At 39.2% G+C, this 107457-nt stretch overlaps 21 protein-coding genes across 31 annotated transcripts; 11 read left to right on the top strand and 10 right to left on the bottom strand.

The window, feature by feature from the left end:
- Nucleotides 1-2786: 2786 nt before the first annotated feature.
- Nucleotides 2787-36463, bottom strand: LOC108605133 (neuroglian). 4 transcript variants are annotated; one of them, XM_017994700.2, is made up of 8 exons: nt 36382-36463; nt 23692-24038; nt 22429-22558; nt 7594-10401; nt 7255-7419; nt 6812-7189; nt 6648-6751; nt 2788-3187 (listed from the first exon to the last, which is right to left on the bottom strand). In XM_017994700.2, the coding sequence occupies exons 2-8, from the start codon at nt 23762-23764 to the stop codon at nt 3000-3002; spliced, it is 3846 nt and encodes a 1281-aa protein (XP_017850189.1). In that variant the 5' UTR covers nt 23765-24038; nt 36382-36463; the 3' UTR covers nt 2788-2999. The 4 variants fall into 4 exon arrangements, 3 of the variants coding, with proteins under 3 accessions (XP_017850188.1, XP_017850189.1, XP_017850190.1); XR_001915370.2 differs by lacking the exons at nt 2788-3187; nt 36382-36463 and adding exons at nt 4747-4995; nt 6138-6451 and having other exon boundaries at nt 23692-23764; XM_017994699.2 differs by lacking the exon at nt 36382-36463 and having other exon boundaries at nt 2787-3187; nt 23692-23764.
- LOC108605139 (flocculation protein FLO11) lies at nt 24903-28800 on the top strand. Its single transcript, XM_033294351.1, has 4 exons — nt 24903-25575; nt 25919-27942; nt 27973-28561; nt 28627-28800. The coding sequence occupies exons 1-4, from the start codon at nt 25425-25427 to the stop codon at nt 28683-28685; spliced, it is 2823 nt and encodes a 940-aa protein (XP_033150242.1). The 5' UTR covers nt 24903-25424; the 3' UTR covers nt 28686-28800.
- A 269-nt stretch (nt 36464-36732) lies between the features above and the next one.
- LOC108605155 (dolichyl-diphosphooligosaccharide--protein glycosyltransferase 48 kDa subunit) lies at nt 36733-38271 on the top strand. The gene is made up of 2 exons (XM_017994733.1): nt 36733-36925; nt 36988-38271. The coding sequence occupies exons 1-2, from the start codon at nt 36787-36789 to the stop codon at nt 38193-38195; spliced, it is 1347 nt and encodes a 448-aa protein (XP_017850222.1). The 5' UTR covers nt 36733-36786; the 3' UTR covers nt 38196-38271.
- Nucleotides 38272-38533: 262 nt separating this feature from the next.
- Nucleotides 38534-41318, top strand: LOC108605142 (run domain Beclin-1-interacting and cysteine-rich domain-containing protein). Of its 2 annotated transcripts, none has more exons than XM_017994716.1 (4): nt 38534-38853; nt 38963-40695; nt 40760-40913; nt 40985-41318. In XM_017994716.1, the coding sequence occupies exons 1-4, from the start codon at nt 38587-38589 to the stop codon at nt 41165-41167; spliced, it is 2337 nt and encodes a 778-aa protein (XP_017850205.1). In that variant the 5' UTR covers nt 38534-38586; the 3' UTR covers nt 41168-41318. The 2 variants fall into 2 exon arrangements, with proteins under 2 accessions (XP_017850205.1, XP_017850206.1); XM_017994717.1 differs by having other exon boundaries at nt 38809-38853; nt 38953-40695.
- Nucleotides 41319-41618: 300 nt separating this feature from the next.
- On the top strand, nt 41619-44811 carry LOC108605163 (fatty acid hydroxylase domain-containing protein 2). Of its 3 annotated transcripts, XM_017994746.1 has the most exons (6): nt 41619-42201; nt 42636-42709; nt 43503-43678; nt 43813-44267; nt 44331-44477; nt 44614-44811. In XM_017994746.1, exons 1-6 carry the CDS (start codon nt 41912-41914, stop codon nt 44663-44665), a joined length of 1194 nt encoding a protein of 397 aa, XP_017850235.1. In that variant the 5' UTR covers nt 41619-41911; the 3' UTR covers nt 44666-44811. The 3 variants fall into 3 exon arrangements, with proteins under 3 accessions (XP_017850235.1, XP_017850236.1, XP_017850237.1); XM_017994747.2 differs by lacking the exon at nt 44614-44811 and having other exon boundaries at nt 41620-42201; nt 44331-44601; XM_017994748.1 differs by lacking the exon at nt 41619-42201 and having other exon boundaries at nt 42566-42709.
- A 76-nt stretch (nt 44812-44887) lies between these two features.
- On the top strand, nt 44888-46342 carry LOC108605173 (fatty acid hydroxylase domain-containing protein 2). The gene is made up of 2 exons (XM_017994759.2): nt 44888-46149; nt 46209-46342. The coding sequence occupies exons 1-2, from the start codon at nt 45416-45418 to the stop codon at nt 46336-46338; spliced, it is 864 nt and encodes a 287-aa protein (XP_017850248.1). The 5' UTR covers nt 44888-45415; the 3' UTR covers nt 46339-46342.
- Nucleotides 46343-46790: 448 nt separating this feature from the next.
- LOC108605180 (39S ribosomal protein L22, mitochondrial) lies at nt 46791-47710 on the top strand. The gene is made up of 3 exons (XM_017994769.1): nt 46791-47118; nt 47176-47389; nt 47449-47710. Exons 1-3 carry the CDS (start codon nt 46867-46869, stop codon nt 47667-47669), a joined length of 687 nt encoding a protein of 228 aa, XP_017850258.1. The 5' UTR covers nt 46791-46866; the 3' UTR covers nt 47670-47710.
- On the bottom strand, nt 47696-49075 carry LOC108605162 (zinc finger protein 85). 2 transcript variants are annotated; one of them, XM_017994745.1, is made up of 3 exons: nt 48841-49075; nt 48278-48785; nt 48042-48222 (listed from the first exon to the last, which is right to left on the bottom strand). In XM_017994745.1, exons 1-3 carry the CDS (start codon nt 49021-49023, stop codon nt 48125-48127), a joined length of 789 nt encoding a protein of 262 aa, XP_017850234.1. In that variant the 5' UTR covers nt 49024-49075; the 3' UTR covers nt 48042-48124. The 2 variants fall into 2 exon arrangements, with proteins under 2 accessions (XP_017850233.1, XP_017850234.1); XM_017994744.1 differs by having other exon boundaries at nt 47696-48785.
- Nucleotides 49076-49287: 212 nt separating this feature from the next.
- LOC108605174 (nucleoside diphosphate-linked moiety X motif 8) lies at nt 49288-50319 on the top strand. Its single transcript, XM_017994760.1, has 2 exons — nt 49288-49629; nt 49692-50319. The coding sequence occupies exons 1-2, from the start codon at nt 49352-49354 to the stop codon at nt 50245-50247; spliced, it is 834 nt and encodes a 277-aa protein (XP_017850249.1). The 5' UTR covers nt 49288-49351; the 3' UTR covers nt 50248-50319.
- Nucleotides 50320-50448: 129 nt separating this feature from the next.
- On the bottom strand, nt 50449-56699 carry LOC108605134 (myotubularin-related protein 4). Of its 3 annotated transcripts, none has more exons than XM_017994702.2 (14): nt 56513-56697; nt 55754-55877; nt 54756-55663; nt 54219-54409; nt 53776-54157; nt 53542-53706; nt 53348-53477; nt 53136-53241; nt 52717-53060; nt 52137-52653; nt 51931-52066; nt 51591-51695; nt 51206-51408; nt 50449-50879 (listed from the first exon to the last, which is right to left on the bottom strand). In XM_017994702.2, the coding sequence occupies exons 1-14, from the start codon at nt 56558-56560 to the stop codon at nt 50681-50683; spliced, it is 3558 nt and encodes a 1185-aa protein (XP_017850191.1). In that variant the 5' UTR covers nt 56561-56697; the 3' UTR covers nt 50449-50680. The 3 variants fall into 3 exon arrangements, with proteins under 3 accessions (XP_017850191.1, XP_017850192.1, XP_017850193.1); XM_017994703.2 differs by having other exon boundaries at nt 56551-56697; XM_017994704.1 differs by lacking the exon at nt 51206-51408 and having other exon boundaries at nt 50753-50879; nt 56513-56699.
- A 403-nt stretch (nt 56700-57102) lies between these two features.
- Nucleotides 57103-60030, top strand: LOC108605160 (endoplasmic reticulum resident protein 44). Its single transcript, XM_017994742.1, has 7 exons — nt 57103-57256; nt 57450-57531; nt 58379-58470; nt 58777-59170; nt 59235-59501; nt 59573-59771; nt 59844-60030. Exons 1-7 carry the CDS (start codon nt 57206-57208, stop codon nt 59983-59985), a joined length of 1227 nt encoding a protein of 408 aa, XP_017850231.1. The 5' UTR covers nt 57103-57205; the 3' UTR covers nt 59986-60030.
- Nucleotides 60031-60717: 687 nt separating this feature from the next.
- On the bottom strand, nt 60718-65522 carry LOC108605161 (RNA-binding protein cabeza). The gene is made up of 7 exons (XM_017994743.2): nt 65411-65522; nt 65189-65338; nt 65031-65109; nt 62910-62944; nt 61979-62142; nt 61412-61911; nt 60718-61351 (listed from the first exon to the last, which is right to left on the bottom strand). Exons 1-7 carry the CDS (start codon nt 65415-65417, stop codon nt 61066-61068), a joined length of 1221 nt encoding a protein of 406 aa, XP_017850232.1. The 5' UTR covers nt 65418-65522; the 3' UTR covers nt 60718-61065.
- Nucleotides 65523-65662: 140 nt separating this feature from the next.
- Nucleotides 65663-67721, top strand: LOC108605190 (vesicle transport protein GOT1B). The gene is made up of 5 exons (XM_017994781.2): nt 65663-65794; nt 65867-65958; nt 66025-66203; nt 66555-66636; nt 67612-67721. Exons 1-5 carry the CDS (start codon nt 65770-65772, stop codon nt 67654-67656), a joined length of 423 nt encoding a protein of 140 aa, XP_017850270.1. The 5' UTR covers nt 65663-65769; the 3' UTR covers nt 67657-67721.
- On the bottom strand, nt 66799-67455 carry LOC108605191 (cytochrome b-c1 complex subunit 7). Its single transcript, XM_017994783.1, has 3 exons — nt 67345-67455; nt 67165-67212; nt 66799-67107 (listed from the first exon to the last, which is right to left on the bottom strand). The coding sequence occupies exons 1-3, from the start codon at nt 67382-67384 to the stop codon at nt 66860-66862; spliced, it is 336 nt and encodes a 111-aa protein (XP_017850272.1). The 5' UTR covers nt 67385-67455; the 3' UTR covers nt 66799-66859.
- Nucleotides 67722-68225: 504 nt separating the features above from the next.
- LOC108605151 (ethanolamine kinase) lies at nt 68226-73292 on the bottom strand. The gene is made up of 5 exons (XM_017994725.1): nt 73025-73292; nt 71655-72036; nt 69391-69956; nt 68872-69321; nt 68226-68633 (listed from the first exon to the last, which is right to left on the bottom strand). Exons 2-5 carry the CDS (start codon nt 72033-72035, stop codon nt 68552-68554), a joined length of 1479 nt encoding a protein of 492 aa, XP_017850214.1. The 5' UTR covers nt 72036; nt 73025-73292; the 3' UTR covers nt 68226-68551.
- A 437-nt stretch (nt 73293-73729) lies between these two features.
- On the top strand, nt 73730-75987 carry LOC108605147 (transcription factor grauzone). The gene is made up of 5 exons (XM_017994721.1): nt 73730-73906; nt 73963-74410; nt 74464-74896; nt 74958-75170; nt 75291-75987. The coding sequence occupies exons 1-5, from the start codon at nt 73784-73786 to the stop codon at nt 75829-75831; spliced, it is 1758 nt and encodes a 585-aa protein (XP_017850210.1). The 5' UTR covers nt 73730-73783; the 3' UTR covers nt 75832-75987.
- Nucleotides 75988-76292: 305 nt separating this feature from the next.
- LOC108605168 (dnaJ protein homolog 1) lies at nt 76293-77483 on the bottom strand. Its single transcript, XM_017994754.2, has one exon. It carries the CDS (start codon nt 77356-77358, stop codon nt 76384-76386), a length of 975 nt encoding a protein of 324 aa, XP_017850243.1. The 5' UTR covers nt 77359-77483; the 3' UTR covers nt 76293-76383.
- A 101-nt stretch (nt 77484-77584) lies between these two features.
- On the top strand, nt 77585-88306 carry LOC108605042 (homeotic protein female sterile). The gene is given in 9 exon segments (XM_033294350.1): nt 77585-78129; nt 79435-79843; nt 79937-80134; nt 80261-80273; nt 80369-84957; nt 85063-85818; nt 85821-86594; nt 86820-86924; nt 86997-88306. Coding segments are annotated over 8 exon segments (7044 nt in total). The 5' UTR covers nt 77585-78129; nt 79435-79753; the 3' UTR covers nt 87516-88306.
- Nucleotides 88307-91780: 3474 nt separating this feature from the next.
- Nucleotides 91781-92317, bottom strand: LOC108606059. The gene is made up of 3 exons (XM_017995906.2): nt 92215-92317; nt 92073-92149; nt 91781-92018 (listed from the first exon to the last, which is right to left on the bottom strand). Exons 2-3 carry the CDS (start codon nt 92145-92147, stop codon nt 91947-91949), a joined length of 147 nt encoding a protein of 48 aa, XP_017851395.1. The 5' UTR covers nt 92148-92149; nt 92215-92317; the 3' UTR covers nt 91781-91946.
- Nucleotides 92318-92816: 499 nt separating this feature from the next.
- On the bottom strand, nt 92817-97622 carry LOC108607175 (actin-related protein 2). 2 transcript variants are annotated; one of them, XM_017997829.1, is made up of 8 exons: nt 97117-97622; nt 96401-96511; nt 95299-95313; nt 94251-94466; nt 93984-94193; nt 93777-93926; nt 93440-93718; nt 92817-93376 (listed from the first exon to the last, which is right to left on the bottom strand). In XM_017997829.1, the coding sequence occupies exons 1-8, from the start codon at nt 97162-97164 to the stop codon at nt 93206-93208; spliced, it is 1200 nt and encodes a 399-aa protein (XP_017853318.1). In that variant the 5' UTR covers nt 97165-97622; the 3' UTR covers nt 92817-93205. The 2 variants fall into 2 exon arrangements, with proteins under 2 accessions (XP_017853318.1, XP_017853319.1); XM_017997830.2 differs by lacking the exon at nt 95299-95313 and having other exon boundaries at nt 97117-97621.
- Nucleotides 97623-100528: 2906 nt separating this feature from the next.
- LOC108607069 (serine/threonine-protein phosphatase 2B catalytic subunit 2) lies at nt 100529-103166 on the bottom strand. The gene is given in 2 exon segments (XM_017997686.2): nt 100529-101240; nt 101242-103166. Coding segments are annotated over 2 exon segments (1725 nt in total). The 5' UTR covers nt 102721-103166; the 3' UTR covers nt 100529-100994.
- Between the last annotated feature and the right edge of the window lie 4291 nt (nt 103167-107457).

Here is a 107457-nt window from a genome sequence, read left to right as displayed (position 1 = left end):
TCAAGTAAATGAATCTCGGATTTGGATATTGGGCATATACATACATACTAATATATTTAGCATAAGAGTAGTTAATATGTAATTACAAAATGTAGAGAAAAATTATTTGAGAATAACACACATCAATTGCCCAGACATGCAAATATGCTTATTGAATTACAATTATTGATAAAATGCTTTGTCTGCACCTATTATTTGTTATACACTTTTAGGAATCACAGTATTGTGCAAATAAATTGTTTCAACTTTCCAGTTGATTTCCAAGCTTTTTGCTTTAATTGCAGTTTTATAAAAATTGTTTTCGAAATATTTTGCAATTACCGAAGCAGATTGGAAAATAAACCGTTAGGCAGTGCATTTTTAGTTTAGCTTGTTGTTCTCAATTTAGCTGAGCAGAGACTATATGTATGTATATTTTCGAATAATAATATTGACTATTTGCTATTTTTGACATCACAAAATCTATGCAAAATCTTCGTATATATATGTTGTGTGTATATATATTATTATCATTATCATTTTGTTCTTTAATATGCTTGAATGTATATAAATCGCTTTCAATATGCACTTTCTATCGTTGTACGCAATACATGTAAATATATAATGTATGTATATGTTCTCTTGTTATGTATGTATATGGTATATAAGTATGTATGTATGTATGCTTGTGGTATGTATGTATTGTTTTGTGTTTTCTAGTCCCCTAGCTAACTTAATAAGCCTGCAAATGTGATCTGCTCTCCTTTCTTCTCTCCACACAATTTTCAATCGTTGGGATATGCGTTGTATGCAGGTGTTTGTAAATTGATTTAGTGGGCTTGGTTCTAAGTTTGTTTTGGTCTCGCTTTAATGTTACTATGTAGTATGTATATGTATGGTATGCATGTTTGTAGTACGAAGGCTAATAGCATCAACTAAATGTGCAGCTATTCATACGAAAATCGAACTCAAGTTACTAATTGTTTTAAATCTAATGCATAAATTTGACTAAGCAACCCTGTATGTTTATAAGTTTTAAATAATTATAAGCTTTGAGCCACATAATTTACATATGCATGTACCATAGTGTTGGTAAACAGACAAAGCTACCAATACTAATAGACAAAACTACAAGCATAGACAGTAGACGCTCGCTAATGCTAACAAAGCTTTTTTTGGGCAGCTTTAGGTTTTAATTGTCAATTTAATGTAATTTTTTATTTTACGTTTTTTAAAAGTCATTATATTTTTTCATTCCACTTTTGAGCGTCCGCTATAGTGTATTAAGCTGTGTGTAGAGCTGCTTTTCTCATTTCTGTCTATAAAATGTTAAATGCTTATTTTGTAGTATTATAGAAGCAGCTTCCGTGTGAAATATGTTTAAGTGTTTTGTTTTTGTTTCTTTTATTTTTATTTGAAATATGTATACAAACGCATGTTTATTTATATATTTTAAAAATTTGTTATGTGTTTATTAATTATTTAATTGCTAGTTAGTTAGAAAAATTTGGGTTTGAATAAAATAAATATGTGTTAAGTATAAATATTGATCAATTTATAGACATTGAATTACTGTTTAGTTCGTTACGGGATTAACAAATTTGTATTGCGAGTTAGGAGATTGCAAGAAGATCCCAGCATACTTATGGGTCTCACTTTACTATATCATTTGTTGGTAATTGAAATTAACTAATTGCTTTACTTAAATAATTAATGGACAAATTATGTGTGTGAGAAATGATTAGCGTAAGTATAATCGTTACATAGGGTATAAGTATTACACAATTTAATTATGCTATGGACGTTCGACAAAAATGAATAACTTAATAAATAAATACATATACATACATATATAATTATAAGGTTATAAACAGACCTGCGTTAAGCACACAAGTCTCTTGAAGAATCAATTGCAAAATGCCATTTATTATATTTAATTTGTTGTATTGTTTATGGTATTGTTTGTCTGTTGCAAGCACAAAAGTCTATAAGTTTTTACCTTTTAATATCTTTCGAATATTTGCGCTTTAGCTAATGTTTACAACTTGGAATGAACAAAGTATTTCAATAATACATATGCTGACTATATAAATTGAGTTTTCTTTTTGTTTTATAGCGCTTGCATAATTATGAACACATCATCTGTTATTGATTGTAAATGTACAAAAAGGTTGCATAAGTAGTTTAGTTCGACTGGTTAACCTAGTATGCTTATAGTATATATATGTCGCTTGTAGAAATCAGTTGCAACAACAAATTTCGATTGTTTAGTATGTATATTTGGTTTTTGAGCGCTAATTTTCTTGCTTGGAAATTTCTTTTCTTATTCTCAGTTACGCTGCTTTTACTGTAAGTTGTATATACTAGAGTTCTATTGGCTGGCGCTCATACAATATCGCCTTAAATAAAAATTATACAAAAATTCTTCGAGTTGCGTTTGCACTTTCATGCAGTTTGTCATAAACAAAAGTTTAAATAATCCTGCGCATTTTCAACTAACATCTGGCATACATACATATACATAAATGCATATTTAATGCATAAAAGCCGCTCTAGTACAATAATACATACACATATATCATTTAGAATCATAATCATTGTTCCAAAGTACATTAACAACTAAAACAAAACACAAATTTTTCTTTCAACTTTGCAACGATGCCATTACAAATGTTTCTTTCTTTTTTTTACATCGAAAAAGGCTGCGTGTTTTTTTTTTATAGCTTATTAAATTCTATACATTTAAGCAAAAGAAGCAAAAACGAAATGCTTTAAATTCAGACGAGCTTACATAATTTACTTTATATAAAATGTGTGTGTTTAATTATTTAATTTTTTTGTAATTTTGTTGCAGACACTTAAAGCAGTTTTTCACACTCATACACACACACACACGCACGCACACTCATACAGACATACAGTTAATAAAGTTGGGGGGGCATAGCTTTGATTGCGTGAATTAAAAGCAGTTATGTTTTTTAAGAGGATTGCGGGGTAGCCGACGACGACGACGAGGCCTCTTAGACGTAGGTGGCCACAGCGGCAGTGCTGGCGGCTCCAGTGGGGGCAGCTGGTGGTGCGGAGGCAGGCTGCGACGCTGGCGGCTGATGCGACGAGGCGGTGTTGTTTAGCGGCTGTGGACTAACCGGTGGCTGCAGCTTGCCGGGCACATATTGTCCTATGAACGAGCCATCCTCCGTGAATTGACCTGTGGGGCAAGCAGAACAAATGAGTTAATTAACAAGCAAATACAGTATATATTTTTTATAGCTTTGTTATACACATATGTGGTGCTGAATAATGAATGAGCCACAACCAATTGTCTTTAGATGGAGTTTGCAGTAAGCATTTTGTTTAGTTTGGGTCTTGGGTAATTAAGAGTTAGCGCAGCCCGTTAAATTTAAGGTCAGGTTTAGGGGTTCTACTAGTCTACAGTAAAGCAACAAACTTAAATTTCATGCGGCAGTTAAACATTACCTTCAATTTTAATTACATACAAAGTATGTAGCGTATGAATCGCTTTGCTAAAATAAAAGCAAACTTTTCTACAGATATGCGTAATGAAATCAAAATTAAGTTCATATTAGCGCTGAATATAAGAAAATAATAATTTTATGATCCAAAAAATAAATACATTTTGCTATAATTTACAAATTACATTTTATTGTTCATTTGTTTCATTAATTTACTTTATTTTGTTTCTTTCTAACATACGTATTGTTCCTTTTTTTATTATTATTTATCTATATAAAAAAATTCACATCTTGTATATAGTTTGTTTTTATTATTATTATTATTTGCTCAGTTTATTTAATAGGCGCTACTACACACAAGTAGAAAAAATACATAATCAATACACTTCATTGCATTTTTATCTATAGATTTCTTCTTTATAAACAAACTTTACAACGTTTCTCGCATTTGTTTACAAAAAAAGTAATAAAAAATTGCCAAATTCAATTTGATATACAAAAGATAATAATAATAAAACCATAATTTATAAAAATACATAGAGTTACACGAAATTAAAAATGTGAAACAAAACTCATTAGCAATAAAAAAAATTACACACGTATGCAAAATTTTCATTTCATTTCAAGGAGGGATCTACGCAAGAGGAGAATTTACATTACTTATTACTGCTATCTTGTTTTTTTTATTTTGTTTCTTGTTTTTAAAAAAATATTATTAAATTAAGACTTAAACAATATATGTATAATGCATTACATAGTAAGGGGTATTGAAAGGGAAACAATAATGTAGTTGTATAGAGCGGGAGGTTAGAAACGCACAGGTGAGATAGCAAGCGTCTGAGACAGAGCCAGAGAGAGTGGGATATGTGTGCGTGCATTATTGTGTGCAAGAGAGATAGCTAGAGAGTGTGCGCGCGCGCGCGAGAGAGAGTAAGAGAGAGAGAGAGCTAACAGTACACGGGCAGCTGCTTAGATTCATGAGTAGGAGATTTCATGTTGCATTTATTATTATCAATATTATTATCAAACTATTGCTGAAGTTATTGCGTCTTCTTCTTCTGATTAAAAAACATAGCCTTCTTCTTGCTGCGTCGTTGTAAATTTGTTCTTCTTCTTCTTCATTATCTTCTTCCTCTGCTTTTTCTTTTTATCTTTTTATCTGCTGCTGCGTCTTGCATGTGTCATGGTAATAATTTTAGCTTGGCAGTATTTTGAATTATTTGTTTGTTTGGTTTTTAAAAACTACGTTTAGCATTACTTTTTAAAATTAATAAAAAATATATCATTAAATATATTGATGCGGCTTAAAGAAAAATAAACTTTGATTTAACAAATTTGTTGGTGATGTTGTTGCTCTTGTTGTTCTTGTAGTTGCTGTAGTTGTGGATGGGCTCGGTTCGGTTATTCGTTTTCGTTAAACATTTCTTGTTGTTGTTGTTTCTGTTTCTGTTTCTGTTGCTGTTGCTGCTGGTAGTGCTTACAATATTAAATCAAAGTCCTTTGCGTCCATATTGGCCAATAAAGGAACCATCTTCGTTCATGCCTGCATTCGTTTGCAGTTGATGTTATTTATTTATTTTTATAGATTTTGTTTGTGATTTGTGGTTCGATGCGTTGATATCAATAAAAATATACATTTAAACATAATTAAAGAAAAGAAAAAATAATTCAAATTGATAAGTAAATTAAATAATGGTGCATTGGAAAGAATAAATTATAAACAAATAACACAAAACATAAAGTACAGTTAATAGAACGCAAAAACAATGAACAAAAACGGAAAAAAGTTAACTCAACACATGTTTGCTGAAACTGAACTACGACTATAACGATCAGATACAAATAACATATAGCACTTTATATAAGGCACATTCAATTGGATCGCTTACTAAGGCTACAAATTTTATGTGTTGGCATCTAGTAAAGATCCAATCAGTGCATGGATATATATATGAAGAGCTTTGGGAACTGAGGGGCGTTGGTTGAGGGGTGGGCGCAGCAGCAGCAGCAGCAGTTGCAGCTCCAGCTTGCCAGCAGTTAGTTGTCAAACATAATGAGTGAAAGGACGTGCACAAAAATGTAAGCGAAGCGCAGTAGTAAAGCCAGCAAAACAAAAAACATAAAAAAACAAAACCAAACATCATTTGCCAGAGCTTAAAAAAAAACTAACGCTAATTTAATTTTACCAGAGATGCCACAGAAATCTCTAGCGAAATATAATTCCGCGTTGTCACAGTACGCCGAGAGATTTTATGCATGGCCAGCGGATTGGGCGCTGTTTCATTCCGCGCATAATTCTTCTAAGAATTGGACTGTGGCACAGCGGAATGATATGGAAATGAAATTCAAGCAAGAACTGTATAACAGTTTGGGATGCTGCAGAATTCAATCAAATCAATTTCAAGCCATAACCAAAATTATCTACGAGCTGTTTTCAGGCGAAACATATTTAGTCTAAATTCTCTACAGATTGCTGTGGTAGCCCTGGATAATTTTGTTTTATATTACTTTTAGAACTTAACGTTAGTTTCTCTACAGCTCTTTAGCTGGCCAATTGTAAGCTGCATATATCTGTATTATACTATATATAGAGCATAAATTTGCAGCCAATTAACGTAACGTAACGTAACGTAATGCATAAAACGTAAAGTGCCTAAGCAAAGAGGCAAATGGAGAGAGCTCTACCTGAACGAAATTATGTATACGATAAATAGAAGAAGTTGTGGCTGAAAGTCGAGACCTCCGCTCGGCAATTGTTGCTGTCGTATATGTATGAGTGTGTGTGTGGTGTGTGTGTGTGTGTAAAGCAAAAACAAAACAAAACAAAATTGTAGGCTGTGTGCAACAAAATTATTATTGGCGCTTCATGGCATCATCGTAGGGCGGCGGCGGCGGCAACTGTGATTGTGGCTGTGACTGGCTAAGTGGGCTGGCTGGCGGCTGCTTGACGCCCACCTTGCGTGCCGCGGTGGCGGCATGACCAGCGGCTGTGGCCACAGCTATAACATCAACATCAAAACAAAAAAGGTTTTCGACAAAACAAAAAGGAAATCAAATGAAAGTAGTGTGTGTTTGTTTGTTTCTATGTGTTTGTGTGTGTGTTTGTGTGTGGGCAACATAGATCGACAAGAGGACACAACACACACAGCGTATCCTAAAAGGCAAGTTGCTTGAGTTTCGAGACTTGAAGCTTACCTGTATCGCCATCGCCGTATTCGGCCATCGAGTCAGTATCGCTCTCTACGCCGGGCTTATTCGCTGAACTAACGGATTGGCGACCAGCGCTCTTGTTGTCCAAGCTAAGATTACAAACTCATTAAAGTAACAATTGAGAATAGACTGTGGTTTACTATGCTTACGGTTGCGAGTACTCATGGAAGCCGCCCTCATCGGGATAATCGCGTCTGCCGTTGGCCAGCTCGCGATCATGCACATCGTATTTGCCGCCACGATTGCGCCGTATTATGCAGACGATAATGAACAGTATGATAATGATCGCAAGCGCCAGCATCATGCCAATGAACCAGCCGGCATTCGCCATGCTCTCGTTGGGCACCATGATGGGTCCCTCCAGGCTATTCGTATCGATCTCTGTCGTGGCGCTCTCCGTGAAGTAGTGTCCGTCCACTGAGACGACGCGGAACTCATAGACCGTATCCGGCTGCAGGCTCTCCACCGTCTGATGATCGCTATTTGTCTCCGCCTGCATATTCTTCCATTCGGTTTCACCCTTAACTCTGCAAAGAGCCAAACGCATTGAATATTTATATTTGATTTAGAATTTATGTGCTTAGGCTCTCACCTGTACTTGGTGAAGAAATGTGAGCCAGAACGTCCGTCGATGCTGGGCACCCAGTTGATGCGATAGGCGGGCATGCCGTTGGCTGAAGTCTTTGGCTCCCAGTTCAGAGTGGGCGTCGATGGTGGCATGGGACTCTCACTCAGCGTGCTCTTCTCAACGTAGTGTCTACAATAGAGATTTCGTCAAAATTAATAAGAATTCTAAATATACATTCAATATCTTTGGGTTATTGCCATACAACTCTTGGTTAATCTCCATAAATAAAATTCAGACAAAAATCTCTTGAGATTTCTATGGCACCTTCGATTATTATAAATATCTGATTTGTTTATTGCTTACTCAGTGCCCTCGCCCATTTTGGTGGTGGCGGTAATGGAGATGCGATATTTAGTGTCGGGCTTCAGTCCGGCCATCTTCATGCGAGTGGTGCGGGGATCGGTGATGTGGGGATTGTATTCACGTCGCTCGCCCACATAGCTGCCGACGACCTCCTCGTAGTAGAGCTTGTAGCCAGTGAGTTTGCCATTGGGGTTCAAAGGTTTCTTCCAGGTCAGCCAGAAGGCGGAGGAGCCCAAGGGATAGACCTCCAGCGTTTGGACAGCCGAGGGCACACCCTCGGGCGTATCGAAGTCGATGACGGCGCTGGGTGGACCGTTGAAGCGGCCATTGTAGGCAAGGACGCGGGCATAGTTCTTGGAGTCGGGCTTGAATTGTGTGACGAGAGCGGTATTGTGGATGGTGTGAACTTCGCGCAGACCCTCCTCGCCCTCGCTGTCGGTCCAGGTTTGGATCTTGTAGCCCTTGAAGTGACCACGCACCGACTCCTCGCTGACTGGATTCCAGGCGACGTAGGCGTGAGTGGAAGAGGTGAGCGTTTGCATGGTGAAATTGGTGGGTGCCTCCAAGGGGCGATCCTCGCCAGAGTAGCCGATAAGCTCCTCTGGATCAATGTTAGAGACGCCGCGCTCGTTGATTGCCACCACCTTGACAAGATATTTGACGAACGTCGGCTGATCGGCTATGACAATATTATCCTGACGCCAGTCATAGATCTCCTTGTTCTCCCAGGCAGCAGCGGGTATGTCACGCTTCCAGCTGACACGGTATTGGAACTTGGGCGCATTGTGCTCGATCTCTGGCATGGGTGTCCAGCTGATCACGAGGTTGGTGGGCTCCGTACCCTGGCCGACAACATTCTTGGGATTCTTGTAGGGCACATCCGGTTGGGTGGTGCAGGGTTCGCTGTGCTCCGACGGCGGTGAGGGACCGATCTTGTTGAAGGCGATGACACGGAACGTGTAGTTGGCCCAGGGCGACATGTCGACCACAAAGGAGAAGTCCGTGCTGGGCACCTTCTCGTAGGCGGTATCCCAGGAGGCGGGCGTGAACGAGGTGTTGAACTGTATGGTGTAGTGGAGAATGGGTGAGCGATTGTCGCCCTGTGGCTCCCAGTTGATCTCCGCCTTGTCCGCCAAACAGGAAATGCCGCGCAGCTTGGGCGCATTGGGCACATCCTGCACGATGAGATTCGCCTTGGCCGTCGCCTCATCCAGCTGCGTCTTGGCCACACATGTATATTCACCCGAATCCAGCTCCATTGTCTTGGCAATGGTCAGCGAGTTGTCATTGGTCTTCACGAAACGCGCCTCGGCCTCAAAGTCTATGGCCTGGCCGTCCTTATGCCATTCGATCACCAAGTCGAGCGTATCGTCGTGCGCCTCATTGCAACGGAATGTGGCAGATTGGCCGGCAGCCACCTCGTAGTTCTGAGGCTCCTGCGTGATGCGTGTGCGCTCCTTCACCACCAGCGTACCCTGGGCCGTGGCATTGCCGAACTTATTCACAGCATAGCAAGTGTAGTTGCCATTGTCCGCAAAGGTGACCTCCTGAATCTGCAGGTTACCCGAGGGCAGGACGTTGTAGCGACCGCCGGTCAGCCAGTTGCTGTTGTGGCGCCACTTGACTTGGGGCTTGGGTGCACCGAAGACCACACAGCGCATGGTTATGTTCTTGCCATTGACGGTGGCCTCGGCGCGTGGCGGCTCCTTGATCTGGGGCGCCACAGCCTGCACATTCAGGACGACATCCTTGTAGACATAGCCCAGCGAGTTGGTGGCGTTGCAGCCATAGTTGCCCGTATCCTTCTTGATCAGATTCACAATCTTAATATAATTGTTGGTCACAGTGCGTCTTGGGTTGGGTTCGCTCTGAGCGATGGGCTTGCCATTGTGTATCCACTGGATGGTCGGCTCCGGATGTCCCGCCGCCTTGCAGTTGAATATGACCTCCTCATCCTCGGAGGCGCTCTGATCCTCGGGCTCCACCGTAAAGTAGGGTATGGCATGTATTTTCAGATTGATCGAATAGGATTGCGCCTGGCCCACACCGTTGGACACATCGCAGCTGTAGGTGCCCTCGTCATCGAACTTTGCATGCCTTATGATCAGCGACTTGCCATAGTTGCCCTGCGTTATTCGATCGTTCCACTGCACCCGCTGCCCGTCCTTGCTCCACACCGTCTGCGGCAGCGGCGTTCCGCCATAGATGCAATAGAGTTCCACGCGTTTGCCTCGCAGCGCCACCTCGTTCTTCCTGGTCACATACTGGCGCTTGGGTGCGTATCGGTTCTGGCTGGCACTCACGCCCATCTGCTTAACATCGAGCAGGATCTTGTTGCCAATCTTGTACTCATTGCGGAACACCGAGGTCGCAGAGCACGCGTACCAGAAGTCGCCGCTGGCATCCTCGCGCGTCACATTCGAGAACCAGAGTGTACCCTCGGGATCCAAAGTCATGCGTGAATTGTTTATGGACTTGATGCCCACATTGCTCGACTCCTGTATCAACCAGTTGACCGTGGGCTTGGGCCAGCCATCGGGCGCCTCGCACTGCAGCGAGTAGGGCTCACCCTCGTTCGCCTGCACGCTGCGCGCCGCCTCGTCCTTGAATGCATTCAGCTCGGCCTTGCGCACGAACACGGAGTTGGAAGTGGCCACGCCGAACTCATTGGAGGCAAAGCACTGGTACTGGCCCAAATCCTCATCCTTTGGCGATGTTATCACCAGCGTACCGCGTCCAGGCTGACGCAGCATGCGATTATCATATGCCTGCCAGTCGAACTTCTTGCCGTTCTTAATCCAACGATATCTGCAAAATAATAAAGAATTGAGAGTATTAATAACTGGGATTAATGGCTTGATTGAGTTTCAATCTACAATGTATAACAACCCAAAAACATCTATTCAAATTTATATATTGGATTAATAGTGTAAGCTATGCTTTAATTATTTGTATATTTCATATTTTTACTTTAATTTTCATTCTCTCACTGATTAATTTATTAATGTGTTTCTATCTTGGAAAGCTCAATGACAAAGCTTTTGACTAATATTTAATTCAACTGCTTATAAATTTTAAGGAAATTGTTTTTGTACGCAGTCATTTGGAATTAAAAGGAGCTATTTATTTGATATATAAAAATATTTAATATTACAATTCCACATTATTGTATTTCTTTTACTGTTTCCAAAACGTTTGCCTAAAGATTGCAAAAGCAAAGATTTGTCAGCATACTTATGACCGTTAGTCTGTGTTATTTTATTAAGAGTAGTTTGCTCTCAAAATAGTTAAATTTGAAGCTTTCGCGGCTGGCAATTGCAAAATGTTTGCGAATTAACTCATTCACTTAACTCAATTGATTGAAGCTTTGAATCATTTAATAACAACAACAAAATGTTCAATTAAATGCTTTGCATGAAATCGCGCTTACATAAAGCAAGCCGCCGCATATATTTCATTTCACTTCATTTCATTTAATTTGATAGATTAAAGACATTAGTCATTTATACTAGATATGCTTGCCGGCTTTACTTTTAAAAATTTATTTCCTCATATGTTGCGCTCATTAATTGTCGAGCCGGCGCTTCAACAAGTTGATTTCCACATTTAATTTGAGTTAATCAACTCAACTACATGTGTCTATATAAGTATATTCATGCATATATTATAATTATGAATTGCGAAACTGTGTTTCAAGTCTCTGCTGCTCTTTCTCTTTCTCTTAAGCTGGCATAATTGCAATTAAGTGCTAAAGGAAGCAAGGCAAGCGACTTGGCTTATGCCACACACACACACACACACACACACAAACACACACACACAGAACTTAACTCAGTTGAGCTTTTTGTCAATTTGGTTCGTTGTTCTTTTCAATTTTAAGCAAGTCTGGCGCTCGATCTAGTTTATATATAGTACTATATATAGATAACACTCAAAAGTTCAAGTCAATTATGTGAACTGTATGGGCTGCTTTAGCTTGTTAAGCGAGCATTTCTTGCTTTTTTCGTTCCCAGTTTAATTTTATTCTTTTTTTTTCGAGACATTGCCAGGCTAGGCGGCAACTGCCTCCCAACTCCCATCGTCGCCCACCAACAGCCCGTCATAGGTCAGGGAATAGGTCAATCATTTGAATTGTTTTTAAGTGTTGTAAGTTGAGGGCAGCGCCACGGCCGTCAGTTTGTTGAACTTGTAAGTGGCCCTGGGCCTGGGCCAACTGACTTCCTCCATAGGTTCAGTTCACCTTCAATAAGGATTTGCCCTGGCCTTTAATTAGAACTACAAACTTATTGTAGTGCGCATGTTCGAATTTGAATTCTGTGCTTTGCTATAATTTAGCAATTCCAATTATGCAGATAATGTAAATTTGAAGCTTAGTGGAAAAACAATAGCAAGATCGAAACAAAAAGCCTGGATAAATATATAGCAAAGTATTCGATTCGATTAGATTCGATGAGTGAAAATAATAAAGAAAAACCTAATGGAAAACTTTGAATTTACTTAAATGCTTTAGCACAATTTGATTTGTTTTTTAGCAAACTCACTCTAATTATATTTATGAGAGTGAGTGCTCATTACTGAAATTATTGTTTGCTAACCTTGACTTAACCTTTATGATTTTATTATTTTATCATTATTTTGCATAAAATTGTATTTTATAAAATTAAAAGCTTATGGACGCTAAAAATAGATCTTGCTCATGTTTGTTTGAAGATTAAAATAAAAAGCGACTTTAGCTTTTAGTAATTTATGCGTCCGTGTGATTTTTCAGTGAATTTATGCGCTCGCGTAATTTGCGCTAATCTAAAGCAGCCGTGGAGCTCTCTATAAATCCCATTTGCATGCCCAAAGCTCTGAGCTGAGACCGGAGCTGAGGCTTATCGCTGGCGTTGGCATTGTGCCAATGACACATTGAGTTGCTGCCAAGCACCCCTAGATGCAATGTTAACCCTTGGGCTAACCTTCAGTTAACCCCAGCGTTTGGTGTTTAGGCGCACAGTTAATAAATTTTCCAGTGCTGACTCACGCGAGCGCATGAACTGGGCTCAGTGCACTGAAGCAAATCGGCGACACCACCAGCCAGAGAGACATAGAGAGAGAGAGGCGGGGAGGGAGTCAGTGAAGCGATCAGGTGGTGGCCAAAACTAAAAAAGGCAGCTAAGAGACACTGGAGAGACAACAGCTGCTACTTTTAGTTTTGGCCCAGGTCCTTAGCCTTTTGCTTTGCTGTCTGTCTGCCACTTGGCCACACCGCCTCTCTCTAATAGTTGCCTCTTCATGCTTGGCTCTTGTAAATGCGATTATAATCTGTATAGAAAATTCACACACACACACACACACATACATAGAAACACGACTGCGGTCTAGGCTATGAGTCATGCAGTTGCGGCAGGAAGCGCCCGTTGCGAGGGTTGCAAAAAAATACGAAACACGTAAAAGAAGAGAAGCAAAAAAAAAAAGAAAAAACAAAATAAATACAATATAAAAGTTCTGAGGAAAATGAGTAAACAAGCAGCGCTAAAATGCCGTAGCATACTTTTAAGCGCATTGCAATGCGCTCACATGAAGAAAAAATTAAATAAAAGGCTGCGGCAGCAGCAGCTCTCGGTCCCAAGTCCTGCCCCCTTTAGCTTGCGGCTGCTCTTTCATCTGCCCCACACCCCCATTTGCGTTTAGAATTTGCGCCCTAACCCAGTTTATACGCCAGTCTAAGCCAAGCTGAGCTACCTAGCCAGCTTTGAAGTAAAGCAGCCAAAGCAGCAGAACTAGAGAGCGCAGACCGCAGTGAAGAAACCGCCGACGAAGTAAGTAAAGCAAATGGCAGCTTTTTAGCCTAAAGTGCAGTGCAATGTGCTCTAAGTATGATGAGCCATATTTAAAGCAATTAGCCCTTTGCTGTTTTATTCTTGCTTCAATTTAAACCAATGAAGCTTTCGCTACTTTAAATGTGTAGCAAAAATATTCATATAAACAATCAGACAATCAAAAGCTGCACGAGCTTAATAATGTTATTCTTTATAAATTATATATATATTATAATATTTTACCAGATGACGACTGACTGACTTTATTTAACAAACATGACATTCGATACTTTTTGCGAAAAGGTTTCTAAATAAAAGGAATTTTGTTATCTTCAAACTCAAGACGAAGAAAGACAATAATGGGTTCGAAGAAAAGGCGAAAATATTCTAAGGCATGAGGCAATTTGCCTGCCTATTCAGCCAAGTGGCATTTTCTTTGCTCGGTTGGAAACTTCTAGCTATGCCGCTTTATTTATTACACCTGTCGCCTTCAGATTATTCACTCTTCCCAACAATCCAGCAACCTTCTTCTGACTTTCGGGGCCAGCGCCTAGTCACTTCACTAGTTGCCGGTCAGCAGCTTCCGTCTGCATTTCCAATCACTGGCAACCTGCTTTGTTTCTTATTCTAATACAATAACCCGAGACCCTGGAATCGAATCGAATACTTATGAAAATGGAAATGACGTTTGCTCAAGCTATAATCCGTTGCCTTAGTGACATCCACAATTGGCACTGAGCGAGGGAGTGTGGCTTTTAATCTTTTGGCATATTTAGTCTGGCCGTGCGTGGCTGTGATTGTGGAAATGTAATCGAGTTAGTGACTCATGTGACATTGTCGAGAGGAAATGCCAAACTTTAAATGCTCTGCTAAAGGACACGGCAGCAAGCAAGAGAGACAAGAGGTAAGAGCAAATTGCTGGCGCCAGCAGACGTCACTGGAGTTTCGGTCTCAGCTCGAGGGTTGAGCCAAAGCCTCGCATTGTACAGCGAAAAGCTTTTATGACAATTGTGTTTGTGTGTGTGTGTGTGTGTTAGGCTTAGAACTGGAGCACAATAGAATTGTCAAAAAGCAGAAAAACTGTAGTAGGGAGTGGTGGGTGGGGAGTCGTGGATTAAACGAGAAGCAAAACTGGGCGTGTCCCGGGGTCGTGCGCCCGTTGACATTTTACTCTGCATGTCAAACGTGCAATGACACCGCCGTATTTTAGCCAAGAACTTTAGACTACATCGTCTCCAAGGTAAACACACTCCAAGCTTCAACAAAAGCGCTGCGCACATAAAAATGGGCCAACGGTTTCAGTTGACACCGCTCACCACACACAATCGCTCATTTTAGCCTGTGGACTCTTATTAATGTTTGCCTAACATGCAAGCAATCCAATACTGAACGCACCCACAAAACCCCAAGCGACACAGCCGAGACCCTAGAGACTCCCTCAGTGTGTGTGTGTGTGGAAGTAGTAGTAGTATTAGTTGCGTATGTGTGGCAATTAGTTGCGCTCTTGGCAACAAGCAAACAAAAGCAACAGTCCTTAGGACCAGAGCAAACAAAGCCGTACGTACATATATAGATTGCCATATCGGAAGCGTCAGGGCATGTGTATAATGGCATATCCATTTCATATAATACTTGTGAGTCTAAAAATCGATACGTCTTTGGACTTCGCCTCAAATCTTAAGCGATTGCAATAAAAGACTTTCTTCTCTTTCTCTTCCAATCAAGTCTCATGGCCATTGCCATTTCCTTGTTCATATGGATTGAACACCTTTCTAAAACCCATTCACATATTCAATGGGTGCGTTTCACACAATAGCCGAAGTCATCAAATCGATAAGCCTTAGACCCGAAAATCTCAAACGCTTTGTATTAAAAGTCTTTCAACTTTTTTCTTCCAATACATCAAGAGGTGCTCAATTCCATATTCATATCGATTGGGACATATCTGAGACATTTTTAATAAGTGCACTTTGAAAATCGATAAGTCTTTCGACTTCTTCTCCTTCTCTTCCAATACCTGTTCTCAAATCTTAAGCAAAACGTCTGTCTTGTTGCCAGCTCTGCACATTCATAGTTGATTAGACCTCGCTTAGACCTTTCAATGGGTGCATAGTTCATAAATTTCTTTTCTGGGCGGAACGACAAAATTGCCAAACCAAATAGAGTACTAATTGACCCCGGACACGGACAAAGAATCGAAGCAAAAGAGCAGTGACAAAATCACACAAATTGCTCGACAAGTGCTGGTAATTATGACATGACTCACACACACACACACACACACATGCATAGTAGTGTTAAGTGTCAGTTGACTACTTAAATATGATTTGAATTGTTAATTAAAATTACAACAGCTTTTAATAGCAGTTGAGTGTGTGGTAACTTTTATTCAATCAGTACGCCCGCACATCAGAGAGTGCAAAGTGGAATTGCCCAATGCCCATTAGTTTAGAGTCTGCTGCATTATTTCGATGTGATGATATAGATTGGATATGCAGGCAGCGTCTAGCGTCAAGTCTAGGCCTAATGAGTGTCTCAATCCAAGGCGCAAACTCAATTAAATACCGAGAAACTTTCTATGTACAGCTATGTTGTTTTTATCGATTTACAAAGCAACAACAACAACAGCAACTCGACGAACTGAAGCATATACAACTCTTTTCAAGCGACGGATCAAGCGCTATCAACAAACGCTTTTAAGCAAAAACAAACATTATACAAAAGCTAAGGCAGCAGCCGCCACGTGGCTTAGGGTGGTTGCCACATATTCATGCCACCATGCCACGATGACTCATCAAGGCATAACTCTACTCACTGACTGACTTGACTGTATGTATGTGTGTGTGCACTTAACATCTGACATAAAAGCCACGACTGCAGCTGGAATTGGGAGTTTGTTGGAGTTGCTGGTAGCAATCTCTGTGCACCTCACCCAGGGGGGTTGGCATTCCTCTACAGGCAGTCAGCACCACTTGACGCTGTATGTGACGATGAATGAATCAAGTGTCCGCCCTCCCTCCCAGCCAGACTGCAACTGAGGTTTGTTTTCTTCCTGCCAGCACGAAACGCTAGACAACTCCCAGGCTGCGCTTGGTTTTAGATTTGGGTTTGGGTAACGACATGCAAATATTGTCTGTACTTTTGTGTACACACATTTAAAAAGCCGTTTCGGTTGCATTTATTCTGTTTTATATGCTGCTACTGTGGCAACAACAGTTGCCAGCAGTTTGGACAATTAATTGCAATTGCAGTTGAGAACTGCTCTTGTTTAAGTAGTAAATTAGTACCCGTTAAGCTATCGATGTAGCATTGATGTTGCAAATACAAAGCATACATGCTATCGATAATTATCGAGTGTTATCGCATAACATACACATAACTGACGTATTAATTCACTTATCAAAAAGTGCTCAATAAATATTTTGTTACTTCGACAGACTTTCATAAAGACTTTAAAACTCAGCGATAAGTGCTATCTAATCAGATAATCCCTTTGTGTACACTTATTAATTATCAATAATTATCAATTGTAATATAGCGAACTTTGCATATTAATTCAATTATAAAATCCTCTATGCAGACTTCATGCAAATTAATTTAATTAAAAAATGGTCGATAATTATGTATTGTAACATATCGATAGTCATCTTTTATATAAATATTTTGTTAAGCAATTGCAGCAATTTCAATTACTTGGAGTGACTTTAATATAGACTTTAACACTTATCGATAAGTGTTATCGTAACCAGTTAATTATTGATTGAATTGACTGCCGCTCATTACAATAGACTCGCACACATCGATAACAGCTCATATGTGTATATTGATTATGTCACTTGGCGTTGTAAAAATAGACAAAAGCGACAAATTTACGTTGCCACCTGCACCGGAAACAATTTTTGGTTATGAGTGCGTCAGAAACGTTTTGAGGCGTTCTTTGCTTTGCTTTTCTTTTCTATTATTTTTTTATTGAAGTTAGCAGCGTCATTTGAATGCTTACGGTGCACGGCGGCAATCATTAAAACACAACAAAAAAGAAATGCCGAAAAAAACAGAACGACAATGTTGCTGTTGCTGTTGCTGCTGTTGTTGGCCTTAAGCAACAGCAACATGTAAGCTGAGGTCAGAACATGTACATAATTGTAATGAGTTGAAATGGAGAACAGAGAAGAGCGAGAGAGCTCGAGGTTAACCGTTAGAAAGGCAGCGAAAAGCAAAAAGGGATAAACATAACGTGGGAAAGACAACAAACAAAACAGGGTTCAAAACAGAAACTAAAACTCATCAGCAATTGCAGTTGCAACTTGGGACGAGTCTTGGTGCACGATTTTTTAATAGACCTCAGAGCGCTACTTATCAGTTGAGTGTGTGTGCTCAATCTAGAGTTGAAAGTTGTAAAAGACCAGGCAATGTATACACAAGTTTAGTTTAAGTTTGCCATAAGTTTCATATTTATAATTCTTGTTTGCTTTAAAAGCAAAAGTCTGCGTCGCAGTTCATTGATTTTCTTCAATATCGCAGTACAAATATCGAAAAGTATTATTATATATATATATATATTATATATATTATATATAATATATATATATATATATATATAATATGGTAGCTTAACCGCCCCAATTACCAAAGCCAAAGCCAAACAACAACAAAACTGACAGACAAATGACAAATGTTCGCATCGCTTGCGCCAAAAGTTTGATTGATACGCATGAATCATGTCCATGCCCATTTGGGTACGGAAGTACCCCCAAGTGCATGAGTGACTGACTGACTGAGACATGAGGGTGGCTTCTGACCCATAAGCCAGAGCCAGACGTCGGCCGTCGTTCCAGACGTCTGCCCAACTGCTTGTTGTTAATACAGCATAAAAATAAATAGTTTATGCAATTTAAAATGCCGCTCGCTCTTGCTCTGTTGCTCCAACTATCAAAAGTGTATTTGCCAGTCGTGCATGGCCCAACTGCCTGCGGCAAAATGTGCTGATGAAGTTGATTTTAATCACACGATGACGACGACGACAACACACAAAGTGGGTGGGGAGACTCCATTGTGGGGCTGAGGGTTGTTGCTGCCATTTAAAGCTCAACGCACAACTTTTAGTGTGTGGAAATTATTTTCGTAATTTTTTTTGGCGCCAGTTTGACGCGACCCGGCACATTAATATACATGAAGTAGCTATAAAAACAAACAAACAACAAACTCTCAGGACACAATGCTGTAACAGCCGGCGCCAAAGGAGCAAAAATAACAACCAAGGACATTTACATCCGCTAGAGTGAGCGCCTTGCAAATGCGCGCTCTGGCGTGAAAAATCAATGAAGCTACATGGCTCCAGCTCCTACAGGCAGCCAGCAGCAGCAGCAGAAGCAGCTGAAGCAACAACCAACAAGAATATACTCAACATATGTAATAAGCAAAGGATTCGCTTTAAGAGCAACATATAGATACCCTAGAGAAACTTGAGAGCAGCTAAAATATTGGAGCAACTCATTAGATCTCATTAGCTGCTGCATTCAATAATAATAATAATAATAAGAGATATATAGTAGTATTTTATATGAGCAATACATATTTTTAAATTATTTATTATTTTTTGCTTCTATTTTATTTTATTTTATATACGCTGTTTATCATATTTTGATATAGTTTTTTTTTTAAATTTATTTTATTTAATTTTTTTTTTTAATTACCAAAGCGCATCTTGTAACCCTATCAACGTTTTTTGCTTGCTCAAATTTTATCAGCCATGGCGTATGCGTAATTTATGCCATAGAGCACTCGCTTGGCTGGAGAAAAAAATCAGCAGCAGCAGCTCACAGAGGTCGTGCCAACATATGTTTAAACTTTAAACAATAGTCTCGTTGCTTTATTCGCAGCGCCCACACACTCAACAAAATCCAAACTTGAAACTAGTTTTCGTTTGCTGTAAAGTTCAAGAAGCAAACAACTTTGGCAGAACGTTTTTTTCACAGCTGCAGATACATTCGTATATATGTATATATAGCTACATTATGAGAGGCTAGACGAGGCGACTCTTCATGTTGCCAAGCGGCAAAGCGTTTAGCTTAGCTTTTGCTTTATTTATTGTATATTGTGGCGAAGCTGAATTGCTAAACTTGACTCTGAAATAAAAATGTGCGCGAAGCGATTTAAGTTTATTTGCAACAAAGAAAAAAAGACGCACACGCCATGAAGTGTGTTAAATGAATGTTTAAAGAATTTATAAATAAACTACTATTTAACATATACATATGTATGACTATTATTAAGAAAACTTTGACTTATCAAATTCAGACTTGCAAAAGGAATTCACTGAAATTGCAACTGAAGCACTTCATGGCTATAGCCACTTAACGCTAACTTTAATCTATGTGGAGCATATCGCATTCATAACAATGAGCACACATTTATTTATTACTCATATGCATATCGAACGCTGCGCGTGACTTTCGATTAACACACTGAGTGAGTGAGTGAGTGAATGAATCAGCCTGCAACGCTGCCACCTGTTGTTGCCACAAACTAGGGCGCAACCAATTTAGAAGCATACAATTTAACTATATTTAAATCAACCTTATAATTAACATAAAAGTGCTAAAAAAGCAGAAGCTGTTGTGCTTGGGCGTTCTATAAATAAGCTGCAACAATTTGTGTCTGTGTTGCACATTAGCTGACAACAACAACAGCAGCAGCAGCAGCAGCAGCAGCAGTGAGAACAGCAGCAGCCAATGACAACAATAAAAGTATGTCACGCTGAATCACAGAGGCGTACAGATAGATAGACAGCTATACTATAGATAGTTGGAAATAAAAAAAGAGAATGAGGCGCAACTTGTGTAAGGCAAACGCCCCAAGCTTTGGTTTACACTTTGCTACGATGAATGAATTAATTTATTTCAAGTACAGATTTTTAGTTTAGCACTTAGGTGACTGCTGCCAAATTGTCAACAAATTGCGCTTTGCTTTTCCTAGTTGCACATTTGATAATTTGCCAACAATTAAATCATTGGCCAACAAATTAATTGTTAATTGTTAGCTCAACTTTTACTTTTCATTACGCTAATAATTTGTATTATGCATGAAAAACGCTAAATTAATCATTTGACAACAGATGGCGCTGCAATTGACGCTAGTTAGGCAACATAACAAGAGCAATTTCTATAGAAATGCCCGCTGGGCATTACGTAATATCTTTTTGGCGCTGTCCATTGGTTTACTTTATATATATAATGTTTATATATATCAAAGCATATTCTAAGCGTGCCCGAACTACGTCCAGTCAAACTGGTTAGAGCTTTGCTACCTGTCTGTCCACTTGCCAACATCATTATCAGCTACAACATCATCAACGCAGAGACAACGTCATCGTCATGGCCTAACACACACACACACACACACACACACATACACATGCATTTCCCACTATTAACCCATTTGATGAGCTGTGTAAAAATAAATAAATATGCGTTTTATAGGATATATTCCACTTGCTAGCTACACATCTGCTACACTATGTTGAAACTATTTTCGAACAGCTTGGCTATTTTTCATATTTTCCGTTCCGTTTTTTCATTTTGGAATTTTGTTTTCGGCGCGTCACGCAGTTTTTCCGCTTCAAACAACGTGTTTTATTATAGTTTCGTTTGTTTTTTTTTTTTTTTGTTGTTTTTTTCTTTTTTATTATCGTACAAGCTCGTCTATAAAAAAAAAAAAAGCGGCAAGAACTAAATTCCGCATGTCGTAATGACTTTGCATGCAAGTACAACAAGCAATCAGTTTTTTATAGAGAAAAACGAAATGAAACGTGTTTCCAACAGGTTCTAAGCCAACTTAGTTTCTTTCTTTCTTTCTTTTCAACAATTGTGAGTCATTTGTAATTCAAATGATGTCTCATCATTCATCAAACAAAAATACTTTGACCATTGGCCTCATGACACACACCAAAGGGGTGGGGTGGGGGGGCGTGGCGTCAGAGAAAGCAGCATACATACAAAAATAAAATGCAATTTATTTGACGAGTATTTGTATTTTATGAGACGATCCTCAACTCAACTCGCTGCTGAAAATTCTACGCAAGCAATTAAAATAAACTAGGCATAGCCACACACATTCTATAAAAGCTCTCGCCCAAAAATAAAAGTCATAATAATAAAGACATTTCATTCTTTCACTTCGTATGGCGCACACTAATTCTCAATGGAATTTTTACTGCAAAAATTTTATAATTAACCAGCAGCCTTACAATCACTATTCGATATTTTCAATGAATCAATGAATCTGCAGAATAAATTTTACTAAATATATTGCATATATTTTTGGTATTTTATTGCTAGTTTTTAATTATTATTATTTTTACTTAAAATTTTTTGCTCTTAATTTGAAAGTAGTTTCAATTTGTAAAATGCTTTTGGTCTTTTTGAAAATAGACAGCAAAAAACAAGAACAAATTAAAGTTGTACGCACTCGACGTGTTGATACACTTTGGGCATGATTGAGCTTTTTTTAATTTGGTGTCTTTAGCGCTTATAGACTTCGAGTTCATGTAGCTCATACAGGCAGACGAACGATTCGACTGCTGATCAAGCAGATATATCCCTTGCACAACAACATAATACCCTTATTTATAAAAAATAGCATAGTGTATAACTAAACTAAAAAACAAACTTGCTGCTGTATAAAATTTCTCGTTCGTTCGTTTTTTTTTTTTTTTGTATTATTGTAAAATTAAAAATATTTGTGACGTGTTCTATATGAGACAATGCCTATGCTTTTATATACAATAAAAAAAACAAGCATATATTGAAGAAACGAAACGAAACAAAAAAGTTTTGAACTGTCTGCTTTTTTTTATGTTGTGTGCGTGCTTTAGGCATCTGCTTGAAATTGATTTATGTAAATTGCGTCTAAGCATGCTTAGCTGTATATAAACTAGCACATGTCGCTTCGCTCTCCTATATATTTATATATAACGTGTAGTATATAGCCCAAAATGCAGTGGCAGTGGCACCCACAAAATTTCGTGTGTACTTACTCTGGTTCCGGGTGTCCATTGGCCTCGCACTCAATAATGAATGGCTTGTCGCTCTCTTTGTTCGCTTGCGCCACCTTGAACAGCAGCTCATCGGTGGGCGGCTGCTTGGTGATTTTTGGCGGTGAGTTGTCTACGAGAGAAGGCGAGAGAAAAGGGAGCAATAAGCATGGGCATGGGCAAGGGGGTTTACTAATTGGACACATAAATTAGATCCTAAATCTTTGCACACGCTTTCCCAATACTTGTCGCTTCTATAACATTTATATTTAATTTATTGTTGCTCACTATTTCTGGCAATCTTTGGGGATTTGACTTGCTCTTTTAATATTTAATTAAATGCAGTGTTAATTTGTAGCTCCTTGCTTGCTCCCAATATATTTAATGAATTTATAGTGAGACATAATGAACTTTTAAATCTGCCATATACAAACTATAGCTTAAGTCAGCTAACAACAGCGATTGGCCTAAATAACTTAGTATTTGACATAATTTATGGCTCAATTGAAATAAATTTAAATTAGATTCCAGCACCAGGGATTACCCATGTTGTGTGCATTGGCTGCAATTTTTAATTGATGCTAAATTTACGAAATCAACTAAATTTATGGTAATTAATAACCGTTAATTTTGCTTTCCTTTGCACTTAAAGAAAAATATTTTTTTTTTAACTATTTGCCAAATATAGAAAACAACTATGAAATTAAATACAAAATACATTATATGAATAATATAGATTTGTTTAACACTCGCAATATAAAAATATAATTGTTTTTTTTTTTCTAATTATTTTTCAAAGAACATTTACTTTTAATTGCTTTTTGTAATAATAATTTTCATTTACAGTTCATAAATTCTTGAATAACACTCACAATATAAAAATATAATAGACATTAAATAAAGAATGAAATAAATGACGTATAAGACAACAAAAAAACAATTGTGTTCTATTTTGTTTAGGGGTTTTAGTTTTGAATATTACTTATTATTGTTAATATTTGTAAACTGTGTGTAAAATTTAAATGTAAACTGAAGCTTCTTAATATTTGAGCATTAAACTATTTGCTACATTTTTGGATACCTAATTAATCCAATGGGAACCATTAATTATTTAGCAATTTATTTGTTTGCTGATAAGTAAATATAATATTTCATATGTGCATATTTTTTGTTATTAATTCCCCAATCGACTTGTGTGCGAAACCTAATTACAATTAAAATGTTGTTCGTTTTGTTTTTTATTTTTTATTCATGAATGAAACTTACCCTCGACCGCAATGGTGCTGCCCAGCAGGGCGGCCATCAATATCGCGGCTAGCATCGTGGACTGCCGCCGCATTTTAGTTGTTGGTAGTCAAACAGTTCTCAATTGTTGTTAATGCCCCGGCGATATGTATGGGGTGGCGGTGGTGGTAGTGGGGGGAAAAATCTACAAAAACTAGCGGCGCAGTTGTATTGTCAGAGAGTTTGGAATGTTTTTTTTTTTTTTTATTATATTGTATTGTTTGTTGCTGCTTCTTCTGCTTCGTGTGCTTCTTGCTTAAGTTCTCACAATTTTCTTACTAATGAAAATTGCATTCAAGCGAGCGCTTTTCCTTTTTTCCATGCATGCACTACAATTGATGGGAACAAAGGGGGTCAAAGGGGGGGCATTGAGCTACTTTTTACACATAAATGCTAACGATGCACAAAAGTTTGAAACCCGTTTTAGTTTTAGTTCACTGTTCACTTTTCTTTCAGCTTCAGTTTGTGTGTCTGCAAAGAGAAGAAAAAAATGCAATTATTAATACATATTTGTTGAAGTTTATTTTAAGCTAACAATTTAGGCATTTAATATTATAAATATGCTTTGCTTGTATTTGTTTATGCAGTAAAGAAGTGAATATGCAAATTGTTAACAAGCATATTTTGCATGCACTAATTTTCACATCTGTTTTCAATTTTGCAATTTTCTTACGACGAAATAGAGCAGCTGCTGATTGCCTTAGAAAGAGAGAGTGTGGGTGTAACAGCAAAAGAAAGAGAGAGAATGCACAATGTACGTTTAATTAATTTATTGTATTCTAATCGAATTATAATTGAATGAAAAAACTAAAAACTCTAAAGAAGAAGACGATCAAGAAAATATAAAAACTTCAATTGCAAATATTATTTGCAAAATGTATAATAAAATTTCAAAATCGCCAAATAGCCATAAATCTAGCTTATATAGCATTAATAGCATTCGTTATTAATTTTAATAAGCTTAAAATATTTTATGGCATAAGAATATTGAAGCTTGTTCTTGTTTTTCTTTGCCTATTTTTAAGTGAACTTTATTAATATGAGAATTAAATACAAACAAACTGGCTAGAAAGTAGCTAGTTTTTTTTTTGCTCAGAATCTAGTTTACAAATATGAGTTAATTTTCATAATTTCAAATTTTTTTTTCTATATATTGAAAATATATTTTCCCAAAAATGTGTCACACACGCAATGCGTAAATTGTTGTTGTTGGCCTTAATAGCAATTAAACTAGTTAGAAGTGCTTGTAATCTCTTGGAATACAAAACTGAATAGAGCATTAGAATGTAATCACGCACAGCTTGGGGCAAACGACTGAGCGACAGACAAAGCGACGAAGCGACCGATTGAAAATCGATTATTGCGGTTATTACTATCCGCGGTTCGGTTGTCCCATCCGGCCGCCCCATCGGAAGTGTCAATGAAACCAATTTTCGCGACTATAAATAGTTGTTGGCAGCGAGACCGTCATAGACCTAAATTCTCGATTGAGTCAGAGACAGGGACAATGCAGTTAGCATTGGCATGACAGCGAAAAAAGCAAAACAAAAGGGTTGAAAGAAAATAAAAATGCGCACTAATTCAATTAGCGAGCCAGCAGCCGACAGAGCTTTTGCCTCCAAAACCAATAGGCAAGCTTCAAACTGGCGAAAATGCTGAACTGCAACGGACGCAGTTGCTCGTTGGGAACGCAAACAAAACGCCGAGCGCAGTAAATGAGTCAACTACAGCAATCGGAGGCGCCACAGCTGCAGCAGCAGCAGCAGCAGCAGTCGCAGTCGCATGGACATGGACATGGACATGGACATGGACTCAACGATTTGCGCAATCTCTGCCAGCGTTGGTCAGATGTCGACAGTCTGCGCGGTAAGCACAACAATTTGTATGCAGTGCTTTAATTTTTAATTTAATTATTGTAAGCTGCATTATAGCATTAATTATTAATATTTATGTAGCAATTTCCAATTCAATGCGAATATTGTTGTAAGCCACACAGCTGACAACGATCGAGACGCCATTTTATCGAGTAGCGATCTATCGATTCTAGCTGTTAACATAAAATGTTATGATAACATAACAGAGTCGTAAGCATAACATGGAGTCCACTTCTTGTGGACTGTGAAAATGAAGAGAACAAACTACTGCAATATTTACCAATTACTAAATAGAAATAATTAATAATTTATTTTTTATTGCACTTGCTTTTTAGCTAAATTGCCTGCGCTGCCGCAGCTCAAGTTGCCCAAATCGCTGCCCAAGCTGCGAGGAGCGCGCCGCTTGCTGCAGCGTGGCGCCAAAAGCGGCAGCAGCAGCAACAACAACAATGGCGGCGACAAGGGCACGGGCACGCCCACACCAAAGCCAGCGGTAAGCTTGGCAGTGCCGTTGCCTCAGGCGCAGTTTATCAATCGCACGCCGCAGCGCATCAGCACGATAAGCTCGCTAATGTATGAAGAAGAGGAAGAGAAGCAGCTGGCGCCCAACGTGAGCAGCACTTACCGCAGCGCCAATAGCCTGGACGACGACTATTATGCGCCTTATAGCAGCGCAGCGCGTGTCTCGCGGCCCATAAGTCCCGTTAAGATGCCAGCAGCAGCAGCAGCAAGCGGCGGTGAAGCAGCGCAGTCGACGTTCGGTCAGCGTCTGCAGCGCGGCGTCAAGAGCTTAAGCGAGCTGCGCTTGCGGCAGCTGTTTGCCAAGCAGACAACAGTGCGTTGCGATAATATCGAGGTGCAGCATTATGTGCAACAATATGAGGCAGATCGACGCGTTGAGCAGCAGGCGCAAGCGCAGCGCGATTCCCAAATTGCAGACAACTATCAGATACAAATACAAACGCTGGAGCAGGAGGAGTCAGAGTCGAAGCAACAGCCGCAGCAGCAGCAGCGACGCGGCAGCGATTCAGATGAGAGTGGACTGGAGCAGCAGTTGACGCCGCCGCCAGCGCCAGCGCAACGTGGCAAGAAGCAAGGCATAGCGGCAAGCAGATTTGCCAAAGTACGTCAGCCGCCGCTTGAGATGCCCACAGAGGCGGCGGCGGCGTCTGCGCAGTCGCAGTCGCCAGTGGAGTCGCCAGCGTCGCAGCCACGACTTACCAAGCAGCAAGCGCTCCGGCAACAGTTAAAAACTTGGCGTAAATCGCTGCAGCCAGCGCAGTCGCAGTCGCAATCGCAGCCTGAGTCAGCGACGACGTCGACGTCAACGCTGCGCAGCCGTCTGCAGCAGCGTTTCGCAGGCAACGAGCAGCTGCAGCAGCGTTGGCGCAAAAGTTTCAAGCGACGCAGCGCAGCGGGCGCGAATTTCATGCAACAAACGAAAACGAAGCTAAATGAAAAGCTGCAGCAGCTCAAGTTGCTGCCACACGGACGCGCCGCAGCAGCAGCAGCAGCAGCAGCGGCGGCGGCGGCAGCAGCGCCCAAACCGAATACAGTGGGTCATGAGCCAGTGGATATCGATGATGATGAGGAGCTGCCAGCAACTTATCATCGCAGCGACAGCAGCAGCAGCAGCGATGGCAGTGGCAGCCTCAGCAGTTGCGAGCAGAGCGCTGAAGTGTTTGGCGAACTGGAAGTGACGTCACAGCAGCAGCAGCAGCAGCAGCAGCTGAGCACTGCTTGGAGCAGCGAGTCCTTCGAGGATGCTGAGCAGCATGCCCAAGACTATCCGCGAGTGTTGATACATCAGCAACATACCGACGCCTTCGAGTCGACGCTGATCATAGCTGTGGCCACAACGCCTTCGCCTAAGCAAGCAGCGCAGTCGCAGTCGCAGTCGCCATTGCCGTCGCAATCGCAATCGCAGTGGCTGCCCAACTCTGAAATCATTGCTGGCTTCAAGCAGCAGTCGGCGCCCGGAGCTTGGCCAGCACCTGCTCTTTATAAGCCCAAGAGCGTGGACATTTTCGAGCGCGTCGATGATGCCGCCGCCGCCTTTGCGGACTTTGATGAAGCGCTGCGCAATGCGCCGGTGCTGCGCATCAGCAGCGCTGCTGCTACTGCCGCTGCCGCTGCCGACAGCAGCTGCGACAGCGACGAGGCAGAGGAGGACGACAGCAGCAGCATTTTGACCAAAATACGCGCCCAGGACAATAGCTGCGAGAGCTTAATGGAGCAGCAGCCATTGCAGCTGGAGGATGAGCCTGATGCAGAGGCAGAGCGTCCGCCTTCCGCTTCACCGCCGCCACCGCCGCTGCCGCTACGTCGTGCGCCTGCATTGCCGCGCCCAGCAGTGCGAAGCGCCCATCTATGATGAGTGCCGCCGCTGCCTGTGCTGCCGCCGCTAGCGCTGCCCGCACGCAGCGCTTCGATGCAGCAGCGTCCCTGCAAGCCGCTGGTCAAGACCAGCTCGCTGCGTCTCACCTACAACGAGCGCATGCATCCCGCGGATGTGGGCAAGGTCAACAAATTGATCTCGCGCTTCGAGGGCGCGCCAACAACGCGTCGCTGCCCGCGCCGACTGCACAGCGCCGAGGACTATGAGTTCAGCTTTAGCAGCATGACAACGTTGGCTGCGCCAGCTCCAACTCCAACTCCAACTCCAGCTGCAGAGCTGACGCCCACTAACAAGCCCATACCACATATAGTTACCACAGCAGATAATCTCAACAACAACAATCTGAGCAACGATCAGAGCTTGGATCGTCAGAATTCGAATTGCAGTCGCAGCAGCGAATATGGCTCGCCGCTTAGCTTTGCCACACAGCAGCGACGCAGCGTTACGCCAGTGGCGGCAGCAGCAGCAGCAGCAGCAGCGACGAGTGCAACAAACGCTTTGGCACCGCTTGCAACGCGTCGCAGTCGACGCTCCATGACGCGCGACGATGACAACTTTTATAGCTTTGATAGCGATGAAGGTGACCACAACAAATATATCTTTAATTGCTTTTAAATAATATAATTAATTATTATTTATTTTCAGAGAACAGCTATTATTCCATAAGTCCATCGAGCAGCAGTCGCTACGTCGTGGAAATTTGAAAGCAATCAAACCAAAAAGCAACTTCAACTTAAGTTGTTTGTTTTTTTTTTTTTTATATATAAGCTAGCTATAAATGTAAACACTACTTAAATTGGCAATCAAATTAATGCATGTTGTTTTTATATTAGCAACAATATTTATAAAAGTGCAAAAATATGTAATTTTTTTTTTTTTGTAATTTACATTTTTGCCATTTAGTAAATTTGGCATTTTTAATTGAAAAATGCCTTTAAACTTTTAAATGTTAATTATGCAATTTTTATTTATTTGTAGCTATTTTTTTTTTATATATGAAAAGTTTTATAAATTGTAAAAAAAAATAAATTCGAATTCGAAAATTGAAAACTGTTAAAGCAGCCAAAGAAAGAAAAGAAACCCCCGTTAGTTGAGTTGAGTTTCGAGTTTTAGGGGTGTTGCACCAGCTGACGCTGATCAAGGGGTGTGGGGTGGGGTGGGATGTGTTGCATGATCGCGCTGAAGGGTGGCGTGCAGCAACTGCGGGTACGCACCCTACCGCACATACTTGCAACCCCTATATGCATCCATATGTTGACTCTGGGCCTTAACTTTGCCAAGGCGAGCGCATTTTAATTGATAATTTATGTTAATTAATTAATCGAGAACCAAACGCAGCTGGGGGTAGAAAAGAGAGAGAGAGAGAGAGAGAGAGAGGGAGAGAGAGAGAGAAACAAATGCAACAAATGTTGCAGCTAAAGTGCAAACTGACAAAAATTAGTTCATACTCAACTAAGTTAGCCAATGATGTTTATTTGTATTTTTAGAATAAATATAAACATTTTGTGCTTTTTTTTTGCCTATCAGCTAATGTAATCAAGCAGAAATAAATTGTTTATTTATTAACAAACAGCTGCATTTAAGTCTGAGATCAGCAGTAAAATATTTTGTATACACTTTATGCTTATAAAAAAAAAAAACAAGCAAGCTGCAAAATTTTTTGTCTGTATGAGCAACTGTAAGTCAGTAACTCTCATTGCTAAATGATTCATATTTGTTATATGCTATATACTCGTATATCTGTATGTTAAATAGTTTAAATTTATATGAAATTACTGCAATTTGTGTGTCAAAGTGCATTTAAAGTTGAACATGCCTCACTTTTTTTATGTTATGAACTTTCTGTCGCATTGCGAGCTTTTATTTTATGCACACTACTGTCCTTGACCCTTGTCTGCAGCTCTTTGGCATTCTCTATATCTTCCTCCGCTTGCTCTTTTGATTCTCAGCCAGCGGCTTTGCTTGATTTTCTGCATTGACTGTCAAGCTAAGCAGCTTAACTTAATTCTACGCGCTCTCTCTCTCTTGCTGTCTCTATCGCGCACACTGCACAACAGCTGTGAATCATTAGCTGTGCTCATTAGTCTATTGCTTGTATATTGCGCATACGCACTGTTGTACGAAATGCAAATTCTATAGATGCTGTTTCCTCCCTGCCCCTTGCCCCAACCCCTTGGCCCAACAAGCGTTGCATTTTCAAATTGTTTACCCGCATTGAAGCGCATTAAATGCCAATAAATTTTACTAAATTGAAGCACAATTTTCTAAATGTATATGGGGGTGTTGTACAGTTCGATATGCACTGCAAAAAAAAAAATAGAATTTATGTTATTTATTGATCTGAATTTTCGCAGCTCCTCAGCCAACTTTTCGCTCAGTGCAACAATCATCATCAAGGTTGTCACTGGCATTGGCTGCAATTAATTTGAAAGCCATTTATCAATAGCAAAGGCAAGCAAAACCAAAGGCACAAACTATGGGCAGCCAAAAGAGCAGCTTAGAGCAAGAGCAGCAGCGGGAGTGGAACTGGTGGCGGGTGGGGGGGTGTGTTGTAGGTCCAGCAGCTGCTAGACAATAAGTAAATAGAGCAAAAAGTCTGTTCCATGTCCAGACAACAATGAAATGTTTGCTTTCGGGCCAAGTAGCGCAGCAAGCAACAAAACAAAAACAAAATTACATTTTGCTACCAAAATTTCATAAAACTCTGCACACACACACACATACACGTGTATGTGTGTGTGTGTCGTTTCCTGCTTGTTCCTGCATTCAACCCTCGGAACTCAACTGCAAAGTTATTTGACACGCGACTGAAAACTGGGACTCAACTCAAATACAACTTGCTACACAGCCGGCTGTCCCGGCACCTACCCCCTCCCTTACACACACACACACACACACACACATATATATGTGTGTGTATGCGTGTCTCGTGCCGAGTCGTCGTCTCGTTTCATTTTCTCATCTAATCAAACTGCATTGGCATGACAAATCCACCACCGGCTTGAAACAATTTTTATATACGCTACACTTTGTTTTTGTTTTTTTGTTGCTTCGTTTTAGTTTTTGGGGTTTCAATTTACTTTTGCATTTTTGCGTGTGGTCAGCATTGTTCATATGCTGAATGAATCACTTTCCACCCACAAGCTGGAAAACAAAACTTGATGTCAATTGTTTCCAATTGAGACATTAAAACTCTAAAGTGCATGAATTGTTTCAAAGCTGCAGAGTTTATAAATAAATAGCGCTTGTTATTGCATTTACTTGCTTATTATTTTTATGTATTATCATATTTATTTATTTTTAATATTTTTTTTTATTATAGATTTTTTATTTACTGTATTTCCCTATGAATATTAAATGTATTTATATTAAATGTTTGTTTTCTACTTAAAGTGCATTTAATTATTTATCATAATTTTTATAGCTAATTATTTTGTTGCTTTTATTTAGGTATTTTTGCTTAGCAATAATTATCGATAAATAATTAATTCCTATACATCACGTATAGATAAATATTTCTAAAGCTTATGTTATGAACGTGACTTGCGTATTTAATGCGCTGAGAAATTTGACTCAAGCTGTTAACAATTAATATTAATAACAATGCAATGTGCATTGCATACATTTTAATTTCAATTTGACTTGCAGCAATTTCAGCCACAAATGCGTATTATGAGGCTCAAGTATACACAGAAATTACGACGGAGGCATAAACATAAATATTCAGGTCGGCATGTTAACATTTGCATTAGCAAATGCCCGCCCACCTCCCATGGGGTTGGCCTAGTGGGTGGCACAACTGGGCGGCTACAGAGAAAGTTCAATGCACTGCAAAAACGTTGCTAATGCCATTTATGACAACAACAACAACAACAACAACAACGAAGCTAAGAAACCTGATGATGACATCTGCAGCAGCTGGCAACAGACCACATTGAAAAAAATAATAATAAAGGAGAAGAGTTCATAATAAGAATTTTATAAAGCGGCAACTTGAGGTTACAACAACAGAACAAATAAAAGCATTACAAACATTATAATATTAACTTGGAATATTGCAAGGTCAGTAACTCATGTAAATGATTTTAAACTGATCTGACTTGTCTGATCTGATGCTGATTTAATTTATGATAAAGATAAACACTTAATAATAACTCGTATTGTTGCTTTTCATTGTTTATAGTCTTTAATTGTTGCTGCTTATTTGTATAAATATTTTTTAATTAAACACTTAATAAGATTTATGAATAATTCACATACAACAATTTAATTTAAATTTAACATGCAGTAAGAACTGAAAATTAAGTTAAATTTCAAATTTGAAACGTTGACTTTTTGAAACTAAAATAGTTAGAAAAGTTTGCAGCTTGTACCAAAATTTTTTTTTTTTTCAAGCGGCCTACAATGGGTTAATTTGATCTCAATCAATCTTACTGTTAACTTTTTTCTTTCTCTTGCTCTCTCTCTCTCTCTCTTTCTTAAGCGCTGTCACTCACTCTCTGCCCCCCCTTAAGCTTTGTGTCAATGGCTTAAGCATTTTCCATAGCTTAAGCTACAATTTCGGCTGCTTACTCACACATTTGTATGTTTGCTTTTCTTTTCATGTGTGTGCGTGTGTGTAGGTGTGTCTGCTTTAAATATTAGCGTGGACACACCCATAAATATGAAATAAGTTGACTTTATGAATTGTTTTGTGGCGTTACGAGTTGAAAATTATAAACATAAATAACATAATTTTTGAAATATTTAAATACAGCTGCACTGCTGGCTTGGCTTTAATATAAATTTTTATTTTTCTATGTTAGCAACTGTGCCCCACATGTGGTGCATGGATTGAGTGGCCGACACTTCAAAGTGCAATGCACTCGAGGCAACAACAACAACGGTAATAAATGCCCGCAAATGATAATAAAAAATAAAATAAAAAAAAAACACGCAAAAACCAACAACAACAATTGCAAAAACAAACAAACATTAACCGCCTTAAAAACAACAACAACAACAACTAAATAAAGCCACAACAAATGCAAAAACGACGACTCGACAACGTGTTGAGATTCTCGGACAGACGTGGGTAACAGACGTTCCAGGTAAAAACCACATCAGTTAGTTATAACTCAAAGCTACAGTTCAAAACGCTTGCTACGAATTCAAAGCCCCAGCGCCGCATGCAAAGTAATTGGAAGCAAAAATAAACTTAAAGTATTATAATATTAAACGAATTTATTTTTTATATACACACTAAGCAATAATTTCAACAATTCCGAGCTGTTGTTGTTTTATTTTATTTATTTGTAGCAGGCAGGACCAAACTAAAGCAAAAAGTCAACAGCAGTCAAGGCGTAACGTACGTTGATGACGCCAATATTGTTGATTTTATTGTTGTTGTTTTTGTTGGTGATGTCATTTTTCGCCGGCTCTGTAGCAATATGTTTATTCGTTGCTGTGTTGTTGTTGTTGTGCTTCGAACTTACAGCTCTATTTGTTTATTTATTTGCACGCGTGTGTGTGTTTTGCATATTTCCTGTGCCGTGAGTCAAAATTTGTTGGCACTTCTATTGATTTAGTTGTTGTTGTTTTTTTTTTAGTATATAGGCCGGCTAAAAGGATTTGGCGTTGCCCCTCATGCAACAAAGTGTACAAATGACATCATTGAAGGCACAAACTAACATCAAACAGCACTGCGCATGCCTCTTGGTGTTTGTCGCTCTTTTTTATGGCTTTTCAAGTTAAAAAAAAAAATGAAGAATTTAACGCACATTTTGCGGTTTTTATTAGCTGACTTTTTATTAGAATTTATTCTCTTTTTTTTTCTTCTTTCTTGTTAATTTTTTAAGCAGCCGTCAGCAGCAAATGATGCAATCAGACACACAGTGGCGCACAGTGGCACAAAGTAGCATAAATATGGCATGAAAAGATAACAACTGCCAACAATTTTATTAAAATTATTACAAAACTAGCAACAAAATAAAAATATTAACTATAAGCTGCTCGAAAAATGCGCATTTCTTTCCACTGTCACTTGGCCCACAGTAGCAAATGAGATACGCAACGAACAGATGCAAAAAAAAAAAAGCTTTGCTACAAACATAAACATATCGATATATGTAGATCACTTTAAATACATATACGTTGCAATATATATATAAATATATATAGCTGTATATTTATGTAGTTGGGGGGGGGCTCAATTGAAAATATTTTTGGGCGTTTCGCTTTTAATATAAGTAAACATTAGCATAAATCTTGCAGCGTACCCCAAGAGAATAACAAGAAATTGAAATCGATGATATCATAAAAACGTATTTTTTTTATTTAAATACATATATATTATATTTGTTTTTCTTTTGCGCTGGAACATACTTTTCATATGTATTTGTCGCTATATGAATTTGAATATAATAATGAAAACAATGTAGTTGTTGTTACTACGCTAAAGTCACACTTGAGCAATTAGAGCGAGAGAAATTCAAATTGGCATATCCAAATGACTAAAGAATAAATAATAGGCAATGGAATCGAAGCAGCCCTCCCCCCTCTCTCTCTCCCTCTCTCCCTCTCACACTCTCACACCACTCAAAGTATCGCTTTCTTTACTTTTTGTTGAAGACAACAAATTACAGTTATGTTATCGCTTTTAATTGAACGCCAGCAGCATCAATCTAAATTGTAATTGTTATAAATGCTGGTCGCATAATTATAGCAACACTTTTGCTTCGCCATAAAATTTGGAGGCATTACTTTTGGTTTCGTATACAAAGCTAAGCTTCAACAGTCAGCAGCTTTAACAGCGGCTTAACAGCGACCTAACATTTATAGAGTACACCTGGGCTTAACACTTTTCTGCTCTGTGTTGTGTTGTGTTGTATGTGTGATGATGTCATCATTGATGACATATTTTTAATGCTGGCAGCGTTGTTGGGCGAGCTGCATGTTAAAAATATATAAAAGCTTCATTTTTTTTGGGCTCTAAAGTTATGAATTGTGACCTCCAATTAAAACAAATGCTGTAGCTAATTTTGGGTCGTCGTCGGCGCGTAACGCTTGCGCAGCAATGATGACGTCGCCGCCGTCGTCGTCGGCGATGACCACATGGCAGCAGCAGCAGCAAATGAAAAGCAGCAGCGCACAAATAATATAAATTGCGCGTCGGCAGCGACGCCGCTGCCTGCGCTGATCTCGTCAAGTAAGCGCGCTGCCCCACCTTAGTGAGCGCATACACACACACGTAAGAGCACTCGCACGCACACACAAACAGACAATGAGCGCGAATTAAAGTTGCATGCATGTAAACTACAAATGTGTGTATGTGTATGTGTGTGTCTTTGACAGCGGCAGATACTTTTTTCTAGCTAAACCTGTTTTCAGCCAACAACAAATCTATGTACAATACACACACACACACATGCAGTTAAAAAGAGAAGTTTGGAATGTGTGCTGTATGTTATTTGAATAGAAACTGTTGCAAATGCTTCCAGCTTACCTGAGTGAATATTTAGTGCTTCCAAGTGCTTAGTTAATTGATTGACAACAATAAGAAACAACAAGAACAAGATCACTAAGCGTTACTTTAAAATATTAGCTGCCAAAAAAAAAAACCAAGCCAGAGAGCGTAAGTCAAAGAGAGCGCATTCAAACACACACACACACACACACTCATCAAGCCACCAGGTAAGCGCCAAAGAGCGTTAACATGGTGTCAAGAGAATGAGCGAGAGAGCAATGCGTAGCGCAACTTTGGCTTAAATAAAAAAAAACACATTTTTGGTTATATTTTCTTGTACAGCCAACTGAGCAAATAAACGTCAAGCTTAAAGCTTCAAATTATTGAAACATTGCTCTTGTTGTTTCTTATTTTTGTTGCGTGTGCTGGTGCTGTTGCTGTGTTTGTTGTTCTTGCAATTGATGCTGACTGGCGGCTGGCGTCCTACGCGACGTTTTTGTTATTATGTTGTTCACATGAATTTGCGCTCATTTTGTTTCATTGTAAATTGGTTGTGTGTGTTGTTGTTTAAATTAATTTTTGGGCGCGGTGCCCGTTAATTCATGCACACACACACGTACAAAAGCAACAAACAACAAACCCAGCCAAGTTGCTTAACATATTTATTGATTTGTAATTTGGCCAATTGTTGTGTATATGTATTTTGTGCTGCCGTTAATCTAAACAAAGTTTTCTCAAAGCGTCGCACACACAGTAAATAACACTTTAGGCACATGAAAAAAATGTTTAACTCGAACAAAACTAAATAAGAAAAAAAATGCACACGGGCGTCAGAGTCTTTTGCTCAAACCGGCGACAGCGTACACGAGTATTGGCTTCGACAGCAAGTTTTGTTTTACATTACTAGTTCACTATTATTCACTATTTTGCTTTTTTAAATAAAAAATAACCCGTACACAATTCGGCACAACCTCCCCCTTCGACAGCAAGTATAAAATAACGGCACAAACTAGCACATATTAATCCACAATAAAAATAAAATCGTGCGAGCAGACCAACAAACTTGCGACTCGCAAGTTGCGAGTATTATCCGGAATAGTATTGTACGGCTGAAATAAGTGCGAGTGAGAAAAGGCGAGGGCTTCACATTCGTGCAAGCAGCGCAGCAACATAGGTTGCGAGCAAGAGGTTCGACGTTCGAGTTGCACTCCAACAGCTTGAGCTTGGTGCGAGTAAAACATACACAGCGTCCAAGAGTTCAAATACTTATCGATGCCAAACTAAAAACTATATCGAGTCAATCAACTGTCATCACTAAACGAAAAGACGAGCATAAAATAAAAATTATAGGCGGCTCCAAAATGTGGAAAATTTTACTGATTGCCATATTGGCTATTAGCAATTGCCAAGCTGTGCTCGACAACGATGCCAATACGTTAGTTCTTTTAGACAATTTGGCCATACGTGAAACACATTCAATTTTCTTTAAGGGGTTGCAAGGTAAGCCGGCAAGCCGTATGACGTGTACAATGTTAATATATTGCCATCTCATTTTGACACAGATCGTGGTTTCAAGTTGACTTATAAATTGGCCGATGATTCTAGTCTGCTATTATCCCGTTATGGCGAATATTTATACAAACATGTGATAATCTTTGCGCCCAGCGTTGAGGAATTTGGCGGCGACATCAGCGTGGAGCGTCTAGCGCAATTTGTGGACGATGGTGGCAATGTTTTGGTGGCCGGCAGCGAAAAGTCTGGCGACGCACTACGTGAATTTGCATCCGAGTGCGGTTTTGAATTAGATGAGGAAAACGCAGCTGTTATAGATCACTTGAACTATGATGCAAGCGATGCTGGTGACCACACCACGATATTGACTGCAGCGAAGAATCTGATCGATGCTGCCAGTGTGGTCGGCAAGGATAATCGTAAAGCGGAAGCGGCGCCTTTGCTGTATCGCGGCACTGGACTCATTGCAGACAAGGAGAATCCATTGGTACTTAAGCTGTTGACCGCAGAGAGCAGTGCCTATAGCTACAATCCGGACTCGAACATATCGGACTATCCACATGCTGTGGGCCGCGGCACATTGCTGATCGCCGCCTTACAGGCACGTAACAATGCACGCGTTGTCTTCTCTGGCTCGCTGTATTTCTTTTCTGATGAGAGCTTCACTACGGCCGTGCAGTATGCCCAGAGCGGTGTCTTCCACAAAATGTCCGGTAATCGTGCCGTCGCCGAGTCAATTAGCCAGTGGGTGTTTGGTGAGAGCGGTCGTCTACGTGTCGCCTCCGTGCATCACAACAAGGAGGGCGAACGTAATCCACCAGAGCAGGCTTATACCATCACCGATCCTGTTGTCTATACCATTGCCATCGAGGAGCTGGTGGCAGGCAAGTGGCAAGCATTTAAGGCAAATGATATACAGCTGGAGTTTGTGCGTATTGATCCTTTCGTGCGCACGACCCTCAAGCAGACCAAGGGCGGCAGCTACCAGGCCAAGTTCAAGATACCCGATGTCTACGGCGTCTATCAGTTTAAGGTGGACTACGATCGTGTAGGTTATACGCATCTATATAACACCACACAGGTCTCGGTACGTCCACTGGAGCATACACAGTATGAGCGCTTCATACCCAGCGCTTTCCCCTACTACACCAGCGCCTTCTCCATGATGATTGGCGTATTTGTGTTCGCCTTCGTGTTTCTGCACTTTAAGGATGAGCCCATGGGCAAGTCTGTCAAAGATGACAAGAAACATCAGTAATTTAGCAATGTAGTAACCGAGATATTCAAATTTGTACTTTGTTGTGAAGAAATAAAAAGTAATTTCACTTTGCCTACAACATTTAAAATTTTAATTGTTTTTATTAAAAAAGTGGCAACGCTGTCAGTCGTGAGTAGGTATCGATATCTTAGTACGCATTTTGAATTATTTGTTTAATTTATGCTATTCACGCATCAGATTAAATAGTTTTATATATTTTAATTAGACTTATAATATGATATGTAGTTTCTTAATATTAGCAACTGCAACTATTGTTGATAAAACAAACTGCAATCATAATAATACTCGATACTCAAATGTGCAGTCGATACTATTACTCTAGATTTATTATTACCATGAAAGCACAATTGCAATTGCAAAAAAATCAAAAATGTTGTCCACTGGCACAGCAGAAACAACGACAATAACAACAAAAGACATACCACCAGCATGGAGCAGCGATACACATCGACGTCAGCGCGATCTAAAGCAACAACAGCAATTACTAGAGAGACTGCGACGCCTTAGCAATCAATGGTTGCAGGAGCACAGCGACAATTGTAACCAGCAACTGGTGCAGACATGTGTGCAGATACTAATGCAAGGCCTAGTGCCACCGCCCACAAGTAAAACTGGCGACGGTGGCGATGGATTGCAGGTATGTATGTGTGTTGCTCTTGTTGTGCTGATAAGCAATAACAGCTGAGCTCTGCTTAGTTGTGGTTTGGTGAGTCACAAAACATGATAACAATTCTAGCTTTTTACAGCGTCTCATTGAGGACTTTGAGCTGCTGCGTCTTAACGAGCAACAGCAACAACAGTTGCCAGCAATTGTTGCTAGCAACACATCGCAGTTTCTGCAACAATGGGTGGCAAGTTGCTTGGATCAACGTTGTCTGGCGCGTTGCATACAAACACTGCTGGCGGATAAAGAGTTGCTGTATTGCTATTACCCCAAAGCGACAGCTATTTTAAGGCAAAGCAATTATGCAACGGCGTTGATGGTTTGCCTGACAGCCATACAGCTGGATCAGCGCAGCTTGCTACACCAACTAGAGTGGCGTCAGCGGCGCAGCAGCTCGCAGTCACCGCCCAGGAAGTACCAGATTAAGCAGCAGCAGCAGCAGCTGCGACGCTATGAGAGCTTGCCTAGCTTAAAGTTGCATTTGCCAGCGCAATGCCTAAGCAGCGCCAGCAGCAGCAGCAACAGCAGCGGCAGTCACTTGACAAAACAACGCATACAATTAATTAACTGTGATGACATTAAAATCTGGACGGATGAGAGCAAAAGCAGCTTAAGCACACCGCTGCCGCCTGCACCGCCCCCAGCAGAAATAGCGCCTGTAAAGGCGACGCAGTGCATCAGCAATTTGTTCAGCAGTCTCTTTAGTGCGACGCCTGTCTACACCAGTTGGTACAACAGTCTGCTAGGACAATCGGAACAGGCGGCCAGTTTGCTTGATGGCTTGTTGCCTGTGAACGGACGAAAATTGGATCAGCGCCGCCAACCATCGCTGTTCGAAGGTGTCAGCATGCTGGACTATAACAGCAGCCCCGCTGCTGTTGCCACCACGGCACCCTTGGACATTGGCAGCAGTCAGAGCGTCAGCTGCAGCAGCACTCCCTATTCTCTAAGCAGCGACAGTCAGTTGGACAAACAAAGCTTAACGGCATTTTTGCAAATGTCACGATGCTCGCACAACAACAATACACAGCTGGAGAAGGAGAATGCTCATTTCGCCATTTCGGAAGCATGCATTGCTGCTATAGAGCATGTCAAGTGGCGGCGACATGAGCAACAGCAACCAATTGCTGTTGCTGCTGCACCAGTAGATGTTGCCGGCTTGCTGTTGCCCTATGCGAGTGACAATGACAATGACAACGATAACAACAACAGCGCTGAGGCTGTGGGCTTGCAACTCATCTCGCGCTTCAATGATCAGCAATTACCCAAGTTATGTGAACTAAAGTGGTTAGTTTCCGAACAGGATGCACCGCAGCAGTTGTTGCCGTTACCCAAGCCACAGCAGCAGCAGCAACTGCAGCAGCTGGAGGATTGCGCATTGCTGCGCGGCACACAAAACTGGGCGCCACCACGTCAACAAATCATCTTTACGGAGCACGCGCCTGTCAGTCGCTCCCAGTTGCTGCAGCAACAACATTATCGCTGCGCCGGGTGTGGCATGCAGGTAACGCGTCAGTATCAACATCACTTTCGCTACTGCAACTATTTGGGCAAATATCTGTGCACTGGTTGCCATCGCCAACAGTTGTCGGCCATACCTGCCAAAATATTACAATCTTGGGACTTCCACTGCTATCCAGTTAGCTCCTTTGCCTACCGGCTGATTGAACAAATGTATACATTCCCGCTTTTTCATGTGCCCGATCTAAATGCGCGGCTGTACGCTATGCATAAGGTCCTGGCACGCTCGCGTCGACGTCGGCAGCAGCTGCAATATGTTAAGGACTTTATTGGTTGTTGTCGCTATGCTAAAAGGTATGTGTGTATTCCTCTCTCTTTCTCATCCATGCATTTAACGTTTTTCTGTTATTCTTTACAGAGAGCAAGAGTTCTTTGCTGCCGTGCCGCTGCATATTACCAACGAACCAGATTTGTGGTCCATGTGTGACTTTGTTGATGTGCAAAATTACAGCATGATCCGCTCCATCGAACAACTTATTACACTCAGTGAACAACATGTAAACAATTGCGTGGTAATGCCATCTAGACTCTCTCTCTCTCTCTCTGTCAATCTTCAGTGCTACAGCCTCTTGTCTCTTTCTAGCTTTGCCTGGGTCGCGCCTTTGTCTGTGAGTATTGCAAAAGCGCCAAGCTGATCTTTCCCTGGCAGCGCAAAGTGCAACGTTGTGACGGCTGCGGCGCCTGCGCTCATTACAAATGCTGGAAATCAAAGTCTGTGGATATGTGCCTGCGATGTGAGCGACTGCAAGGACGACTGCGTCGATAGCAGTGTTCAGCACAATATTTTTTATATCTCATATACACTAATATACAGGATACGCATAAAAATATATATAAAGTGCGACAATATGTACCAAAATTGATAGCAAAATGTACCTCAAATCGAATGACGCAGATAGTACCATGTGGTTTTTATAAATTATACAAATATTTATTTTAATAAAACAAGCAATGAGTTTTCCTTTGGAGCTTCACACGCCCAAGTTCGTTGACAAAGTTACTTGTTGGCAATTCGGAAGTGTCAACCTACATAATTAAAAAAAACTGCTAATGTTAAAACAGCGGGGAGCTGTGAGCTCTGTTAAATACACGCCTATCGATAACATATCGCTAATCGATTGTGTGCTCAGTGTAATGTGTAGTATGTGTGTTTGTGTGTGTGAGTGGGAGCTTTTAACTAAATACAAAACAAAAAATTAAAAAAATAATCAACTATTTTAGACGTACAAGAGCTAATTCTTGTTGCACACTTTAGAAAATAAGAATAAATGCGCTGTATTTATTATGACTCAATGCTTCCTGCATTGTCTGTAAATTTGGAGATAGAACATTACTAACAGTAACGGGAAAAAATCGAAGTGCTTTAAATGTCAAGGACAACAATAAGCATAACAAAACGTACAACAAATACAACAACACTCACACTAGAACAGGTGCCACAAAGTCAACACAAGACACAAATTTGTTGAATATTAAAACGAATGTAAGGACAGTTTGGTAACAGTAAATCATGTCCAATAATCCGGCATTTGCAACAGCTGTCCAAAAGCCGCCAAATAACAGCAACTGCAGTGCTAGCAAAATAAATGGCGATATAAAAGCCGGTACTAATCCAACTGCCGCCCACACATCCCTCGATGTAAGCGGAGGGGGCCCAACGGCAGGCGCTGCGAATGTCAAGCAAATGCCCACGCCGGATGAGGTGGACAGTCCGCTATGGCTATCATCGCTGCATAGCGTTATCTTTATTATAACATGTGCTTTAGCCGCATTTATACTGTTTCGGAATGTTCTCACCTGGTAAGCTTAAAACCGTTTTAAAGTTTGCTTTTCCGTTTCATGCAAAGAGTCATTTAAATTGCGCGCCGTCGCAAACAGATCTGAAAAGTATCGATACTTTGTAATTGTTCGTTGATCGCAGTGCTGTCTCAGCTCAAAGTAACAGCTTTTAAGCTTAATGTATAGAGAGCCAGTAAACGAGCGCGCGAGCTCAAAAGAATACAGATATTCTTTCTGTATAGCATGATCAGCTGTTTCATGTTTTCTTTTGCCGTTTAGGCTGCGCTTTCTCCATCATTCGTCACTTTGCAATTGTTCAGTTGCCTTGCAGCCGCTGACGGCCGAAATTGTGTTTTATTTTCAATACAAAACAGTACAAATTAAAAACAAATAATTTTCAAAATTTAAAATATTTGTATGGATAAATTTAATGAATTCTATTATTTGCCAACCAGGCATTTGCAGAGCTTCTGGGGCGCCTCCGGAGACTTCTGGCAGTCGCAATGGGACAAGTTTATTGACAAGTTTGGTAAGTGAAGCGCAGATACATAAATTCTTGGCGGTGTATGTATGTGTGTGTGTGTTTGTGTGCTTGTTTGTATCTTTGAGTACGCATGCACTCAAGACTTTGCTACGGATTTATGTAAATATACATACAAATGTATCTAAAACTATATGTGTGTGTGTGTGTTTCTGCACAGATATCACAAATTGCACTTTTGCCTCACAACGACAAAAGCGCACAAAGTCAACAATAAGCGGCAACTGTTTTGTTTACTAATTTTTACAGACACACACACACACATACGTATGTGCACAAACAAAAGCCCGAACCGTGAGGCATTTTGATTAAATTTTTATATACTCGATTCTTAACGCTTATTGCAGTTATATTGTTACTAAAATTATAATAAAGCAAACTGCATACTCACATAAAAAAAAATCATTTCATTTCGACTAATTTAAAAGTACTTTTAAAATGCGTAGTTAATTAAATTTAAAAATATGCAAATTAAACTGAACTGAACTGAACAAAATATATGTATTTTATGCTAACAGTTAAATTCTTTAAATATTTAAAAGTAAATTTAGGAACAATTTGCATGGTAAGCTTTGCAATATATACAATGAAAACGTAAGCCATAGATAATGATAAGTAAATATTGCTTATGATTACTCAAGTCCATAAATAACGCAACGCTTGCTTAGATTTCAAGAAGATATAAACGTCGTAATAGTTGTAGGTGTAAATGAATTTTAGCTTGTGTTGAGTGTTTACATTACATTTTGTTTTGTTTCTGTTTTTTTTTTCTTTTTTGCAGGCGATGATCCCATGATGTTATGGGTCTTTGGCACAACCATTTTCACAATGATTGTCTACTGGAGTGTGGGCGGCATATATACATTTATGGATCTGACCAATCGACCAGCCTGCCTGCGTAAATATAAAATTCAGCCAGGCACCAATGAGCCCGTCGAAACCGCCCGTTTGCTAAAGGTAGGCAAAGATTCTTCAGAGAGAGAGAGAGAGAGAGAGAGAGAGAGAGAGAGAGAGAGAGAGGGAAGAGAAGAAGAGAGAGAGAGACAGAACAAACTTTAAGTTAATCAAGTTTCGATTTCAATTGATTTAAGGTCATTTGGCGAGTCATCTGCAATCAAATCTTTGTGGGCATACCGCTGGCATTTCTCAGCTATAAACTGATGTCGGTCCGTGGCTTGAGTAACATCAGGGAGCTACCCACATTCCATTGGGTCTGCTTTGAACTTACCGTTTGCATATTGATGGAGGAGCTGGGCTTTTACTATTCGCATCGCCTGCTACATCACAAGCACATATATAAATTTATCCATAAGCAGCATCATGAGTGGACTGCGCCGATATCTGTGACTGCTATCTATTGCCATCCTATAGAGCATATATTTAGCAATCTAGTGCCGCCATTTTTGGGCGTATTCCTTATGGGTAGTCATGTGGCCACCGCCTGGATGTGGTTTGCATTGGCCATACTATCAACACTCAATGCACACTCTGGCTATCATTTGCCATTCTTTCCCAGCCCCGAGGCCCATGACTTTCATCACTTAAAGTGAGTTAAGCTATTGACTAATTGACTGATTTTTATTCAATTAACATAATTTTGTTTTGACAGATTCAACAACTGCTTTGGCGTGTTGGGCGTGCTTGATCGCCTGCATGGCACTGATTCGCTATTCCGTGCCACAAAATCCTATGCGCGCCACATAATGATGCTTAGCTTTGTGCCCCCCCGTGATGCCTTTCCCGACTCTACCATGAAGTAAGTGGCGCAGGCGCCAGCGTTTGCGATTGCGTTCGCTTCGTGCCTTTCTTCGTCTTTGATTTTTTTTCTAAACTAGCCTGTCTTAACTGCTATTCCGTATGTAATGAATTATTATTATTTTTTTTTTGACTAGCATTTCAATAATTAATTGTGATAAAATGCAGGCGAGCAGCAAAATCGAGTAACGATTTTTATAACTAATTCTCAACAGAAACCCATGCAAAGCAAGAAATGAATTGTTAAAATGAATATCATAAACCAAATTTATGTAAATGTGAGAGAAAAGAAAAAGTAGTTAAGTAGTGTAGTTAATATATTGATGTACGTTTGATGTAAAAAATACATAAGCACACAAAGTTCACACAAAGCACAACAAAAACAAAACGAAAAACAAAAAAAAAATCAGCAAAAAATTTAAAAATAAAATCAAGCAACACTTGCAGATTTAGTATTGAACTTTGGGCACAAGAGTTTGTTTGTATTAAAAAAAAACATGTAGCTTTAATCTATGACTATAAAGTCCCTAGCAATTGTTATATTATGCTATGTATAGACTGCGACAAGTCATGATAACCGAATATAGCTTAAAAAAAAACTCAAAAGACCGGCTAATCAGTTATCAAGCAATATAACAGCAGTGAATTCAATTATAGTGACTATAGAATAACCTAAACAAGCAAAAATGTATTTCATCGGAACATTAAGATTGCAAATTTTTCATTGAATATAATATAAATGAAATGTATACATTTTTTAAAGCGCTGCTTCAAAGTTTGGATAACTAATGTGTAAGCTTTGCTTGTGATAAAAAAAAAATACTTTTTGGCATCGAAACCCAAATGCCTTGCTATGTGTAGCGTATTCGATGGTATAAAGCGTAAATAGTTAATACTACTACTGAAGCCGGGACAGTTGACAGTTGCCTCAGCTGCATCATGGACGCCGCTAAAATGCTCTCTAAGCTTGCCATACGCTGGCGTTACGCCGGCGAACAGCTACAGGCAAGTTGGTCAACACTGCTTGATGTTATTGGCGATGATCCTCGGCAGCTTTGGGTGCTTGGCACCTGCACTGTGGTCTTCGTCGTTTATTGGCTGTATGCTGCAATATTTACACTCATGGATATTACAAATCGTCCAAAGTTTTTGCGTAAATATAAAATACAGCCAGGGCAGAATGAGCCTGTGGAATTGGGTAAACTATGGCGAGCCGTCAAAGTGGTTTGCTTTAATCTCAGTGTGGTGAACTTAGTGACCACTTGGGTGCTCTTTGAGTTGTTGCTTAAACATCGCAATAGCCAGGATATACGTGTGCTGCCCAGTTTTGGGCGCATTGTGCGCGATCTTGTGGTCTTTGTGATATTGGAGGAGATTATGTTTTATTATGCGCATCGTTTATTGCATCACAAGTCTATCTATAAGTATGTGCACAAGAAGCATCATGAGTGGACAGCACCTGTGGCGGCCATGACACTCTATGCACATCCCGTGGAGCATGTGGTGGCCAATTTGCTGCCCGTAGGCATGTCCATGTCCTTGCTTGGCACACACGTCACCACTGCCTGGATCATGATTTCACTGGCAGTCGTTAACTCCATGAGCGATCACACTGGCTATAGCTTTCCCTGGTCAGCGAATTCCGTGCGATTCCATGACTATCATCACGCAAAGTAAGCTTGGTGATTTTTACATATATTCAATATTATTAGTACTATTTATTTTTGAACAGGTTTAATTACAATTTTGGCGTTTTGGGCTGGCTGGACAAGCTGCATGGCACTTATCAAGCAACAGATAAGAAAAAGCAAACACAGCAGACCAAAAAGAAGGCGCCCAAGAGCAAACCCAAGTTTAAATAAACAGTTTACATACATATATTTTTTATGTTTTTATATTGAATAAAAGTATTTGTATATTATAGCATGGAAAAAACTTACCTTATACATATTTTGAAACTATCTCTAGCCGCTTTTGTACATATAACCATTTGTACTATTAATAGTTTTTTTAATTTTGAATGTTTTGCTGTAGTGTAAATCGTTAACATTTGAATTTGTAACTATAGCTATAGCAGCCCTGGTAAAAGCGCTTCAACCTATCGTTAGCAAAAACAATTGCGTTGACGGCTGCTGCACTTCATGTTTTTGTGGTAAAACATGCGATCTTTTTGTTTTGCAATTAGTGAATTTCAATAATGCTGCATAACTTATTTTTTTAAGTGGCAAACGAAAGATTGTATATATTTTTGAATGTAGCCCTGACAAAAAACGCACAAGATATGTAACGCAGCCCTGGCACTTCCCCAGCTGTTGTTACGCGAGCAAATGGTGCCGATTCCGTTGCCTTAACTAAATTTAATATTTTTATTTTAATTCAACAACGGCACCATGAATAAACTGATTAGACCAATGCAGTTGTTGGCATTACAAAGGCCACTGCTAGCAAATACACAGCTTAAGGCGCTGGCGCCAGCATTGACGCAAAGCGGTGACACCGGCGACAAGTGCGGTCTGCACACGTCTGCCAATGGAGCTCTGTGTGCCAAGTGGAATAAACACAACTATGGTCCAAAGAAATGGCTGGAATATAACAAGACGGTGCATCCGCCGCAGGAAAAGGATGAAGAGCCACGCAATGCGGTAAGCATAGATTAGTCCTTGCCGAGACATAATTTGCTAATCCAAATTTGATTATAGTACATTTGTCACATGCGCAGCAATATCAAGTATAGTCCTGACAAGATGTGGTATATAGCTGCCTTTGTGCGTGGCATGTCCGTGGATGAGGCACTCAAACAGCTTGACTTTGTGCTTAAAAAAGGAGCCACGGATGTCAAAGAGACCATACTGGAGGCACAACAAATGGCACAGGAGCGTCACAATGTCGAATACAAAAGCAATCTCTGGATTGGTAAGTCCACACAAGCTAAGCTTTTATAAACATTTTTGACCAATTGTTTGTCTCTTTAGCGGAATCGTTTGTTGGCAAAGGACGCGTGTTCAAAGGAATGCGTCGGCATGCTCGCGGTCGCTTTGGACGCGTAGAGTATAAGCATTGTCACTACTTTGTGCGTCTGGAGGAGGGTACGCCGCCAGAGCACTATTACCAGCCTGAGCCACAGACACCCCAACAGCAATATGAGCATTGGTTAGAACAGATGCGCAGCCGCAAAATTATTAATTCCTTGTAGTTGTTCAATAATTTAATTAACAGTTACATTTATAACATCAAGTTGTCTACAAATTATTTAATTTACAAAAAAGAGTTTATCGAGGGAATGTTTTCAGCTATGTTAAGATTCAAGTGTTGCCGTCAGCAGTTCTTCCATGACGCTATCATCAAGCTCTGCCTCCAGCTCTTGCGCAACAGTTGTTAATGCCAATGGCTGGCGTAGACGTAGTTCTTTGTCCACATCCTTTTCCAGCACTAGGCAGGCAAGCTTGGATAAATGCGACCGCACTGGCTTACCAGCATCGCGACGACGCTTGCGTGTCAGCTTAGTTGATTCCCGCAAATTGGATTTCTCTTTTACAGCTGCAGCTGTAGCTGAAGGTGACTTAGACTTAGATTTTCGCTCTTTAGCTGTGTGATCCCGCAGTAAGTGTTTACTTAGATTCTGAGCACTGCTAAAGCAACGATCGCAGTTTACTGCTTGACACTCAAAGCGCATACCCGAGTGTGTGGTGAGCATATGTTGGCGCAGATTACGCTCATATGCATAACTACGGCCGCAATCTGGTTCGCTGCAAGTAAAGGCAGCCTTTTCATCAGCTGAATGCTTGGCTAGCACATGCTTACTTAAGTCACTGGGCTTGTCGTAGCTGCGCTCGCACTGCTTACATTTATGCCGCTCACGGCCATGGAGCGTCTCCCGGCAATGCTTTGTATACAGAGTCCATTTGTCAAACTGCAGCTCACAGGCGGGGCACGAATAAAGCTTGCAGCTGCGTTGATGACTCTCTTGCTGCCACTGTTGGTAAAAGCCACGTGCGCACTTTTTGCACCGATACGGATACGCTTGTGTGTGCTGGGTAATCTCATGGCGGCGCAGTTTCATCTTTTGCCTAAACTTGGCTTCACAGTGTGTGCAGGCATACTCGCGTGGCGCTTCGTGGGCCTCACGCATATGGCGCTGCATGTTGCAAGCAGAGGTGAACATCTTGCTGCACTCTTCAAGCTGGCACTTGACTGTCTTTTGTGGTGCTCCATCGCCAGGACGCTCGTGTGTGCTGCGCAGATGGCGTTTCAAGTGCGTCAATATGGTATAGACTTTGTCACAGCCGTCATACGAGCAGGCATGCTTCTTCTGCAAAAAAATTTAAAGTTAGTTGCAGCGCCTTTCATTATTAACTTTTACTCACAATGCCAGTATGATGATATTCGTGGCGATCCAAATGATCCAGGCGCTTAAAGCTCTCAGTGCAGCCGGCAATACTACATCTGTACTTGGGGCCTGTGCTATCTCTCCGCGTTTGACGCAACTTGAACTCCTCCAGCACTAAATCCAAGTCGCTGTCGCTGGTTATTTGATTATCGGGCGGCATTCTACTTAAATTAAAATCACACAATAAAAACCAACGTGTTTGGCAGTGAATCGATTCGATATCAGCTGTTGTACTTGTGGGGGCTGAACGATAAATTGTTTGTAAAAGACGTTGAGACTAATAAAAAAAAAAACTCTCAACTTAATGTTTTAACTGCAATTATAGGCTACAATCATTGCAACAATTGCGTTGGCGCTTTACATTTGCATTCATAGCAGCTATTATAAAACGCTAACTTCAATTGACCAGCTGACGACTGTCATCCAATGTTCTGTTTGTTTACATCCGTTTGTTTACATAATTCATTTTCACTTACTAAAGTAGTAAGATGTGTTCCATTTCCATTAATGCACGCCTATTGCGACCGCTGATGCAAGCAGCTTATACACAAGCCAAAAATAAAAGCAGAAATGTAGCCTCAGCTGTGCCAGTGCTCAGCACAGCTGATCAGCAATTTCTCCTTGAGCCTGAGCAGCGACAGCGTTGCCTGGAGCAACTTAACAAACTGCCTGTTGTGGAGCGTCCCAAGAGCATGGCACCAGCCGCTGTCAGGCATGAAAACTCTGCCGCCTCCGTACTAATTGCGCTATGCCTAGAGCGTGAAACGTAAGAATACCTATCGAAAAGGTTTGTGGGTCGCAATGTTTATGAACATTTGTTGATTCCAGCAATGAAGTCTCGCTGCTGTATACACGCCGCTCACGTCATTTGCGCCGGCACAGCTTGCAAGTGTCCTTTCCCGGCGGCAAGCGTGATGACACTGACGCCAGCTTTGTCGACTGTGCACTGCGTGAAACGGAGGAAGAAATTGGTCTAGGACGCGAACGCGTTGATGTTTGGGGCGAAAGCAATGCCATAAAACTTCCACGCACCGGCCCCATCGTGCCAGTTATAGGTGTAGTCAAAGACTTTCATGTCTCTGAGCTAAAACTCAACTGGGATGAGGTGGAGGAAGCCTTCAGTATACCGCTGAACACGCTGCTAACAGCAGCCGCCGCTCGCCACACTCAATTCCGAAGTGGCTATAGCTCACCCGCCTTTGTAGCCACACCAGTGCGCATCTGGGGCATTACAGGCTATCTGACCTATGTGTTTCTACGCTGTCTGCTGCCTAGGCAAATGTTACCTGAATCCTTAAAGACAAACTTGAAGTTTGTGCGGCCTTACAAGCTGCCGCCCAAGACGCACCATCATGCAGAGACGGGAGATTTACACGTTATGTGATAGACTGCCTTACATTAGGATTTGATGTTTTGTTATAAATATATAATGATATATAATATATGCAATGTTTTGACGCTGATTAAATCAGATTTAAAGTTTTAAACTTCCACAAAACAATAAAAATCAATTTGTTTTAATAGTTTTGGTATTTTAATTTACAATTGGTGTACATAAACTATATACTCATATACATATATGTATAATATTTCTAACAAAATTTGTATAATTTCCGTGCGGCTCTAGAGACACACACATAAAAGGTAATTCATTTTTTGTCGCCCAGCTATAATCGTGATAACATATGCAATAAATATTTCATTTTCTGAGTATAATTATTTACATATAGATTTCAACATATTTCTTTTTGTTTTATTTACTTTTTGTTTTTGTTTGTTTTTGTCGTAATAATCCCCTATGCGTACTAATGGTTAAACTACTCTTGAGAGCTTCTTGCCGAAGGCTTTGCCGCTTCTATAGCAATAGGGTTTGAAGAAGGAACGCGACATTCATGTACTTGAGTTGTAACATTTGTATAACAAGATCCACATAGACGAACTGGATTGAAAAGCTTTTCAAAAGGCAGCGGCGCCCAAAATTCTGAGCAGTCAGCACAGAAAATTTCGCCACATGATCTGCAAAGGTTTCAAAATAAAATATTATATTAAAAATTATTCCTATATTAAGTTAAAATGTTAAATAATTATATTAAGAGCTATGGGCTACAAAATGAGAAAAATATTTGCCTCAGCCAATCTGACATGTATGAATTTTGTTATAATATACTAAAAACAGTCCTGTTGTAAGTAATATTTAAAAGATATAATACGTAAGCCCATGATTATGTAGTATTGGTGAAGAAACTTATGCCAGATTGATTGCTGCTCATATTTAGAAATAAAATAAATAAATAAAATGAAAAAAAAAAAAGAAACAGTAAGATAATGTTGGAAATGCGCACCGACAATGATGTTTTCTTCGTCCCAGCCAGAACTCAATTTGACAATGAGAGCAACGTGAAACGGCATGATCGGGTACCCAGAGCACACTAGATGCCTTCTTCTCATATATGGTAGGCGTGGCAAATGATGAGGGCCCACTGCGCTCTTCGACAGCTTCCCAAGAACATGTCGAAGCATTTTCAACAATATCCGATCCATATTCCTGCAGGTATTTTGCAAAATAATTATGCTGTAATTTTCTGCACAATTTTGTTTTGTTCTTTAATGCAAAACTATTCCAACGCTTTTCTTTCGTGGAATAATAAAGCTTAAATATGTTAGATATGGCTTAAGGATATTAATCTCATTCTGTGCTTAATAGCTTAATTGTTTATTAATATTTACATGCTCCACATTGGTGGATACAACGCTGTTGCAGCTGGGGCAGCCTTTTTGAAGCAATGCCAAACGCATGCCATGAATTTCACGCAATAACATTTCCTCACGTTGCTAAAAGAGAATAAAATTGTTGATTTAAATCGTAATTGATATATAAATATGCTCCGAATTACGCCAAACTATCATACATGTGTATAATATGAAAAAAAAAAAAAATTGTGTTTTTAATTCGCCTGCTCAACTTATTTTATATTATACTTTCTAAGCTAACCTAAATGGTTATATGTATATATATTTATATATATCACATATGATAGTTTGGCGAACTCTCGGGCTATAACAGTACCTTTTGCTCTTGTACTAGCTGATGTAGTCTTATATTTTGTTCACTGAGGCCATGCGCCAAGCCATCTGGACACGATATGTTCAACTGTGTACGTTCCTGCATGCCCAACGGTGTCGGCGGCAATGAAGGCAATGCGCTAAACAAAATTATATAAATTAAACAATTAATTAAATTATAATAACTATTTGCTGCTTAAGCCTGCTAACCTCAATTGGTCGGCATATTTTGTTTGCTTTTGTTGCTCACGATTGAAGTTGGACCAGAGCATATTGCGGCGCGTTATGTCGTTAACTTGTGGCGCGTCCGCTATCATTGACAGTCCATCCAATTGCTCGGTAACTGCGCTGACAATACCATGTAAATCTTTAGGATTTACCAACGGTTTGTCATTGGGTGGCAACTGCAGATCCAAGTGCTCCAGACTGCTTGCACTCTGTTGAAAATAACGCGATTGATGTGGCTTGACATGCACACGCGCTAAATTGTTATAGCTTTGACTAATTTTGTTTGTATGCACCACTGCTGTCTTTTTGCCCAAGGACACAACACTCTTGTCTTTCGAAATGCCATTTGTTGTTGTTGATGTTGATGTTGTTGGAGCTGTTGTTATTTCAGTTGTTGCTATTAATGTATCCGTGCTGGTATCAATTTGTCCTTGGCTATGCCACAAGCTATGGCCATTATCACTACGTTGCCCACACACAGCAGCTGCAGCTGTATGTTCTACAAAATAAATGCAATTATTTAATTATTACGTTATAAACAAGTGACAAAACGTTCGCTTACCACTTGCCGCATCCACATGATCCATAGTATGGTAATCAAAAGGCGAATTGGACGCGACATCCATTTGTTGTATGCCATTTAGGGATGCATTTCCATCATCCGATGTATCACATTGATTTGCAGTAGAGCTTTGGTCATTATTTATATCAGTTAATAGGCTGCTCGAACCATTTATCTGTGCATCCGCATCTGTCTCCAATTCCGACTGTTCCTCCTCCTCCTGTTCGCCCTTTGTGGTCCTGGTTCCTATGCTATTGCATTTATCCTCTGTATCCAAATCGGATTTCACATCGCTGCGTATATCAAACATGGAATTCCTGTTCAAATTTAATGTAAGGCCATCGCTATAAAATCATGTACAGCATTATAATTAGCAAAGCTATGATTTATAGTTTTCAATGAGTGAGTGCTATAATTACATTAATTCAGCTCCCAAGTTGGGATCACTTGATCTTCTTGAAATTGTGCTCTGTGTCAACTCGTTCGTTGTGATGTTCTCAGTTGAACGCGTCTTAACCGTTGTACCTTTTGTTAGAAGAAAACGAATTGTAAATGAGCAAATATGTTTGCAAATTAATTCAAATTGGAACACATTTTTTATATATTCAAATTGGCTTTTATTTCTACTTACCATTCTGAGCACCTTGACGATCATTATTGCTTTGTTGAGGAAGATCGTTACCGTTTTTATTGCCTAAGCTACCAAGATATACATCGGACCAAAAATGTAAAAATCGCACGCTGTGCGACGGCCAAAGTACCTAAAACATATAGCAAATATATATACAATAATTAAAGTATATGCATTTACAGAGTGTTCCCTACCTTTTCAGTCTCATGTTTATATAATGGATTCCTATACATTGTTTCCGCTAAAAATGGCCAAACTGAGAATGTACGATCAAATACAGAGTTCTCGATGCGTTCCTTAAGCGAATTGCACAGAAATGTGCCAAATAAGCACGACAGCGAATGTTGAGCTAGTTTAATCTGAAATTACAATTACAATTATCTGCATTAAAATACTTGGAATATTGCATTTTTGTTAAATAAGCTTACCAAGTAACCTAAACTGAACTCAAAGCTGCAAGGATATTGCTTATGTATTTGATGTACCAAATCAAGCCACTGCAGAAAAACTGGACAACGCTCGTTAACCTCATCAGAGTTGGGTCCATTGCCAGAGCGGTCTGCAAACTTGTGACCATAGTTCAACCATTCGCGTTCAACTAACACGCGAAATCCTTCAACGGTTCGATAATAGGGATCCAAACAAATCTGTGCTGTTGCCACAATCTGTGGCGTGCGATCCCAGCCGTCAGAGCAATGCACTAACACAGGACGTCCATTATTCTCAATTGTATGCACAACGGTCATGGCGGCGCCTAATAAGCCCGATAAATGCTGCATCCACATAGTTTTCTCCAATTGTCCAAACCAACTGCAAAAATTAAGTGAATATTTCAATTCAAATTCATAATTGTGTTTTTGTGTGGGCTTACTTGGGATCATCGGGCGAGGAGGCACACAGTTGTCTTACAGAATGAAAGCTTTTGCGTATGGCATGTATATTACCCAAGTTCATAAACTCTATTTCGGCGCAGGGATAATATTCAATGCATTCACAGCCACCGCCGCGTGCTCGATTGGTGACCGCTGAGGTATAACTGCGCGCATCCACAATGAGAATTTTCTAAAAACAAAAAGAAAACAAGCTAATTAAGTAATGTCTTATACAATTCCTTACTTCGAATGTTTAGTCGTAATTAAGTTAATAATTGAAAGAAATTCAAAATTATACAACAAACTCCAACAGCTGAAGGCATAGCTAGAGTTGAATTTGATAGCTTCCTTTATCTGATTGTCTTTTAAGAAATTGTCTCTGGGTTCGACAGCTTTTAAAATTAAGTAAAGGATAGTAAATGACTGAATAAGGCTGTTGCTATTGTTTATGTCTGACTATCAAACAAATTGTGTCATTCGTGTTTCTAGTCAGGAATCATCTTTGCTTGATGTGCTCTCTCTTAGGTAAGACTTACTCTGATTTCATCTAAGGCTAGCTCTTCATGTGATGAATTCTCCAATGATGGCGAGCTGTTGCCTGAGGAGCCCTGAGTTTCACCATTGCTCTCCCTGGCCAGCCGCCTTGCATGTTCTCCGCGATCAAAAGCACAGGCATCGGCCAAGGCCTTGAGTAGTTGCTCATCCTTGTAGTTACGCCAGCCAAGCCAACCCACTTCGGGCTGACTGCAGCGTGCTAAAATAGCTCCAGATTTTTGATGACGCCAGACAACGGCAGGCAATCGCCTTGAGCCACGAAAGTTAGCAATATTGTGCAGCATTTCATCTGTGATGCAGCAAGGAACAAGCAACTTTTGCGGATACGATGGACACAGTTTAAAGTCCATATTGGCTGTGGAAATGCGCCACGAGCCCTTCAAATCGAAGCCTAGACGCATGACCTCGTTTTTAAAATCGCTTTCATAGCGTACAGAGCGCTGCAAGCGCTGCGAATGCTCGCCCAGCGCTAGAGGCGGTGATGACTCTACCGATTTCGGAGCTGCCATACTGTTGCTGGTGCTGTTGCCATTGCTTAGCCCATTGACGTTGCGTTCCTTGTGAGCAAGCGTATCGCAAGTCCACGAATAGAACGGAAAGGCGAAGAGTGTTTCCAGCGTTTCAGGTACACCAATTAAGAGCTGTATGCGACGTTGCCAGTCCAAGCACTGTTCAGCTGATGAAAACGAGCACCGCACTGTGCTGGCATCTTTGCAGTTAACGACCAGCTGGAAGAGATCGCGCGTTTGCACCGACTCAATCAGGCCCAGTGGCACACTTGTCCCAAACGTGGACGATGTTGTCTGTTTTGACAGAAATATGCGATAATTGGATACAGCCAGCACACCGTCGTCTGTGCGTCCCAGATACTTAATCGACTCGCCGGCAACTGTTTATAAATTTATAAGCCAGTAGTTTTTGTTATTGACTGTGTGTATATGTGTGTGTATTACTGTATATGAGTGTTGAATATACTTACGCTCTTGGAATGGTAATAACAGCTGTGCGTCTTCCTTTTCCATTTGTGTTTTTGGATATGATTCGGCAGCGCGTATAAAACAAATCGATGGGGGCGGTGATCCATCTGACATCATGTGTTGCGACTGTAAAACAAATGCATGTACACATATAAACAATTTAATTGCAGCGCACACACACACACACACATACAAATTTGAATTTATGTGCTTGTATTTTAGGTGCAAACACCTAAGATCCTCTCAGGGTTACTACGAAATTTGTCATTGATTGTTAGCTAAATTAGCAACAAAGCAGGACAATATATACATGCACACACATAAATGCAGCAATATACATATGTGCATATGTGCAACAAACACAACATTCTCCTATTTTTTCGTTTTTAACAGTGATATCCATATACATACATATGTATGCACAATAATAAATTTTGTACATTTCTGTTTGCCTGTGTGTGTCCATACATACGCACGTTCTATATACATACATGTATGTATGCATATGTTTACATATAAAAATCCAATTGCGCTGCGTACTATTTAGCGACACACACACAAACGAATGTTTAAAAACCAATTAAATGCACAAACATTGTCGCCTCTTCTTGTGTCCTTGTGAGTAGTTTTTTTTTTAGATTTCCAATAAGATGGCGATAGGTAAAAATTTTTTATAAACAAAGTGATTATGCACTACTACACATGCATGCCCACGTATGTGTGAACATACAAACATATAATCTGTATACATGCATACTTACATATATATGATTTATGAAACAATAACACCAAAACAAACCTACGTGCATACAAACATTTGTATGCCTAAAAAATGTAGCTTTAAAGCAGCAAAATATTGCTTGTTGGGTCTGTTGATTGTATTGAGAAACACGTTTGATTGTTTTGTTCTTTATGCAGCACCATAAAATCCATAAACGTCAGCTACTATAAACAAAGATTTGCAAATATTGTTGCTTTTTATGTTCATATGTATATGTATGTGGTTGTTAGTTATGTGCGTTGATACAACTTATGTACTCGTTACAGTAACGAATATAATGACAGTTGCTAAGTGTAACGGAAAAGAAAACACGACTAGTAACAAAAAAAAAAACTAATTTTAGTTTTTAAATATATAGATAGACGCAAAGAAATGCATGAAATTATAAAAATTAATGTATTAAAGTACATAAAAATTTAAAACCCAGCATAAATTCTGAGACGCAATGGATATTTGCCAAGCCCATCGTTACTCGCAAAAGTATTTCAGTTACTTTGACGTTGTGCAACACTATTGTTAATTATATATATATATATATGTATGTAGATGTCGTGACTGCGTTTTCATTCCAACAAATGTAAAAAGTGATTAAAATAAAATAATTTAGTTTGTCAAGTAGCATAAAAACACAAAACTGGCCTAGTCTGCCGCCCACAGCAACGACAACAACAGTATGACTGAAACAATAAAGCAAATGCTTGGCCCCTGCTTAGCTATTATTGCGGTAAGTTGACGTGTTCTCCACCCGCACCCGCGCTCAATCAGCGCCGACAATACTCACCGGCTGGGACGTGGAATTCTTCTAAAACGCACTACAAAATGTTAGCCAAAGACTATGCCACATAAATAGCCAAGCAGCTATTATTATTTTTTTGTTTTGTTTTGTTTTTTTTTATACATGTGTGTCTGCTTTTCAGGTTCTACATGTCCTTGTTCAACCAACAGACGCATCATCTGGTGCGCTGCCCATGACCAGTGAAAATATTGATATGACACTAGGTGAGTTCTAATATGATTGTTTTCTTAGCCCTAAACTCAGCTGGTTCACCTACTCACACACACAGAGACACGCATAGCATACACGCATACATAGAAACAAGTCAACTTGACGTGTCACACATTAAAAAATCACACTTGATAAATTTTACAGATTTTTTTTTCTGCCAACGTGGTATACGTTAAACAAACAAATTAGTGGGCCCCCACCAAAGCACAGTAAGTGCTCTCTACTCTAGTAAAATGCACCACCCAAAAAAATACAGTCAAAGCTCGAAATATTAACTGTTCAATTATCATATACGAGATGGAGCTGGTTAGCAGCGACTCATGTTTACAATGAGTACTATGGATACAATACATATACAGATTTTCACATTAATGAATGCTTACTGTAAAATTATAAAACGATTTCATAGTTCGTGAGCTTGCATACAATTCAGCGGGCCTGCTGTTCATAAGAGGGCCTTATAAAAATGTAGTGCTCCTACACTACATATATGACATACATATATTTTTCATAGAAATTGTCAATACATTTCAAGCGAAAGTTTTTTCTTAGTAGTTTTGGTCCAAAATTGTGCTTATAATTTGTTCTTGTTGCTTTATCTTATCAGCTACAAAGTTGGCATGTGCAAGAGTTACTACTAATACTTTTATATTTATATATACATATGTATGTGTAGTATGTGTAAATAAATGAATGTGTGTACCAGACGTACCAGAAAGAGGCTTGTTGGTATGATTTTGATTTTTTTGTAAATTCATACGATACAATTCTAAGTTCTGCAAGATTTTATTTCTAAAATTTGTAATTAATGTTTTTAATTCCCTTATTTATGCATTACAGCGTCTAACGAATTGGTTTTCCTTAATTTTTATGCGGAGTGGTGTCGGTTTAGTAATATTTTAGCGCCAATTTTTAACGAAGCGGCGGATAAGGTAAGCATGAAATTCAAAATTAACTTAAAACAAATATTGTTGCTCAAAACTAAAACAAAGAGATCCTATCAAGAACAAAATTTCCATTCAATTTAATAAAGAACCCAAAGTAAACAAAGAAAACAGCTGTGCAAAGCAGTAAAAAAACCGAAAATAAAAAATTATAATATTGATATGGAAAGTAGAGCAAGTCGAGCAAGTTTTTGTTCAAGCTTAGATACTATGACAATCTGTTTAAACAATTTATTATGATTATGAAGATTTCTTTGTGGTGTTAATTTGTCTAACTTTTTATGCAAATTTTAGATTAAAGCGGAATTTCCAGAAGCTGGAAAAGTAGTGCTAGGAAAAGTGGACTGTGATCGCGAAACAGCAATTGCCTCACGATTCCATATAAGCAAATATCCCACATTAAAAATTGTGCGCAATGGACAGCTTAGCAAGCGTGAATATAGGGGGCAACGCTCCGCTGATGCGTTCCTGGAGTTTGTCAAGAAACAGCTGGAGGATCCCATTAAGGAGTTCAAATCACTAAAGGATCTGGAGCAAATGGATTCCAAGAAGCGTATTATTTTGGGCTACTTCGATAGACGTGACCAACCCGAATACAATGTATTCCGCAAGGTTGCCACAAATCTTAAAGAGGATTGTCAATTCCACGTGGGCTTTGGTGACGCCTCACAGGCCATGCATCCACCAGGTTAGTGCGACAGCCATGATATATTGTTTGCACGCTTACTCAATACATTTCTGTAAAATTACAGGCACGCCTATTATTGTATTCAGACCAGATGTGGCTCTGTCCCATGACAATGATGAAACCTACACGGGTAGCTTGAGTAACTTCGATGAGCTCAAGATTTGGATACAGGAGAAATGCGTGCCGCTGGTTAGAGAAATAACATTCGAAAGTGCTGAGGAGCTGACAGAAGAGGGACTGCCGTTCCTAATTCTGTTCTATCGCCCCGATGATTTGAACTCTATTAAAGATTACAAAGCAATTATTGAACAGGAGCTATTGGATGAAAAACGTAATTATATACACATAAGTAGTTAATTCTTAAATTTTTACTAAGTTATTTCTCTTTTTTAAAACTTTCAGAGAACGTAAATTTCCTGACTGCAGATGGCAAACGATTTGCGCATCCTTTGCATCATTTGGGCAAATCGGAAGATGATCTACCCGTTATTGCTATTGATTCGTTCAAGCATATGTATCTGTTTCCTCATTTCAATGATATGTACAAACCTGGCAAGCTCAAGCAGTTCCTACAGGATCTCTACAGCGGGAAGTTGCACAGGTATGGAAGTCTCGGCAGTATTTGTTTATTGATTGTTTGATTAATGCCAAAATCTTTTTTTGCTTGCCACAGAGAGTTTCATTATGGGCCGGATCCCACAAGTAATGAGGTGCATGCGGATCCTTCTAAGGGCACTTCTCCGCCAGAGTCGAAATTTAAGGAGCTGGGCCCATCCAAACATCGCTACACCTTGCTAGAGAAAGATGAACTGTAATATTACAAATGTAAAAAAGTGAAATCAAAAAACAAAAGTAATTATTAAAAAAAAATCATAAAATCAAAACTCATGCTTCTCGTACTCATTGATTAAAAGTCATCAAATTCATTTTTAGACGGTGCTTTTATTATCCTCATTAATTTATATAAGTTAAATCGTGTAGCTTAATGCTAACCAGCCCATTCGAAACCCAGATTACAATGATTAAAAATTGCTTAGGCTTAGGGAGGTAGAATTTTATTGCTTTGTATACTATTCGAACATTTGTAAGTTGTTAGAATATGACCAGCCGTATAAGTGTTTTACAATATTTAAGGTGTAAATAACAAATTGTGTGTGTTGAAATTGTTATTTATAGATCGACTTTTGAGTCTATGCTAATTTCTGTTTGGCTTATTACTTTAAAGTCCTTTATGTAAAATTTAACAAATCGCTTCTTCATTCATTTTGTTTTTCGAGATTTCTCTGAAATCTGAGATCGCCGAGAGTTGTAGGTCACTAAACATTTTCTTATTGCGTTCTCTTTTGCTTGAAAATTTGCATAAAGTGGTGAAAGCTATGCCAAACTTTTTTTCAAATCGATTAACTATTTTTGAATATTTTAAGTAGCTGCGCTTAGTTCAAAGAGTACACGCACACAATTTGTAAACCTTTTGTTGTTTTTTTTTTTTTTTTATTATAAATGTGTTTTTATTACAGCATTAGTGTAATGTTTGTTTTCGTTTACTATTATAATTAATTTTTTGTTTTATTATAAAATTAGATTACACATATACGAGTAATATGCTAAAGTCAAAACGAGTGACAAATTGTTACAATCATTTGTTTTGGTGTACGGTGTGTGTTTTAGAAGGTGTGGGAGGGGCTTATGATCTGGTTGATGATGAGACATGACTTGAATGCATAATGATTTGCATTTTTATGATGATGTGGGGTATATAGTTGTTGGACTTCTGGAGGGGTGGGTGGAGGTGTGGTGTCTATATATAAAACAGTACAGTTAAAAGAGCGTACTTGCTATGATTTCCTTTTTCTTTTAATATTAATACGAAAAGATGAATGGCTGCGCCTCAATGTTTAGTATGGTCTTGAACGCATGCCACCATCATTACGCATTGCACCGCCACCGCCGCCGTTATCACGACGACCGCCACCACCACCACCACCTCCTCCGCCGCCGCCGCGACCACGACCGCCACCTCCGTTATCGCCATAACGGTTATAGCCGCCGCCGCCGCCACCACCATCACCACGATCTCTATTTTGATAGCCACCGCCGCGATTGCCACCGCCAAATCCTCCGCCGCCACCGCCACCTCCACCACCGCCAGAATTGCCGTCATCATCCTTGGGCGTCTTGCAGCTGCAAAACATAATTACAAAATTGTCTTAGAATGAAATCATTTAATAATTATTTACATACCGATTGCACTCATTGCGCCAAGCGAAGTTGGTATTGTTGCAACTACTGCACTTCCAATCGCCATCGCGTTGCTGTACGTTGCCACCGCCGCCGCCTCCTCCGCCGCCGCCGCCGCCGCCACCAAAGCGACCACCGCCGCGACCGCCACCGCCAGAGTTACGATCGTAATCGCCGCCTCCGCCACCTCCACTTCGATCAAATCGTCCGCCGCCGCCGCCACCTCCTCCACCGCCGCCACCAAAGCGTCCGCCACCGCCGCCGCCTCCGCCACCACCACGACCTCCGCGTCCTCCTCCGCCACTGCCCTTGTTCCAATTATTCTGACGCTGCGCCAGCGACACTTTGATGGTGTTGCCATTAAACTCATTGCCATCGAACCACTGTATGGCCGACTGTGCAGCATTGACATCATCATATGTAACAGTAGCTTCGCCCTTGGATGCGCCGGTCTCCTTATTCTTATACAGCCAAATCTTGGGCTTCATCGTGCGTTTGTCTTTCTGCATTTGGATTAAGATAGGTTTTAAAAGAATTCACTTGCAAAAGAGCAATGCAGCAATGACTTGCCTTGATAATGCCAATGGCACCGAAATGCGTTTCGATATCCTGCTCTGTGGTCGATGGATCCATGCCGGCCACAAATATAGTATCCTCCTGTGTAATCATATCATTGCTGCCACTGCCGCCGCCGCCTCCGCCACCGCCGCTGCTGCTGCTGCTACTGTATCCTCCTACAAAATAGAGCTATGCATTAGATTTTAAATTCGTACAAATTTCAGAAATTATATAAGATATATCAATATTTAGTTATTACTCAGGGACGTAAGCCACACATACACTCGCGCATACACACACATAAGCATGGCAACATGCACGTGTGTATATATGCCCCAAAAAATGATGAGAATAAATGGGGCAAAGGGTGCAGACGCTCGCTTAAATGCTACGTTTTACTTTTATTTATAATATAGTATATATGGTAGACACCTTTTGGGATATACGCATTTTGAAACCAGAATTTGTACTCAACACTTTCGACTCTTTTTTATAACCAACTCGTTTTTCTTTTCTGTTTTTGCTTTTTGTTGTAGTGTGGCGAAAATGTACTCTTTACTCTTTTTAAAAAACCAACTCTTAACTCTTATATGGTTAATAGAACCAACGTTTATAATTATGTTTGTGGACACACACACTAACTTTCTCTCTCTTTCTTTCGCATACATACACACACACACACACTGACACAACATAACCTCTATATAGTATATTAACCAATTACCAATTAATATGATATGTACACTCTTGGGGGACGTTTGCATTTTGAGGTGTGGTTGAAACTCTTGAAAAATGTTCTAACCAATTAGTTTTATATTCAACTGTTTGCTGCTATAGGCTTTTGTTTTACTTTCACTTTCTGTTTATTATTCTTTGTAGTAAATTAATGTCATACATTACTCGTTTTTTCATATTGCAAATTAGTTATTTGCATTATTTTTACCTTTGTTGTAGCTGTCCTTGTTGGCGCCTCCATTTCTAAAAGAGGATATTGGAATAACTTATTTAATGTTTTTAGATTTTGATGTTTATGGTCAATTGCTTTTGGTTTTTATTTGTTTGAGGGTAGAGATTTGGTTTTTCAGCTTTTTAGAATTTGAATTGTTTTTTTTTTTTTTTTTGTAATTTATGGTATATTGTGAAGTTTCCATTATTATCAATAATAGTAATAAGACTAGTATATAACAAATTGTGTATATATTCAACTTGTTTGCGTGGCCTACTATGGTCTACTATGCTTAACTAGGTATATATCTATATAATATTAAGCATTGCACAACTCTTTGCCACAGCACAATTTGATGCAATATCAATATCATCATTGAATCGATCTATCAAAATGCGCTGGGCAAGTGTAAACTGCTAAATTTAAACACAAAACAATTAACAAAACTAAACATATAAATAAATACAATACAAGTTACGATTATAAATAGAGAGAGACTACAAAATATCAAAATTACGTTGGCAATGCGTATAAACGAAAGAGACAGCAGATATAGATACGTATATGATTTAAGTGTGTGGGAAAGAGATAGCAAATAACTTCGAAAAACCGAAGATTTCATCGTAGACGGGCAATCATTATATCTAAACAATTTATTAAAAAAACAAAAATACAAATTAATAATCTATATATACACATATGTACATGGCATACGAATTATTTTATGTAATCCCGAATTATCAAATTATCTGGATAACCGAAACAGCTTGTGAAACTTGCGACCAAATTTAAATTAATTATTATTAAATTTATAATTAGGCAATGAAAATATTGAATATAAATTGAAAATATTATATAGTACAATTGTTAGAAATATTTTATTTACACTTAAATTTTTAAAATGTATCTTGGCGATTAAGAAATACTTTCTAGATTAACGAGGTGAACAAAAAATCTCAGTTTCGGGATTATACTCGGAACTCGAACTATCGTCTTATCTGATAAATCAATATTGTAACTTTAAACAAATAATTTTTATTTTTTTAAATTAAATTAAACTTATTATTGCCCGGCATACGTTTAGTATACGAAGAAACATGAACAAATTTGATTATGTGAATAGAAACTTCAGTTTTAAATAAAAAAAACTTCGAAGGAATTACTTACATACTCAGTGTAAGGCGAACATATTCAATGGCAAAGTGCTTAATTATTTACTTAAAATAGAATGTTCCGTTTTATAATCAATGGTAATTTTGGGTTTATTTATTCATCTTTATCTTGGTAGCGCTTAGAATAAGGGAGTTTTGCTTGTGAATTATTTTTATAAAGAGTTCAAGTTGTCGTTTTTTGTTTGTTTTCCGTGTGAATAATCGTGTGCAATTTTACTGTTTATAAAAATCATAAGTTTGTTTGTTTCTCTTTTCCCCTTTTGATTAATAAAAGCAATATTGCTGATGAATATAGTAGATGTATATGTAACCAAAACCCAGTTATGAATGGTTTATATACATTGCAAGCTCTTAAAAAAAAAAATTAACAGTTTAATTTGTTTTTTCATTCCATTTCAATTATAATTTCTTATATTTTTCCTCAAGGCTTAGGTGTTAATAAATTTTTAATGGGACGGGCGGACTCGTATGTATATATTTTTGAATATATTTATTATAATTAGTGAATTATCAAAATTGCTTAGTAATATATTTAAGCCACATCTCTTAACCATTTTACTTCGATATTGTTTTATTCAACTTTTTCCACTATTTGGCGTTCATTCTTTTTTATATTTATAGCTATTGTGATTCCTTGATTTAAATATAATATATTAATCAATTTGACTTTGAGCATTTTGTGTTTACAATCTGTTAAAGAATAAATTGAACACGCTTCCCTTTTTGTGCAACTTTTTTGTTGTCGCGTGCTCTTGTCTCTCATACATGTACATTGTTCTTGTTCTTGTTGTTGTTGTAGTTGTTGTTCTTGACGTGCTGGTTGGTTTTTCTTTATTTATCATATTTTTCACTTTGAATTGAATACTCGTTAAGCCACATTGAACACTTGTCATCCCCTTTTTCTTTGGTTTAATGATAAAGTAGTAGTATAATAATAATAACATACCCATAAGAATTGTTTCCTCTGTCGTTCCAGCCTCCACCGCCGCCTCCTCCTCCACCGCCACGATGACCGGAATCATAACCTTAAAGTGGAAAAAAAAATTGTTATTCTGTCTGTCGAAGCGATAAAAGAAAATTTTGAATTTTTGCAATTAAACTTACCACCGCCTGGTTTGTTATAGCTAGGAGGGGGCTCATTGTAGTTATTTGATTTATTTGGCATTTGTTGGTAGTTTGGCGGAGGTACTGCAAAATTATTGTACCCGGCACCACTGCCGCCGCCGCCGCCGCCAGCACCACCATAACCACCACCTAAAAATGCAAAAAACACACACAATTGAAGAATATTTTACTACTTCCACATGAATTTATAATCCGACTTACGATCCATTATTTTAAGACGCGTTGAAATTAATTAGTTTGAACAAAACAAAAAGTTTTATTAACTAGTATTTAAGCACTGCTCACACCTCAACTTTTCACAAGCGTCAAGAAAAAAAATTGGATTGCAAAAATGGCGTGCGTTGTTTTCTCAATGGATGAGAGTGTGTTTATAAAAGTGTTTGCGAGTTTGTCTGGCACTGGCACGTTTGTCAACACTGTCAAAACTAAGCAACTCTGTCATGATTGTTTATATTCGTTCTTTAACATGAAACATTTGGTGTTTACGTGGAATAAACTTATACAGAGTAGTATACTTTAAATGCACATTTAATACCAAAAACAAAGAAACACACAACAAAATGATTGAGATTACAGATCTTCAAAGTATGTGATAACAATATGCAATTGCATGCAAGCGCATTCATTACAATTAATTTCATTAAACATTTCTTACAGAAATTGGCATCGGCTTAGCTGGCTTTGGCATATCTTTCTTATTTCTTGGCATGCTGCTGCTCTTCGACAAAGGCTTACTTGCAATAGGAAATGTGCGTGCAACTGCATATATTGCAATGCGCATTATTTAACACTTTAATTAATATCTTCATTTACAGATATTATTCATATGTGGATTGGGCTGTGTAATTGGCGTTGAGCGAACTTTGCGCTTCTTCTTTCAACGTCATAAAATCAAAGGCACAACCGCCTTCTTTGGCGGCATTGTGATCGTGCTGTTGGGATTCCCCATAATTGGCATGATCATTGAATCCTATGGATTTTTTGCTTTATTCAGGTGAGTGAAGAGTACAAGTGAATGATGAAATTCCAAGATGCTTGCCAATGAGTGCCAATAAGTGTCTAGATATATTAAATGATGGTCCTAATGGATCTGAAAACATTATTATGACATTAACAGTAACTACTGTTATGCTTTTAGCAAGCATCAATTAATCAAAATGACCGAATAAACTCATTAAATTATTCGGGAACAGCATTGGTCACTATGCAGTCGTTCACAGTAAAAGTCCTCAAAAGAAAACAAGTCTTATAAAAATAATAAAGAGACTGACACCATGACCAAGTGACTAATATAATTCACAAGTAAACGTTGTTATTGTCATATTTTTACTTATTTTCTTTGCAGCGGCTTTTTCCCTGTTGCCATCAATTTCCTCGGCCGTATTCCGGTTTTAGGATCACTTTTCAATTTACCCATAATGCAAAAGGTAAGGCAAAGCAACGAATAGAAATTAGTACGCGGTCTCATGCATGTCTCTCACCTAATATGAATTCGAATCTCTTTCGCTACTAATAAATTCGCACATTTTAATAATTATTTTTTTGTTTGTAAATTGCCCAACGCAATTTTATTTAATTTCTCTATGCTATTTGTGTATTTTCAAACAATTTACAAGTCCGGACTGTGTGAGCGAGAGGAACAGAGTTAATTTAATGATTTTTGTTCCAATCCTCACGCTCCTCGCGCTCCTTAATCACCTCGTTCAGATAGGGTTCTAAGTATTTGACATCATCCTCATACTTTGTCCACTGCTCCTTGGGCAATATTGTCTTGGTCATGGACAAGTGTAGAGCACGCATAACGCGATAATTGCGCTCATCATACAATTTGCGTGGCAAACGGCGAATTGCTTCCTTGACATCTGCGTTCTCATCCAGACAGTCGTCGCGGTGCAGACCTTTAAATGGCAAAGTTGCAGTAAATAAATTTATATAAATGCCTGTTATCCACTTACCATATTGGTTAAATCCAGACATATTGTAGGCCCATTTGCCGAGATTGGCTGCAAATGGAAAATAATATAAAAGTTAATTTTTGTTACACATTTACGTAATCAACTTTGTCGTGCAGTTTCTTGAGTTACGTTATTTTTGTTTTAGATTACATTGCATGCATGCTTAAAAGAAATACTTACAGAATACCATTGGTCCTTTCCTAGCAATATAGCTCGCCATGTTTAATAATTAAACAAATTTTGTAGAAGTTTTTCCTCGCTCGCGTTTATTTTATTTTAGGTATGACAGCTGACAGGGCTTGGAGATGACAAGTGCTCACCCAGCTATATCGATACGACAAGTATCGTGCTATGGTGTTGTTTGTTATCGCCTACTAGCACAACCAACAAAAATGTCAGCTACAATATGCTTACTAATGTTTTTGTTTCTTCTAACTTGAATTACAGATTGTTCAAAAACTTGGCGGCGACGGCAATCGAACAACGGTATAATTGTTATAGACATTTAAATTATACGGGAATATTTTTGTATAAATTAATAAAATTTTTTGTTGTGTAAACCAGTTTGTAAAACAAATTTAAAAATCTTTAAAAAACTACCAAAAACTTGTATTAAACATATGGAGTATCTTACGTCTTTGATTTGTATATTAAGCAAGCAATACAACAGTAAATGATTTTCTAGTTACTGAAGCCACTATAACAGCTCCTATGATTTAATACAGATGTACACGATAGGCGGGGTTAAGTTCTAGTTTTAAGGGACATGCGCTCTACTAATCTGATTTAAAAAGACACGTAGACTAATTTGAGAAAGGATTTGATTCCAATTGGAGACCACTTGTTACTTTTCAGTTGATTGTTCAAAGTCTCATTGCTCTGGGGAGGTTTTAAATTTGATCTGCTAAGGCAAACACACCACACACACACATATATACTTATGTGGTTATTTATGGATTTAGGAATTTCCTATTTATATGTGCATATGCCCGATGCAGATAGATCAAATTCACATGTTGACAGTTAATACGTTGAATATGAAAACTAAATATTTACGTTTATTTATTTATGACTACCAAATATCAATGTACAAATTAAAGAAATTCATAATATGTATATACATACATGTATATGCATACACTAGGGCTGATATGAATGCACGGCACTAAATTTGAGGAGTTACTCATTTTTGTGAACACATGTTATTTATATATATATGTACATATACTATTGTATATATTAAGTGTATATATAGTATATAGATTGTACAAACATATATCAATGCCAGCCATAGTTTATAATATATATGTATATATGTATATAAGTACATCACTGGGGCACATAAGTCTCCATATTTGGAATTGCTCTGGAGTCTGGCTTAGACCAATCATTTATTGTTCTTCGTTGCACTCAATGATAAAAATTCATCCTTGCGTGCCAAGTATTCATTGTAACGAAGAAATGCATAGCTACAAAGAGAGAGAGAGAGAGAGAGAGAGAGAGATTACATAATCTTCAAGAGCTAAAAAAAGGAATCGTAGTGTTTACATGGTTAATCCTTAAGCTCAATGTAATTCGGATGAAATTCTTTGCCTTTCATCTGTTTGAACTAGTTGTAAATATAAATGGAAAATAAATTACTTGAACCGAACACTACGACTCCTTTTAATAAACATTATATACACTACATAGTATGTATATACTCACCCAACATAGTCAAAGTCAATAGTGGAATGCTCGGCTTGGAGTAGCGACCATACCGTCCAAAAAATGTGTGCGGCCAATGCGAATTGATTCACCTGGACATAGAGCAGCTCTACCTCATCATTTTGAATGTTGGTACGCTGTAGATAATGTTCAAGGTAAGCACGCAACCATTTAAGTTGAAATTCCCGTTTTGGATAACGCGTGTAGTCGACCTCATCGACTCCACACATTTCCGCAAAATGATTACCAATATCAAAGGCTTGAAAATTATAATCGGCGTATTCGTAATCAATAAAATTAACAGTATTCATGCTTTTAGTGTAAATCACATTCCCCAATAGTAGATCGTTGTGAGAGAATACGATTGGACTCTCTAAAGCCTCCAAATATTTGTACAAATTGTTAAACTCCTCGCGTAGTCTCCCAATAGGTAAAAATGTATCTTTCACTCTACAATGAAGACGAATATGAGATTAATCAATCAATTCAGTTGTAGTATGTATGTATGTATGTATGTACCTTTTGTGTTTTTCAGCATCACTAAATCGTTCAGGTACTAAATCAAGAAAGCTTTGAGTTTTCTTCCAAATCATTGGCATGGGTTTAGCATCTAAAGGACATTTCTTTTTAACCACACGATGCATTTCGGCCATGCGACGTGCAACCAGAGGCCATATATCTGGACAGAGTACGCTTTCCATATTTAATGTATTCCCAGGTACGTATTCATAGACAAGACCATTCTTAAAGGTTGCATATAGCGATGGCGCCAGGCCATATGTATGCAGTAATAGAAAATTTTGCGTTTCAGCCTTACGATCGATCAGTAAGTCCGTCTTATTGCCATAGACACGTACAAGTACTACGTTATCGGAGTATTGTATTGGTGCATAACGATCCGTTTCCGTTTTCTCATCATTCTCATCCTGTAATATGACAACGGGATCTTCATCTGCCGATTGTACGGGCAATATACATTGCGCATTATTGATCGACAGATACGAATCGCCATTATCATTGTTGCTTAACTTGGAACTATTGTGAAAACAGCCAACAAGCTTATTTGTTATGCCATCTGTGAATTTCTGGAAAATAAAAACAAAGCGGTAAAATTAAATCAATATTTAATATGCCATATATAAGTTTATTGTATATATGTATGTTATATTTATTAAAATTTAACAGTACTTTTATCTCTGATTATCAAAAATTGTCTAAGGTATTGTAAAAACAACTTAATCTCAAAGTCCCAAAAATAAAAACAAGTTCTAACGAAAACCAAACAGATTATCAATAAAATTAGTTTGTTTTTGTTTTTGACTAAAAATTGCATATTTTGTATATTTGCACTATCTTTTGACTTAAGTATTCTAAATAGACAAATACACATATACTGTATTGTATACGATTGTAATTAAGCTTGATAAACTTTTTGACATTAGCGCTAAAAAACAAGCAAAGCCTTCTATATTCTCACCCCCCCTCAAATGAGCTCATTAAACCAATCTTAAGTGCTCATGTCTACACACACACACATTAATACATATACATATGTATGTATGTGTTGCTACCATGTGCTCGCATAATAAGTAGTTTTTTTTGATAAGTTTATAATCAACAAAAATGCTGAATATTTTTTATATTTTTATTATTATGTTTATAAGACAAGTGTGCGCCTTATCAATTTTTTACATCAGGAACAAACAACACTATACTTTAGACTTATATAAACTATAGACATGAGGCACAAATATGTACAGACATTTTAACTTGTTGCAGCTAATTGGCATACAAATAGTTACAAACATCTGCGTTTTAGCACCTTTTTATCATATTTAAATATGCTCTCGAAAAAGTTGTTTGACTTAATTGGGTATATTGAACATGCTTTCATTTGAAAATTGTAGCTCACAAAAAATAATCGAACTTTAGTAGCTCATAAAAGAATATATAGCTGTTGGATCCTGTGGGTTTTTTAGAACACATTTTATAGGGTATATTTGCGTCGCTTAACCTTCAACTATGCGCAATAGACAAAACAATATTATATCTAAAAACTGGTTTTTCTCCTTTATTCGCTTTAATTCCAAAAACAAACTTCCTAACCCTAACGCCAAGGCAAAAGTTGATTTATTTGTTTATCTATATATATATATATCGCATGTTGCATGTTCAGCAATAATTTAGTAATTGCTATTATAATTTTCAAGGTATATGCGAATAATCAAAGTTTAAGCACTGAGTAATTGATAGGGGAAAAGAGCGAGGCGTAATGCAGCGACGCTGCATATATCATTAACATTCCAATAAGCTCCATGACTAAAGTATATATATTATATGTATATAACGAGTATATAGGAATATATCTAATAAACAGCGGAAAAAAAACAAACAAAAAATAAGTTAATGAGGCAAATACAGCAAACCGGGTAAAGAAGTTGAAATGCTCTAATATAAAAATATTAACAAATTCTTAGCAAAACGTTACAAATTGTTCAAGTAAGTAGTTTGAGACTTCATTATATATTCGCCTGTATAATTAGTTGTTGTTGAGTCAAGATAAAGCTAGTAAATATCATGTTTTGCATATTGTTTTTTTTTTCTTTCAGTTTTGTTTTGTTTTTTTTTTTTAGTTCTAGTTACGTGCTATGCATTTAAAATAAATAAAAAACAACGTATGTATGTAGTTGTGCACGTGTAAAGTGTAAATAATTTCTATTAAGTCGCAAAAACTTAGGGAGGAGGAGGCAGAAATAATAATTTGCTAATAATTTGTAATTTACCTTAAAATCAACATGAGTGAGGTCCCAATTTGGTCGGATTACTTGCAATATATCCTTAGCACCTTGAATTACATTGGCTTCTTCTACAAATATGGGTACGAAGGGTACATTTGAATGCTCTTTGGTCGTTTTAATGTTGTTATCCTCTGGCTTTGGTCGTTTATCAGCAGACAAATTCGAGTTTGAATTTGATAATGCAAATGCATTCAAATTATTTTGGCTCGTTTGTTGCTGTTGATTCTGTTGTTGTTGTTGTTGCTGTTGCTTAACCGCCGCTGATGTTGGATGCACTAAAGATAAAGAATCTTTCATCACTTTAGGGTTGCCGCCACTTGTTGAAATCTGTCCTGTGTAACTGTTGCTCTTGGTTTCTGTGCCCATTCTATTATAGTATTAACAATGTGAAATACGAAATAGTGTCAGGTCGGGTCAACACATACACATACATACATATATATAATATATACACACACATATGCATGCATACATTGAAATGAGTCATGAAAGTATTAAGAAAAAAAAGTAAATTTTTAAATTTCGGCAAAAGTTTTCAAACTAGATATCGATAACTAGATAAGCGATAAGATTTTGAAATTTCAGGCACAGGTGCATTTGCATGCATTATATACATACATATGTATGTAGTAGCTTGAATAAATTATGTATGTATAGGATATGTGTATGAGTACTTTTAGGATGATAGTGACAGTGTGTGCCCAAAAGAGTAGATAAGAGGACAGGCCTTTTCGACATGCGACCTAGATAAGATAAGCAGGTACACCTACATACAAATGCGACACACTGCATTATTGAAATGGAAATTTTTATACAAAAATAAGCACTAAAAAATATGTAAAAAGTATCTAGATACAATTAAACACAGATATTGCGAGCTTATTTACTCATTAGCACTGAACAGTTGTTGCTGTTGTTGTTTTTAAAAACGGAAGCACAGCACAAAACAAAAATATAATAGAAAAAAAGAATATAAACTTTAATGTGTGTACGCAATGTCTATGCCATATGTAAATATGCATATACATATGTATATACATATGTATGTACATTCCAACAGTGCCTGTATGCATGTCCACAATTATGTGCGTACTTTTTTCCTTCTTTGACTTAATTTTTTTATAACTAGAAACTTGTTTTATTTTCTATTTAATAGCACAACTTAAGCACGAGTTCTTTATTTTTTGTAATTCTTGGGTGTAATTTTATTTCATAAAAGCTAAAAAAAAAAAAATACAACAGCCGAACTATGTGTGGCAAAATGTTAAAAAGAAAACCGAAAAAAATTAACAAATTAAATAAAATGTGCACGAATATGTCAAGCGTCAAGTTTGGTATTTAGCTAGACATGTTACCTTCGGGTATTGATTGTTTTTTAAAAGGAAACACAAAAAGCCGCGAAAAGCACACAACTAAATTATTGATTTTAGTCTGATGTGTTGATTGGTTTTTTTTTATTTTATTGGAATGACAGGCAGGGGAATGAAAAGCGAAACGTTGCAAATCGTTGTTGTCGTTGAACAGCAGATGCGTTAGTATAATCGTTTTCGCTAAACGCTTTATTCAATTTTATTGAGTTCTTTAGCTCTTTCTTTAGCACAACTTCCTCCGGACAAATTACAAATAACAATAACAAAAAAAACTTAAGAGATGTGTAAGAGAGCGGAAGATTGTTGATAATATATCGATATATCGATAAGAAGTATCATTGAGCGAGAGCAGCTGTGGAGGCTGGTCTCATATGCAATGGGTTAATATTGAATATTGAATATTGAATATTGCACAGTTGCCGCCGGCTCAATTGAATTACTTATTCAAATGAACTTATGACTTGGAAGTAATTGGCTTATTTAAAGTCCATAAGCAACACAGAATATTAAAATAATAGCTATTGGAATATTTCATAATGAGGTTAACGCGATTGCTGATTCTTTGCCAACACAGCTTAATGACTGTAGTGGTTCATATATGTAACTAAATCGTTCAACTGAGCTGTTTAACGTATCAATACAAATACATATCTTCGGTGTCATCACTAATTTAAACCAAACAATTGATAATATATATATAGAAAAAACTGCTGTTACTTAAATTTATGTTGGATTCGCAGCAACATGATCTGTCGCTTGTGTTTAAGAAGCATAAACGCAAACAATGCCGTATATTTGTTCGAAACCAACGACACACTCGCCGAAACTTCGCTGCTCAAAATGATAGCAAAGTTTTTACAACTCGAAGCAAGTACCTGATGTTCAATTGATGAAAGATTAAGTTAATTGTATGCGTATTACAGATAATGCCCGATGACAATATATCAACGAGTGTGTGTCATGAGTGCTGTGAGCATTTGGAGGACTTTAATAACTTTTGGCAGCTTGTAGAACAAAAACAAGGCACGCTCAAAAAAGAGTTCCTCAATGTAGATGTCGATTGTGTGGCACTCAAATGGACGGGCGGCATAGATGTGGATGTGAACATAGATGAGCTGCCGCTGGTAGCCGACGATGAGATGGATGAGAAGCCATTAGATATACACAATCTTAGTTTGTTAAGCAGCGTTTTGGATGTGAATGTGGACAGCGTTGAGGTAACACAACTAACAGCGCCGCCCCAGCAGCTGAGAAATGAGGACTTTAAGCCACAGCACGAGGCAGCTGACTCCAGCGCAGATGAAAAACCGCAAATACATGAAGACTTTGGAACAACAGATGAAGACGAAGATGATGATGATGATGATGATGGTAAGTTAAAAAGGCTGGTAAGAGAAAACACATTGCAATAATTATCCCAACAGATGAGATGCCGCTGGTGAAATTGCAGAATAAGTTAAAGCCTGCCAAGCGCAAGCCGCGACGCAAGCAACGCACTTTAACGCTCAAGGAAGAGTTAAACGAACTGCTTGACGATGCAGGCGGCGGCAGCACCAAAGTACGTCGCAAGCCAAGTGAGCAAACTGGAGAACAAATGCTGGAGCAAACACTGGGTGGCAGACCCAAAGGCTGTTCACGTGCGCAGCTAACCAAACGCTATGAAGAAGCTATTGCCAGCTATATGAATGCCGACTGTGATTTATGCGAGTTTAGCACAAAATATCTATCCGAGCTAAAAACACACTTTCTGGAGGTGCACAAACAGGATGCGTATGTTAAGTGCTGCAATAAAGTGTTCAACCGTGCCTCAAAACTTATGGATCATATTCGCAAGCATCTCAATCCACAGCTTTTTACGTAGGTTGCCTTGACATGTTGTGCTTTTGTTTATTATAAGCTTTTAATGTTTTTCAAACAGCTGCACCATTTGCAACAAGTCCCTTAATTCCAAGGACTATCTGGCTACGCATATTGAGACTGTGCATAATAAAATTGGACAGCTTGGCAAGGTGCTCAAGCATCCCTGTCACAAATGCGAGCGCACCTTTAGCAGTGAGCGTCGCTTGGGCAATCATATGCTTAAGCATGATAAGGATCAGCTGGATCATAGCTGTCAGTTCTGCGACAAACGGTGGGTATACGTTATATTCTAATATTTAAGAATTTAACACTTGGTATAGAACAAGTCAAGTTTTCTAAAAACTTTTATTAAACCATTTGCCATCTTGCTCTAATGCATGTACTTTTCTAGCTTTGCAAATGTACATCGTCTACGCCGTCATATACAATCCATACACGAAGATCTGCATCCGCATGTCTGTGACATTTGCGGCAAAAAGTTTAAATTTAAACCTTCTTTTGAACGACACTTGCTGGAGCATCAGGGCGTTGTGGCACCAGCCATGGAATGTCCCATCTGTGGTGTTTGGCTAAAGAACGAGCATAGTCTGAGATTGCATCGATTTACACATGATAGCAAGGACACCGATTGTCCTCACTGTGCAAAGAAATGCAGCTCACGTACAGCGCTGCGCGCTCATATCAAATATGCCCATAAATTGACAACCAATCTGCAGTGCACATATTGTGAGAAAAGCTTTAAGCAGCAACGCAATCTGGATGAGCATATGGCCATACACACGGGCCTCCAGCTATATAATTGCCCGCATTGTCCCAAGGAGTGTCGTTCCCGGTCCAATATGTATGTTCATATCAAGCAGCGACATGCAAATGAATGGCTTCAAGCCAAGATGGCACGTTCCCATAATCCGCAGTTAAAGCCTTTAAGCTAAGAGACTATATTTAAGTTTTAAACTTACGAATGCTGTACATTAAACATTTTTATTATTACTAGGTTGACTATATGAGAATAGGCTGAGGGGTAATCAGCCGCCGCAAGAAAATGAAATTTTTTTAACATAAAACAGTAAAAAAAAAACCGTAGCCATTCAGCATTTCATGTATTTTGTCGTTGTTGTTTTTACGTAAGAAAAAATTACATTCATAAAAAATATTCCCGGAGTTTTATTTTAAATACCTAAGGTTATAATTGAAGTGCAACATTTACAACATATACACAAAACTATTTAAGAGCTTGAAAACATGTTTATAAAAAAAAAAAACTCATGTCTAAACAATTCCGCAAAAAAGCAATTTATAAATAAGTGAAATGAAATTGCTAGTCAGAATTAAAGTAGAGAAAAGCTTTACTATTCGTAAGAATGCAGAAGAGAATGTATTTGAATGTTCCGAAGTTGCTTTCTTTTATTGATTTGTAGTCCATGTTTTATATATATTTATTTACAACACATGACAAAGAATTTACTTAAGCATAAGCACCATATTTACGCATTGGGCAGCAGGTCGTTGAGCGGCTTTACCAGACGCTGGGCAATAGTTTTCGGAAAACTAATTTCAAAGCTAAGACAGAGAGCGCCGCGATGTGTAGGATTCTTCGGAAAGGGCAGACCGCGTTCATTGAAACGCTTAATTGAGTGTGGATTGAGCACTTCGCCGTTGGAGCAGTAGCTAAGGGTGGCGCCTTCTAGCGTTGGAACCTGCACACTTACACCGCAAAGCGCCTGTTTGAGCGTAATGCGTGCAGTATAGTGAATGTCGCTGCCCTCGCGACGAAATAAAGCGTGGGGCTTGTCACGTATGATGAAGACTACGTCTGCGGCTATGCGATTGGGTCGCTCGTCACCTTCCTTGGTGAAAGTAATCTTGGTGCCAGCTTTCCAGCCGGGCTTTATTTCAATATTTAGCAGTTTAATCTCTTTACGTTGCTGCCCATTGATCTGGCGTATGCGTGAGACTTGCATCTTCTTATGACAGCCTGTGTTGATGTCCTCCAGCGTTACATACAGCTCATGCTCAATGGGTGGATCCTGTACGGCGCGTGTATGAAAGCCCATGCTGGCAAATAAGCCACGGGGCGCGCCATCATCGGACATAAAGATTTCCTCAATGTCGTTACCAAAGAACATGCTGAAGGGGTCGCTGGAGCCAAAGAATTGAGCAAAGGTGGCGCGTGGATCCCCATGAAATTGATAAGCAAAACCACCAGACTCGCTGGCATCGCTGTGCCCGGGTATGCCATGCTTTAGGCCATCCTCTCCATACTGATCAAATATATCACGTTTCTTTTTGTCTGATAGCACTTCATAGGCCTCGGCGACCTCTTTAAAACGCTCTTCGGCTTTGGCGCTTTTGTTTTTGTCCGGATGATATTTGAGAGCCAATTTGCGATAGGCCTTTTTGATTTCATCATCATTGGCTGTGCGGCTAATGCCCAGCGTTTTATAGAAATCCTTACCCATGTGTTCAAAAATTGTTTTTGACGTTTTGCCAAGATCCTAACGGCGTTTTCCTTCTGTTTTATTTTCTGACAAATTTGAAATTGACATATTTATTGTGGTGGCGTTGCCAGCGTGTTGAATTTAGTTGTTAGAAAACTAAGCAAGTTGAACAAAACATGTTATGCTCCTGTTAAAAAGTGAGCAAAAAATGTGTCGTTCAAAAGTCTGGCATCACAATTACGTATTATGTGAAAAAGTAATAATAAAGTGAACGCTAAAATATAAACGCCAACGTATATAGCGTGTGTGTGTGTGCAAAATTCAACAAATAAAAACTTATTAGAAAAGTGTTCATTATTAGCCACGGCGAACTACACTTGCAGTACATTTGTCATCTAGCTACTGCTTCCAGAAAAAGAAAGAAAAATACATAGGCAAAGAAAAGAAACGAACAGCCAGCGCAACACAGCCAACTACAGCGGTACGAGAACGCGTTAAATAGCCAACGGCGAAAAGGGAGAGGAGAACACAATTAAAACTTGAATCGAAAATTCGCATAGAGCAAACGAATTGTAAACGAAATATAAATTATAGCCAGTGCGCCGCTGTGCTTTTGGCAAAAGTGCTGCACATAAACATAAACGTGTCTAAGCTAACATAAAGAAACAATTGGTTCGGTTATATATTTTTTGCAAACGGCTGAGTAAGCGTAGAAGAGTGCAAAAAAAAGAAAGAAAAAGGAGCCAAGGAGCAACGAACTGTGTGTGCGGTGTCCGCTCTGAGTGTAAAAGGGTAAGCACTATATACGCTTATACGAATTTTTTTTTGCTTTTTTGTTTGATGTTTTTGTTATTGCGCTGGGGCCCGCAATGCACGCGCTGATTGTCTCGCTCGCACTCGCACATAATACAGGCGGCTGTAGTGGCTGCTGCATTTGATTTTGTTAATTTTGTTTTCACATTGCCAATAATTTTGCGCAATGTGGCAACGCTGCTGCGAAAAAGAGTACCAAACAGCAGCAGGAAGAAGAAGAAAAAGAGCAGCGGCAAACTTCTCGCGCGGTGGATGTAGCGCAACTAAATCCATTTTTTTTATAAATTAAAAAAGTTATTGTTTAGTGCTCGAATAGAAACAGACGCATTTAATGAATAACCGTGTGCAAGTAAATATAACTAAATAAATACAAAGCCTACAAATTTTTGCGAGTGCGTGTACGTATAAAGTATGCATGTGAATGTAAATGTGTGTGTTTGAGTGTGTCCGCTATTAAACGGCACATTTTAATATGTCTTTCCGACAACTCTGTGTGTGTGTGTCTGTCTGTGTCTCATGGAGTGCAAGCAAAATGCCGTGTTTTTTTTTTTTAAGTAATCTTTCAAAATAGAGCTACTTGTACGTCAAACTCTTTATGAATTACTAAAAGTGCGCGCATGCTGCTATACATAACTTTTTTGCCGTTTGTATTTCATGATAAAGTTTTCTTTTTGTTAACAGACCTTAATAATAAATATTGAAATATAATGCATACAAGTGTTGGGCAATGTTTTTATACGTTCTATGCTTATTAGACTTAGCATTTGCCAAAACTCTTGGTGTGTCAGCCATTGTTCTTCTTCAATTATTACACGAAAGACGCCACCGCCGCATACTTGCTGGTTGACGTGTATGTGTGTGTGTACGCGTTTGTGTGGGTCGTTGCGGCGGCGGGGGAACTTGTACTCACACACACATGCACTGAGAGTTGGTGCGATTGGCCGTCTCGCTTGCACGCACAGTTTTTTCGCAGTCTGCGTATGCATATGGTGTGCTCTGTGCTCTTCGCTCTTACTCTTGCTCTCACGCAAGTATTGGGGCGGCTGTGCGGCCCCCATGCATACAAACACACATACACACGCATGCACGTACGCACACGCATAATAACTGCAAGGCGAGCCGGCAGAGGTATCCCACGTACCAAAACAAATACAATAAAGAAAGAAAGAAAAAAAAAAAAAAAGAAAAGAGTGCAAACAAAAGTGCAACAAACAAAATGCGCGAATAGTATTAATATTTGTAACTCTAATTTAGCGCACGCTGTTTTTTCGCGAACGCTCTCAGTTGTTTTTACAGCTCACATAAGAAGACTGACACAAACACAACAAAACACAACAGCAGCAAACGCAACGCAACGCAAAGCAAACAAAGCAACAATAAACCTAGTGGGTCACATCAACCAGCAACAAGGAGCAGCAGCAACAACAATAACATAAAATTGTAAACTGCAAAGCAGCTCAAAAGCAAGGCCGAAAACGAGACGGACGAGAGTGAGTGAGTGAGAGAGAAAGAAAGCAAACGCAAGTGCGAATTGAGCGTGTTCGACAGCGCGGCGGCAGTAGGCGGCGAAGGAAGCTAACGCTAATGAGGATCTATTGGCAGCATGAGTACACTGGGGGGAAGTAGGGGAGAGCGAAATGCCAAGCCCAAATTTACAGCGTTGGATATAAACCGCATGTACAAGAATAGTCGTGTAAGTAGCCGGAGCCAGTCAAGCTTAGATTTCCATTTATGGTTCAAACTTTCTCATACAACAAATATGCAAATTGCATTTTCTCCCATATAGGGCGAATCGAGTGAACCATCTGCCCAAAAGAATCAAGTGCCGCGTAAACATGGAATGCAAATATTGGGTAAAGTGCCCTCCGCTCGGCGCCCACCAGCCAATCTGCCATCCTTGAAGGCCGAGACAAACAGTAGCAGCAACAGCAACACCAGCAGCAGCAGCACTAGCGCCAGCGGCGGCAACAACAACACCAACAACAGCAGCAGCAGTAGCAGCAGCGCAACGCCTTTAAGCAATAACAACACCAACAGCAGCAGCAGCACCACTACCAGCAGCAGCAACAGCAGCAACAACAATAATAATAATAATAGTAATCAGCACGTAGCAGCAGCAGAAGGTAATACTTTTGTTTTTTTTCCAGGCATCTAAACTTTGAACAAATGTTTACTTTTGTTTTTATTTTTGTTTTTGTTTTTTTCTTTGCAATTCTAGGCAGCACACCAATTGCAGCAGCCGTTAATAGCAGCCACAGCGGCAGCAACAACAACAGCAGCAGCAGCAGCAGCCATAACGCATCTGCTGCAGCCGCTAGTAGCAACAACACTAATAAATACAACAGCAATAGTCATATTAGCAGCGGCTCCAACATCAACAGCAACAAGAACTCAAAGCTAATTAATAATTCTGCTAGCAACAGCGTTGGCATTGGCAGCGCATCAGGAGCCTCTACAAATTCACCGAAAACATGGTCAGCAATAACTACAGGACACGAGCGTGCTGCTGCTGGCAATCGCCAGTCGCAAGCGCAGCAGCAGGTTGTGCCACATTATCAGAGTCCGCAGTTCCAATACGAGTTCCCCACACTCATGGGTGGACCATCTGCTGTGATATCAGCTGCGGCTGCCGCTGCGAGCAGCAAGTCCAAGGAGGGTCACTATCACCATCACCAGCAGCATCAGCACCACCAGCAGCAGCAGCAACACCATCACCATCATCATCAACAGCAACATCATCATCAGCAGCAGCAACACCAGCAGCAGCAACAACAACATCATCATCATCATCATCAACAACAGGGACGTGGCGATTATCGAGAACATCAGGCCCGTCATGGACATGCCCAGCAACAGCAGCACGGCGGCAGCGATGCCGGCAATTACAGAGGTGGCAGCGACGACGTCGGCGTTGGCGCTGGCGATCTAAGCGAGCTGAGCCTGCGTCCACAGAACGATCCGGCTGCCTGGCTGCAGCAGCAAGAGAAAGCAGCCAAGGAGTTGGCCTCCAGCCTACCGGGCCAGGGCCACCAACAACAGCTAAATGTAAACGGGCCCGTCGCCCCTGGCTCTGCTCCCGGTGTGCCGTTGCCCATATTATCGCTAATGCCCTCATTCATGCGCAGCGGCGCACCACTGCCAAATGCAGCCGGCGTATTGGGATTGGGCATGGGTCTTGGTGCGCCCACCATGGCTGCCGCATTGGCCGGCGCTACTGTCGTCTCCTCTGCCGTCAGCTCTGGCGTCGGCGGCGGGGTCGGCGGCATAGAACTGGGCGGCACGCCCATACCCTATCAGAATGGCATTGGCGGCGGCGCTGGCGCACGCTCTGCCTCGCCAGCGTTGCTTGGCGGATTCCGAGCTGCGGCCGCCATACCCAAGCGACCAGCAGCTACAGCAACGCCACCCAGTGCTGTCGGAGGCGCCAGCACACCGCCACAACAACTGCAGGCCAACGGTCCGTTGCGTAAGGATATCAAGGACAAGGACTTTGTGGTCGAGCCAGAGGTGGCTCAAATGCAGCGTCCCATTATACGCGAAGAGGATCTGGAGCGCCTGAATGCCATAGCCAAGGACGATAGCTGGACAAAGCAGGACGATATTGATTACACCAAGAAGTTGACGTTCTCCGATGATGAGGAGGCGCATGTCACTGCCACAGATGAAAAGCACCGTCACCGTCACGGACACGGACACGGTCACGACCATGGCAACAACAAGCATCACTTGGAGCAGCGCAAGCTGAGTGGTAGCTCAGCCGGCGGCAACGGCAATGGTAACAATAACAGCAGCAACAACAATTGGCAACAGCAGCAGCGCGCCAAAGAGAGCAGCGAGCGTGAGAATGCCGAGAGCGCCGCAGCTGAGCAGCAGCGTCAACAGAATGGACATCGTGGCGGCAACGGCGCCGGTGGCGTCGCTGCCAACAGCGGTGGGATAGCGCTCGATGCTGGCGTCTATGAGCGGGCCAAGCAGCGCAAGGAGGAGGAGGAGCGACGCGAGATGGAGCGCAAGCAAGCAGCAGCTAGAAAGCTGCAAGAGCTTGAAATGAAAATGAACTGCAAAAGGGCGGCAGAGGCGGCGGCAGCGCAGCAGCAGCAGCAGCAGCTAAGCGATGTCACAAACTTGGCACCAGCCCTAGCAGCAGCAGCAGCAGCAGCACAAGCAGCAGCAGCTGCAGCGGGAGCAGGAGCTGAGCCGGCAGCATTAGCAGCGTGCACAGCTAACGCCACGCCAAGCGAGGATGAAGCGCTGGCAGCAGCGCAGCGACGACCACGTGGCAGCAATGCCAGCATAGGCAGCAGCGGCAACATCATTAATCCAGCAGGATTCGCCGGCAGCTGCAACATGAACGCAGTGGCTGCAGCTGCCGCTGCAGCTGGCGGAGAGTATGGACAGAAGCCCGTGTTTATGACTCACTTTCAGTCGAATTTACCGCCGCGCTTCCAACGCCAGCAACAGCAGCAGCACCAGCAGCAACCACGTGGCCCCGGCGGCGGCGGCCTAGAGAAGAGCGCCTCTGCCAGCAGCGCTTTCGAAGGCGGCAGCACACGTTATCTGCAGCAGAAGGGCGCCAATGGTGGACCCATCAGCGGAGGTGGCAATGGCAACGGTAACGGCGGCAACGGCGGCGCGCGCAGCATTTCTGGTGTCTAGGCGCGTGGCGGCGGCGGCAACGGCAACAGCAACGCCGTCATCGGCGGTGGCAGCAACGCCTATGGACGCAACCGCCATGACAGCGCTAGGGAGGAGCAGGATTACCGCAATGCACAAGCGGCACAGGCGCAGTCTGCGTCACAGCAGCAGCAGCAACTTCCGCGTAGCATTTCTGAAAATTCACAGCGCAAAACCAGCGTCAGCTCTGGTGACGACGCTGGCAATGGCTGCGGCGTTGGCAGCATTGGCGGCTCCTCATCCTGGGCGGAGCAAACAGATGCAGAGCAAAAGCATCATCATCATCGACATCGCGAGGAGAGCATCTCATCTACGCATAGCCATGATTCGTCTGTACAGATCAAGATCCTGCAGCGTCCCGCTCGCCAGCCAAGTCTCAGCGAGGAGAAGCCACGTGGCGGAGGAGGAGCAGCAGCAGCAGCAGACTCTATGCAGCCCACACAGATATTGCGCAGAAGCGCTGAACCCATGGACAATGCAAAGGAGAAGTCTGAATTGATGGCAGCAGCAGCGGCGGCGGCGGCGGCGTCGGCGGGAGAAGAGTCGTCTAAACTGAGCAAGGAGGAGCTGCTGCTGCTGGAGAAGGAGAAGCAGCTGGCAGCAGCCGCCGGCAAGCGGCCAAGTCCACGAGGTGGTGCACGCATGGGCGGTGGTGGAGGAGGAGCTAATGCCAATCCACGACACCAACCTGGCAGCAACTATCGCGGACAGGAGCAGCGCAACAACATCAGCGATTGGAGTAATCGCAGCGGTGGCGAGATCGAGAGTTTCGCTGGACGTCGCTATTATGGCAGTGGCGAAGAGCAGTCTGAGCATTCGGAGGATGTGGATGAAGATTGCTATAGCAGCAGCGGCGGAGGAGGTGGCGGAGCCGGAGGAGCTAATGCCAATCCACGCCACCAACCTGGCAGCAACTATCGCGGACAGCAGCAGCGCAACAACAGCAGCGATTGGAGTAATCGCAGCGGTGGCAGCAAAGACAGTTTCGCTGGACGTCGCTATTATGGCAGTGGCGAAGAGCAGTCTGAGCATTCAGAGGATGTGGATGAAGATTGCTATAGCAGCAGCGGCGGGAGAGGAGGCGGAGGCGGAGGAGGCCCTGCGGCCAAACGCAATCCCAAAGGCAAAGGCAAAGTTGGCTTCTCGCCACGTGGTGAGCCTTCCAGACGCGGACGCGGTGGCGGCTTGAACCCAGCCAACAGTAATGCGGCGCCAGGATATCGTCGCACGACAGCTGCAACTCCAGCTGCAGCTGGAGCTGGCGGTGCCAGCGGCGCCACTGCTGGAGGCCGTGCTTATGGCCGCTTAGGCTATGAGGAATACCAGAAGCACCAACGCCACTCTGAGTCGGAAGCCAGCAGCAACGCTGCTGCTGCTCCTCCTTCAAATCCAACGGCAGCGACGTCTGCCGCAGCAGCAGCAGCGGCGGCAGAGGCGGAAAAGGTGAAGCAACAGCAGCTTGCGCTCAGCGCTAGTTTGCACACCAAGGATGACATGGAGCATCCAAGCAAGGAGGATGCACTCAAGGAAGCTGCTGCGGCAGGCCTTGCAGGCAGAGCGCCACCTGGTCTCAGCGAGAATGCAGTTGTTGGCGTCTCAGCAGCAGCAGCAGCGGCGGCGGCGGCAGCGACAGCCTCACCAGCGCCATCGGTGCAGGCAGCGTGCAGCACGTCGCTGAGCACTTTGATAATCGATGCGCCTGTGAATACCATAATCTTTGAAAACTCCACCTACAAGCAGCAGCAGCAGCATCAACAGCAGCAACAGTCAGCAGCAGCACTTGCCGTCGACCATTTGTCCAGCGCCCTTTCCCAGATGAGCTTTGGCAAGGATGATGAGCATCAGCAGCAACAGCAGCAGCAGCAACAACAGCAGCAGCAGCAGGATATGAAGTTGGGCTTCAGCTTTGCGGACGATGCAGTGACGCTTAAAGTGGACGCCGCCAGCAGTCAACAGCAGCAGCAGCAACAAAATAATTCCACAGCGGATTTGAATATGAAAATAGCAAGCGTTAAAAAGGTGTGGGAGTCGACCACGCCCATGTCGGAATCAGCGCAGCCGCCTACGCAGCACCAGCAGCAGCAGCAGCAACAGCACGCGCAACAGCAACATGCCCAACAGCAACAGGCGGCGGTTGCTGCTGCCGCTGCAGCTGCTGCCGTTGCCGCTGCCCAACAGCAACATGCTCAGCAGCAGCAGCAGCAGCAGCAACATGCGCAGCAGCAACATGTAGCACAGCAGCAGCAACATGCACAGCAGCAGCAACATCAGCAGCAGGTCGATGATGGCAGCACACACATGACCGCAGCCTCCTTTGTTGCTGCCGTGGCCGCATCACAGCAGCAACACTCGCAGCAGCAACAACAACACTCGCAACAGCAACATGGACAGCAGCAAATGCCGCACTATGTGCACTTGCAACATCAGCAACAGCAGGCGCCACCGCCGCATCACGCCGCACACCATGCGCTCTCCTCACCCGGACCCGTATACGGCAGTCACGGCTCACCCTTCGACGCCGGCACGCTGGAGCAGCAATTCCAGCAGCAGCAGCAACAGGATGATTATCCCAGTCCACAGCAACAGCAGCAACATGCACAACAGCAACAGGCCAAGGCCAAGCAGCTGCATGCGAGCCTTGGCATGTCGCCACCACCAAGTCATCAGCAACAACAACAGCAACAGCAGCAGCAGCAGCAGCAACACTCCCAGCAGCAACAGTTGCCGTTCTATCAGGCCTCGCCACAGTTCGGCATTCCAACAATTCCCAGCCCGCCGTCGATAGTGTTCAACTCATCGCAGCTGGCGCCACCTCAGGTGCCGCCACCGCAGGTGCCCGGGCCCACACAGGCGGGCAGCATGTACGCTCCATTCCATTCGCTTGATCATTCGAGCCGTTCGCCCGCCTATTCAGCGGCCGCCCCCAGCGCGGGCTCACCAGTTTCCCTGCGTATTACTGCAGCCCGCTTCCAGCGGCCCAGCGGCGGCGCTGGCGGCCGCTCCTCACTGCGTACGCCATGCAGACCCCCCGCCCATCGTACCATGGCGGCAACATGCCGCCACCGCCCACAGCGCCCACGCCCGACATGTACTCCAATCTGACGTCACAGTTCCGACTTGGCGGCGGCGGCGGCGGTCCCTTCGGCCAGCCACCGCCACAGCCCAGCTCCCAGCAGCTGAACAATCCCAACACTGCCGCCGCAGTGGCCATCATCAGCAACAACAGCAGCAGCATGATGTCCACGGGCGGCTCCAAGCAGCAGCAGCAGAACCAACAGCAGCCCATTGGTGCCATTGGCTCCAAGTCGGCCGGCAGCAACAGCGGACCCGGCGGACCCTATGCAGCTGCTCAGCAGTATATGAATCTGTATGCGGGCCCACCGCAGCATCCTGGCCAGGGCGGACCGCCGCCAGGAGCGCATCAGCTGCAGTCGAATAGCTACTACTCGAATTCAGCACCCGGCGGACCCAGCGGTCCGCCCTACTTTGCCGGACCGCCACCCCAGGGCGGCGGCAATGGTGGCCAGAGCTACGGCCTAAGCAGCGGCGGCGGCATCTACGGTGGCCATCAAGGCGGACCGCCTGGCTCGAACGGACCACAGTCGCAGCACTCCATGGGCAACTTTAATACACAATTTATGAACTCTCAGCTACTGACGGCCGCCGGCATGGGACAGTTCCGTGGCGGAGGCGGCGCTGGCGGCGGCGGCGGTGGCGGCAATGGTGGCTACATGAAGAGCAGCCAGGCCCAGGCGCACATGCAGGACTCGGTAAGTGTGAACTCATGTAGTGCTGCGCTCTTAGTCCATTAGCTAGTTTAGTTTCCTTTCTTCGTTCCTTTATTATAACGCTCTATTTATGACAAACAGCTGCAAGAATTTTCAACACGCTCACTCGGATTTCTTCTTTCAAATTCTTTCTGGGACTCCATCAGTTCAAATTCAAACTCAAATTCAAGAAATCCTCAAAATTAATTGTTGTAATTGTTGTTCCAGATGGGTAGACAGCTAAAGAGTCCGCTCAGCGCCGACATGAGCCTAGGATTAGGCAATAAGGTGCAGTCGCAGCCAAGTCCGCCCCATCATAAGAACTACGGCGGAGTGAGTAGTCGGACGCCCAACCAAACGTATATGCTAAAACTCTGCTCCTCTTCTTTCTCTTCTCATTTGCAGTGGGATCTACAGAATCAAGTGCTGCAGCAGCAACAATCTCAGCAGCAGCAGCGCCAAGCCGGCAACGGCAACAATATGAATTCATTGGGCGGCCGCGGAGCAGGTGCAGTTGGCAGCGGCTCGGGCGGATCCCAAGTAGTCGGCGGCAGCAGTGTTGGCAGCGTGGGACAGAGCGGTGGAGGCGGCGGCGGCGGCCAAGGACGCTATCCGGCGCCCATACAGCGACCCAACAACTATCCACAGCATCCCCAGCAGCAGCAGCAACAGCAAGCGGCCGCAGCAGCAGCGCAGCGAGCGCAGAGCATGCGTCAGGTGACGGGTGGCGCCGGCAGTGCCGGCAATAGCAATGCACCCAGTGGAGCCAATAATGGCGGCAACGGTGGCCCTGGCGGCCCTGGAGCTGGTGGCGGCGGCTCATCGCCTGCCGCGGGCTCCTCCCAGCTGAACAAGCCCTACTATGCGAGCAATTGCGCGGGCGCCGGCGCTGGCGCCAACCGCGGTGAGTGGCACGCCAATTGATGAGTGATCCTCCAACTGACGACAAAGACGATGACGACGACACAAAAACAGACAAACAAAAGTCTCGCTCTCTCTCTCTCGCTCACACATACACTTAAGCACACACACACACACGAGCGCGAGAACAACAAGAGACGATTAAATTATTGTTGCGTGTGAATGGGCAAACAACAAGAACGATGATAAAACGAATTCAGATTCAGATGCAGAGAGAGCAAAAGAATTACTAAGCGAAGAAGAAGAATAATAATAAGAAGAAAACAAAACAGCAAATCGTTGCTGAAGATTAAAGTGAAATGCATAACAAACTAACTTAAAAGAAAAAGCAAAAACTATGCGATACACAAAGCAAACAACATTTATATATATTAAAAGCATAAAAATAAAAGTAAATAAAGAAGCGACAGACATAAAGGAAAAGCGTTTAAAAAAAAGCATATACATATATATATATATATAGAATTTACAAGCAAACAATTTAAAGGCAAATAAAAATGCAATGTGGGCGAGACGACACACACACACACACGCGTACAATTTCCCCCGCCCCCCCTAACACACAAAATGGAAACTGCCTAAAAAAATAAAATGTGAAAGCAAACAACAACAACAACAATCAATCAATCAATTTGAATCAGTAGCAGCGCCTAGAAGAGCGCAATGCCACAAACGAAAGAAACTTAATGCGAGTAAAGCTTAAACTATGAAAAAACCGCATTATTTTTAGTTGGGTTACACACACAAACACACACACACACAAACACACATACACATACACATATATACATAAATACACACACACACATATACATAAACTTACATCATATGCGTATAATTATTATGAATTGAATCTGCAGCTGCAACAAAACAACAACAACTATGCAATAAGCGTCTCGGCAACAAAAAAAAAAAATACAATTACTAAACTAAAAGAAAGGAATGACAAATTATAACACTTTAGCTACAAACTTTAATGTCTTGGCGTTCCCAACAAAAACAAAAAAAATCTATAATAAAGGAGCAACAAAACGAAAAGCAAGGAAATTTAAACGTTACTAAACAACAATATTATGCTTTTCACACACATACACACACACACACACATACATATATATTAAATGGCATACTTACATACATATATTAATATTCATATATATACCATACATATAATTTTTATTTTATAATTTTTTTAAAATGTATTGTGTTAACTTTTAGCGTTTAGTTTAAGCATAAAATGAAACAACAACAACAACTACAAACAAACAAAAAAGAACCATTAACATAAACATAACAAACAAGAAAAACAACAACTAATTAAATAGAAAACGAAAACTAAATGTATTTTTTGTCAAACAAACTTACATGCCCTACATATATATACTACATACATACATACATGCAAACTTATAAAATGATTTTATTCTTTTGTGCATAGTCTGCATTTGTTTTGGCTCTAAATTATAACTATTATTATTACTATTAAACGAAAATTATAGATTTTTTTTTCTGCCAACTGAAAAAGTAAACAAACTTAAGTTGAAATTATAATAATTTAAAATGATGATACCATTTTCTTTTACTCTGTCTAGCGCAATTGAAAAAGAGTGCAAAAGATCATACTTGAGAGTTAAAAACAACAACAAAAAAACAAAGTAAACAAGCTGAAAAAATATATTAAAATAAAAAACGAAACGTCTTGTATAAACCTAAGCACTTTACCAAAATCGAAACAGCAAACAAAAAAAAAAAACAAATTAAGTGGAGCCTGGATTGTCTACTCTAATCCACGCTCACGCATATACACAAACACACACACACATGGAGACCTCGACTTTGTTGGCGCATTATAACTGTTAATTATGCTGGAATGAGACTCGCTTTAATATTAATTTTATTCTTTCTGCATACAGATAATATATATAAATATATACATATATTTTTTTTTGGTAATACACTGTTAGCTATAGTTATAAAGTTAATGCAAATGATTAAATATAAACTGTGCATAAAAAACAGAGCGAGCATTAGTCCAGCATAAATACAGTTGGAACGTAACGACTGCCGCTGTTAGTATTACGTATAAAGATTTATGGGATTGGCTTAGGGGCGGGGCAGGTGGGGGTAGTCATTGCAATTGGACAAGCATTGATATTTATGTTGTATGTGCTCAAAAAATGAAAAAGTCTTGACGACTGTGCAACTAAAAACAAAACCAAAATACAATTTAAACAAAATAAAGAAAATGATTATGTAACTGTAACTTATCAAAGATATGCATATAAAACAAAAACATACTTAATTACTACACTATAGAGGCAACAAAAAATATAAGTACACACCCACACAGATAAAAAAAACACACATTTGAAATCCAAGAGCAATATCACTCCATTTTTAATGACAAAAACTCCTCCCACATACAAATTAAATAGTGATCATTCAAAGGATAATTAGTAGGATATATACATATGTTAAATACATACACACATATGTAGATCTATAAGCATACAATACAGACAGCTTATTTCATAATCGTTCGTTCGTTCGTTTGTTTTTTTTTTTTGTATCTATGTATGTATTTTTCGCACTTCGCTCGGCTGCTGCTGTTGCTAAATATACAAAATGAAAACAAATCGAAAATGAAAAGGACAAATGGAAAATCCAAACCCAAAATTCGAATCAAATTTTAATGTTGATATGTGTTGCCAGGACAAAGGTTTAGTTATTAAAAACAAAAATTTATAAAAGCAACTCATGAATCTTAAGTCTTAAAATATAAAACAAAAGGAAATCCAAGGCAGCGCTTGCTATTACCACAATAAATGTAACAGATCTATTTTATAGCTATAGCATAAAACATAGAATTGATAAATGATTAATTTATACATATATATATATATATATATACACTTACATATATATATATATACACACATATATATATATATTTTAAATTGCATATATGGTTTTTCGTCTCTAATCTCTACCAAGCAACAAAGTCAAGTACATGGGCATATATAATAAATACATCCGTACATAGTATATATATGTAATCAATTTTTACATTAAATTCATTCAAATTAATTTTTAGTAATACTGAAATTTTTGAGAACAACCACAAAAGTCAACCCAAGAAATGAAAAGTTTAATGCAAGTTTGATGAAATGAAATAAAAACATTAAATAAAATATTTAAAACAAACATTACAAAATACGTATGCATGTAAGTGTGTAACTAATGTCTTTAGTTTGTGAGTGGAGAACGCATATATTTTTATATAGGCAGCTTTCCTTAAATGTTGGCGAACAAATGGATCCTTCTCTTTTTTCTACGCACAGGATTCGAAATCAAGCTAATTCCAAGCTTTGACAATCTGTAACTGATGTTATGGTTGCTTTATTTCAGACTTTGTTGAGCTCGAGCTGAGCAAAGCATAATTAAAACTAAAAGAAATACAATTTAAAAGGGCCACAATTCATTTTGAGTGTCAAAATTCAAGTTGAGCTAGGTGCAATGGCGAAGTTAAGTAAGGTAAGTAATTTATGTGTCTTATTGTTGTTGTACATAAATCAAGACAGCTCCTTTCTGCCAAAAGCGAACAAACAAAATTTTGAAGAAATGGATAATAAGCTCTAACTCGGCAAAAATATGTCCAAATTCAAAGTTTTATGTCTTCTGTTCTAATCGTAAGAAATACGAGCGGTTAACCACTAGAGAATCGAATGATACTTGACCAAGCTATGACTAAAATACTTATGCTGCTTGTGTTTTATTTGATTGCAGACTTTGAGAAGCGATGATTCAGCTAAAAACAATCCGATTTAACTGTTTGATACCCTATTTTTACAATGGGTATAACAATGTTCTTTCTTCCAAAAAGCAAGCTTTGATATGCTTCAACTCAGCGAAATGGTGTCCGCTTTCAGAGTTTCATGCCTTGTCCTACTCTTAAGATGCATTTTATTTAGGCTTTAACAAGTGAAATAAGAAATGACTGTGGGCTGATCTTGTTTTCCCCAATCCTGACCTTATATCTGTATAATTAATGGATTTATTGTATGTTCTTACATGATTGTAGGCGGATTAAAACGGAAATAGAGGGAAGTGCAATTGTTAGTGACAAATGCTGTTCTCCAATCGCAATGTGCCGATTCAGTATATATACATACTTTACTTTAGGCTATCTTTCGTGCAATTAGTTCAACCTTGCCCGATTATCCGTTTTGTCCATTGTGCTACGCAAACAAATGCCTTTGTAAATTACATAATGAAATTTAGTTTATTTTTTGTTTTGCGCTACATTTAAAACGTATTAACTTCTTTAAAGTGTTGCACTTCATAAAGTTGTCACTTGAAAGGGTTGCCTATCTGAAGCCATCGCTCCAGGATGTGCAACTTCTATATTATAGGGACATCAAATCCAGTTGCACTCTACTTCTTCTTGGGCTTCATGATCTGGTAGGCAATCAGCAGGCCCATGACTGCATATGTAGCTTTAGCCACCTGTAATTATGTATGTCATAACATTTGGTTAGTCTGTTTGGGTGCAATACTTACATTAGCACGGCCAGCCATGGTGGTGCCATTAAAGTGCTTTGACAGACCGGTTAACTTCTCTCCTTCGCCAGCCATATCTGTTCGGGGTGTTTACATGTTACATGTTGTCCATTTAGTTAAAATTTATGCTGTAATTACTTACTTTTTCTCTGTTTATTGACGGTAGTGAAGCTATGCAATTGGTAAAGAAAAAGTATGTGCTGCAAATAGGTTATACAACGTGCAGTGTTGCCACCTTTGAAAATGATAAGTCGATAATGTATATCGAATAGTTCAGCTGCAAAATAAAAATTTGCAACAGTTATTTCCTAACCATTTTTAGTCAAAAATAATTTATAAATGGGGCCTTTAACAATAATTTACTATGTTTGACGTTTTTAAAAACAGAAAACATTTAAAACAATTTCAGTGTTACAAAATGTATGAAATCCACTCAGTTGCTTGTTATCGATATTTCTCAACCTTGCGCAATTTTTTTTAAATGAGCTTCGTAGTGAATCTCAAGTGGGTGCATGTAAAATGCCAATTAACAGCTTATTAAACGCCAAAGATATCATCTAATCTTGATACGCACACCCAAAGAAGTGAATTAAATGGTACAACAATTAATGACACTTTTTTTTAATAAAGGATTCCTTTACTTAGACATACATAAATTTTTGAAAATGAACTATACCACATTGATTCTGTGTCGAAAATCTAAGTTTCGTTGCATAAGGACAACCAATATAACAGAAGTCTTAATATAATGCATATGTATATTGTATATATTTAGTTAAACAAAAAAAAATGTATTAGATATAGCAAAAAACATAAGTTTGATAATGAGTGAACTATTACAAATTAGTCATGGGTCCGATTTGGTGTTGGACATGACGTTAACAACATACATAGCACTTACAGTTGGATTAATGTGTAAAAAGTACGCGCTTACTTTGTGCATAATACGAATGTGTATTTATATAACTAACGGGTTTTAAAAATTGGAAGAACTGTAATGTCCTATGAATCCACCAACAACCAACATCAGCAGTAGGTCAGCGATGAACTTTACATGACTATGAACTTCAACTTAGACGAAAAGGCAATGCAAATGCTCTTGTATCGAAATTAAATGTTATCCATTTTTTTTTTTAGTTGCTAATCTTTTGCAGTTTTTGTAGCACTTTCAGACCCTGCTCCTGATACTCCTGCTTGGACATCCAGAATCCATCGCGATCTTTTGTGACCTCGGCTAATACAGCACCACCAATGAACACCATATCCTTGCGGCGTGGCGGATCCTCAATACGAATTTTGAATTTCTTTGCAAATTAAGTAAAAAAAACAATAAATACAACTTTTTATACAGAGTTGTGATTGCTTACCGCCAACTTTTCCGTATCATTCTTAAGCACACGCTCCAAATACAATTGCTTAATTTCACGCTCCAAGCGACTGGGCAAACCGGGATACATCGTTGAGCCGCCCGATAATACTATATGCTTATAGAGCTCTGGTCGTATATCAATATCAGCCGCTTGTATAGTATTGAAAGCCAACTCTGCAATGCCCGCGCCCTCAACATTGATTAAATGTGGCTGGAATAAGGCTTCAGGCGCTTCGAAACGCTCGCCGCCCACTTTAATGACACGTCCATCGGGTAACTAAATAACATGTACAAGTTATAGATTTGAATATACAATAAAATGAGCTTGTATTTACTGTATATGATTCCACCAGCACTGTCGTTTCCAGCGCCAATCGTTGCTCCATTTCAATATCGTACCCAATATAGCAAAGTTTCTCTTTCATTATGCGCACCGTTTCAAAGTCAGCGGAATGATTAAAGGCATAGCCACGCAGTAAAAGTAGCTGCAAAAATAAAAGAAATTAAACATTGTTCACTGGAGTTTATAGATATGCATATACCTTTATCAAATAGCGCGTTATATCACGACCCGCAATATCCAAGCGTCGGGTCAAGTGGGGCAGTGAGAATTCCTCGTAAACAGGACATATATGCGTTACGCCATCTCCAGAATCTATGACTACGCCTGAGATGAGACCTTGGGCATATAATGTCAGCACTGCTTGTATAGCTATATACGTTGAATCGAAATTATATTTCTCAAACATCACCTGTAAGCAAAGCAAAATGTATCAATCGCTTAAATAACAAGCAAATTATTCTCATACCTCAATCATTTTTTCTCGATTCTTTGTGGGATTCATTGGCGGTTCTGTTAACAGAATTTTTGTGTTTGACGGATCAATATCCATTTTCTTGGGGCCGAAAGTGTAATCCCACACATGACACATATCTTCCCAATTTCTCACAACGCCATTCTCCATGGGATAAGAGACCTCCAGCAGTGAACGAAGCTGTGATGCCTCATCGCCAACCATAAGATCCTGTAAAAGCGCGTTAAGCAATTAATTTCAATGCTCTAAAAATGGAATTGTTGTTAAATTTTTTGATAAATATCAACAGCGTTTACACAAAAGTTACCAGTTAGTGGAAAACTCGTTGGAAACCAACTTACTTACAACTAGTAACGAATAACGTGCTAACAACATAAAATATGCGAGCAAACATAACATTTTTAGCATAAACGATACAAATCCAAAAGCATTTCATGCATTAGGCAAATCAAAATAATTATTTAACAAAAGAATTGAAGGCATTTTTCTTTTGTTTTTTAGCTTAGCTAGATAAGAATAACAACAATATACAATAAAGTTGCCATTTGCATACACATTTACATACATATGTAGTATGTACAAATAAAAATCTGTAAAATCTAATTAACTGCAACAATTAACAACAATTTGATGTATAAATATTTTGATAAATTAAGAATTGCACAACCAAACAATCAAACGCATGTGATAGTTCTATAGTTTAGTTGATTAAATGGAAATGTTTAGTGTTTGTTACATTGAACAATCTTGAGAACATTGAAATTGTATAATTACAGTTCCCTAGAAGGGTATTACAAATTGTGATATGATAAGGCCAAAAAAAGTTTGTTAATAAGTGCGCAAAGATTACAAATTGTTAACTCGTTGGAGAGCACTCATTATTATTGTTAGTTTGTAAAATTCGTGTGTAATAAATACATTTTTTGTTGATTAATTTTAAGGATTTCAAAATATTTAGAAATTCAATTGCTGTTTTGGGTGTGGTATTGGTTTTATGTTAAATATTTGCTTTTTTGTTTTTTAACTATAAAGCTTGACTTACATCGACATGTAAATCCTGTAAAATATTTGTTTCAAAAAAATATGTAAAAGAAAAAACAGAAAAGAATGTATAAGAATATTAAAATTAAAGAAATATTTTTTCCTAGTTATTATAGTACGTAATATGTATAAAAGTTATTATTATTAAACGTTTGCCTAAATTAATAATATTTAATAGCTATAACAAATTGTTCATAAATTGCCATACACACATACATACGTAGGTGCCCTGTGTATGGGTGTTTGTTTTTGCATAAGTATAAGTATAGTATAGAGTATTAAAGCGTTCGATGTGTGGCTAACTAAAATATCAAAAGGATCATAAGGATAATGTCTGTAAGCAATCGATCATGCTCATCATAAGACGATCTAAGCTAAATATAAAACTAATAAGGGACGACCTACAAGCAAATTTAAAAATTCATAAATTTAAGTTATTGGAAGCCTTTACAATTGTCTCTTGTTTTGCCTGTAGTATGTGCTACGGTTTGTTTGTATTTTAAATAAAATGTACGCATGTATATATGTATTGTATACGCATGTATGTATGTATTGGAGTTGTACATTGTAGTTAAATTATTGTTAGTGCTTCATTCGATCAATTTAGTCACAGTCGTTCAAATTGCAACCCGCACCAGAATATACCCGAGCAGCCCATGATGATTTTTGCTTATGAAACAATGAGCAAATAAAAATGAAATGATATGTTGCATTTGCTATAAAACATTACAGTGTGCAATTGGCACATAATTTGTGAATTGAGTATTTGTTTGGCATGTACGTACGTTAGTTAAAAGGTAAATTAATGAACAAATGAGCTATCAATTGATGAATGAAATAATTAGTTACATACGTATGTAGGTAAGTAAGTAGTTGTATGTTATGTGAGGCTATATGCGCTAAAGTTCTTCGACTAATCGTAATATATAGCTAATAGTAAATATGTTTATATAGATATGTACTTAATTAGGACAAGTGTATGTAGATTATGGACCTGTGCATTTGTTAACATATGTATGTATAGTTGTAAATACGTATGTATGTATGTATGTATATAATATTACGAATGGAGCAGAAGTAGTTGGCAAGTGCGCTTCTTATACCTTCACTTCGATGTCACCAATTTTATTAACTGCACGTATTATGGGTCGTCCCACCATCGATGGAAAAATGTGAGCGGGGAAATTGCTGCCAGCATAGCCACATTTTACAAACTGCAAAAAGAGTAAAAAAAAATACATTAGCAATAGTCATAGTTTGCCAGCGTTACAGTTACAGTTTCAATTCATTTCAAATATTTCGATCTCGATGTAAGGCAGTAATCGATAAGCGCTGTAATCACAAAACAATTAAAAAAAAAAAAATACTTTTGATAAGAATATTTTCAATGGTTTGCTTATCGTGCTTGGCGCTCTTTTATTTACTTTGTTTGTTGCTTTTTGGGTATGCCAGCGAACGAGCGAAAGAGATAGAGAGACAGAGAGAGAGAGTGGGTATGCATAACTTTTGATTTGGCTTGTGGTGAGTAATACTATTGTTTTAAACTCAATTACAGCCAATGACTAAAGCAATGTTTAATGCTAAGAAACTATGTATACATAATACATAATGTAAGCATGAAGCATTTATGTACATATACACAGCTCAGCTGTGCCTTGCCGGCAAAACATCTCCCGCAACGTCAACGCCCTAATGCAAAAGAAAATCGCTGCTTAACCTACAATGGATGGCCTAATGCAAAGAGCAAATGTGTGTCACCAACTTGGCTAAGATGGTTACCAGCATTGCATTTGTTCGTTATATGCATTTATATACATACCCCTGTACCGTTATCACACACGATAACTTTTCGTCCCTTGCTGTCCATGTTGTGCCCCAACTGCGCTCCAACTTAATCTTGAAATCGAATGGAATGCTCCTCTGAATATGTATTGATGCCGTGGTCTCGTAGTCGTCTTGTTGTCGTTGGCTTCTCACGGCTGTGGCTGCGCTGTTCCGATCGCCTTAGCAATGGATTGAAGTTGAATTCACAGCTGGCAAAGCCGTTTCTTTGCAATATTAGAGATAAATGAGTCGAAGCTGACTGCCAAACTGAATCACACTTTCCAGTCGCACAACACACATACACATGCAAATAAACAAACGCGGACACACGGATGGGCACGCTGGCGTATTTAGTGCAACAGCGCTCTCTTTGCTATTTTCTATTGACTCAGGCCAATTATAATTTAACAAATATTATTGTTATTATTATTGTTGCGATTAGTGAACTGCCATCTGCTTGTAAATAGTATTAATTTTCTATTTCTGGGCGGCACAAAAACATCCAAAACATTCACACTAGAGCTGGAGTTAAATTCGATATCAAGTTAATCGATTCACGCACGCCCAGCAATCGAACTGGAACTTGAATCAAATTAGAATTGACATGGAAAATCATACTTATCAGTATTTTCCAAAACTGTTTTACCGTTGCTATTTAAACAAGTTGAAAACTTTTCCAAATGCAAATGAGAAAAAACAAAGCGGCTGAGAGTCGCGACAATTTATTTTATATTCTTTATATAGTATGCATGTATGTATATTGTATGTATGTATATATAATTTGTTATCTTTAGAATTGCTTTAATAGGCGAAATGTCTTAGATTTACATAGTGTTGTTTTTCTCATTTACATTTCACGATGCGTACAATATTAATATTATTAACAATTGAGTAGAATTGCACACTCTTGTTATGCAACGTATTTTCGATCATGTTTCTTGAAGTTTATTTTGATTATGGATTAGATTGTTTATGGTCATGTGACTTACACGCATACATAAGTATGTATGTACAATTGTAATTATTGTAATTATGGTCATGATGCTTATCAAAATCTATATATTGTGTTTGTATTCTGACATTATTAACTTGCTTATGTATGTATGTACTTGAAGGCGTAGTTAAAGCGGAGTACAAACATCTTACGTTTGTATTTATGATATAATCACAAAGTAATTGGAACGAATTTAACGAATGTTAGACTTTATGTTAAGAAGCACGCTGTATGTTATATAATATTAATTGGATTTGTTAATAGACTAGACACAACTGTAACATTTCGCAAGGCATATATATATCCATATATAAATGTTTGTATGTATATCTAACGAGTTTTCATTAATAAATATGATACATTTAAAATTCAAAATCTGCAACATTTCTACTAATGCTTGCTCATGATATTTTCTGTTTGGTGTTAAATTAGGTTTCATTGACATTTTGTTGTGTTTGCAATAATTGTTAATTACAAATATCGACAAATATATATTTCTTTTTATACATAATATTTTTTCTAACTAAATTGTTGCATTTTAGCATAACATTTATCAACACTTTCGTTATGAGTGTTAAAATAAAATAAATTAAGTGTGTATGTTGGAATTAAAGGGGAAATACAATAATACGGGCAATGATTTATTTTATTTCAATTGTTTGGTTTTGTTATTATAAAAGCTAATTATTTTTAACTTATTATTTTGAAATATAAATGTATGTATATGCATTAGTTTTTATTTTGATACGTGCATTAAAAACTATATTTACTGTATAATTATTTATGCAATATTTCAAAGCAAAGTACAGCACTAATTGTACAGTTTAAAAAGAAAAACAACAATAAGCAATACAAATTTAAAAGTAAGATTGTCTATTAAGCAACAAAAAAAAATGAAATTGTGGCATTTACAAAGGCAGTTATATATATTTCTCTTAATTTGTTTTACATGCATGTCTCTTTAATAATTGTTTTTTTTTTGTTTTTTTTTTTCTTAATGCGCAAACCTGAGAAACTTGCTTAAATCGTAGATCTTAGAGTCAAAAATAAGAACAAATGGAAAAGATTAGGAAAAATTGTGTGTGGTTTAAAGAATTATTTTTGCATTTTTTATTAGTTATAATATTTTTAAATTTGTTATATTAGATATATATTTATGAATATATATATGAAATGTGTATTTCATTTATGATTTTGTTAAACAAAAAAAATTTTAGTTGAAAAGTTATGTGTGGGTGTGTGTGTTGGAGATAATAACTTGTTTATATGTATGTAAGATTTTTAAGTAATTTCATTTTTTTATTAGATAAATATGTTATTTGAATTGCTATTTGCTTGTTTAAATTGTGTTGCTTTCCGTGTGGAGCTTAATTATTATTTATGTTTTGTTTTGTTTTATATTTGTATTTGACAATTAAAATGCAATGCTTTAAACATGCGTAGTTTAAAGAATATTTATATATATGTATATATATTAATTACCTAATGAACAAAACAAAATTAGATTTCGCATTTTTGCAGTTATTGTTTAACATTTGACTAAGCCAACAATAAACACAATCGAATTATACAAATGCCCACAAATTTATGAAAATTGAAGTAAAAGTTGGGTTCATATAAAGCAACAAAGTTAACATCAATAATAAAAAAAAATAAAATTAAAACATATGTTTTTATATGCAATGATATATCTTTATGTTTACAGTAAAATGTATAAGGAACATTTATGGACTATTGCAAATTGTTATCAACAATTAACTTTTAGTGTACGCATGTGTAAAAAGATTGCACAGTTCTTTTCCAATGACTATTTAGTTATTATATCAACTTTTCTTCGCTTGTTTACTTATTTGTTATTTTTTTTTGATTATACATATTGCATATAGGATTTGCTTTTTTCAACTTAATGCTGTTTTAATGTTTTTCTCATATTTCTTTCCTTTTTTATTTCATTAGTATAATATGTACGCTTCTTTTTGGCGCTGCTAAATGTTTACAACAATTTAGCTCTAGTTTCTCGCTTTTAAGTGTTGTTTGTTAACTTCTTAAACTTAAGTTTAGTTTCGTGTTTTGAAAAAAAGGAATCTGTGGCTAAATTTTTAAGTGTTTAAGTAGGCCACGTTTTAAATTTAATATCGTGCATCCCGCTCTGGCATTGTTGTTCTCTCTGTTCGAGTGGGCTGTATATTTTTTTGCTTTTCTTTTTAGCATTTTGCTTTTAATTAATAGTTGAGTTTAAATTTTTATATGCTTGATTTAAGTTAAGCTAACGTTGTTTATATTTAATGGATTTTTTAAAGTGTTTTCCTCAACATCGAGATGATTAAATTTCTGTTCAATTTTCAATTAGTATTGTTTACAAATATGTTTGTTGTGTGTGTGTGTGTATATATATATATATATATGTATATTCAAATAGTTATAATAGTTCATTTTTCAATAATTTCAATTCTGGTTTCGCCCCTAAATTTCGGCTTAACATTAATGCAAGTGTATTACAGTTATTAAGAATGAATTTTAGCTAAAACGACAATTCTTTGCAACATTATGTTTATAAATTTTTGTAGATATTTTACTTGCTCCATGTGTATGTGTGTGTGTGCCTGTCTGTGTTGTTTGTTAGAGAGTGCTTAAGCGCGAGTGAGAAAGAGAATGTGGCATGTGTCCACTAGAAAAACTTTATCGGGCATTTACAACCGACACACCGCATTATCCTTAACACTGCGACAAATCACACCAACGACAACATCATCAACAACAACAAAACACAAATAACATTATTTAGTGATACCGAGATCGAGACCAGAGCCCTCGTGGAGTAATCATTGCGTTTGCCCTCTCTGTCTCTCTCTTTCACGCTCGCTTGGCTTAACAGACGTTTACCCATGCGCCGCTCCGTTGTTGCCTTGACTATGATGATGGTGATCCTCGTTGGGTGTTGGGGGTTGATCGCGTCGCGGCGGCATACGCTCGTTGACCGCATCCAGGCCCTTGGCCTCCGCAAAGGAGGTGATCTTGTGATTGGGCGAGAAGCCCTGCATGGCATTCTTGAGGGATTGCTTGCCGCCGGAGAGGGCGCCCAGGGGTAGGGCGCCCGTCGGCGTGAGGCCTTTGAGTTGGAGCACCTGACTCGGACTCCTCGCGCAGCACTGAAAAGACTCGGGCCATTTTGCCAATGGCACGGATCTTGTTCCGGATGACCTCCTTGCGCAGCGCCGCCTCGTCGTCGGAGAGCGGCTCCTCGCTCTCCTCGGTCATGAGCTCATCGTCGGAGCAGATGTTCAAGACGTTCACCAGCATCTCGGTGACCTTCTCGCCAACGAAGGGCAGCGACCATGTGAACACGTCCATGAAGTTGGGAAGCCAGTAGGGATGCGGTGAGCAGTTGAACTGCCTAATATTCATCACGTTGTTCTCGTACTTGAGCACCGCCGCCTTGTTGTTGTACACGTCGAGATAGTTGGGCGCCGAGAAGATCGTGATCAGCGAGGGGAATCCGGTGGTCTGACTTTTGCGGTACATGCGGTAGCCGGCGTCCTGCGCCTCGTGCGCCCGTATGATCGAGAGCAGATTGTTGTTCTGCAGGAAGTCGCAGCAGGCGGCGTAGCTGTAGAAATACGAGCAGCCACGCACCGAGTTGTGCGTATAGAAGTCCGAGTTCTTCTCGTTGCCAAAGTCCTCCAATGGGTCGGACCAGAGCAGGTCGCACATCGGGCCGAAGGCGGGCGGCTCCTTGAACCGATCCAGCCGCCTGATGTCCTCCAGCTCGTGTATCTCCGGCGAGAGGCCGCCGTGCACGCAGAGGAACTGCTGGTTCATCAACGCCGCCAGCGGTAGGCAGTCGAACGCGTCCATGCACGCGTCATACACGCGCTCCGAGTATTTGATTTTGCACTCCTGCTTGAACGTAAAATACTCCGTCAAGTGCCGGCACTCGTGGTTGCCGCGCAGCAGGAACAGCGTCTGCGGATACGTGATCTTCAGCGACCACAGATACAGCACGCACTCGATGCTGAAGTAGCCTCGGTCCACATAGTCACCCAGAAACAGATACTTTGTCGTAGCCGGCGAGCCGCCCACCTCGAATAGCTTCATGAGATCGTAAAACTGGCCATGGATATCACCGCAGACTGTCACCGGCGCCTCAATGTCAATCATGGTCTTCTCTTGGCGCAATAGGGCGGCGCCCTCTTGAATGATGCGCAATGCTGGCGCCTCTTCGATGCGGCCTTCGAGTATAAAGTGCTGCTTGAGTACTTCGTGGTTGGGCTTACCGGTGCGAGCATCAAACACTTCTGAGATAGTCAGCTTATGGCTGGGTGGGAATGGCACGCTGTCGACAACACGCTGCTTGGTGTTAACCGCTGCTTGGCCGTGACCGTGTATCTTGTGCGTGGGACTGTCAGTTGTGGTGTTGGCGCTACCCGTGGTGGTGTTGGTGGCATTCGTGTTGGCATTATTGGTGGTGGTGTTGCTGTTGCTGTGGCCGCCAGAAGTATGTTGCGTATCTGTGGAATCCGTAACATTGTTGGCCCTTGGACTCGCACTTGTTGCCCCCTGGGCGGCGACGCTGCAGGCGCCGCTAGATTGATTATTCGAAGACATTTTCTTTAATATATTTTGTGTGTATTAAATGGAGTTACTTCTTGAACTGTTGCCCACACTGGCGTGAGCGGGGCTCAATGAGCGCTCTCCCGCTCAACTCTTTACCCTCGCGCACACACACACAGTCACCCACTCACACAGTGGCACGTTGGCCAACAACACACGCACTTTTAACTTTTCCTGCTGGTGCCGCTGGTGCTTTTTTTGTTGTTGTAGCCTGGTCTTTAGCCGCTGTATCGCGTTGCCAGCCTTTCTGTAAATGTTTTTGAATTAGTTTCGTGCTGCTGCTGGTCCTGTGTTAGGCAGCAACAATTTAATAAACAATTTGCAGCTTTGGATTTGGTTTCGTTTTGGCTGCTAGTATGCTGTGTCTTGTAGACGTCGTAATTTCTCTCTTGCTACGTTTTTTCGCTTCTCTATGGAATTTTCAGCTCCCTTCCCTCTCCGTTATTTTTATTGATATTCTGACGGTGTGACCGTCACTTTGAAACGAAAAAATACCTAGTGCGAGTGAAACGCGATAGTAACGAGCAGCATAGCTATTTATAGCTAAATATCGCATCGATACATTTATTAAATGGAGAGTAAAATATCGATAGCAGCTGAAAATGTACAAAATGTATTAGGACAAGTATTGCAAAATCACAAGACTTTTGCGATTTATTATTGTATTCAAGTCTGAAAAATACTTACCCATAGAACAATTTTATTTCAAAAGTTTACTCAAAACGAACTTTTAGAGAAAATAATAAACGTGCACGCATTTTATTCTCAGGATAGGTACTTGTATATTTTTTTTAATGTTTTGTTGTTTTTGTTTTTACTTTGTTAATATTAATTATGTTAATAACATTGATAATGGTTTTTATTTTTGAGTTCACTTAATGTTAAAACTTTTATTCTGCATCTGTTGTTACCACTTGTAAATTAATTTGTTCTCTTTTGGATTGCATACAATTTGTTCACAACGGCTTTGTTGCCAGCCAGCTGTCCTTGCAATACATTTATAAATTTATATATATAGATAATGCTTTCACTGTTAAATTTTATAATTTATTTATTTTCCGTTTAATAATAAAATTGAAAATTTTTAAAGAGATTTATCTAGATGTGATGTTGTGTTTTTGTTTTCTTTTGTATTTATTATTTATAATTGTTTTAAGTATTAATTTGTTTTAATGTTGCGTTAATATTATTTGTTGTTGTTTAAGTATAAGTATATAAACTTTTTGCTTTGACAAAGTTTATTTAACTTATGTATATATATATATATATATATATGTATATATATACATATTCACATATATATGTGTGTATATATGCATATAAATAAATGTTTAAATATATATAAAATATGCATTTAAATTGATTTATCCAAAAGGTAAAGTTTTTTAATTTTTTATAATATATATTAAGTTTTCTTTGTGTAAAGTTTTAAAGCATTCGAGGGCAGGAAGTAGATGTTGAAAAATACATGTATCAAAAAATTATTTAAAATATACATACATACGTTACATATACTTATAAAAAGGGATTTTCTATGCAATGAGGACGCATAAATTATAAAATAAATTAAACCGAATTAGAAATCGACGCGTAGATAGACATACACACACACACACACACACATACAGAGGCCTCACACGCTCGCACACATACACACACACATAAACAGAAATGATGGAAAGGGACAAAGTTTTTCAAATCTCACATTCAACGATCACTGCAAAACCGAAAATTACATTTGTCTTTTAGTATAAACAAACTTAAAAATTTTATTTCAGTATTCAACTTATTAAAAGGAGAACGATAACAAATTATATTATAGGTAGTCTATTTAAAATTATTTAAGTAATTTGTTTCAAACAATTTGATTGTATATAATTATTTATACTTATTTACAAACAACGGCAACAAATTGTTCAACAGTTTATCAATTTTAATATGTGTATATATGTATACATAAATATTTATATATATTATATAATATAATATATATATATATGTATATATACATATATGTATTTGTTGCAACTAAAAACATACATTTTAAATTATAAATAAGTTATATTAGTGTTTTACTATAACTCTCTCACTTGCGTTCTTAACAATAAAACAAACATTAAGTAAAATAAAAACAAAACAACTAAGGAACAATAGAAATGTACATGATGAGAAAAGAATAGTTTTATACGCTTGCTTGTACGATTAAACTTTGTAACAATTATTTATATATTTTATATATATTTGTTAGTTTTTTGTGTTTTATTTTTTTTTTTTTTTGTTTTTTTGCTAGTTTTTTTTTTATAATTGTTGTTTGGTGTAGTAGAAAATGTACCGTAAAAAGTGATATATATGTATGCTGGCTTATGCATAGAAATAAGAGACAAGAAGAGCCTTTAAAGAGTGGATGAGTGAGCCGTTTGAGTGGGGAAAAGAGCAGAAATTTTTATATATTTTTTTGTAGTTTTTTCTTCTTGAATTGATTTTTTTTTAAGATTGTGTATACAGTATAAAAGTATTGGTTTTTCTCATACATATACATATATGCATGTATATATATATATGTTTTGTTTTTACTTAGTTTATGTTAGCGTTTTATTAAACATTATGCAATAATTTTTTCGTTTTAAATTGTTTTGTATATATAATTCTTAGAAGAGCGCGCTAAATTGCATGTGGGGAACGTTTGAAGGAGAAAAGTATTTTGTTTGTTTGTATGTGTGTATACATGTTCGCTTAACTATTTGCCTGTGTATGTATGTTAATAGGTAATTTTTTGTTAAATATTTAACAACACAATTGTTAGTGTGTGTTTGTTTGTGTGTGTATATAAATATATACGTTTATCTTTAAAATAATCATAATTTAAATGTTTTTGCAATTATCGACTGCTAATGTTTTTTTAATTTAAAATATATATTTATATAATATAATATTACATACATATATATACACATATATATACATATATATATATATAATTTAAGTATTTTTCTCTTTAAATTGAAATGCAATAAACTTTTGTAAATTGTTTGCTTTGGTTGTTCTTTTTGTTTTTCCATACGCTTAGCAATAAACTATTTTTGGTTTTTGTATTTGTTTTGTTTTTATTTTCTTATGTTTGTTATGCTTGTAACGCTTAAAATTTGTTATTGTTTTTCATGGGTAGTCTTCAAGCGCAAAAACCATTGCCTACATTCAGGCGCTGAGAAAGACAATTGCCTTGTCGCCCTCTCCGTAGAGAGAACCCATGCTTTGTTTGTTTGCTTGTTTGTAAGTGTATGAGTGGGTTAACTGTCTTAATAAACTTAATCCAAATTGTATATTGAGAGGCAACAAACTTTATATTTTTATATTATTAATGTATATACTCTTTACTTGCTGTAAACGGGATTTGGTTTTCGCTTCTCTTCGAATTTTTGGTATTTTTATGTTTATGCTCTATCTCGCTTACTCTTACGCTCTGTGCTCTTCATCAAATGTCCAGCGACCATCGTCAAATATATATAATCTTCTTATGCATATATGTACATACATATACATATGTACTGTATGTTGTAAATTGTTGTTATATAAAGTACTTCAAATTGCTATAAGTTTGCATTTTGTATTACATTTGTTGTAAACTTGAAATTGTTTGCCACGTCAAATTCAAATATCATGAAAATTGATTTTCTCTTTCTTGTTTTGCTTTGTTTTGTTTTGCTTACTGCACTGTAACTTATTTAATTTAATTTAATCTTAATTCATTTCTCTGTTATTGTTTTTTCATTATCTTAAGATTTGTATTTCTCTTTGCTTCAAATATATGTATATATTTTCTTTTTGTGTATATATATTTATGTGTATAATAATTTAAGAAAACTTGCACAGGCTTTTAATATTTTTTCTTTGTTGATTTTTTTATTTTCATTTATATAAATTCATTTAACTTAATAATTTAAGGCTTATAGAAAATGTTCTTGTAAATCATAATGTATGTAAATATACAATATATAAAAAAAAAACAAGAGGCATATGATAAAGTAGAGCAACAATTTAATTTATATGCATTAAATATTACATTTGCTGCTGCTGCGAATTGTTTTTAACGTTTAATAGTTTTCTCTTTTCGTTTTTGTTTTGTTTTTGCGCATACGTGGGTGTATAAATAGTTTACAATAAATTAAATTAATATATTTATATATGTATATAATAGAAAAAAGTAAAAATTCAAATAGAAACAGTTAACAACAAAACCCCAATGCTAATGCGGCACGCATTCCACTTTCATTGTTTAACAAATATGTATATTAACCAAAAGTCGATCAAATATAAAAAACGTTGACACAACGATCTCAGCGATGCAGGCGCAAATGTTTAAGAGGAGAGAGAGAGAGAGAGAGAGAGGGAGAGTGAAGAGTGTGGAGAGTGTGGAGAGTAGTGTAGAGCCTGGAGAGCAATTGAATGAGAGCAATGTTCGAAACCGAAATCGCAACAGTTAATTGTTTGTGTGTATGTGTGTGTGTGTGTGTGTGTGTGTGTAATACCGTTAGAAAAAGTTGGTGTTGGCATTTGCTTAGTTAGGTTTTGGCTACTGCACATTGGCGCCTGCTTCGCTGCAGCCTGTAAATATAATATAAATATATATATTTGTAGATATATTATATGCATGTGTACATGCATATGCAAATCATTATATATACTATATATTCACCTAATGACTATGACAAAGATGGCACGTATATAAAGACC

Source organism: Drosophila busckii, chromosome X (genome assembly GCF_011750605.1).
Source record: "Drosophila busckii strain San Diego stock center, stock number 13000-0081.31 chromosome X, ASM1175060v1, whole genome shotgun sequence".
In the NCBI taxonomy this organism is placed as follows: Eukaryota; Metazoa; Arthropoda; class Insecta; order Diptera; family Drosophilidae; genus Drosophila; species Drosophila busckii.
This window is presented reverse-complemented; position numbering and strand designations above follow the sequence as displayed.

Coding starts and splice junctions, on each gene's coding strand:
- LOC108605133 (XM_017994700.2), bottom strand. CDS start 23,764: ATGCGGCGGCAGTCCACGATGCTAGCCGCGATATTGATGGCCGCCCTG. Junction 22,559..23,691: donor CAGCACCATTGCGGTCGAGG/GTAAGTTTCATT, acceptor CTTCTCTCGTAG/ACAACTCACCGCCAAAAATC. Junction 3,188..6,647: donor ATACGGCGATGGCGATACAG/GTAAGCTTCAAG, acceptor CTTGCCCCACAG/GTCAATTCACGGAGGATGGC.
- LOC108605139 (XM_033294351.1), top strand. CDS start 25,425: ATGAGTCAACTACAGCAATCGGAGGCGCCACAGCTGCAGCAGCAGCAG. Junction 25,576..25,918: donor AGATGTCGACAGTCTGCGCG/GTAAGCACAACA, acceptor CTTGCTTTTTAG/CTAAATTGCCTGCGCTGCCG. Junction 28,562..28,626: donor TAGCTTTGATAGCGATGAAG/GTGACCACAACA, acceptor ATTTATTTTCAG/AGAACAGCTATTATTCCATA.
- LOC108605155 (XM_017994733.1), top strand. CDS start 36,787: ATGTGGAAAATTTTACTGATTGCCATATTGGCTATTAGCAATTGCCAA. Junction 36,926..36,987: donor TTTCTTTAAGGGGTTGCAAG/GTAAGCCGGCAA, acceptor ATTTTGACACAG/ATCGTGGTTTCAAGTTGACT.
- LOC108605142 (XM_017994716.1), top strand. CDS start 38,587: ATGTTGTCCACTGGCACAGCAGAAACAACGACAATAACAACAAAAGAC. Junction 38,854..38,962: donor ACGGTGGCGATGGATTGCAG/GTATGTATGTGT, acceptor AGCTTTTTACAG/CGTCTCATTGAGGACTTTGA. Junction 40,914..40,984: donor AACATGTAAACAATTGCGTG/GTAATGCCATCT, acceptor GTCTCTTTCTAG/CTTTGCCTGGGTCGCGCCTT.
- LOC108605163 (XM_017994746.1), top strand. CDS start 41,912: ATGTCCAATAATCCGGCATTTGCAACAGCTGTCCAAAAGCCGCCAAAT. Junction 43,679..43,812: donor AAACCGCCCGTTTGCTAAAG/GTAGGCAAAGAT, acceptor AATTGATTTAAG/GTCATTTGGCGAGTCATCTG. Junction 44,268..44,330: donor CATGACTTTCATCACTTAAA/GTGAGTTAAGCT, acceptor TTGTTTTGACAG/ATTCAACAACTGCTTTGGCG.
- LOC108605173 (XM_017994759.2), top strand. CDS start 45,416: ATGGACGCCGCTAAAATGCTCTCTAAGCTTGCCATACGCTGGCGTTAC. Junction 46,150..46,208: donor CATGACTATCATCACGCAAA/GTAAGCTTGGTG, acceptor ATTTTTGAACAG/GTTTAATTACAATTTTGGCG.
- LOC108605180 (XM_017994769.1), top strand. CDS start 46,867: ATGAATAAACTGATTAGACCAATGCAGTTGTTGGCATTACAAAGGCCA. Junction 47,119..47,175: donor ATGAAGAGCCACGCAATGCG/GTAAGCATAGAT, acceptor ATTTGATTATAG/TACATTTGTCACATGCGCAG. Junction 47,390..47,448: donor CAAAAGCAATCTCTGGATTG/GTAAGTCCACAC, acceptor TTGTCTCTTTAG/CGGAATCGTTTGTTGGCAAA.
- LOC108605162 (XM_017994744.1), bottom strand. CDS start 49,023: ATGCCGCCCGATAATCAAATAACCAGCGACAGCGACTTGGATTTAGTG. Junction 48,786..48,840: donor AATATCATCATACTGGCATT/GTGAGTAAAAGT, acceptor ATTTTTTTGCAG/AAGAAGCATGCCTGCTCGTA.
- LOC108605174 (XM_017994760.1), top strand. CDS start 49,352: ATGTGTTCCATTTCCATTAATGCACGCCTATTGCGACCGCTGATGCAA. Junction 49,630..49,691: donor CTATGCCTAGAGCGTGAAAC/GTAAGAATACCT, acceptor TGTTGATTCCAG/CAATGAAGTCTCGCTGCTGT.
- LOC108605134 (XM_017994702.2), bottom strand. CDS start 56,560: ATGCACGTAGGTTTGTTTTGGTGTTATTGTTTCATAAATCATATATAT. Junction 55,878..56,512: donor GTTTCATAAATCATATATAT/GTAAGTATGCAT, acceptor TTTGTTTTACAG/TCGCAACACATGATGTCAGA. Junction 52,067..52,136: donor AAATATGCCGACCAATTGAG/GTTAGCAGGCTT, acceptor AATTTTGTTTAG/CGCATTGCCTTCATTGCCGC.
- LOC108605160 (XM_017994742.1), top strand. CDS start 57,206: ATGACTGAAACAATAAAGCAAATGCTTGGCCCCTGCTTAGCTATTATT. Junction 58,471..58,776: donor TTAACGAAGCGGCGGATAAG/GTAAGCATGAAA, acceptor TGCAAATTTTAG/ATTAAAGCGGAATTTCCAGA. Junction 59,171..59,234: donor ACAGGCCATGCATCCACCAG/GTTAGTGCGACA, acceptor GTAAAATTACAG/GCACGCCTATTATTGTATTC.
- LOC108605161 (XM_017994743.2), bottom strand. Junction 62,945..65,030: donor AGAGGAAACAATTCTTATGG/GTATGTTATTAT, acceptor ATCCTCTTTTAG/AAATGGAGGCGCCAACAAGG. Junction 61,352..61,411: donor TGGCGCAATGAGTGCAATCG/GTATGTAAATAA, acceptor TATGTTTTGCAG/CTGCAAGACGCCCAAGGATG.
- LOC108605190 (XM_017994781.2), top strand. CDS start 65,770: ATGATTGAGATTACAGATCTTCAAA. Junction 65,795..65,866: donor TGAGATTACAGATCTTCAAA/GTATGTGATAAC, acceptor CATTTCTTACAG/AAATTGGCATCGGCTTAGCT. Junction 66,204..66,554: donor GGATTTTTTGCTTTATTCAG/GTGAGTGAAGAG, acceptor TTTTCTTTGCAG/CGGCTTTTTCCCTGTTGCCA.
- LOC108605191 (XM_017994783.1), bottom strand. CDS start 67,384: ATGGCGAGCTATATTGCTAGGAAAGGACCAATGGTATTCT. Junction 67,213..67,344: donor GAAAGGACCAATGGTATTCT/GTAAGTATTTCT, acceptor TTCCATTTGCAG/CCAATCTCGGCAAATGGGCC. Junction 67,108..67,164: donor GTCTGGATTTAACCAATATG/GTAAGTGGATAA, acceptor TGCCATTTAAAG/GTCTGCACCGCGACGACTGT.
- LOC108605151 (XM_017994725.1), bottom strand. CDS start 72,035: ATGGGCACAGAAACCAAGAGCAACAGTTACACAGGACAGATTTCAACA. Junction 69,957..71,654: donor TCACTCATGTTGATTTTAAG/GTAAATTACAAA, acceptor TTTATTTTCCAG/AAATTCACAGATGGCATAAC. Junction 69,322..69,390: donor GATGCTGAAAAACACAAAAG/GTACATACATAC, acceptor TCTTCATTGTAG/AGTGAAAGATACATTTTTAC.
- LOC108605147 (XM_017994721.1), top strand. CDS start 73,784: ATGATCTGTCGCTTGTGTTTAAGAAGCATAAACGCAAACAATGCCGTA. Junction 73,907..73,962: donor CAAAGTTTTTACAACTCGAA/GCAAGTACCTGA, acceptor TGCGTATTACAG/ATAATGCCCGATGACAATAT. Junction 75,171..75,290: donor TGTCAGTTCTGCGACAAACG/GTGGGTATACGT, acceptor GTACTTTTCTAG/CTTTGCAAATGTACATCGTC.
- LOC108605168 (XM_017994754.2), bottom strand. CDS start 77,358: ATGGGTAAGGATTTCTATAAAACGCTGGGCATTAGCCGCACAGCCAAT.
- LOC108606059 (XM_017995906.2), bottom strand. CDS start 92,147: ATGGCTGGCGAAGGAGAGAAGTTAACCGGTCTGTCAAAGCACTTTAAT. Junction 92,019..92,072: donor CCATGGCTGGCCGTGCTAAT/GTAAGTATTGCA, acceptor ACATAATTACAG/GTGGCTAAAGCTACATATGC.
- LOC108607175 (XM_017997829.1), bottom strand. CDS start 97,164: ATGGACAGCAAGGGACGAAAAGTTATCGTGTGTGATAACGGTACAGGG. Junction 93,927..93,983: donor TAACGCGCTATTTGATAAAG/GTATATGCATAT, acceptor TTATTTTTGCAG/CTACTTTTACTGCGTGGCTA. Junction 93,377..93,439: donor ATGATACGGAAAAGTTGGCG/GTAAGCAATCAC, acceptor TAATTTGCAAAG/AAATTCAAAATTCGTATTGA.